The following is a 144,179-nucleotide window of genomic DNA, read 5'->3' as shown; positions in this document are numbered from 1 at the left end:
CACTAAACTTTTAAGCTTTCAAGGGAGACTCATTTTCCACCAGTATGTTCCCTCTAAGCGGGCGAAGTATGGCGTGAAGCTGTACAAACTTTGTGAGAGTACCTCAGGGTACACTTACAAGTTTTGTGTCTATTTTTTTGTTACCTTACATCACATAAATTGGAATAGCAAGCGATCAAAAAGTCATATGCCCCCCAAAATAGTGCCAATAAAACCATCCTCTCATTCCGCAAAAAAATAGCCCTTTCCTAAGATAATCGGCTAAAAACAAAAAAAAAAATGACTCAGACTATGGAGATACTAAAATGTTTTTTTTTTGTTTATAAAATGATAATATAGTGTAAAACATAAATAAATTTTAAAAAAGTAGACATATTAGGTATCGCCGCGTCCGTAAGAATCTTCTCTATAAAAATACCCCATGCACTAACCCTTTAAATTAACACGGTAAAAAACAAAAAAAAACGGTGCAAAAAAAAGGTATTTTTTTGTCACCTTACATCACAAAAAGTGTAATAGCAAGCGATCAAAAAGTCATATGCCCCCAAAATAGTGCCAATAAAACCGTCCTCTCATCCCGCAAAAAATGAGCCCCATCATAGGAGAATCGGCTAAAAATTAAAAAAAAAACGACTCTTTTTTTGTTTATAAAATAATATAGTGTAAAACATAAATAAATTTAAAAAAGTAGACATATTAGGTATCGCCATGTCTGAAAGAATCTGCTCTATAAAAATATCCCACAACCTAACCCCTCAGATGAATACGGTCAAAAAAATAAAATAAAAACTATGCCAAAACAACTATTTTTTGGTCAATTTTTAATTTTTATCCGTTTTTTTCCAATAACAAACCAAGGGTTAACAGCCAAACAAAACTTAATATTTATTACCCTGATTCTGCAGTTTACAGAAACACCCCATATGTGGTCGTAAACTGCTGTATGACCAAATGGCAGGGCGCAGAGGGAAAGGAACGCCGTATGGTTTCTGGAAGGCAGATTTTGATGGCCTTTTTGTTTACACCATGTCCCAAATGAAGACCCCCTGATGCACCCCTAGAGTAGAAACTCCATAAAAGTGACCCCATCTAAGAGACTACACCCCTCAAGGTAATCAAAACTTATTCTACAAACTTTATTAACCCTTTAGGTGTTCAACAGTTTATGGCAAATGGAGATGACATTTCTGAATTTCTATTTTCTGTAACCTTACCTCACAAAAATTTAATATAGAGCAACCAAAAATCATATGTACCCTAAAATACTACCAACAAAACTGCCACCTTATCCCGTATTTTCCTAAATGGACTCACTTTTATGGCGTTTCTACTCTAGGGGTGCATCAGGAGGGCTTCAAATGGGACATGGTGTAAATAAACCAGTCCAGCAAAATCTGCCTTCCAAAAACTACATGGCGCACCTTTCCATCTACGCCCTACCGTGTGCCCGTACAGTAGTTTGCGGCCACATATGGGGTGTTTCTGCAAACTACAGAATCAGGGCAATAAATATAGAATTTTGTTTGGCTGTAAATCCTTGCTTTGTTACTGGAAAAAATTGATTAAAATGGAAAATTTGCCCAAAAATAGAAATTCTCAAATTTCATCTCCTTTTTCCAATAACTCTTGTGGAACACCTAAAGGGTTAACAAAGTTTGTAAAATCAGTTTTGAATACCTTGAAGGGTGTAGTTTCTTAGATGGGGTCACTTTTATGGAGTTTCTACTCGATGGGTGCATCAGGTGTCATGCATTTTCATAAGTGTAAAGTCTTATCTGAAGATATTATAGTCTAAATATCAATGTTCATTGCCTTTAAGTGTAAAGACAGACTGAACCAGAGTCTAAAATCTTTCTGTAGGATTGAAATAGGCCGAGATGAGTTTATGCTGAGTTCAGTTTGTGTAAAATGTTTGTAGCGGACATAGAATGTATTGGCTCTTAAAAATTATTGTGAGCAGATGTGGTGTATCTGTTAATACTATAATGGGTCCTACAGACATGTGTCTGTGAGAGATAACCATTTAAATAGCAATGTATTATTTTACTTCCTTACAAGGTCATTAAGGAAGTCATACCTTATGGGAAACATTTGATGTGTGATGTCCAATTCATGTATTCATAATTATATTCTATATATTTCTGTGTAATATATTTAGATTTGCAACATATCTTAACCAATGATTTATATAATGTGTCATTTATGTGTAACAGTGTGTCGATTATATATATATATATATATGTATATATATATATATATATATATATATATACACACTCACCTAAAGAATTATTAGGAACACCTGTTCTATTTCTCATTAATGTGATTATCTAGTCAACCAATCACATGGCAGTTGCTTCAATGCATTTAGGGTTGTGGTCCTGGTCAAGACAATCTCCTGAACTCCAAACTGAATGTCAGAATGGGAAAGAAAGGTGATTTAAGCAATTTTGAGCGTGGCATGGCTGTTGGTGCCAGATGGGCCGGTCTGAGTATTTCACAATCTGCTCAGTTACTGGGATTTTCACGCACAACCATTTCTAGGGTTTACAAAGAATGGTGTGAAAAGGAAAAAAACATCCAGTATGCGGGAGTCCTGTGGGCGAAAATGCCTTGTTGATGCTAGAGGTCAGAGGAGAATGGGCCGACTGATTCAAGCTGATAGAAGAGCAATGTTGACTGAAATAACCGTTACAATAGAGGTATGCAGCAAAGCATTTGTGAAGCCACAACACGCACAACCTTGAGGTGGATGGGCTACAACAGCAGAAGACCCCACCGGGTACCACTCATCTCCACTACAAATGGGAAAAAGAGCCTACAATTTGCACGAGCTCACCAAAATTGAACTGTTGAAGACTGGAAAAATGTTGCCTGGTCTGATGAGTCTCGATTTCTGTTGAGACATTCAAATAGTAGAGTCCGAATTTGGCGTAAACAGAATGAGAACATGTATCCATCATGCCTTGTTACCACTGTGCAGGCTAGTGGTGGTGGTGTAATGGTGTGGGGGATGTTTTCTGGGCACACTTTAGGCCCCTTAGTGCCAATTGGCCATCGTTTAAATGCCACGGGCTACCTGAGCATTGTTTCTGACCATGTCCATCCCTTCATGACCACCATGTACCCATCCTCTGATGGCTACTTCCAGCAGGATAATGCACCATGTCACAAAGCTCGAATCATTTCAAATTGGTTTCTTGAACATGACAATGAGTTCACTGTACTAAAATGGCCCCCACAGTCACCAGATCTCAACCCAATAGAGCATCTTTGGGATGTGGTGGAAGGGGAGCTTCGTGCCCTGGATGTGCATCCCTCAAATCTCCATCAACTGCAAGATGCTATCCTATCAATATGGGCCAACATTTCTAAAGAATGCTATCAGCACCTTGTTGAATCAATGCCACGTAGAATTAAGGAAGTTCTGAAGGCAAAAGGGGGTCCAACACCGTATTAGTATGGTGTTCCTAATAATTCTTTAGGTGAGTGTATATATATATATATTGTACCATGCATGTGTCATTTAGAATATGTATTTTATGCCGTGTGTATCTCACTGACTGAATATAGCCTTAGAAGGTCTAGAAAGTATTGAAGTTGTCTTCCTACTAATTGGATATTATGAGGAGAGCTGAATGTTATTAGTCATCCATGTGGACAAGTTAAATATATAAATCCGGATGCCAAGTAAGAAGGCCCATTGTCCCGTTGTCCATTATCATGAATTTAAAAAGACAGTAGAAGATAGTGACTCCAACATGTCTAGATTATGGGTAAGTAAAAGTGTCAGGAAGAAACCCTTATTATTAATGTATATTGGAGAGGTTAAGAAGGCCATGTGAACGTATTATTAGGTATTTAGAATAAATGTTTAAAGTTGTGATATTTATCTGCAGTGCAACAGATGGACAGCATCCCATTTAGCATATCAAGGGTTAAGATGACATCATAGTAGTATTAACATACGTTACACCCTCCTCAGTTGATTGGGAGATCATAATCCAGGAGGAGGAAACGTAAGATATCAGGGAGGATAAGTACTGCTGGGGTAGGAACATAGGGGGATCAGATCATCAGATCTTCACAGAGGATCAGATCTTCACAGGATCAGCATCAGATCTAATTCAAATCATGTCAAGGAACAGGGTCCTCACAAGAAAGAAAAGATCCATAAAGGAAGCTGATCATAAGAAAGATATAACAGAAGAAACTTGAATTATATGTTGACTACTAGAGAACTGAGAACTGGTCCCATCCGAGACTCTGCCCATCCTTGACTTGGTCACGCATGTTATACTTATTGCTTGTGATATTAATAAGATACTTCTATCGGTATATAGATAAAAATCCCCATATTGTGGGAATATATAGTGTTAAGCGCCTCCATAATGTTTAGTATTCTATTAGCAAAGATGCATATTGCTAATGCAAAATCTGGCATTATTTTAAAACAGGACTAAACCTTTGGAAAGTTATATTCCGTAGTCTGATTGCCGAATTGAATAAATTATCATATTAATAAAATATATATTTTTGATTGTCATAGGCTGAGACAGAGTTAAGGGACAAATGTCACGCCGGTGACAGGTTTGAGAAGGTCTGAAAGAATATCTGACCATTAGTTAGCTGACAGCCTCTTTTGGTTTCACTTTGTCTGTGTGTTGCTGGTATGTCCACACCCCCTGTTCAGGTGTGGATCATGTGACCTTCACCTCCCCCTTTTTAGTCTGACTTTACCCATCACTCCTTGCTCTGGATAGCTTCATTTGGTTTTGGAAGAGCTGGAGTGTGGTTCATGGTGAAGTCCTGTTCGTCCATCATCTATCAGCCTCATAAGTTAAGTGTTCCGCTTGTTGTGTTTTGTATTCCCCCCCACCTTTGTGGTTTACTAGGCCTCAGTGAGACGCTGGTTTCTTCACCAGGGAAGGAGCGGGTTGTCTCTGCCCGGTCATTACTATCAGGGCAACTGAGGGCCACCAGGGTTTTCTAGGTTCCTGTGTATGGGCATCTCTACCATCAAGAGGTGCCCATACGGATAGGAGTTTGGGTCAGAAGCAGGGTTTTTAGGTGGTGACCCTTTTCCTTTCCTAGCTGTGAGGCCTAGTGTCTTTTCCCTTCCTTTTTGTTGTCCTTTGGTGTTCTCCCCTACAACATCCGTGACATTATCCAGAGCCAATACTGCCATTTTTTGTTCTGATCTGTGCAGCTATGGATGCTATGACTGCACTGGTCAAACAGCTGCAAAATTTTACTTTGGAGGTAGCAGACCTCCGTGCGATGGTTTTGCAGATTCAGAGTCCACAGGCTGCTGGTTCCAGTGGTGGGTTCCAGGCCTGCCCTGAAGCGAAGGTAGCTCTCCCGGACAGGTTTTCCGGGGGTAGTGACAATTTCATCCGGTTCAGGGAGTCGTGTAAATTATACTTTAGGTTGCGTCCATACTCTTCTGGGGATGAGTGTCAACGGGTGGGTATGATTATTTTGTTGCTAAAAGAGGACGCACAATCTTGGTCTTTTTCTCTGTCGACCGGATCACCGTCCCTCCGGTCGGTAGATTAATTCTTTAGAGCCTTGGGTCTTATCTATGATGACCCGGATCGGAGCTCTCAAGCCGAGACCAAGTTACGGGGTTTGCGGCAGGGAGAACGTTCTGCGGAGACCTATTGCTCAGAATTTCGGAGATGGGCTACGGATACAGAGTGGAACGATTCTGCTCTCCGTAGCTAATTCTGCCAGAGTCATTGGAAGCAGCTATGTCTCTTGCTGTACGTCTTGATAGACGCCTGAGGGAGAGATCTAGGGGTCCTCACCTTCAGGACGTACTATCCAATAAGGGTACTGCTTCCTTTGACACTTATGGTGGTTGTGCCTTGTGATGAGCCTATGCAGTTAGGAGGAGCTACTTCTGGAACTATTGTCAAAAGCTTGGGTCATGTGAAAGGAGTCTGCTTTTGTTGTGGCAGGAAGGGTCATTTTGTGAATATTTGTCCGTACTTGCAGCATCAAGGTGTAAACAAAAAGAAAAAAACATTTAATCCCCAAATTACTATTGGTAGTTTGGGTAGGGAGCAAGAAAACCTACTTTTGTCTTTTACTGGTAGTACCCGTTTTCTCCTCCCTGCCAAGGGAGCGCTAGAATACAAAACTGTGAAAATCAAAGCATTTATCGACAGTGGGGCAGGTGTTAACTTGATTGATGGACAGTTTGTACGCATTCACGGGTTGACCACTAATGCATTAGAGAATAGTATTTCTGTCTTTGCAATTCACTCAGCACCTCTCTGTAACGGTCGCGTACACACACACACAGGGGGGAGGGAAGTGACCACTGCGCTCCACCCTTACCCCTGGCCCTGCCGTTTTGCCTCGCGAGTCCTAATGACAGGGGACAACTGGACGGCAATCCCTAGCTTGAACTAAGTGCAGGGATGACAGACAGACAAACAGAAGGTGAACGGACTGAGTCAATACCAGGAAAGCTACAAAGTACAAATGGAGCAAGCAGAGAATAGTCAGGAGAAGTCGGGGTCATAAATACCAGGAGAGTCGTGAAGTACCAAAGGAGTAAGCAGAGGATCGTCAGGAGGAGGCCGGGGTCAGAATACCAGGAGAGCAGCAAAGTACACAAGGAGTAGGCAGAGGATCATCAGGAAACAGCAGGAGGTAAGTACGCCAGGAAATACAACATCACAGGTGGAACCTAAATTAACAGGCAACCTGTGGCCATTAGGCTGCCTGTATTTATAGTGGGGAGTGAGGGTCATGTGACGTGGCCAGCGTCACATGACCGACAGACCAACCAGTCGAGCACCGAGTGATCAGCTTGGCGCTCAAGGCAGACTTAGGAGCAGGGAACCTCCCAGCTAGCAAAGCCGCCCTGGGAACGAGGTCAAGCACAGATCTTCGCTCCCGAAGCTAAGCAGCAGGTCTGCGGCTAATGGGAGACTGAGTGCACCTTCAGAACCCCGTTACACTCTCGCCCAAAAATGCCTGTCGCAGGTAGTGAATGACATTGGGTGATTTGCATCAGGAATCTATCTCCTGTTATGTGTTGGAGGGTCAGCCTGCTCCGTTGGTGTTGGGCTTACCATGGTTAAGCAAACATAACCCTAACATCGATTGGCAAGCGAGACAGATTCTCGTTTGGAGTGATTTCTGCATGGACAACTGTCTTAATGCATTGTTCTCTATGGTTACCGCTAAAACTGTACCCTCATTCATTTCAGAATTTTCTGATGTTTTCTCTGGGAGTGGTAATCAGGAGTTGCCTCCACACCGGGAGTATGACTGTCCCGTCAATCTTATTCCCGGAGCTAAATTGCCCAAATCTCGGTTGTATAATCTTTCGGAACCCAAAAGAAAGGCTATGCGAGAATATATCACCGAGAGTTTGGCAAAAGGAAATATTTGACCATCCAAGTTCCCAGTGGCTGCTGGATTTTTCTTTGTAAAGAAAAAGAATGGTACCCTGAGACCATGTCTGGACTTCCGTGAGCTCAATCGTATTACCGTCCGTGATCCTTACCCCCTTCCTTTGATTCCGGATTTGTTTAGTCAGATTGTCGGTGCCAAGGTATTCTCTAAATTGGATCTGAGGGGGTTATATAATCTGGTAAGGATCAAGGAGGGGGATGAGTGGAAGACCGCATTTAATACCCCTGAGGGTCATTTTGAAAACCTGGTCATGCCCTTTGGGTTAACCAATGCTCCTCTGGTTTTTCAACACTTTGTCAATGACATCTTTCATCATCTGGTGGGGAGGTTTGTCGTTGTATACCTTGATGACATACTAATTTATTCACCTAATATGGAGACTCATCAGGATCATGTGAGACAGGTGTTACAGATCCTAAGAGAGAATAAGTTGTATGCTAAGATGGAAAAGTGTGTATTTGCTGTACAGGAAGTGCAATTTCTGGGTTACCTGCTCTCATCCTCAGGTTTTCGTATGGATCCCGAGAAGGTCCGTGCCGTGTTGGACTGGGATCGACCCGAAAATCTGAAAGCGCTTATGCAGTTTTTGGGGTTTACCAACTACTACCGGAAATTTATCTTGAACTATTCATTGGTGGTTAAACCTTTAACAGACATGACTAGGAATGGTGCTGATATTTCTATCTGGTCTGATGCGGCATTACAGGCCTTTTCTGCTATGAAAGAATATTTTGCTTCTGCCCCTATTCTGGTGCAACCGGACGTGTCTCAGCCATTTATTGTTGAGGTTGACACGTCTGAGGTTGGGGTAGGAGCAATATTGTCGCAGGGTCCTTTACCCAGTAAATGGCACCCATGTGCATTTTTTTCAAAAAAAACTCTCGACTGCTGAAAGGAATTATGATGTGGGGAATAGGGAATTGCTGGCCATTAAGTTGGCGTTCGAGGAGTGGCGGCATTGGTTGGAAGGAGCAATTCATCCTATTACGGTAATTACGGATCACAAGAATCTGGCCTACTTGGAGTCGGCTAAGCGACTGAACCCAAGGCAGGCCAGATGGTCATTGTTTTTCACCAGATTTAACTTCATCGTCACTTATCGCCCTGGGGTTAAGAACGTCAAGGCGGATGCTTTGTCACGTAGCTTTCCTGGGGGGGTGAGTCTAATGACCCTAGTCCCATTTTATCTGAAGGGGTGGTTATATCCGCTATTTATCATGATCTCAAGGCCAGGGTGTTGGAGGCACAGGAGGATGCTCCGGACTCTTGTCCTCAGGGGAAATTGTTTGTTCCCTTCGAATTACGTCACAAGGTGTTCGAGGAACATCACTGTACGGTGCTTGCTGGGTACCCTGGGAGCAGATCGACTGTCGATCTCATCTCTCTCAGATTCTGGTGGCTGGGGTTGCGTAAGTGTATTGAGGACTATGTGTCAGCCTGTGGTACCTGTGCACGTGCTAAGGTGACACATACTCAGCCTTCCGGATCTCTGCTTCCATTGCCGATCCCATCCAGACCGTGGACCCATTTGTCCATGAATTTTATCACAGATTTACCGAATTCTTCGGGAAAGACTATGATTCTGGTGGTTGTCGATCGTTTTAGTAAAATGGCACACTTTATTGCATTACCTAGTCTACCCAATGCTAAAACGCTTGCGCAGGTGTTTGTCGACAACATCGTGAAACTACATGGCATTCCCTCTGATGTGGTGTGTGTCCGATAGAGGAACTCAGTTTGCTTCCAGATTCTGGAGAGCGTTCTGTACTCGTCTGGGTGTACAATTGTCCTTCTCTTCAACTTTTCATCCTCAGTTGAATGGACAGACGGAGCGCACTAATCAGAATCTGAAGACTTACTTGAGATGTTTTGTTTCAGAGAATCAGGGACAGTGGTCTTCATTTTTGTCATCAGCTGAGTTTGCTATAAATAACCGTAGACAGGAATCCACTGATAAGTCGCTGTTTTTGGGGGCATATGGGTTCCATCCACAGTTTGGTACATTTTCTGGTGCTCATAATTCCGGCATTCCTGAGGAGGAACGATTTTCCTCTTCTTTGTCTTCTATTTGGCGGAAAATCCAAAATAACCTGGAAAAGATGGGCAACAGGTATAAGGGTGCGGCTGACAGGAGACGTATGAGTGGTCCGGACCTGAGAGTGGGTGATTCTGTGTGGCTGTCTACAAGAAACATTAAACTTAAGGTACCATCTTGGAAGTTGGGACCAAGATTTATTGGTCCATATAAGATCACTGCCATTGTTAACCCTGTAGCCTTCCGTCTTGAACTTCCTCAGGCATTGAAAATCCATAACGTATTTCATAAATCGTTGTTAAAGAAATGTGTTGAACCGTCCTCCTTGCCTCCCGCTCCTGTCATGGTGGACGGCAATTTAGAATTTCAGATAAGCAGGATTGTGGACTCCCGAGTTCTCCGGAGATCCCTCGAGTATCTCGTTCATTGGAGAGGGTACGACCAGAGGAGAGGATGTGGGTTCCAGCGACCAATGTTAATGCTAGCCGTCTGGTGAAAGCATTCCACAGAGATCATCCTGATAAGGTCGGTCCTGGGTGCCCGGAGGTCACCCGTAGAAGGGGGGGGGGGGGTACTGTCACGCCGGTGACAGGTTTGAGAAGGTCTGAAAGAATATCTGCACATTAGTTATCTGACAGCCTATTTTGGTTTAACTTTGTCTGTGTGTTGCTGGTATGTCCACACCCCCTGTTCAGGTGTGAATCATGTGACCTTCACCTCCCCCTATTTAGTCTGACTTTACCCATCACTCCTTGCTCTGGATAGCTTCATTTGGTTTTGGAAGAGCTGGAGTGTGGTTCATGGTGAAGTCCTGTTCGTCCATCATCCATCAGCCTCAGAAGTTAAGTGTTCCGCTTGTTGTGTTTTGTATTCCCCCCCACCTTTGTTGTTTACTAGGCCTCAGTGAGACGCTGGTTCCTTCACCAGGGAAGGAGCGGGTTGTCTCTGCCCGGTCATTACTATCAGGGCAACTGAGAGCCACCAGGGTTTTCTAGGTTCCTGTGTATGGGCATCTCTACCATCGAGAGGTGCCCATACTGATAGGAGTTAGGGCCAGGAGCAGGGTTTTTAGGTGATTACCCTTTTCCTCCCCTAGCGGTGAGGCCTAGTGTCTTTTCCCTTCCTTCTTGTTGTCCTTTGGTGTTCTCCCCTACAACATCCATGACAAAAAAATTGATTGTTCCTGTATTAATCTGTGTTTTGTCATGTTATAGCCTGTTGGTAAACAGAAAATCCGCAGTTTCTCTTGATATATTAATTATTGGTCTGTTTGCTAAAAATATAGCATTTCTATTTTACCGTATGTAACTTTAAGTCGTTCTGTATTGGTGAAGTGATGGTGTTTTGTTACAGCACCATCTAGTGGTGGTGAGTGGTATCACAGTTTAAAGTCTGTATGTCTGAAAATTGTCGGTATTTTTATTGGATTTCTATGCATTCTGTAAATAAATTTTATATTTTTGCATAATTGATTGCCCCTTTTTTTCATTAATTGCATAAAGGAAAATAGAGTCTCAAGATAAAAGAAAAGGTGTTTTTATGTCCGCCTAGTGGATTTCCTGACTGATTTCCATATTTTATTGACATTTTATCTCTTATATAAGATATTTATACTTTATATAAAATATATAGTTTTGACACAGGGGGCTTCAAATGGGACATGGTGTAAATAAACCAGTCCAGCAAAATCTGCCTTCCAAAAATCACACGGCGCACCTTTCCCTCTACGCCCTACCGTGAGACCGTACAGTAGTTTACGGCCACATATGGGGTGTTTCTGAAAACTACAGAATCAGGGCAATAAATATAGCGTTTTGTTTGGCTGTTAACCCTTGCTTAGTTACCGGGAAAAATTGATTAAAATTGAAAATTTGCCCAAAAATTTAAATTCTGAAATTTCATCTCCATTTCCCAATAACTCTTGTGGCACACCTAAAGGGTTAACAAAGTTTGTAAAATCAGTTTTGAATACTTTAAGGAGTGTAGTTTCTTAGATGGGGTCACTTTTATGGAGTTTTTACTCTAGTGGTACATCAGGGGGGCTTTAAATGGGACATGGTGTAAATTAACCAGTCCAGCAAAATCTGCCTTCCAAAAACCACACGGCGCACCTTTCCCTCTACACCCTACTGTGTGCCCGTACAGTAGTTTACGGCCACATATGGGGTGTTTCTGCAAACTACAGAATCAGGGCAATAAATATAGCGTTTTACTTGGCTGTTAACCCTTGCTTTGTAACTGGAAAAAATTGATTAAAATTTTAAATTTGCCAATATTTTATCTCCATTTGCCATTAACTCTTGTGGAACACCTAAAGGGTTAACGACGTTTGTAAAATCAGTTTTGAATACTTTGAAGGGTGTAGTTTCTAGAATGGGGTGATTTTTGGGTGGTTTCTATTATGTAAGCCTCACAAAGTGACTTCAAACCTGAACTGGTCCTTTAAAAGTGGGTTTTTGAAAATTTCTGAAACATTTTAAGATTTGCTCCTAAACTTCTAAGCCTTGTAACGTCCCCAAAAAATAAAATGTCATTCCAAAATAATCCAAACATACAGTATACATATAGGGAATGTAAAGTAATAACTATTTTTGTAGGTATTACTATGTATTACAGAAGTAGAGAAATTGAAACTTGGAAATTTTCTAATTATTCAAAATTTTTGGTAAATTTGGTATTTTTTTTATAAATAAAAATGTATTTTTTTTACTCCATTTTACCAGTGTCATGAAGTACAATATGTGATGAAAAAACAATCTCAGAATGGCCTGGATAAGTAAAAGCGGTTTAAAGTTATTCACACATAAATTGACACTGGTCAGATTTGCAAAAAATGGCCTGGTCCTTAAGGTGAAATATGGCCGTGTCCTTAAGGGGTTAAAGGCAATGAATATCCATTATGCCTAGAATAATTAGCTATAACTGTCTACACTTATGAAAAAGCATAACAAGAAGGACTGCCAATTCTACTTTATAAAGCGCTTAGCAGTCTTGAATGGTTTGTTTAAAGGTTATGTACACCTTTGGAGGCAATATTTTTTTTTATAATTGCATTTTACTTATTTTGGGCTAAAAAATAATTTTTTTCAATCAGTCTTTATTAAAAATATTGTGCCTGTCACAAACAGTTAACAGTTTTTTCTAGCTGTGTGAATGGTACTTTTTATCTCTAATTTACTAAGAGCTCATAAACACTTATTTAAGCCACATTCTTAGGAACTGAGCTAAAATGAGTGTTTATAATGTCAGAGATAAGGAGTCCATCAGGTGAGCTGGCTGACGGAGCAGGAAGAAAATTCAGTTCCTGGTACGAGAGCATCTCAGCCATATACAGAGAAAAGGGCTCCATATTTTTATGGGTACAATGCAATAATGATAAAATTGCACCCATGTACAGGTGTACATTGCCTTTAAACCACCTGGCTAAGGCATCTTTACCTGCCCTGTGGCTTTTGTTGCCTCCTTAGTACTGGACAAAAGATCTTCTAATCTTTTAAAGGGCTCAATCTCCTTAACATGAGCAAGGGCACTCCTTCTGACATCTAGAGCATGCTATTGGTCTCAAAAGAAGACTGGTAAGATAATTTCTTGGTTAACGTTAGTCCCGGAAGCAACTTTATGGTGGAAACTATACATAGTCCTGAGAATTAGACAGTCACCTCAGTCTTTAAATTAAGGGTCCCTGGTGGAAAGTACCTGCAACTCTCTAATCCTTTTTGTGGACGATAGTGATTTGAGAAATAAATTATTGGTTCAAATGAAGCTTGAGTAAGGTACGCCAACACACTGGATAAGTCACAGGAAGATGAAAGATGGATCTTAGGATCATTAGGGCTTTGAAAAAAAATCTTATTAATGGCTGGTTAAACAATTTACCCTGAAGTTGGGCATCTGTTGACGAGAATTGGACTTTGAGTACTCATACTGTGAATAATGAAAAACAGCACTGAGAGACGTACAATCGACTGAACAAATTTCACACCAGGAGTTGGTGTTTATAACTCGCTCTGACACACAAGAATATTTTAAGAATTCATGCCTTCAATTGTAATCTGTGGAGATGAGGATGGAAAAGCCCTTTCTGTAACAGAAGATCTGGTCTGCTGGGTAACTTTCAAAATCTGCCCTCTGCCAGTCTACATGCTAGAGCAAACCATGCCCTCCAGGGCCAAAGCAGGAGGATGGTGATGGCTTCTGCCTAGTCTTTCATAATCTTCCTTAGAACTCTTAGGCCTGTTTCACACTGGGGTTACTCGTTCCAGCAGGCTGTTCTGACAGGGGAACAGCAAGTAACGCAGGTGTGAAACAAGCATTAGTATTAAAGGGAGAAGACGGAAAACATAAACCAGTCTTCCTGCCCAAAAGATAGTCAAGCCGTCTGTCACCAGAGCTAAACGGGACCTGTAAAGGGAACAAAAGTTAAAAAGTTTTGCACTGGCCCATTTAGTATGAACTATCAACCATTTATTTAATTATCTACATATGAATTACAATTGTTAATCATTCATTTAAGGATCTATCGTTAACAATTATCGTTATTAAGATTGGAGCGACTTCTAATGAATTACTAATCATTAATTTATTCATATGAACTTATAATAACTATATATGAATCACCAATTACCATTTACCCATATGGACCGAGACTAATAAGGAGAATTATGAACTATTAACTATCTATTTATATTAATATTATATCAATTGAGATCATTAGATTATTTTTATATATTTTTTAAATTTGGGAGATTTGGGGTATTTAGAAACATTTTGTATTATAAATTTGTACCATTAAAGGATTGATATATTATACTTGCATGACTTTGCATATAATTCCAGATGGTAGAGTGCCTTTCATTTTATTAATATTACTATTTTCAATCTGGGAAAATATCTCTAGGTTGAACTCCCACTCACCTGATTAGGTCAGCTTTCAGGTGCAGATCATCCCTTTTGTGGGGTGCCATAATGCCCAGATTGAAAGTTTCCACCCAGTCCATAATCTGCCTGCACTCCCTGGCTAACAGTTTCACTGGCCAGGGTTCCTTCTTGTTGGGTGACAAGACTTTCTCTTCCCAGTTCCATTTCTTCCATACCCAAAGATGGTCCACATGGCTCCATGGCGGAGGCATCTGTGGTGGGGATCCTGAGAGGAAGGAGTACCAAAGGTCTTGACGAGTTTCAGAGGGACCTGGGAATTGTGTCTTGTAAGGTCTGAAAGTGCTCTTTTGCCCAGGGGACTGCATCTATGTAAAATGTCAGCAACTGCAGCATTCTCATAGCAGACAGAATAGTGGTTTAGGGATTACTTATCAAATACTTGACCCCAGACAAGATGCTCAATGCTCTGTCTGGTGACAAGGAAATCAACATCTGTTGAGAATTCACCAAGAAACTTCTGGTAATTGATCAAGAAACCATGGGACTTCAGCGACTAGATGGTGGCTTGCAGATCTGTCAGTAGTAGTTGCATCGACGGAGCTTTTATCGGCCAGTCATCCGGATATGGTGTCATGCAAATTCCCCTTAAGTGCAGAGCAGCTGTGAGGACTACCGTGATTTTCGTAAAGACTTGGGGAGCTGAATGGAAGACATGTGAACTGAAAGTGATGAATGTGTGACTTGATTAGGAGAGCTACTCGCAGGTATTTTTCTGTGCTTCAGCCAGATTGAAACATTTAGATATGCATCCATTAAGTCGATAGAGGTAAAAAAAAACAACTAATTATATCCCTGATTGTCTTCATTCTGAATTACTTATTTGGTGAGTAATCTTTTAAGATAGGTTAGGTCAGATGGCGAACCTTTTACAGATCGAGTGCCCAAACTGCAACATAAACCCACTTATTTATCGCAAAGTGCCAACACAGCAATTTACCTTGAATACTACAGTCCAATCTAGAATATATTTCATGTGCTTTATAATTTATCTACAATATCCTGCCTATATTCAGTGCGCTGCCTGCGCTGTTCATAGTGCGCCCTGTGCTGCTGAATAGCAGGAAAAGTCTAGGGCACATTGGTACACCATAGACTTTTTCCAGGGTGTGGGTGCCCACAGAAAGAGCTCTGACTGCCGCCTCTGGCACCCGTGCCATAGGTTCGCCATCACTGGGTTAGGTCTATGACTAGCCTCCATTTGCCCCTGCCTTTGGAACTAGGAAGACTCTGGACTATACACCTGAGATTCTTTGAGATTAAAGGAATTCCTTGAAGGCTTCTTTGAGGAGAAAGTCTTGCAGATCTATCACCACTGGATATTTGTTGGCTGGTGTTGACAAAGAAGTGATCTGGAGGGAAGGTCTTGAATTCAAGGGAGTAGACCAGAGGTGGGCAAACTTTTTGACTCGTGGGCCACAATGGGTTCATATATTGGACCCGGGGGCCGGACCAAGAGTAGATGGAATGGGCGTTTGTGTGAATTAATATAAATTAAATGTAAATTTCGTAACATTAAAGGTTTAGTTTCACTCACGGTAGAAAAACATAAAAATAGTTATTGTACAAAACTTTTATGCAATGTATTTCTTTCATAACATAGTATGTATAACTCACCTTCAATTTCAGTGGGGACAGTGTTGTTGGTTTCCCTTTTTTGCTAAGGCATCAAAGTCTGGAGTTAGCTTTGTTGTTGCAATTCGCAGAATAGATACTGTTCCAGTATATAGGGCCCCCATAGTGCCCCCCATAATGTGCCAGTATATGGGGCCCCCATGGTGCTTCCCCTTTTCTCCATAGTGCACCCCATATTGTGCCAGTATATAGGGCCCCCATAGTGCTTCCCCTCTTCTCCATAGTGCTTCCCCCTCTTCCCCATAGTGCCCCCCATATTTTGGCAGTATATAGGGCCCAGAAAATTGAGGTAAGTGAGTATTTTAAAACGTAACTTTTAATAAAGTAATCATAGAAAATTGGCCCAAAGATAAATAGATAACAATGTAGAAAATACAAAAAGGAAGCAATACGGAAGGTCACCCCACAAGTAATTGTGGCACTCAGTTACCAGAACACACTTAGATAGCAAGAGGTGCTCTCTCTGATGAGATGCTCCTTGGTACAACGAATGCCTCACCGGTGTTGGATGATGTACGTACACCTATGCTGGAGGCAGTTGTCAAACGCAGAGTTAGGGATGCTAGGCTAGATGGCCCTAGTTATGCCCTAGGGACCTACACTGGCCTAAGTGACCTGATCACGGATCCTCGTGACCGGTCACAGTCAGGGTAAACTGTTTGAAGGTTTTCTAAGAGATGCTATCTTGGAGTACCTCAATGAAATTAAGCAAATAACATCATATCAGCATGGCTTCATGAGGGATCGGTCATGTCAAACTAATTTAATCAGTTTCTATGAGCAGGTAAGTTCTAGACTTGACAGCGGCGAATCAATGGATGTCGTATATCTGGACTTCTCCAAAGCATTTGACACTATACCACATAAAAGGTTAGTACATAAAATGAGAATGCTCGGACTGGGAGAAAACGTCTGTATGTGGGTAAGTAACTGGCTCAGTGATATAAAACAGAGGGTGGTTATTAATGGTACACACTCAGATTGGGTCACTGTCACTAGTGGAGTACCTCAGAGGTCAGTATTGGGCCCTATTCTCTTCAATATATTTATTAATGATCTTGTAGAAGGCTTGCACAATTTTTGCAGATGACACTAAACTGTGTAAAGTAATTGACATGGAAGAGGACAGTATACTACTACAGAGCGATCTGGATAGATTGGAGGCTTGGGCAGATAAGTGGCAGATGAGGTTTAACACTGACAAATATAAGGTTATGCACATGGGAAGGAATAATGCAAGTCACCTGTACATACTTAATGGTAAAACACTGGGTAACATTGACATAGAAAAGGACCTAGGAATCTTAGTGAATAGCAAACTAAGCTGTAAAATACAGTGTCAGGCAGCTGCTGCCAAGGCCAATAAGACAATGGGTTGCATCAAAAGGGGCATAGATGCCCGTGATGAGAACATAGTCCTACCAGTTTACAAATCACTAGTCAGACCACACACGGAGTACTGTGTACAGTTCTGGGCTTCTGTGAACAAGGCAGACATGGAGCTGGAGAGGGTTCAGAAGAGGGCAACTGTAGTAAATACTGGAATGAGAGAACTACAGTACCCTGAAAGATTATCAAAATTAGGGTTATTCACTTTAGAAAAAAGACGACTGAGAGGAGATCTAATTAATATGTCTAAATATATCAGGGGTCAGTACAGAGCTCTCTCCCATCATCTATTTAACCCCAGGACTGTGACTGTGACGAGGGGACATCCTCTGCGTCTGGAGGAAAGAAGGTTTGTACACAAACATGGAAGAGGATTCTTTACGGTAAGAGCAGTGAGACTATGGAACTCTCTGCCTGAGGAGGTGGTGATGGTGAGTTCACTAAAAGAATTCAAGAGGGGCCTGGATGTATTTCTGGAGTGTAATAATATTGCAGGCTATAGCTACTAGAGAGGGGTCGTTGATCCAGGGAGTTATTCTGATTGCCTGATTGGAGTCGGGAAGGAATTTTTTTCCCCCTTAGGTGGGGAAAATTGGCTTCTACCTCACAGTTTTTTTTTTTTGCCTTCCTCTGGATCAACTTGCAGGATAACAGGCCAAACTGGTTGGACAAATGTCTTTTTTCGGCCTTATATACTATGTTACTATGTGACAGGATTTATCAACAGGGTAACCAAGAATTACTTTGAATAAGTATAAGTCAAGGGTTTTGGGCTTGGCCAGATCTGATTGTTTAACATTGAAAGGTAGAGGGAAGTTATCAGGAATCTCTTTTTTATTGACTTTTTCAAAGTACAGTAAATTTATTGGACAAATATGGAGACAGGAATGAACTTTTTGAATAAAGGATGGCTATTGGTTCCTGAATTTAGTATTCCACCAATTATGCCATATCGACGTAGTGCAGATTTAGTGATAAGCTTGTCAGAGCTGAAGTTGGTCATCTTTGTAGGGATCTAATGCAGCTCCTCTGAAACCTGATAATTTTACGTGGAAATATAGTGAAAGTTTATCCTTACAGTGGAGAAAATTTTTAATTAAAGGCTATGGACACTTGTGGGGTATTTTTTCAATTACTGCATTTTATTTGCATTTTGGGCTAAAAATAATTTTTTAACTGGTCTTTAATAAAAATGTTCAACAGTTGTCCCTGTACAGCTATCAGCTTGTGTATTTACAGACGTACAGACTTTCCCTACACAGTGAATCCTGTCAGGGAACTGATCTGATTATCTCTGAACTTCTGACAGCTCCTAAACATTCATCTCTCAATTCTTATCAGTTTGATACAGATCTTGCAAAATTAGATACATCTCATGTTCTATATCCTAAAGCAGGGATCAGCAACCTTCGGTACACCAGCTGCTGTGAAACTACAACTCCCAGCATGCACGCTTACTTGTCAGTTCTTGTAACTCTCATAGAAGTGAAAGGAGGATTCTGGGAGTTATAGTTTCAGAATAGCCTGAGTGCCGGAGGCTGCTGATCCCTGTCCTAAAGGGTTGAATGTGGAGTTCAGGGGGAGGAAATTGCTTTCCTAACTGAGGATTCTCTGTAGTATCATTGTCTGTAACTTTTTTTGATGGGCTTAGATGTCAGAGAGAGACTTGACTTTTTTTTATTCTAATGTTTTATAATGTCATTGTTTTTTTAAATTTTTAGGTGGGAAGTAAGTTATGGACCAGCATTTTCATCCACCATCATAGTAGAGAGTAAATGCATCCTATGTATAAGCTTTATGTTGTGATTTTATTTTTGTATGTATTATTTTTTTTTAATCAGATCATTTTTATTGACAGAGCAACTATAAGCATACAGCAAAGATACATACATCGAGGTACAATAAAGTATAAGTACTACAACGTAAAAGGGAAAAAGAGAGAAGAGGAGGCAGCGCCTCGTGTGTAGAACCTTACAGCACTAGGTATAGGCACAAAATTACTGATTATGCTTACCAGAAGGGGTTGTGATAGGTCACAACGCCTCCGAATGGCTTTTCTGGATGATTACCCGTCCAGTTTGCGGGAGAAGAGAAGACTGCGTCTGCTGCCCCTGGTCTGTATCCCTTGCCGTAGTTGCGGTTATCAGGATAAAGTATGTGCAGAGAAGTGAAAAAAAATCAGACCATTCTCGGTGGCGCTGGTGCAGTAAGGACTCGATACTCAAAAGGTACCAATCAAGGTAATCTTTTTATTAAAGATGGTCTACGCGTTTCGGGGGCAGAACATCCCCCTTCCTCAGGACAATAAAACTTATTACATTTAAAACACAGTGTTTCCAGTTATTTTATGCACTCAGTTTGAGCGCAATGTGTGCATGTTACATGGGTGGAGAGGAGGCTGGGGGCGTGAGTGTTTGTCCTGTCGCTAGGATACCAAACACTCCCACAGGGTTAGGTGGCCAATCGTTTTACCTTTTAGGTTGAACTAGTGTCTTATGGCTCCTCCTCCTGGCGTGTCGTGGGCGGTGGTTTCGCCGATTGGTCCGGCATCTGTATGACGTCTCTGGGGCGGTACTTGGATGACGTGGCAGGGGCGGCCCATCGATGATGTCAGTGGGCCGGTCTTTCAGTGCGGCATCTGGATGACATCGGAGGGGGGCGGTACTCGGCTGACGTGTTGGTTCCAGCTTATCACTGGTTCAGGTGGGCCGGTCTTTCAATGATGTAGTGGCTCCCATGGTTAATCCTTATTGGGCAGTGCTCAGATGACGTAGCAGGCCAGGCCCATCGGTGATCTCAGTGGGCTGGTCTTACGATGAGGCATCTGGATACTACCAGGGGCGGTGCTTGGCTGATATGTTAAGTCCGGCCTATAGCTGGTGTTGGTGGACCGGTCCTTTTGGTGATGCAGTGGCTCACAGTGGGCAGGCCTCTGGATGAGTTTTTTTTTTGGGGGGGGGGGAGTTTTACCTTTTCACTTCTAATGGATCTTGTTATTCTGGGTATACACTACGTGCAGAATTATTAGGCAAATGAGTATTTTGACCACATCATCCTCTTTATGCATGTTGTCTTACTCCAAGCTGTATAGGCTCGAAAGCCTACTACCAATTAAGCATATTAGGTGATGTGCATCTCTGTAATGAGAAGGGGTGTGGTCTAATGACATCAACACCCTATATCAGGTGTGCATAATTATTAGGCAACTTCCTTTCCTTTGGCAAAATGGGTCAAAAGAAGGACTTGACAGGCTCAGAAAAGTCAAAAATAGTGAGATATCTTGCAGAGGGATGCAGCACTTTTAAAATTGCAAAGCTTCTGAAGCGTGATCATCGAACAATCAAGCGTTTCTTTCAAAATAGTCAACAGGGTCGCAAGAAGCGTGTGGAAAAACCAAGGCGCAAAATAACTGCCCATGAACTGAGAAAAGTCAAGTGTGCAGCTGCCAAGATGCCACTTGCCACCAGTTTGGCCATATTTCAGAGCTGCAACATCACTGGAGTGCCCAAAAGCACAAGGTGTGCAATACTCAGAGACATGGCCAAGGTAAGAAAGGCTGAAAGACGACCACCACTGAACAAGACACACAAGCTGAAACGTCAAGACTGGGCCAAGAAATATCTCAAGACTGATTTTTCTAAGGTTTTATGGACTGATGAAATGAGAGTTTGTCTTGATGGGCCAGATGGCTGGATTGGTAAAGGGCAGAGAGCTCCAGTCCGACTCAGACGCCAGCAAGGTGGAGGTGGAGTACTGGTTTGGGCTGGTATCATCAAAGATGAGCTTGTGGGGCCTTTTTGGGTTGAGGATGGAGTCAAGCTCAACTCCCAGTCCTACTGCCAGTTTCTGGAAGACACCTTCTTCAAGCAGTGGTACAGGAAGAAATCTGCATGGTAAGAAAAACATGATTTTCATGCAGGACAATGCTCCATCACACGCGTCCAAGTACTCCACAGCGTGGCTGGCAAGAAAGGGTATAAAAGAAGAAAATCTAATGACATGGCCTCCTTGTTCACCTGATCTGAACCCCATTGAGAACCTGTGGTCCATCATCAAATGTGAGATTTACAAGGAGGGAAAACAGTACACCTCTCTGAACAGTGTCTGGGAGGCTGTGGTTGCTGCTGCACGCAATGTTGATGGTGAACAGATCAAAACACTGACAGAATCCATGGATGGCAGGCTTTTGAGTGTCCTTGCAAAGAAAGGTGGCTATATTGGTCACTGATTTGTTTTTAAATGTCAGAAATGTATATTTGTGAATGTTGAGATGTTATATTGGTTTCACTGGTAAAAATAAATAATTGAAATGGGTATATATTTGTTTTTTGTTAAGTTGCCTAATAATTATGTACAGTAATAGTCACCTGCACACACAGATATCCCCCTAAAATAGCTAAAACTAAAAACAAACTAAAAACTACTTCCAAAAATATTCAGCTTTGATATTAATCCGTTTTTTGGGTTCATTGAGAACATGGTTGTTGTTCAATAATAAAATTAATCCTCAAAAATACAACTTGCCTAATAATTCTGCACTCCCTGTAAGATGGGCGGTGACTACATGTGGTCATGTGATTTTCTCTCTTTTTTATATGTATAGTCAGGTGACTGTTGTGTATTCCTACACCTACTGTCATCGGAGGTAAACAAAACAGTGTGCGGTATATATTTTTAGATTGTTTGCACCTAAGAGCCGCATGCTGTAAGTCATGTCGGAATTAGAGGGGCAGATTTTAGATAGAGGGATTGGAGAAACATGCATGTATCTGAGAGACATGCCGCATTATCGCGTATGGTAGCGGATGTTTGTATTTTGGTGGTGAGATCGGTCAAATGGCAAGAATCTTTAGAATTAAACCTATATACACGTGTGTATGTGCATGTGTATTACCAGCCTGGGTAATCAATAAATATATGGCTTGGTGGAGTGATAACTAAATAAATAAGTAAATTCATTAAATTAAATTAAATTACTAAATAAATAGCTAAAACTGCGGATATATACAGTACAGACCAAAAGTTTGGACACACCTTCTCATTCAAAGAGTTTTCTTTATTTTCATGACTATGACAATTGTAGATTCACACTGACGGCATCAAAACTATGAATTAACACATGTGGAATTATATACATAATAAAAAAGTGTGAAACAACTGAAAATGTGTCATATTCTAGGTTCTTCAAAGTAGCCACCTTTTGCTTTGATTACTGCTTTGCACACTCTTGGCATTATCTTGATGAGCTTCAAGAGGTAATCACCTGAAATGGTCTTCCAACAGTCTTGAAGGAGTTCCCAGAGATGCTTAGCACTTGTTGGCCCTTTTGCCTTCACTCTGTGGTCCAGCTCACCCCAAACCATCTCAATTGGGTTCAGGTCTGGTGACTGTGGAGGCCAGGTCACTCCTTCATGGTCAAATAGCCCTTACACAACCTGGAGGTGTGTTTGGGGTCATTGACCTGTTGAAAAATATATGACGGTCCAACTAAACGCAAACCGGATGGAATAGCATGCCGCTGCAAGATGCTGTGGTAGCCATGCTGGTTCAGTATGCCTTCAATTTTGAATAAATCCCCAACAGTGTCACCAGCAAAGCACCCCCACACCATCACACCTCCTCCTCCATGCTTCACGGTGGGAACCAGGCATGTAGAGTCCATCCGTTCACCTTTTCTGCGTCGCACAAGGACACGGTGGTTGGAACCAAAGATCTCAAATTTGGACTCATCAGACCAAAGCACAGATTTCCACTGGTCTAATGTCCATTCCTTGTGTTATTTAGCCCAAACAAGTCTCTTCTGCTTGTTGCCTGTCCTTAGCAGTGGTTTCCTAGCAGATATTCTACCATGAAGGCCTGATTCACACAGTCTCCTCTTAACAGTTGTTCTAGAGATGTGTCTGCTGCTAGAACTCTGTGTGGCATTGACCTGGTCTCTAATCTGAGCTGCTGTTAACCTGCGATTTCTGAGGCTGGTGACTCGGATGAACTTATCCTCCGCAGCAGAGGTGACTATTGGTCTTGCTTTCCTGGGGCGGTCCGCATGTGAGACAGTTTCTTTGTAGCGCTTGATGGTTTTTGTGACTGCACTTGGGGACACTTTCAAAGTTTTCCCAATTTTTCAGACTGACTGACCTTCATTTCTTAAAGTAATGATGGCCACTCGTTTTTCTTTACTTAGCTGCTTTTTTCTTGCCATAATACAAATTCTAACAGTCTATTCAGTAGGACTATCAGCTGTGTATCCACCTGACTTCTCCACAACGCAACTGATGGTCCCAACCCCATTTATAAGGCAAGAAATCCCACTTATTAAACCTGACAGGGCACACCTGTGAAGTGAAAACCATTTCAGGTGACTACCTCTTAAAGCTCATCAAGAGAATGCCAAGAGTGTGCAAAGCAGTAATCAAAGCAAAAGGTGGCTACTTTGAAGAACCTAGAATATGACATATTTTCAGTTGTTTCACACTTTTTTGTTATGTATATAATTCCACATGTGTTAATTCATAGTTTTGATGCCTTCAGTGTGAATCTACAATTTTCATAGTCATAAAAATAAAGAAAACTCTTTGAATGAGAAGGTGTGTCCAAACTTTTGGTCTGTACTGTATATATATATATATATACACACACATACATATATACACCCACACAGGTATATGTAAAAACGCACACACACATACACACAGCAATTGGTGGATTGTAAGTCAAGGTCCGTGGTGGTCTACATGTATATAAATAAGGATGAAAATGCACAGAATGGTATCTCTCTCTGTGCATACGTGTATGCTCGTCTCCATCTATATAGCGTAGTAATGTTTCTGTTACTGATCTAATTTTTTATCATTGTGTGGATCCTCGATTCTTTCTGTTCCATAGTCATAGCTTGTGTTAGGAATTAAAGGATGGTCTCGCTTATCTCGTTAAGCCCTTATGGGGTCAGTGTGTCTAGTTGATAGATCCAGTATACCTCTCTTCTCTGGAGGCTGCTGAACCTATTATAAGGGTTGTCTGGTATGTAGTCTATGGGTGTGATTTTTAGTGTATGTTTGTTTTTTTCTGGTGTTGTGGCGCAGTGTCGTGAAATGCTGTGTTTTGGGCATAGTTTCTGTATGTTGTGTCTGTGTTGGTTGACTCTACAATGTAGCTCTTGTGTTGTCCGCCCCACATACTGAAGTCCGCATTTGCATTCTATAAGGTATATTACATAACTGCTCTTACAGTTTAGGTGATGTTTTATTTAGAAGGTGGCAGCAATTTTTTGTTGAGCTAAAATTCTTACTGTTGTGTACGATTATGTTACAGCAGAGGCAACGTTTTGTCACACATTTGAAGCTGCCTGCTGGCTCTTTTTTAATTTCTTTTGGGATTTTTATATTCTTTTTTCCTTTGCTGGGGGCTAGGGTATTTTTTATAGTCGGTGCTCTTCTGTAAATGACAACGGGTTTTGTTGGGAGGTATTTTTCAAGGTAGGGGTCACTTTTTAGGATGTGCCAGTGTTTGGTACAAAATGTCTTGGGTGGCTTTATTTGAGGTATTATATTGTGTGATCAAATTTAGGTGTTTAGGGTATTTTTCTGTTCTTATATTTTTTTCCTCTTTTTTGGTATTTGTTAAGCACTCCTTTTGTGTTGTTTTTTTGCTCTTTTGATAGGCATTTTTTATTATTTCTTTTGGGTAGCCTTTGTCGGTAAATCTTTTCTGAATAATTTTTGCCTGTTGAATAAAATCAGTGTCCTCTGTGCAGTTTTGTCTTATCCGCTTATATTGGCTGTAGGGAATGTTATGAAGCCATTTTGGGTGGAAACTTTTGTTATGTATGTAGCTGTTAGTGTCTACTTGTTTGAAATATGTTTTAGTTATAAGGGTATTGTTTTTGGTAGTGATGGAGATGTCTAAGAAGTCTATTGTGTTTTTGTTATAGTTAGAGGTGAAGGATATTCCCCAGCTTGTCTTGTTTAGATCATCACAGAAACTTAGTGCAGATTGTTCGTCCCCTTCCCAAATGATAACGATATCATCGATATATCTTTTATAATACACAATGTGTTTGAGTTTCTCTGTATTCCCGTAGATATGTGTGTCCTCGAATTGGCCCATAAAAATATTTGCGAAGGCCGGTGCCACTTTCGTACCCATCGCGGTCCCCCGGCATTGGTGGTATGTGGTGTTATTATAAATGAAAAAAATTATTTTCCAGGACAAAACGTAAGCTTTCTAATAGAAATTGAATTTGTGGTAGTTTTAAGGTGGTATCATTTTTTAGGGTGGTTTCTACGCACTTAATGCCTAGCTCGTGTTGGATATTTGAGTATAGTACCGTTACATCCATGGTCAATAAGGCGTATGTGTCTTTCCACCTTATTTTTTTGATTTCTCGGATTAACTGTATGGAGTCATGTACAGTCGTGGCCAAAAGTTTTGAGAATGACACAAATATTAGTTTTCACAAAGTTTGCTGCTAAACTGCTTTTAGATCTTTGTTTCAGTTGTTTCTGTGATGTAGTGAAATATAATTACACGCACTTCATACGTTTCAAAGGTTTTTATCGACAATTACATCACATTTATGCAAAGAGTCAGTATTTGCAGTGTTGGCCCTCTTTTTCAGGACCTCTGCAATTCGACTGGGCATGCTCTCAATCAACTTCTGGGCCAATTCCTGACTGATAGCAACCCATTCTTTCATAATCACTTCTTGGAGTTTGTCAGAATTAGTGGGTTTTTGTTTGTCCACCCGCCTCTTGAGGATTGACCACAAGTTCTCAATGGGATTAAGATCTGGGGATTTTCCAGGCCATGGACCCAAAATTTCAACGTTTTGGTCCCCGAGCCACTTAGTTATCACTTTTGCCTTATGGCACGGTGCTCCATCGTGCTGGAAAATGCATTGTTCTTTACCAAACTGTTGTTGGATTGTTGGAAAAAGTTGCTGTTGGAGGGTGTTTTGGTACCATTCTTTATTCAAGGCTGTGTTTTTGGGCAAAATTGTGAGTGAGCCCACTCCCTTGGATGAGAAGCAACCCCACACATGAATGGTCTCAGGATGCTTTACTGTTGGCATGACACAGGACTGATGGTAGCGCTCACCTTTTCTTCTCCGGTCAAGCCTTTTTCCTGATGCCCCAAACAATCGGAAAGAGGCTTCATCGGAGAATATGACTTTGCCCTAGTCCTCAGCAGTCCATTCACCATATTTTCTGCAGAAGATCAATCTGTCCCTGATGTTTTTTGGGGAGAGAAGTGGCTTCTTTGCTGCCCTTCTTGACACCAGGCCATCTTCCAAAAGTCTTTGCCTCACTGTGCGTGCAGATGCGCTCACACCTGCCTGCTGCCATTCCTGAGCAAGCTCTGCACTGGTGGCACTCCGATCCCGCAGCTGAATCCTCTTTAGGAGACGATCCTGGCGCTTGCTGGACTTTCTTGGACGCCCTGAAGCCTTCTTAACAATAATTGAACCTCTTTCCTTGAAGTTCTTGATGATCCTATAAATTGTTGATTGAGGTGCAATCTTAGTAGCCACAATATCCTTGCCTGTGAAGCCATTTTTATGAGACGCAATGATGGCTGCACGCGTTTCTTTGCAGGTCACCATGGTTAACAATGGGAGAACAATGATTTCAAGCATCACCCTTCTTTTTAACAGGTCAAGTCTGCCATTTTAACTTAATCAGCCTGACATAATGATCTCCAGCCTTGTGCTCGTCAACATTCTCACCTGAGTTAACAAGACGATTACTGAAATGATCTCAGCAGGTTCTTTAATGACAGCAATGAAATGCAGTGGAAAGGTTTTTTGGGGACTATGGACTATGCAATTCATCTGATCACTCTTCATAACATTCTGGAGTATATGCAAATTGCTATTATAAAAACTTAAAGGGCTTCTGTCAGCCCACTGAGATCACCGATGGGCCTGGCCTGCTACGTCATCTGAGCACTGCCCAATAAGGATTAACCATGGGAGCCACCTGAACCAGCGATAAGCTGGAACCAACACGTCAGCCGAGTACCGCCCCCCTCCGATGTCATCCAGATGCTGCACTGAAAGACCGGCCCACTGACATCCTCGATGGGCCGCCCCTGCCACGTCATCCAAGTACCGCCCCAGAGACGTCATACAGATGCCGGACGAATCGGCGAAACCATCATAGTAGATAGTGAAAGCCACCTGCTTGCCAAAGAAAGCATGGCTGTAAGCTTATGCCCTTTTTTCCTGCTTTAATTGATTTTAATTTTAAAATTAAACCTGCTGCGTATGCGCACCAACTTGGCACAAGGAGCAACAAAAAAAAATACCCCCTCCCTCCGTGCAGTGTCCTCCATGTTGGTCGATATAACTATGGTTGACCTCAACCTACCTATGTAACCCTAAATCGGTCCCAACATTGATATACTATCTCACACCTAGAGCCTCATCAAATCTTGTGAAGCCAGACCAGATTGTGTAACCCAGCACTCCCATTGTTTCCTAAATTTCTTGATAGCCCCTCTCTTTTTGTATATACCCCTTTCCAACCCAACCAGAGCGTTAACGGACCCCACCCATTCTTGTTTATTCGGGCCGATGGGCTGGATCCAATGTTTTGCAATCAGACGTCTTGCACAATAAAGTGTCCTAGCAATTGCTAGCTTGCACCCCTCATCTATTCCTAGCTCCTGAACATATCCTAATGCACTGATCACCAGTTTGTATGTATTTTTAGTCTATATATAGACATATTTATAGGCCCGGAGGTGGGGTGCACCACACATGACAAGCTGTCAGAGCTATCAATTGTGACTAGTTCTCCATGTGGGTTTGTATACATTTGATTGACTGATTGCTTAGTTGGGAAGCACACATATTCTTCAGTTTGGCTAATAATAAGTTAAAGGCTGAGGCTTATTGTGGCAGCATGGGCATTAACAGGCAGGGGCGTAGTTAAAGGCTCATGGGCCCTGCTGAAAGAGTTCAGCTTGGGCCCCCTCCCCTATCCTCAGGATAGGTCATCAATATCAGTTCGGCAGGGTCCCACAGCACCCCCGCCGATCAGCTATTTGAAGAGAGGGCAGCGCTCATATAAGAGCTGCTTTCTCTGCTCTTTTCACCTGCTCGCCATAGCATTTGCAGTGATGAGCAGGTAAACCAAGCACAGAAGGCAGCGCTCGTATGAAAAAAAAAATGCAGACAACCCCTTTAAAGACGTACTTGGAAAACATTACATACAGCGCTACAGAACATACAGGGTAATACAGCGCCACATATGTACCTCTTCCATCCAGTGACTTCTGTTGTCTGTAGATAATCTCTTTTCTCTTCTTCTCCTCTCAGACCAGACCGCCATGGTGACTTCTTTCAGCTCGTCTCTGCAGAGTTTAACAGACATCTTACTTTCCTACTTTTCCATCCTCCTCCTCACCTTCTCAACACCCCATCCTGCCACCTGCAATACTATGTCCGCTGTGCCCCCATGTTATCCTGCAGGAACACTCCCCCTGAAAATACTGGTACCACACAGAGCGTCAGTACAAAAACCCCTCTTATATTGTGCGCCAGTACAAAAAATACCCCTTTCAGATCAGACCCCCAATTAAAACCCTAAAAAACATCTCAGACCAAACCCTCTTTAGATCTCTATGTCAGACCCCAGTTTTACACCTCAGATCAGACCCCCCCATTAGACCTCCATGTAAGACCCTGACCCAATATCAGACCTCAGATAAGACCCCCATTAGACCACTAGACCCCCATTAGACCTCCAGACCCCCAATCAGATGTCCATACCCCATTCGACCTCTTCAGACCCCCCATTAGACCTCTCCAGACCCCCAATCAGATGTCTATACCCCCATTAGACCTCACCAGACCCCCAGTCAGACCTTTAGACCCCCAGTCAGACCACTCCAGACCCCCTGTCAGACCACTCCAGACCCCCAATGAGACCTACAGAACCGCCATTAGACCTCTCCAGACCCCCTGTGAGACCTCTCTAGACCCCCAGTCAGACCACTTCAGACCGCCAGTAAGACATCCAGACTCTCCATTAAACCTCTCCAGACCCCAAATAAGACCTTCATATCAGACTGTAAAATAATAAAATAGCTTACCTCTCCTGTCTCCTGCCGCCATTCTCCCTGTCCTGGCTCTCTTCTCAGGGCCCGCGCTGCACAGTCACCTGACCTCCTGCAGCATCAGGTCAGAGTGCGCTATGTACGTCCTGATGCTGCAGGCAGCCAGGACAGAGCAGCGTGGGACCTGAGAAGAGTAAGCAGGGGGAGGGGTAAGTACAGCGCTCACAGCGCTTCACCCCCGCCTCCTCCTGCATACTAGTGAGCGCTTCCATTATGGAAGCGCTCACTAGTATTCCCTTCTGCATCTTATAAAGGGAAAAGTACAGTACCTCTGGGCCCCCTGGCTTAGGGGCCTGGTCACAAATGCTCTCAGCTAGATGTATTGACATATACATTTAGACCTCTGCATGTTTGTGACAATGCCCTGGCATGATGGCACCACACGCTTAGCGCTGGACATGTGCAGTTACTTCTACACATCATCATAACCTCATGTGATGACATATATTAGAAAAGATGGAGGGTCACCCAGAATTCCTTGGGTGTTTGAGCTAAATGTTATTACATAGTATGTTCTTGCTGCATATTTTGTTATTGAAATGTCACTCATTTATGCTACTGGGGATTCTATACACTTATTTACACATGTAGTTGTATACACTTGCCCTTTGGGGTATATACCGTATTTTTCGCTTTATAAGATGACCTAGGTTTTAGAGGAGGAAAATAAGAATACATTTTTTTTCATCAGATCTCAGATAAGTCCCTCAATGTCCAACAGACCCCCAATCTTTATCAGACCTCAGATCAGACCCCCAATCTCATCAGACCTCAGATCAGACTCCTAATCTTAATCAGACCCCCTATCTTTATCAGACCTCAGATCAGACCCACAATCTTTATCAGTGAATCCACAATACAATGTAACAAGCACATATAGGTTATCATTCCAGCAGGATTTTATAAATGTGTGGTAAAGTGTGCGTTTTTCAAGGCCACATGGTAAATGTAAAAAATAGGTCCCTGAATCAAATAATTTCTGCACTTATTTCCATTACGTTTTCCTAACAAAGCCAAAAGCTTAAAATTTCCAAATTTCCCCAAGATTAAAAGGAGTTTTTCACCTAAAATCACTAGAACCTAGGGCGGGCCAGAGGGGGGAAAGGAGAGGGGTTTCGTATGAAAAGCACCAAGCGGCCTGGGCACCGGCCACATGAACGCCGCCCCTGGGCACCTTCAGAAGCTAATTGACATATTGAATGAAAGTGTTTTTCTGAGAAAATCGGCGATGGACAGCAATATGGAAGGTAGCATTCTGATATGGGGAATGTAATGGAGATCCTGATGTTAGTGTTCTATAATGGTGATTTTAGGTGAAAGACTCCCTTTGATACCTTAAGGGGTCAACTTTGTGGTTGTTTCTAATATTTTGGCAGTATGGTGCCATAAAACTGGGAATAGAAAAACAGGCCTCCACGATCCAAAATGCGCTTCAGTCCTTTGGAGTCTTGCTGTGAGCCCAAACAAGGTGTAAAAAGCCCTTTAAGCAAGCGCCAATTGACTTGGATATCATCAATCGTGCTGGTTAGTGTCCTGGCATCATTATGACGGGTGAATTTGTTGCAGAAGTGCGGCACCTTTAGCACCTTTGTTATTACCATTGGCAGGGAGGTAAAATGGATAAGTATTTTATTTAAAGGGATTGTCCATGATTAGGAAAACATGGCTGCTCTCTTCCAGAGTCTTGCCTGTCCATGGGTTGTGTCTGGTATAACTGCTCAGTTCCACTCAAGTGAAAGGGGCTGACCTGCAGTACCGCAGACAACCTGCGGACAAATGTGGTGCTGTTTGGGGAACAAAGCAGCCATATTTTCACCATTCTGGACAACCCCTTTAATCTTTATCTGATTGTACTGCTGTCCCAGGTTTCATTTGGGGATTCCATTGAAGAGGTTATCCCATGAATAATGTAAAAATGAAATGCAGACATCATATAGTACATGACCGTCTCTTTCTAACAAACCTAGCCCTGTACCGCACATGGATCCAGAGATCTCCCATTCATTACTGCAATTGTTCTATATTTATTTCAAGCTGGCAGCTTTCCCAGGGTGTGTGTCCTTTCCCAGGGTGTGTGTCCTTTCCCAGGGGGTGTGTCCTTTCCCAGGGGGTGTGTCCTTTCTCAGGGGGTGTGCCCTTTTTTACAGCAGCTAATGGCAGTTGAATGATGGATGTGAATGATGCTTGCTTCCATCTCTGTAAGGGCTCTTTCACATCTGCGTTCTTTTCTTTTCCGGTATAGAGTTCCGTCGTCGGGGCTCTATGCCGGAAGAATCCTGATCAGGATTATCCTAATGCTTTCTGAATGGAGAGAAATCCGTTCAGGATGCATCAGGATGTCTTCAGTTCAGGACCGGACCGTTTTTTGGCCGGAGAAAATACCGCAGCATGCTGCGCTTTTTGCTCCGGTCAAAAATCCTGAACACTTGCCGCAAGGCCGGATCCGGAATAATAGCCCATTGAAATGTATTATTCCGGATCCGTCCTAACATCTTCAGTTGTTACGACGCAACGACGTATCCGGAAGTTGCGTCTGCGCCAGGAAGTAGGAAGGACTTGGCTGGCGCGAAAAGAGACTGATCCGGAAATCCTGAAGCCAACATCAACGTTTTTTTTTCCGGATCTGTCGCACGGATCCGGCCCCATACCGGATCCATCTGACGGATCCGGAAAAGAAACCTTGATGTTGGCTTCAGGATTTCCGGTTCAGTATCTTACCAAAAAAGCCGGAAAGACGCATACGGAAAGAAAAAATGATGTGCTCTTAAGCGTTTTTCCGGATCCGGCGTGTAATTCCGGCAAATGTACACGACGGATCCGGACAACGCAAGTGTGAAAGAGCCCTAAGCAGGACAAAGAATTTTGAAAAAGAGCAAACAGCAGGTGGCGCTATACAGATGGATTTCAGTAAATACCGGTAACTCAGCGGTGATACCAAATCTTTAATTACATGCAATTACAAAACTATTCAGATCCAGGTGAGGGTTTTAAAAATTTAGCATATTTTTTCACAGGGCAACCCCTTTAATGGGTTATCCCATCTTAGACAATGGGGGCATAACGCTAGGATATGCCCCCATTGTCTGATGGGTGCGGGTCCCATAGGTGCAGGTTCTCCTTGTAGGTGCGGGTCCCAGCGGTGGGACCCGCACCTATCAGACAATGGGGGCATAGCCTAGCGATAGGCCCCCATTGTCTATGATGGGATAACCCCTTTAAGGTTTTTAGCACTTTTGATGACAAGAATAGAGAAGTATGCAGCTGTAGAAAGAAGGGCAACCTGCTCTGACCCCATTATAAATCAGTGGGGTCCATTGGCTGCAGTTTGGATCACACAGAAATGTGGCTTTTGTTGTATACAGAACCTACAATCCAGATGTGAATAGTAAGGATTTCATTTCTAGATATAATATGTCCATGTGGTTCATTTACACAGCAATTTTCTGACGTCTTGGGTACACTACAAATCTGCGAGTACACCAGCATGAAGACCTCACTTCCCTCAGCAGCAACTCATTAATTAAACTCCTTATTAAGGAAAAAAAATAAACTCGTCACGAACAGGATTCGAACCTGTGCGGGGAAACCCCATTGGATTTCGAGTCCAACGCCTTAACCACTCGGCCACCGTGACTGTCAGCCAACGGCGCCGCACAGCTTGCTCATAGTGCGCACTCCGCCTCCTCACACGTCTACCGCTTATTGGCGGAGCGCTCTGCGCCGATTAACTCTTTCAGCCCCAGTCTGCAGCTGCATCTAGTCCAGACTGAGCGTTCGAGCCCTCCGTGTGACGAATGACTGTTCACGCTGTGATTATTCTCCTCCCATCATTTAGTCGGTCACAAAGTATATCGTGAAGTACAATGCAGACACAGCGGTAACGCCGCGTCACTCTAGACTAGGTTGCCTACATGTTAGTACATGTTTATGTGTCTCTAACGCTTACATATATAGTACTTGTGTATTTTTAGCATTGCCGCTAGGTGTCCTTTCAACGTCCTCAAGTAGCTTTTTAGGGTCGGCCACCGCCGGCCTTCCTCTACCACACATCCTAGGTGCCATCATTGCCGTTCCCTCTTTTGGCCAGCAGATGGTACTATTGCACATTCAGGCTCCGCTCTTCTGACTTTGCAATGCGTTGCGCTCCCGCTAGAGGTCGTCTTTGCTATGTAGTTGGAAGTGCCGGGCAGGCTGGCAGAAGATGGCGGTGCGGAAGAAGGACGGCGGCCCGAACGTGAAATATTACGAGTCCTCTGACACCATTTCTCAGTTCGACAACGTGCGGCTATGGCTGGGGAAAAACTACAAGAAGGTACCGGAAGGAAACGATAAGTGTCCTGGAGAGAACGGCAGTGCATTCCCCTCAGCTCTTCATGGAGAACAAAGAGTCGGGCCCGGCAAAGGGGTGGGGGGGATACACGACACCGGGGGCAGACGGGGTCCCAGCTGCCAACCTGTCATCTCTGGCGCTTTGCAGTAGGCATGGGGGCGCAGGGACCGGCCACAAGTGATGGCAGATGGCAGGGCCAGGCCTCGGATTATTTCCCCCCCACAATGTGTGAGGCCTACAGGTAGCCAGATGTCGGGTCACTACGCCCGGGGGCGCCCTGCCACCCGCTGTCCGCAGCCATAGACCTGTAGACAGCACGTGCAGATCGGGATTGTTCTGGAATGTGGCGCCGCTTATCATAAGGGGGATGATCAGCAGTCACAGGCACAGCACACTGCCTGACAGCGCGTCCCGACTGAACGTCCCCAGCTGTCATGTCCAGCGCGAGAGAAGCCTCGTCATGTGACCAGTGTCCTTACTTCCCCCGACACTGGTCCTCTGCCTGTGTCCTCCTCATACATGGGCACTACCTCTGCTGCCTGTGTCCTTACTTCCCCCGACACTGGTCCTCTGCCTGTGTCCTCCTCATACATAAGCACTACCTCTGCTGCCTGTGTCCTTACTTCCCCCGACACTGGTCCTCTGCCTGTGTCCTCCTCATACATAAGCACTACCTCTGCTGCCTGTGTCCTTACTTCCCCCAACACTGGTCCTCTGCCTGTGTCCTCCTCATACATAAGCACTACCTCTGCTGCCTGTGTCCTCCTCATACATAAGCACTACCTCTGCTGCCTGTGTCCTTACTTCCCCCGACACTGGTCCTCTGCCTGTGTCCTCCTCATACATAAGCACTACCTCTGCTGCCTGTGTCCTTACTTCCCCCGACACTGGTCCTCTGCCTGTGTCCTCCTCATGCATAAGCACTGCCTCTGCTGCCTGTGTCCTTACTTACCCCGACACTGGTCCTCTGCCTGTGTCCTCCTCCTCATACATGGGCACTACCTCTGCTGCCTGTGTCCTCCTCATACATGGGCACTACCTCTGCTGCCTGTGTCCTCATACATAAGCACTACCTCTGCTGCCTGTGTCCTTACTTCCCCCGACACTGGTCCTTTGCCTGTGTCCTCCTCATCCATGGGCACTGCCTCTGCTGCCTGTGTCCTCCTCATCCATGGGCACTGCCTCTGCTGCCTGTGTCCTCCTCATCCATGGGCACTGCCTCTGCTGCTGCCTGTGTCCTCCTCGTACACGGGCACTGCCTCTGCTGCTGCCTGTGTCCTCCTCGTACACGGGCACTGCCTCTGCTGCTGCCTGTGTCCTCCTCGTACACGGGCACTGCCTCTGCTGCTGCCTGTGTCCTCCTCGTACACGGGCACTGCCTCTGCTGCTGCCTGTGTCCTCCTCGTACACGGGCACTGCCTCTGCTGCTGCCTGTGTCCTCCTCGTACACGGGCACTGCCTCTGCTGCTGCCTGTGTCCTCCTCGTACACGGGCACTGCCTCTGCTGCCTGTGTCCTCCTCGTACACGGGCACAGCCTCTGCTGCCTGTGCCCTCCTCGTACACGGGCACAGCTTCTGCTGCCTGTGCCCTCCTCGTACACGGGCACAGCTTCTGCTGCCTGTGCCCTCCTCGTACACGGGCACAGCCTCTGCTGCCTGTGCCCTCCTCGTACACGGGCACTGCCTCTGCTGCCTGTGTCCTCCTCGTACACGGGCACAGCCTCTGCTGCCTGTGCCCTCCTCGTACACGGGCACAGCCTCTGCTCCTCATACACGGGCACAGCCTCTGCTCCTCATACACGGGCACAGCCTCTGCTCCTCATACACGGGCACAGCCTCTGCTCCTCATACACGGGCACAGCCTCTGCTGCCTGTGTCCTCCTCGTACACGGGCACAGCCTCTGCTGCCTGTGTCCACCTCGTACACGGGCACAGCCTCTGCTGCCTGTGTCCTCCTCGTACACGGGCACAGCCTCTGCTCCTCGTACACGGGCACAGCCTCTGCTCCTCGTACACGGGCACAGCCTCTGCTGCCTGTGTCCTCGTACACGGGCACAGCCTCTGCTCCTCGTAACAGCCTCTGCTCCTCGTACACGGGCACAGCCTCTGCTGCCTGTGTCCTCCTCGTACACGGGCACAGCCTCTGTATCTGATCTCACAAGGGCAGAGCATGAGACAGTGACCTGGACGGCGGTGAGGCTGCTTTGTTTACACGCTGGAGATCAGCGGCGGCAGTAGCACGTGGAGCTTGTGATCTCCAGTTACCTTTGACCCAGACTAGTGTCAGACAAGTCCAGGCATCCAGCTGCGTGCACCGCCGACACCTAGGTCTGGTGTTTCCATAGCCACAAAGACGCGACGAGGGCTGAATAAATCACTGCTGAGCTCCTGTCATTCCTGCTGTATGGCGGCGAGTACGTTACTAGAGCTGTGGAACCCACATCCGTGACCTGTTCTATCCTGTGGGAGACAACCAGTATGGCCGCAGCTCCCACACTCCTGAATGGCAATCTGCCTAGTTATACTATGCAAGCTGCTAGGCCCATGAGGTAAGTGCCGACGCGGCAGCAATCTAATGAGGACGGGGGCAGCACGGCCACATGTCTGGTTTTGGAAGACGCAAGGAATCAGAAAAAATTGGATTTAACCATGTCCAACCCTTTGTTACTCCAGAGATCATCGCTGCCAGGAGTGCTTGGACATCTGCTTTACAATCTCCGTGTTCACACAGCGTTTTAATATCGTGCATATCACAAAGAATCGGATGCAGAGATCTGAGGCTGTAAAGCCACTTTCACACGTCAGTGTTTGATCAGTGATTTCCATCAGTGATTGTGATCGAAAACTAGGATTGGGGCCTCCACAGAGATAAGGTAAAAGGGCACATTCACGCGAACACGTGACAGCTGTACCCATGTTGCAAACCACGGGCACCGGCCATGTGCTCCCCGCATTGCGAAGTGGACCCACTTACTTCAATGGATCTACAATCTGCGAGATGTGACTAATGATTGGACATGTCCTCTCTTTTGCTGTGCAGATTCATGGACCTGTCTTTTTGACTCCCACCTGGACTTATAATCACTGATGAAAATCACTGATCGAACACTGACCAAATACTGACTGCGTGAAAGTGGACTAAGGGCTCATGCACACGAATGTATTTTTCTTCTGTTTCCATTCCATAGCTGTTTTTTTTTTTTTTTTTTTTTACAGGTCCGTATGCGGAACCATTCTTTTCAACGGGGCTCTTGAAAACGTAAATGACTCTGTTTGCATTGGTTCTGCAAAAAAATTTAACATGTCCTATTGTCCGTTTTGCGGACAAGGACAGGCATTGGTACAATGGATGCAGAAAAAAACGGATGTCATTCATTTTTTTTTTTAAATTTTTTTTGTGGATCTGTGTTTGGCGGACTGCAAATTACATACGGTTGTGTGCATGACTCCTAAGGGTCCATTCATACGCACCCCCATAGAAATGCCTATTTTTGTCCGCAATTGCGGACAAGAATAGGACATGTTCTATTTTTTTCCGGAGCTGCGTATTGGAAGATCGGCGGCACGCTCCGGAAATGCGGATGCGGACAGCACACTGTGTGCTGTCCACATCCATTCCTGCCCCATAGGGAATGAATGGGTCCGCTCCCGTTCCGCAATTTGCGGAACGTATTACGGACGTGTGAATGGAGCCTAACTCTGATTTCTTCCGTGGATGTGCCAGCGGATCCTCTCAAAGATTAGCCCTAATGAATGAATGAGTTTTCATGCATGTGTGCCAACTTGTCGCACCCTCCCGTACTGCAGCATGGTCGTTTTCATTGGCTTCACCAGCATGTCTGCTGGCTTGACCACATTGATTTCTTCAAGAGCGTGGAAAGAGGGCAGCTACCTCGGCTCATTCAGACACTGCCAAGAAGCCAAGCCCTGGGGGGACTGTGGTTTTCTCTCCAAGCGCACATTCGGTTAGATGCATGTAGACTTGGACACGGCGCAGACTGCTTTTCACATAGTATTTGGTGCTCCTCCATTTTTGCACAGGGAATAGGCAGGCTGGCATGTGGCCTGCTTCCCACGGAGGTCACATTATAGTATGCGGTATAAACGTGGGGGCACTGCTGTAAGTACGGGGGAGCCCTGCTGTGACGAATGGTGTGAAGGAGAGCCCTGCTGTGACTTTTTGTGAATGAGACAACCGTGTCCTTACTGTGGACGCTGGAGAAAGCATTTCGGTAACTGAGGGTGACTAGAAGGGGGGCTCGCTGTGACTACTGGAGGAGCCTCCTCTTGTAAGCCCTGTTATGATTACTGGGGGGCGCAGAAAAGGAGAAGGCTTGGTTCACAGATGCACTTCATACCTTCTCCAGAACTTCACTGATAAACCAAGCACAGTGCCTTGTTAGGCTAGCTCAAGGTAACTGACTTAGGCATCTGCTGCTTCATTCTGGGTAAAAAAAAAAGTAAATTCCTATGCAAATAAGCAGTTAGGTGCCCCCAGAGCGGGCCTAAGTCACTCTGTGCCCCCAGAGCGGGCCTAAGTCACTCTGTGCCCCCAGAGCGGGCCTAAGTCACTCTGTGCCCCCAGAGCGGGCCTAAGTCACTCTGTGCCCCCAGAGCGGGCCTAAGTCACTCTGTGCCCCCAGAGCGGGCCTAAGTCACTCTGTGCCCCCAGAGCGGGCCTAAGTCACTCTGTGCACCCTAGTGCCTCCTGCTTCCTCTGCTTGACAGGACCAGGTTCCTGCACAGTCATCTTTCCTGGCAGAGGAAGCAGGAGGAGCTAGGGTGCACGGAATGGTTTGGACCCGCCCTCATTGCACTTAACTGCTCATTTGCATATGGCTAAAAAAAATAATAATGAGCTAGCATGGTGTCTGGCTTATCAGTGACTCCCCATTATAGTGCTGATTATACATGCATTATTCTCCCCTTTTACTCTACATTACTATGACCTGTTGTTTTGTCTCTGTGCAGTACATCCAGGCAGAGCCCCCCACCAATAAGTCTCTGTCCAGCCTGGTGGTCCAGCTCCTGCAGTTCCAGGAAGAAGTGTTTGGAAAGCATGTCAGCAATGCTCCTCTTACCAAACTGCCGGTAACTACAGTTTCCCTCTAACTTTAGCTGTGTGACTTTTGGATTTTGGCGTGATATAAGCGCCAAGAATATAAGCCAAAGGCCTGTTGCGTCCCATTCCTGTCAGCTTCTGGTCTGAATAGATGGATGACAGCAAACAGTAGATGCACAGATAACAATTTGGAAAGTGGCCTAAAAGCATAAAAGCCCTTGCAGATGCTTCCTTCTAAAGTGGCTTTGCAACCCACGATAATACTGGCAGTTTAACCACTCGTTTGACTTTGGCTCCTGATCGTGAAGGAAGCGGGCAACGTGACTTTGCATCTCCTGATGATTCCATATTGTAATGACGTCACAAGTATCAGTTAGGGACATTTATCACGACCGGCGTTCCCATACACCAGTCTTCATCCCGATGCATCTAATTTATTAAGAGGGAAATGCATCTCTGCCTGTCCGGGTGCCAGAAAGTGAAGTCTCCACCAGCTAGAGGCCGGCGTAGACTGGAGCTATAACTAAGGCTACTTTCACACTCGCGTTTTGTGCAGATACGTTCAGATAATACAACCACATGCATCCATTCAGAACGGATCCGTTTGTATTATCTTTAACATAGCCCAGACAGATCCGTCTTGAACACCATTGAAAGTCAACGGAGGGCGGATCCGTTTTCTATTGTCATGTTTGTCTCAGTTTTGTCAGATGGACAACAAAATGCTGCAGGCAACGTTTTGGTGTCCGCCTCCAAAGCGTAATGGTGACTGAACGGAGGCAAACTGATGCATTCTGAGCGGATCCTTTTCCATTCAGAAGGCATTAACCCCTTAGTGACCACCCTAACGTGTTTTTACTGACGTAAACAAAGGGGATTTTAGCTAAACGGCTGGCTTTAATCAATCATTACATGTACTTAAAATTGTGCATTAAAAACTATAACTTGTCCTGCAAAAAATAAGACCTCATACAAGTACATTTATGAAAAAACAAAAAAGTTCTAGCTCTTGGAATGCAATTTAAAAAAAATGTGCTTGGTCACTAAGGGGTTAAGGGCAAAACTGATCAGTTTTGGACCGCTTGTGAGAGCCCTGAACGGATCTCACAAACGAAAAGCCAAAACGCCAGGGTGAAAGGGGCCTAACACCAGTTTCTAGCATAAGTTGTAGTAAATCCGGCAGGCTGCGCGAAGTCCCACCCCTCCTGCTGTTTTCTCGCCACTTTAGAAAAGTGTCAAGAAGCTCAAAAAGCTGCAAATTATGGAGCAACTATGCCCTGAGCCACAGTTTGCAACTTTTTTACGCCACAATAGTTAATGCCCCTCATTGTGAGAATTAACACTTTAATTGCCAGACCATCGCTCTCATTTGAATACAGTGATTTGCTGCTCTTGCAGTCTCAGTGTTTAGTGCGCCTGCAACTCTACATGTTGAGATGAGCTGAAAAATTGACAGACAATCCACAGCGTAAGTTGACAAGCTGCTGATATTAAAACCGTACCATGGGTGAATTTCCACTGCAGATTCTTTTATTTTGTGGATGAGATCTCATGCACTTTGCTGATACTGTAAACCACTCAAATCCATGGTGACAAATCTGCAGCATCTGTGTCCTGTATAGACACACCCTTAAGCTGAGTTCACACGGGGGCGAGATTTCTGCGCGGGTGCAATGCGTGAGGTGAACGCATTGCACCCGCACTGAATCCGGACCCATTCACTTCTATGGGGCTGTGCACATGAGCAGTGATTTTCACGCATCACTTATGTGTTGCGTGAAAATCGCAGCATGCTCTATATTGTGCGTTTATCACGCAACGCAGGCCCCATAGAAGTGAATGGGGCTGAGTAAAAATCGCAAGCATCCACAATCAATTGCGGATGCGGTGCGATTTTCACGCATGGTTGCTAAGATGACAGTCTATTCACTGTATTATTATTTTCCCTTATAACATGGTTATAAGGGAAAATAATAGCATTCTTTAATACAGAATGCTTAGTAGGTGGTCAATTGAGGGTTAAAAAATAATTAACTCACCTTCTCCTCTTGATCGCGTAACTGCCGGTCTCTTCTTACTTCTTTAATCATGAGCTGCCGGCTAAAGGACCTGTGGTGACATCACATCACATGGTCCAATCACATGGTCCATAAACATGGTGATGGACCATGTGATTGGACCATGTGATCTGACGTTACCACAGGTCCTTTAGCCGGCAGCTCATGATTAAAGAAGTAAGAAGAGAGTGAAATCCGCACAAAGAAATGAAATGCTGCAGATTTCAAAATCAATTTCCTTATGAAACGAAAAAACCAAAGTGTACATGAGACTTGTCCAATCTCGTACACTTTGCTGGTACCGTATTACACTGAGGTTGTTCCGGCTAGTCTGCAACATGTGCAGGTGCCCTAACAAAGTAAAACCCGTTTGACAGAAATGAGTCTTCATACGGGCATGTTGGAGCCAAAATTAAACAGTTATGATGGGCAGTACTACTCATTCATTACTGCAGATAAGGTCCAAGATCATGGTGCCAGTTTTGAAAAACATTGAACATTCTGTGGATTTGAAAATCTGCAGCCTGATTGTTGTGGCTGTGGCTTTCTTGCAGATTTGTAGTGTGTAATTTATGTTTGAAATTTGTCATCATCTACTAAAATCGGATCATTCTCGCTTTGCAGATGAAATGCTTCCTAGATTTCAAAGTGGGTGGAGCTCTTTGTCATATCCTCGCTGCTGCTTATAAATTTAAGAGTGACCAAGGATGGTAAGAGACTTGTTTTACTCAGCGTTCTCACTATGTTGTGGCTTGAGAAGGATTGGGGAACATCTATGGTGAAATCTGATGAGCTGGAGTAGAACAGGATGTGCCAGCAGCAGTTATGCAAAATGGCAGGTGAAATCCTTTTGAAGAATTAAAGGGATTGTCCATTCTTTACAAATAAGGGCCTATTTTAAAGGATAACTGTCACACTTAGACCCTAATTTCAATTTTCATATATGTAGTTACTAATAACATGATATTCCAGAATCAGTTACTATTAGACTGACTTACCCCATGTTTAATAAGATTCAGCCCTTAGCAACCAGTCTGCATAAAACTGCAATTTCACTATTCAGTTAAGATGGCCGCCACTGCCCTCACCCTGAGGCTAATCCCGCCTGCCCTCACTAGCCAGTAACAATAGCCCCCCAAAAGTGTCAGTAACCAGAGCCCTCCCCCCTAAAGGGTTAATCTCCTGCAGCACAAAGGGGTCCTCTTACCACATGTTGCTGTCATTTATACACTGAGCAGATGGCAGATCTCCCTTCCCTGGTCTGCGCTGATTCGGCTCTGCATTGTCCAGCTCTGCTGGAGTGAGGGAGCGTCTGCCAAGCGCAGGGACAGGGAGAAGTGCACACAGCCCAGGCACTGTTATCAGCTGCTGGGGAGGACCTGGCTTTAATCATTACTGACAGCCAGGGACTGTAAGTAAATGTGACCTTGCACGCTGCGTGCTTCTGCCTCCTCCGTCCTTCAACACATAGACGGACCTGCATAGCAACCTGATTTTAAGCACAGGTAAAAATAGGCAGTACTGGGAACAGAAATGTGGAATTAAGGGGTAATTGAATACACAGTGAAAAGTTGAAATAGGGCCACCAAGGAGATATTAATCACCACAATCCAATACTCCCCCAAAAAAAGATGACAGTTATACTTTAAAGATAGGCCATGACTATCTAATCGACAAGGGTCCTACACCCCGCACCCCCACCGATCAGCTGTTCTGTAATAGCTTTGGTCTATTCGTCGTGCAGTGGACGGAGCGGGTTACTTTAGCACTGCTCCCATGGAAGTAGTGAAGTAGTGCTGCTGTAATCGGCTCCTGTCACTGCAGAATGGACAGAGCTGTGTACTTAAGTTCTGGCGCTGGAGCTACTGCAGAACAGCTGATAGATGAGGCATGTCGGACCCCAATGATCAGATAGTGATGGCCTATCCTGAGAATAAGTGGACAATTTCTCTAAGTCGCCCAACATTAAGAATTTAAGAATGACTTTTATTTGTCATCTCTAATTCCAGTTTCATGTTCCTTTTAGGCGTAGGTTTGATTTCCAGAACCCTTCACGCATGGATCGTAACGTAGAAATGTTCATGAACATTGAGAAGTCTCTTGTGCAGGTGTGAATGTCTTCTCTTTTCTTCTTGTGGGGGGGGGGGGGACGACGACCCGCTTGGTTTCCAGGTGTTTAGCTGAGGTTAACGAAGCCAAAGCCAGTAACAGATCATAAACAGAGGACACGTGTGAAGGGGAGGCCGAGTCTTCTTCTCTTTTTGCATTTCATAAAACCTAGTTGTAGAAATCCAGCCTTAGGGTCCATTCACATGTCCGTATCAATGGTCTGGATCCGTTCCGCAATTATGCGGAACGGTGCGGACCCATTCATTTTCAACGGGGCCGGAAAAGATGCGGATGGCACACATTGTGCTGTTTGCATTTCCGGTCCGCGGCTCCCCCCCCCAAAAAAGAGCATGTCCTATTCTTGTCCGCAGCTGCGCACAAAAATAGGAATCCTCTATATAGTGCCGGCGATGTGCGTTGTCAGTGTTTTGCGGTCCGAAATTTGCAGACTGCAAAACACTACAGACGTCTGAATGGACCCTTAGAAGCACTCCCGTGTAAGCGTGTCGTACTCATTGGCTGTTAGGGGGTTTTCCGTGATTTTCATGTTCATGGTATATCCTCAGGCTAGGTCATCAATATAAGATCGGTAGGGGTCTGACGCCTGGCACCCCACTGATCAGCTCTTTGAGGCAGCTGTGGCCTCCTTGCTGCTTGCCAAGCACAGCACTGTCCATTTGATAGAGGCTGGGCTTGGTATAGTATTTAAGACTCATTCACTTGATTGGGACTGAGCTGCTCTTCGGCCATGTGACCAGTGAACGTGACGTTACCTGGTCCTAGGAAGAGGCTTCAGCGCTCACTTAAGCCCTGCAGCCTCATCATACGGGTGTGGTGGGAGTCGGACCCCAGTCTATCTCATATTGGTGACCTACCCTGAGGATTGGCTATCAATGTGAAAACCCCTTTAGTGCCCCTTAGGGAGTAAAACATTGAATACCTTTTTATAGCTCGTTAATTACAAATTATGTTTGATGCATCTTCATTTTTAAAAAATTTTCTTAACCCATCAGAACAACTGTCTTTCCCGACCAAATATATACCTTCATCCAGACATAGACTCGAAACTGCAGAGCAAGCTGAAAGACATTGTGAAAAGACACCAGGTAATAAAGTGAGACTGTTCAATATTGTTTAGTGTGTGGATATCAAATTCTTGCATAGGACTGCTAAGAATGTGTGTAATGCATCAACATTTTTAATGCTTTTCATGTCAACAATATAACCACTAGAGCTTAAAGGTTTGTCCAGAATTCCCTTCTATTTTAAATTCCCCACCCTTGCCCGCCAGACCTGTGATCACATCCATTCCGGAAGTTTATGTGCAGGGACTGAAGAGCTGTGAAGACAGAGGTGGATCCAGGGAGCCAGAACCAAGTGGCTGGGAGCAGGTAAGTATTCCTCTCTTCACAGGTCCGGTGGTGAGGAGGGAATTTAAAATAGAAGGGAATCCTAGACAGCCTTTTTAAATCTTGATGCCAGTATTCAGTGGGCAATATTTGGGGCGCAGCACTAGTTTACTTTCTAGTTCTGTGTGTCTGTAAAGCCTCATTCACATGTCAGTCTTTTGGTCAGTGATTTCCATCCGTGATTGTGAGCCGAAACACAATTGAAGCCTCCACAGACATAAGGTATAAGGGAAGGATCTGCACCGGTTCTGTGTTTGGCTCAAAACCACTGATGGAAGTCACTGACCGAACACTGACTGTGTGAATGAGGCATAAGGGAGGGAAAATCTCTAAGTGACATCAGAAAGAAAGCTTAAAAGTTCATGTTACTGTCATCTCTCCCCCTGTACAGCCTGCAGTAATCCCAGGAGGAGGGGGAATACAGGAACTTTCCGTCATGTTGTCCCCCTTCTTAGTAATTTGGGATTCTCTCTGCATGGAGGTGTAGGCATGAATGACATTTACTCTTTGATGCCAAATTGCATGAAGGCACAAAAGAGTGTAAAGTACTGGATGCATTCTTGCTTTGTGCTAGGTATATACTTTCTGAAAAATATATGGGAATATCATGTTTTGTTTTTTGTTGGGTCATTGAGGTGCATTGCAGTAATGCAGCGCTGCAACTCGGGGGCTTCTTTCTTCATTATGCAAATGACTCATTGGCCCACAAGCAAGAAGCAGGGAGGAATCATGTGTTCAGATAGAAAAAATGACGGATATTCTAAAAACAAATATATAGCACTATATTCTATAGTGCTATATATTCATTTTTGACCCACGTCTGTATTGATCGCGTAATATTACGCGATCATTACCTTGCCGACTTTCGAGTAAAAAAAAAAAAAAAAAAGTAGAATATAACGAATATTTGAATTCGCGAATATTCTACAAAATATTTGCGAAGTATCACAAATTCGAATATGACCCCTGCCGCTCATCACTACTAGTGAGGAGTCCGACCAGCCTATAAAGTGTTGACACTGCGCTGCTAAGTAAAAGATCCAAGGATTTGGTACAGCCGGTACCCCCACCATCTTGGCATACTGCAATGTCTCCAATCCTAGGCTGACCCCCCCCCCCCCCCCCGCCATACTAAATCCCTGAAGATGGATTTAATTTTATGGAATCTATCCAGGGGCGACCAGACAGGGGCGTTATGGAGTATGTATAGGAGTTGAGGGATCATTACCATCTTGAGAAGATTAACTCTTCTCACTATTGATAGAAACAACTTACACCATGCTCTTGTCTTCACTCTACATTTTGCCAGCAGTGGATGCAAATTTAGCTCCTGAAAGTCTGTGAGCCTAGGCGAAATTTGAATCCCTAAATACTTAATACTCTCAACACGTGGGATATTGTTAGCGATGGCCGTGGCAGACTCGGCCTGTCCATTAATGGGCATCAGTGCTGATGTTTAAGAAAGGGGTGGTGCGAGGAAGGGGTGATGCGATACCCCGAAACATGTCTAGCCTAGACAGGACCCCAAAGTTTGGACCATTTGTGAAGCTGGAGAACTGACTTGATTGTCGCAAAGAAGGAATCGTCTGTCACACAAATGGTTTATTCGAAATACAACCTGTAAGGCGTGAGTCCATGGGGAAGGCCTGAATACACGTGTCAAACAAATTGCCCTATTATTTCTTTCGTCGACTTATCAAGGGAGACGGTAAGACCGTTCGATTTTATCCAGCTATTGAAATTCACATTGACTCATAGTCCAGTGGGACGCCGCTGGTGGATGCCATAAGCGGGACGCCGCTTAAAGTTTGTGCAGTCTATTTCACATTGAGACTGTAGCATTCTCGGATACCCCTGATATTATATCGAATGGGACAATATTAGCGGACACCGTTTTATCGCTACCAATAGTTACATGACTTTCCCTTACAAATATTTGGCTGAATATTTATACAAACATTTTATTATCGATTTTTTTCCATTTTATTCCTCGAATTTTATTACATTTTATATCTTTATCCAGGTGTTTTACAGAGTTATACTGCATGTTGTGTATTACGATATATTGTTAGTTAGTGTTTACCCTTACCGCCAGTACATACTGTTATTTATTGATATTTTATGATAATATATGCTAATAAATTTCAACTGGTCCAGATATCCTGAGAGTGCCCAGTTTATTCTTACTCTATTTAAGTGCTGATGTTTGCCAGTTAATAGTAAGGCCCGACAACCTACCAAGCTGGTCTATAAGAGCCATAGTGGCCGACAGGGAAGTTGACGTATCTCCCGAAAATAGTAGTGTATCATCAGCATACAGGACAATTTGATTATGTACCTGCCCATATTGAAACCCCCTATTGTCAGAAGATTTCCGTACCACCGCCTCCAAGGGCTCTATGGCTATTGCGAACAGTAGGGGCGACAGTTTGACGTCGGACATAAGAAAAGATATGGGTCTATACGAGTCGGGGAATTTCGGGTTCTTCCCTGGCTTTGGTATCACTACTATTAGCGCCTCCTGCATAGAGTCAGCGACAGAGCCCACCTCAAAAGAATAGTTAAAAACCCTCAGCAGTTCCGGCAGCAGCACTCCCTGGAATCTCTTATACAGTCAGGTCCATAAATATTGGGACATCGACACAATTCTGTTGGCTCTATACACCACCACAATGGATTTAAAATGAAACGAACAAGATGTGCTTTAACTGCAGACCGTCAGCTTTAATTTGATGGTATTTACATCCAAATCAGGTGAACGGTGTAGGAATTACAACAGTTTGCATAAGTGCCTCACACTTGTTAAGGGACCAAAAGTAATGGGACAAAATAATATTCATAAATCAGATTTTCACTTTTTAATACTTGGTTGCAAATCCTTTGCAGACAATTACAGCCTGAAGTCTGGAACGCATATACATCACCAGACGCTGGGTTTCATCCCTGGTGATGCTCTGCCAGGCCTCTACTGCAACTGTCTTCAGTTCCTGCTTGTTATTGGGGCATTTTCCCTTTAGTTTTGTCTTCATCAAGTGAAATGCATGCTCAATCGGATTCAGGTCAGGTGATTGACTTGGCCATTGCATAACATTCCACTTCTTTCCCTTAAAAAACTCTTTGTTTGCTTTGGGTCATTGTCCATCTGCACTGTGAAGCGGCATCCAATGAGTTCTGAAGCATTTGGCTGAATATTAGCAGATAATATTGCCCGAAACAATTCAGAATTTATCCTGCTGCTTTAGTCAGTGGTCACATCATTGATAAATACAAGAGAACCAGATCCATTGGCAGCCATACAAGCCCACGCCATGAGACTACCACCACCATGCTTCACTGATGAGGTGGTATGCTTAGGATCATGAGCAGTTTCTTTCCTTCTCCGTACTCTTCTCTTCCCATCACTCTGGTACAAGTTGATCTTGGTCTGATCTGTCCATAGGACGTTGTTCCAGAAATGTGAAGGCTTTTTTAGATGTTGTTTGGCAAACTCTAATCTGGCCTTCTGATGGGTTTGGTTTGTTTTGTTTTTTTCAGCCTAATGATGGCTTACTTCACTGATAGTGACAGCTCTTTGGATCTCATCTTGAGAGTTGACAGCAACAGATTCCAAATGCAAATAGCACACTTGAAATGAACTCTGGACCTTTTATCTGCTCATTGTAATTGGGATAATGAGGGAATAACACACACCTGGCCATGGAACAGCTGAGGATCCAATTGTCCCATTTCTTTTGGTCCCTTAACAAGTGGGAGGCACATATGCAAACTGTATCTCCTACACCTTTCACCTGATTTGGATGTAAATACCCTCAAATTAAAGCTGACAGTCTGAAGTTAAAGCACATCTTGTTTGTTTCATTTCAAATCCATTGTGGTGGTGTATAGAGCCAAAAATGTTAGAATTGTGTCGATGTCCCAATATTATGGACCTGACTGTATAGCTCTACCGGAACGCCATCAGATCCCGTAGCTTTGTCATTGGCCATATCTTTTAAAGCCTCCACTAGTTCCTCCAAATTAATAGGTGCTTCTAATTGTTCCTTCGCCTCTGCCGATAATTTAGGTAGTTCGGCCTCCCTTAAAAATGTTAGTAACTCCGCCTCCGAACCAGAGGCAATAGAAGTATAAAGAGAGGAGTAAAAACACCTCAGGACACCCAGGATATCATCGGTACCCACACACGACTTCCCCTGGGGATCTACTAATTCAGTTATACATGTCGATCCTTGTTGGACCCAAGAGATAACTGATAACATATGGCCCACCTTTTCTCCTTCTGTGAACAGATGTTGTTTATAAAAGATGCGTTTCCTATTAGCAGACTGAAGCAAATGACATCTTAATTGCTCCTGCACTTCTCTCGGTGCTCTGCTGGTAGACTGTGACGGTGCTGCCCCAAAGGCCTCCTCCGCATCAGCCACAGCTTTATGAGTCCTAACATCTGCTTCCCTAGACCGAGTTTTATGTGTACTAATGGACTTAATCAAAAGCCCCCTCAAATAAGCTTTCATTGCCTCCCACACTGCATGTGGAGACACCGTACCCGCATTAAATGTAAAGTACTCCGGTTGGGCATCATTCATGTTTGTCAGATCCCCCAGAATCTGCAGCCAAATTGCATTACACTTCCACATTTTCGGCCCCAGCCTGCCCCCCTTCCAGACAAGTCCAACTCCACCCTCAGTAGGGAATGATCTGATAACGATCTAGGCTGATAATCAGAGGACTGGACCATCGGAAACATTGCATCATTCGCAAGTGCCAGATCTTTTCGGGACAGACTATATGTGGACGAGCTGCAGGAATATTTACGTTCTGCAGGATACCGCACCCTCCACGCCTACCTCTTTCATATTATTACATAACGCAGAACTTCCTGGTGATCTCCCAGTTCCTTCCACCCTGCACCTATCTAGACGTTCATCAGATGCACAATTATAATCCCCGACAATCAGCCACAGGATTCCCGGATGCTCTGCCATAAAGTCTAATATCAATCTCAGGGGAGTCGATGAGAACGGCGGGGGAATATATATTGCCACCAACATTATTTGAATACCTTAAATGCTGCATAATACTGTCACGGCTGTGTCACGGTATTGTTGTTCGCCGTGACATGTGAGTTGTGCATGCTGGTTGCCAGGGGCAACGTGGTGTTGTTGCTGCATGTTTTTACCTTTTCTCCTGGTTCTTTCCCTGTCTGGTGCTGATGGGGTTAACTACCTGTCTGGGTGTGGCCACTAGTGGTTTATATTGCCTGTGGCTTTCAGGATGGAGTCAGTTGTACTCCAGCCTTTGTTGGTGCTGGAGCTTTGCTCCTTTCCTGGGTGTTCCATCTGCCCAGTCCTTGAGGGCCACCTAGTGGGACATACTGTCACGGTGGGGAGTGGGGGGAAACTCCCCACCGAACACCAGTTTGAAGCGGGAAGAGCAACTAGGCCTGGACACAGGGAAAATGGAGCAGGTTACCTCCTAATCCACCCTAATCCTGGACCTGACTCCTACCCGTATGAGCGAACCCAGGTGGTAGGACGGCTCATACCCAGGAACCTCGGACCCTGGAATCCCTGAATAGCCCTAGGGATAACGTCAGGGCCTGAGACATCCAAGACACAGAAGAACAGAAGTCTCCACAGGCCTAGATGCAAAGGACAGTGAGACGCAACTGAATCGTCAGGCAAGAACCAGAACCACTAGCACTTACTTGCTGCAGCAACAACGACTGGAACCCGTGCCAATGTACTGGAACCCACACACCAACCAGTTGCCTGGTTCTTGCCTGCCGATCCAGTTGCGGCTCACTGTCCCCCATTTCCTTTGCATCTAGGCCGGTGGAGACTGCTGTTTGACCGTGTCTTGGAGAAACAGGATGTCTCAGGCCCTGACATTATCCCTAGGGCTATTCAGGGATTGCAGAGTCTGAGGTTCCTGGGTATGAGCTGTCCTACCATCTGGGTCCGCTCATATGGGTAGGAGTCAGAGCCAAGATTAGGGTGGCATTAGGAGGTGACCTGCTCCATTTTCCCTGTGTCCAGGCCTCGTTGCTCTTCCCGCTTCCAATTGGTGTTCGGGGGGGAGTCGTCCCCCCCCCCCCACTCTCTACCGTGATAATACACAGATGAACCTCCCCTCCTCGTCTAGGAACTGTTCAATACATTCAAATCTGACATTTTTGTGTACTAATATACTTACTCCCCTGGATTGTGATGAAAAGACCTTGTGGGCCGAGTATCCTACCGACTTCCGTAGCCAATGTACTATGCTTTTAGTTAAGTGCATTTCCTGTAAACAGCATATGGCAGGTTGAAAACGCAATAGGTAATTGAAAATACTGTGACCCTTGTTATTGTCAGCCAGGCCCCTCACATTCCAGCTGAGTATCCTAATCGTACGGGTCATATTCCAGAATTAAGGCAGAACAGTCATCCCCACCTGTTAAGAACCTCCTCAGCATTAACACAGAGCAACATATTATTCCCATAACCATGCTGGAGTGAGTACCCTCCCCTATTCCCTTGCCATAAATATTGGATCTGCTCCGAAAGCCATAACCCTAACTCTTTCTTCGAATAGGGCAATCCTAAGCAACCTTGCCCACCTTTGTAGACAGCATAGCATGTTCAGCCCTACAATTCCCAACCTCAGAAACATAAACTGTTATCAACACCTCAACTCTCACTCCTGCATCAGAGGAACTGATAGTACTGATTCGACAATCTGACGGACATTTTACTATGGTCCTGTGATGAGTTGTCCTCGTGGACAATCTGATAAAAAGAGAGAGAAAAAAAAAGAAAAGAAAAAGGGGCATAGGAAAATGCCCCAAGAAGCCGGATGGAACAACAAAAGCATATCCTCCTAGATGCCAACTTTTCAGGTAGCCTTGTTTTGCTCTTTCAATTGTTTTTCATGGCAATCCAGCCATTGTGCCGCCTCTTCTGAATCCTCAAAGAACCGTGTAGATCCCAGGGCCACCACTCTTAATTTAGCCGGAAACAGCATAGAATATTGGATTTGCAGATTTAAGTTTCCTCTTAACATCCACGAAACGTGTCCTCCTCTTCTGGACCTCTATAGAATAGTCCGGGAAGATGGAAATTTTAGCTTCATTTATGACCAGATCTGTACGGTCACGTGATTGTGGCAAGATGGTGTCTCTGTCCTTAAAATGCAGTATTTTAGCAAGCATTGGTCTCGGTGGCCTACCAGGTGGTAGTGGTCTTGTGGGCACCCTATGAGCCCTTTTCCACGGCATAAAGTGAGGATAGTCCTTTGTCCTGAAACTTCTGATAGATCAATTTTTCTATATAGTCTGTGGCATTCACACCTTCCGTCTTTTCTGGGATGCCCACTATTCTGATATTATTGCTGCGTGATCTATTCTCTAAATCATCAGCCTTGGCAAAAAGGGCAGCAATATCTCTTGCCGTCGACTTAGAAGCAATCTTGAGAGGTCTAACCTCATCTTCCATCACCGACAACCTCCTTTCTACTTCTGAAGTTCTCTCAGGCTACTTTCACACTTGCGTTCGGGGCTCCGCTTGTGAGTTCCGTTTAAAGGCTCTCACAAGCGGCCCCGAACGCATCCGTACAACCCTAGTGCATTCTGAGTGGATGCGGATCCGCTCAGAATGCATCAGTCTGGCAGCGTTTGGCCTCCGCTCCGCTCAGCAGGCGGACACCTGAACGCTGCTTGCAGCTTTCGGGTGTCCGCCTGGCCGTGCGGAGGCAAACGGATCCGTCCAGACTTACAATGTAAGTCAATGGGGACGGATCCGTTTGAATTTGACACTATATCGCTCAATTTTCAAACGGATCCGTCCCCCATTGACTTTCAATGTAAAGTCTGGACGGATCCGTCTGCGGCTACTTTCACACTTAGATTTTTTTTTACAATATAATGCAGACGGATCCGTTCTGAACGGAGCCACCGTCTGCATTATATGAGCGGATCCGTCTCAGACGGATCTGCTCTGAACGCAAGTGTGAAACTATTTTATGCATGTAATTTCTTATCAGGGATATAGCTTCCCTTAGACTTCCCACTTGGATATTAAGTGCTTTGAGGGTGGTGTTGCAGCTGACAACTGCCACCATATCTTTTAAGAGTGGGTTCTTGTTCTGCGGCGGTGTGGGAGGCAGTTTTCCCCTGTGTGGATTCTCTTGTAATAGGGTCCTCACGGCCATTAGCTCCCTCACCCTCTTCATCGGATGAACGCTCCTGGGCAGAGGAGGACATTGTTGCTGTCACTGAGCTCTGGGACCAGTCCCTCACCCCTTCCAACACCCTGTCAAATCTGCTGAGTCGCGCTGCAGCGCTCCTGCTCACCACCTCATGTGGGCCCTCCTCCTCCTTCACGTCAGAGCCATGTTGGTTATGATCCACTCGGTCAGATCGCGAGGAGTTCTTGCCCTTCTTTGGCATTTTTGCACACTGATGAGCAACGCAGATGGATCCCCCTCTTTTAGGCACACTTTCAAGGTGTTTCCCGTCCTCCAGGTATTTTTTTTCAGCAGGATGCATTAGGATGCTGACGGGAGCGCTCTGAGGCCACGTCCCACCACAAATGGCCTTTTTAAAAGTGTTATTGTATTTGCCACAGCATTATTAGCTAGGGAGGCTTGTTTCAGGCACTGCCTGCTATTGGTTACACCCCCATCACCAGATGTTTTGATCCGTGCTATGGGGAGATGCGGCGGCCGTGTCGGCATCAGAAGCGACGCGCGTACTGGGGAGCGGGGAAGTATGACTCAGTATGATGGGCCCGGGCATTTTGAGGGGCATTTTAGGGGTTGGATAACCCCTTTAAGTATTAGTAATTTATGTTGGTACCCCTGAATATGCAGTGGCATATCATGGTTTGTTTTTTTTTTTGTTTTTTTTAAGAGTACTTGTTTGCATAGTTGTATGATAGAAATCCTCACAAAAGCAACAGGTTATCTGTTTACTTAGTTTGTAGTATATATTATGTGTGTTTTATGTTCTATCCTATTTTCAGTGTTTTTGATTATTTGCAGGGCACAGTAACGGAGGACAAAAGTCATGCATCCCATGTCGTCGTTCCAGTTCCTGGCTCCTTGGAGGAAGGTTAGAATATCATTGTGGTTCATTGTGAGTTCACTAGCTTAAGCTTACCCTTATGCTGGAAAAGGAATACCACTTTAATAGGGCATCTTACCCAAGGGTGCCGTAAATGTTGCTAGTTCTACTCCATCCTGTTGTTACGGTGGTGATGGTGGTCAACTGTTAGCAGGAAATACTTGCTTTGTCTTGAGATGCTCATGGACCTTTGTAGAAAGCTGGTGTCTCCATATAACATTGTGTTTGTAATATTGAGCCAATGCAAGAGAAAATTCATAGCTTCAGATTCCTGATCAGAAGTTTCTAATAATTGGTGCACGTTTGATATACGTGATGTAATTTGTTTTAAATACAGGTGACCTGCTTTGAATGCTATATAGATATGTTGTCACTGCACTTACGCTTTTGTGATGGTGTTCTCTGTTTAGAGGAATGGGTGAGACCCATACTGAAGAGAGACAAGCAGGTTCTTCTTCACTGGGGTTATTATCCAGATAGGTAAGTGTGTATAATGATTACATCCTTAAAGGGCATCTGTCAGCAGATTTGTCCCTATGTACACTGGCTGAGCTGTTACATGTGCACTTGGCAGCTGAAGGCATCTGTGTTGGTCCCATGTTCGTATGTGCCGCACATGCAACAGGTCAGCCAGTTTTATAGGTACAAATCTGCTGACAGATGCCCTTTAAGACCTCATCCTTCTTTTCCACTATGGTGTCCTGTGTGAATGAGCAGCGGTCCTGAGTGGTTCATCACACCTCAGTACCCCTATAAGCCAACTCAATAACCCATGCATGGATGTAAAAAGGGTTGTCCTGTGTATGGAAGACAGCTCACCTGTTAAAACGCCCTCCACTGCAGCACTGCAACTCCTGGCGGTCTTTAGGATAGACCATCATTATCAGATCGGTCAGTCCGACACCCCACACCCCTGTCGATCAGCTGTTAGCTTATATCTCCAGTGGAGAAAGTCAGCATTTGAACTACACAGTTTTGTCCAGCGCTATAGTTAAAGGCGTACTAAAGCTAAAAATATAAATTGGCACAAATTTAAATAACATTTAGGGGAACATTTATTAACAGGTATACGCCACAATAGTGGCGTATTTAAGTTGCACATTTTGTCCCATCCCATTTTGCAGCAAAATTTTAGACTTTTCCCCACTCACGCTACTTACCAAAGTGGCAAGAAAAGTGAGCGTGGTGTGGGCGAGGAAGTGGGCGGGCCAGCAGGCCTGGCTCATTTATCATTTTTCACACTGGTTTTTGGAGTGGAAACTGGCTTAAATTTACGCCTGCAAGCGTGCTGGTGTAGATTTAAAAAGGACCTTTCACCGATTATGACACTGTGAACTAAGAATACAGACATGTAGAGCGGCGCCCGGGGATCTCACTGCCCTTACTATTATCCCTGGGCGCCGCTCCGTTCTCCCGCTATTCCCTCCGGTATCTCCAGCCACTAAGTTATAGTAGGCAGAGATTGCAGTCACTAAATTATGGTAGGCAGAGTCTGCCCTTGTTCTGCTCTAGCGCTGGCCAATCGCAGCGCAGAGCTCACAGCCTGGGAGGTTATTTTCTCCCAGGCTGTGAGCTCTGCAATGCGATTGGCCAGCACTACAGAAGAACAAGGGCAGACTCCGCCTACCATAACTTTGTGACCGGAGATACCGGAGGGCATAACAGGAGAACGGAGCGGCCCCCAGAGATAATAGTAAGTGCAGTGAGATCCCCGGGCGCCGCTCTCCATGTCTGTATTCTTAGTTCACAGTGTCATAATCAGTAAAAGGTCCTCTTTAAAGTGTCTATGTCACCAGACATACTGGCTGGTAAGGCTCATCATGCTGATTTAAAAGTATACCCTTCTATTGTCTGTATGCTAAACAGCTGCAGCGATATCTATCTGTGTTTTTATTCATATGCAAATGAGAAATTGGAGCACCAGAGAGTGAGGCTGAATCCTTTGAGCACTGCTTTGTAACACCCCCTGTGCTGTGCACATGCCCCCTTTACCTTGATTGACAGGTCTAGACATTCTGAGGGCAGAGCTGTGCCTAGTATGTAAATATCATATACACTATGTACTATAGCTTCACCACACTGAGAGATGCTCAGAAAGCTAACCTACATATTACTGCTTGATTCACAAGCCCAATATATGATTATTAAGAGACCAGTATAGGCAAAGAAAAAAAAATATATCTCTGTGATAATATTATAGCTTGGTGGTAAGTTTATGGTTTTGTATATAGGGATTCCAGGTTTGAATCCTGGAAGAGACTTCTATTTTTTTATTTTTTTATTCTATATTTAAAGAGAACCATTTATTGGTCCGGACATTATCATGTAACAGCGGGTTGTGTATGGCATAGTGAAGCCATGTTACATCGCCTACTGTGCCCCCCCCCTTTCTGGTTTCCCGCCTGGTATGAAAATTTATACCATCGGTACAGGATGGAGGAGATGGCCTTGTTTCTCAATGGTGTCTCCTTCTCCCTTGCTGTGAGCTGTCCAATTGCAGCGGAGAACGTCGCAGCCAGGGAGAAAACAGGGCCGTCTCCTCCTCCCTCTACCAATGGTATAAATTTACATACCGGACTGAAAACCAGTAAGTGGGGCACAGTGGGCGATTCATCGGTCACATGGCCTAGGAGCAGCTCAGCTTCCTCAAACAGCTGATTGGTGGGGGTGCTGGGAAGTCAGACCCCTACCTATCTAATATTGATGGCCTAGGTCATTAATATGTAAATCCCGGAGAAGCTCTTCATTGATTGTTTTTACCTATCATTGGTTAGAGTTAGTGTCCATTCACACGTCCGTTTTTTCTTTCCTGATCTGTTCCGTTTTTTGCGGAACAGATCAGGACCAGATCAGGACCCATTCATTTTCAATGGGTCCTGGAAAAAATCGGACAGCACAATGTGTGCTGTCCGTTTCCGTTGTTCCGTTCCGCATGTCCGTTTAAATATAAAACATGTCCTATTATGTTCCTGAAAAATCGGATCCTGGTACAATGCAAAGTCAATGGTTCCGCAAAAAACGGAAGACATTCGGATGTCATTCCGTATGTCTTCCGTTTTTTGCGGAATCCGTTCCTGGAAACACATAGCAAATTTTTTTTTTTCTTTTTTTTTTTCAAAGAAATCCAAACAACTTTATTTGATTATTGAAATGTATACATGTTTCCGTTTTTTGCGGATCCGCAAAAAACGGATGACATACGGAAACATTTTCAGGAACAACGGATCCGCAAAAAAAGGAACGAAATTCGGATTATAGAAAAATACTGACGTGTGAATGTAGCCTAAAGCAAATGTATGTTAGTTCCAGTGAGCAAGAATTCAATTAGCATGTGGCTTCATAGCAGAAAAAAGTTCTGCTTGAGTGTATAAGTATATACATTTTATCTGCTCTTGGTCATTTTTCTCTATGTACTTTTATCTTTTAAAGTTATGACACTTGGATTCCATCTAGTGAGGTAGAAGCTCCAGTTGAGGATGCACCTACCCCAGAAAAGCCCCGCAAGGTAAACCTTTACAGAATATGTACTGAATCATGTTTGCTTAGTTATAGCTGCTTGATGTTGCTGGTTAAGTGTTTGTGATCTGGTCTTTTTCTGCCTTATAGGCACTTTGTTTTGTCACCATCCACATCTTTTGTGCTTATTGATTAGAGGGAGATTAGTTAAGCTATATGCACCAGAAATCTGTACTGGTGTACATGCGCCAGCAATCTGCACCAGTGTACTGGTAAACATGTGTGCCAGCAATCTGCACCAGTGTACTGGCGAACATGTGTGCCAGCAATCTGCACCAGTGTACTGGCGAACATGTGTGCCAGCAATCTGCACCAGTGTACTGGCGAACATGTGTGCCAGCAATCTGCACCAGTGTACTGGCGAACATGTGTGCCAGCAATCTGCACCAGTGTACTGGCGAACAGGTGTGCCAGCAATCTGCACCAGTGTACTGGCGAACAGGTGTGCCAGCAATCTGCACCAGTGTACTGGCGAACAGGTGTGCCAGCAATCTGCACCAGTGTATTGGCGAACATGCTTTGTACCACATTTATGTGGTTTTAGACATTTTTCTCGCTCATATCATTGGGGGACACAGGACCGTGGGTATAGCTGCTTGCTGCCACTAGGAGGCGACACTAGACTGAAAAGTGATAACTCCTCCCCTGCCGGCTATACCCCCTCCAGCCTGGAGAGAGCATATCAGTTTTTTAGCTTAGTGTCGTAGGAGGCAGACCTCCCTGCTTAGCATGGTGGCTTTTTTGATCTTTTTCATTTTGTTATTTTTTACAGATTTCCTGGATGGGACACAGGAACGCTTGCGTCCCTGTCTCCCTGGGAGGCTGGCCAGTGTTGCTTGTTCCACCGCCCTGCCTCCCCCAAGAAGACAAAGCGGACCAGGGCAGCCTCGCTCCCCTGCTTCCCGCCAGCAAGAGGGCCACCTTCTCTGCCCGGACCCCTGATGCCTGGTGCCAGCGGTCGTGGGGTGGCCCTGCTGGTACAAGACTAAGGGTGAAGAGCACAGATGAAGACAGGTGAGTATCACTGTCCCTCCCTGCCCCCCTCACACATGGCCCCCTTCTTAAGGGGGTAGCGAATGCTCCACCCGTCGCCCATCTCACCTCAGCAATGAAAGGGTTAATCCCTTTCCACGGCGGCGGCATCTTAGTTTCTGTCTCCCCACCCCTCTCCGATCTAGACATATCAGGACAGGTCTCCTGTCAAGAGGATTTCTCAACAAACAGGCGCCTTCTGCGCCCCATCCCGGGCGCCCGTTAATGCCGTTCTGGGTCCCTCCGTTTCCTAGAGGGAGAGCAGGCAGAACGGATACCCCAGTCGGCCGGACGCTGCAAAATCTAGGCTCCGGCTTTATTCGGGCCTACCGATTTTATTTCTTTTTCCCTCTGGCCGCGCTGTTTTCTCTTCTGGCACACGGGGTGGGCTTCCGTGGCCAGTGGACACAGCCGGCTGGATTCCAGACACCGTTCCAGGTACCGCTGTGTTCCGACTGGCGGTGAGTCCCGGTCGGCCTGCGTAAAAACGTAGCCCCCCGGCTTTGCGACCTTCTAGGCCGCAATTTCCACCCTCAGGTATGGGGGTGCGGGTCCATCTTTCTGATGCGAATCTCCCCTGGAGCCTGCTGGCTCCGCCCCGGTCCTTGGGCAGTTTCACCCTTTCTGCACAGCCACCTCTTTAAGGCCGACACCGGTTTACCCTAGGTATGCCTTAATATTGCAGTATTCAGCCCTTCCTGCCTCTTCTCCATGTGAGGCTAGGTCCTCACCAAAAAATAAAATAAAAATAAAATGCGCCATACAGATCCTGCTCTCCTCAGCCCACATCACCGCAGGATCACCCTGTCGGGTGTACCAACTGGGCCTGTACCCCATCCCGGACAGTGGAGGATTTCTCACAGTTCTCCCAATCGCACTCCGGGGTCGTTGGTTGATAATGCTCCACCTGCGCAAATTCAGTGGAGGACATCTGAAGGCTTCCCAATCCGCCCTCTGAGGCCGTTTGGTTGATAATCCTCCAACTGCGAAATTCTGTGGAGTACATCTGAAGGATTCCCAATCCGCCCTCCGGGCAGTTTGGTTGCTAATGTTCCACCTGCGCAAAGCCAGTGAAGGACAACTGAAACTTCCCAATCCACCCTCCTGAGTCGCCTGATTGATATTTCTCCTCCTGCGCAATACAACGGAGGACTTCTGGAAGTTCCCAATTCACCCTCCTGGGCCGTTTGGTTAATAAAAAAACGTCTGCGCAATCCGGTAAGCGGACCTTTAGTTCCATTCCACCCAGGGCCGTCTTTAATATTAATTGGAGCCTGGGCAAAAATTTACTTGGGCCCCCTGGATCTCACCTTCCCACACCCTAGCATGCAATCACGCCCTTCACGACAACACACACACAAAAAAAATCCACACACCTGGTAGAGTACAGTGAATAACTGTAAATACTTCCAGTTCTGAAACTCAGGCTGGAAGTGGGCACCGCTCTGCAGGAAGGAGACCGGGGCTCAGCTCACCCTAGCGTTACAGTGCACCCCACAGTATGCAGTATAGCACCCTATAGTATACAGCACCCCACAGTATGCAGTAAAGCACCCTATAGTATACAGCACCCCACAGTATGCAGTATAGCCCCCTATAGTATACAGCATAGCACCCTATAGTATACAGCACCCAACAGTATGCAATATAGCACCCTATAGTGTACAGCACCCCACACTATACAGTACCCCACAGTATATAGTAGAGCAGTATAGCACCCCACAGTATACAGCACCTCATACTATACCGTATACAGCACCTCACAGTATACAGTAGAGCAGTATAGCACCCCACAATATGCAGCATCCCACAGTATATAGCACCTCACAGTATACAGCACCCCAAACTATACAGTATACAGCACCTCACAGTATACAGTAGAGCAGTATAGCACCCCACAGTATACAGCCCCCACAATATACAGCACCCCACAGTATACAGTAGAACAGTATAGCACTCCACAATATACAGCACCTCACAGTATACAGCACCCCACAGTATACAGTAGAGCAGTATAGCACCCCACAATATACAGCACCCCAGGTATACAGTAAAGCAGTATAGCACCCCACAGTATACAGCCCCCTACAATATACAGCATCCCACACTATACAGCACCCCACAGTATACAGTAGAGCAGTATAGCACCCCACAGTATACAGCACCCCACAGTATACAGTAGCTTACAGTATATTAGCATAACAGCCCATGTCACCTTTTCCTGATGTAATCTTCACAAAAAAAGCTCCACAGTTAAGGCAAACCTCTCCTGCAGGAACACTCCTGGTAAAAAGAAAGGACCTTTGATTACCTCATAGCCATGTGACCAGTAATATTGCTAGGTTACTGGTCACATGGTGATGATGTCATCTAAGGTCCTTTAGAATCACAGCTCTCACGGTTCGCTGCCTTGAGTTCTGGCAGGCAGACATGGCGTGGCAGCACCCCCCTGTGTATCTGACAGCCTGATACCCGGGGCAGTGGCCAGCAGGGCTCAAGAGGCAGTTGCCTTGGGCCCCCCAGGATCAACTGGGCCCGGGGCAGCTGCCCCTTTTGCCCCGTTTTTTTTCTCTGTGGTTTTTCAGGCAGCTTCTCTCACTAGAAATCTCACCACGAGCCTCTACGTTTATAAGGGCATTGGTCTACCAATATTCCGCTCCCTAGGGGGCGTTCTCCTGGCCAGAGAGGAGCCTGCGGACATGGCTTTTTAGTTCTACTTCCACAGTTGCGGCCAGGAGCCAGCTAGAGTTGATACACCTTCTTGTACGTACTTTTTTTCTTTTATCATGAACATAAGGCAGTGCTCCGCCCAGTATCCTCTTTCTTTGCAGAAGGTGGTCGCCCTTCCACGTCATCACAGACATGGATTTCTCTTCTTTCTCCCTTGCATTATACAGACCGAGCTCTCCATCAGCCATGTGATTTGGCCTCCGAGGTTTGCTTGTCCATGACTAGCGCTTACCGCCATACGGACTTTTACCAATTTTATCCTGGGGTCCTTGTCAAAGCTGACGGCCTCCAAAGGATGTTTTCCAGATATATCTGTTCAACAGTTGCTCGGGCATTCCGCTCCCGGGGTAAGACACCGCCCAGTCGAGTCTTGACCCACCCGACCAGTGGTCGGCACTTCTCAGGTCCATCTCCTTCATGCAGTAGCTTTCCAGTGTGGAAGGCAGTATCTTGGTCTTCCGGGCACACGTTCATCAAGTTTTACCGGGTGCCTTCCTAGGCACCGGCGGATACTGCTCCAGGCAGCAAAGTCTTGCAGGCGGCAGTGAGTTGCGCATCCTCGAGGGCGTTTTTCTCCATGGGCATGTGATTTGTTCCCTCCCCGTGGACTGCTTTAGGACGTCCCACGGTCCTGTGTCCCCCAATGATACGAGCGAGAAAACAAGATTTTTTGTGAAACTCGCCTGTAAGGCTACTTTCACACTAGCGTTTGATCGGATCCGTTCTGAACGGATCCGATCATATTAATGCAGACGGAGGCTCCGTTCAGTACGGATCCGTCTGCATTAATAACTTAGAAAAAAATCTAAGTGTGAAAGCAGCCTGAGCGGATCCGTTCAGACTTTCAATGTAAAGTCAATGGGGGACGGATCCGCTTGAAGATTGAGCCACAGGGTGACATCTTCAAGCGGATCCGTTCCCATTGACTTACATTGTAAGTCTGAACGGATCCGCTCGCCTCCGCACGGCCAGGCGGACACCCGAACGCTGCAAGCAGCGTTCAGCTGTCCGCCTGTCCGTGCGGAGGCAAGCGGAGCGGAGGCTGAACGCCGCCAGACTGATGCAGTCTGAGCGGATCCGCTCCATTCAGACTGCATCAGGGCTGGACGGAGGCGTTCGGGTCCGCTCGTGAGCTCCTTCAAACGGAGCTCACGAGCGGACCAGCGAACGCTAGTGTGAAAGGAGCCTTAAATCTCTTTCTCGCTTAGTTCATTGGGGGACACAGCTCCCACCCAGTACTTTCTGTTTGCCGTAAATGTTGGCGGTTGTGGAGCCAGTATGGCCCTCAGTTCTGGTTTAATCCGACTGGCGTTGGTTGTTTACCGTATGTTTTTTTTCCTCCTACTCCTATTGCTTGGGCACAAACTGATATGCTCTCTCCAGGCTGGAGGGGGTATAGCCGGCAAGGGAGGAGTTATCACTTTTCAGCCTATTGTCGCCTCCTAGTGGCAGCAAGCAGCTATACCCACGGTCCTGTGTCCCCCAGTGAACTAAGCGAGAAAGAGATTTTACAGGTGAGTTTCACAAAAATTGTGTTATTGTGCTGTGTTTAATACAGGGGTGAGGCCTAGTAGAAAAGAGGCACGGTTTAGTTGGAAAGAATATGGTTTACAGTGCGCAAGTGTGAGCCAAAATTGGGTTTTGTCAAAGATTTTTGGTGCAAAGTGAGCCATTCAATAGATGTAACGTTAGACAATGGGAAGAAGTTAACAAAGACTGTCATTTTACATCTGTGCACCTAAACTGAAATCTATGGAAGCTCGGTGCTGCCGTAGATTTAGGCCTACATGAAGATGAATGTGCTGGGCCCGCCACACCCCTTTTTGGAAAGTGGCGAAGGTGGTGTCCATAAAGATGAATGAAATGCATGGCACTTACCATAGAGTAAAATTCCTCTTTAATGGTTATGCAGGTACTTCAGATGTGGGTGATAAGGTGATGGATGTTTCATGCACTCCTGCACTTTGTCTGGCCTATGTGATTAAGTTTTGTCGGAATGACGTTTAAAAAGTTGCAAATACGTAATTTTCAACTTTTTACTGCAGAAAAGTTTTGTGGGGTGAATGGAAAATTCCCCCTAATGTGTGTAAAAGACCGGCACTTCACTGGTGGAATCTTCACTTCACTTTATTGTAGCATGGAGGAAACAGCGTAGATGCCACACGTGTTTCGGCTCAGGTATGAGCATAGTAAATCATTGCATGAAACACATTTAAATAACCCGCCCATATTGGCGTCAGACCATAGAAACAGGGAAACACAAATCATGAAGTGCAACAATTCTATACATTGTTGCAACAAAGTACTATGCAGTATATGATACAATTACATCTTAAAGGATTTCACAGAAATCTTATATTGCAAGTGGGCTTCTCATACCCTGGACACGAGCACCACGATTCTGCAAGAGGAGTGCCGACTGTTTTTTCCCTTTTTGTATTTGCTAATGTGTGTAAAGATGCACCAAATGTATCATCTAACCTCAGTAACTGATTAGTTTAGGTTTACACAGAATTTTTTGGAGGAGGATTTGGGGCAGTTTTCCCTCCATTTTTTTCAGCCAATGCTAGAGGTGGATCCAGAAGATGGAGAAGTAGAAGTTCTTCCTTTTATATTTCCAGTTGTTTTTTTTTTTACTCCACTTCTGGCTTTGGCTGAAAAACCTGAAGGGAAATCTGCCTCAAAACCTCCTCCAAAAAGCTCCATGTGAACCTTCCTTTAGACAGGATTAGTACATCTGTTTCCACAGCAAAGCTGAACAGATACCCAGATAATGGCTATGAAGTGCAGCCCTAATGACTAATGACAAATGCAATGGCAGCTTCAGGCAGTGATAGCTTGGCAAATATAGTAAAATATGATTCACATTTTTCTTACACTAACGCCTCCTGCATACGACCATATCCATTTTGTGTTCCACAAATCGGGGATCTGCAAAATATGTCTGTGCATCCTGCACTTTTCGCAGACCCAATTGTAGAAATGCTTATTTTCTATCACGAATGCGTACAGCACGTGGATAACATCCGTGTGCTGTCCACAATTTTTTTTTATAGTCCCACAGAAATGAATGGTTCCGCGTTGATCAGCAAAAGATGCAGACCGAAAATACGGTCATGTGCACGAGGCCTCAATGTCTCACAATTTTAAATTAGTACTTAGACACTGCCCGTGCGTTACAGAAGGCTGGGATACTGTATCCAAATACTGATGCTTTTTCAGTCCATATATTTTTAATTATGCATCCAGAATTTGTGCATCAGAGTCTTCGTATTTATTTTTCATGGACATGTATTTACACCTATTTGGTAAGAAACACTCATCTTTTTCATATGATTAGGTCCATGCCAAGTGGATTCTTGACACTGATCTCTTTAATGAGTGGATGAATGAAGAAGATTATGAGGTGATTGATGAGAGGAGTACAGTGACACGCCGCAAGAAGATCTCTGCCAAGACCTTGACTGATGAAGTGAGATCATTGCTCCAAACTGATCTAGTAGAGGTCACACTGCTATGCTTTTTAACTTCTATAAATATTCTAAGGAAATGTGCATACACTTTTGACTTCATTGAAGGGGTTGTCCTGCCTTGGAGCCGCCCCGTCTCCATGAACATAAAAAAATTCCCACCCACCTGTCTGTGGTCCGGGTGCCGCTCCGTTCCTGGCTGCTTTTGGTCCCCGCATGATCAGGAAGCAACTTAGTCCCCTGACCACTATGGCCTGTCATGGGTCTCAATGATCACAGCAGCTTGAATGCCATGTCACAGTGGTGATGTACTGAGGAGGCGACTGTGGCTGCTGAGGCATGTGTTTAGCCACATGGATCCAAGCCACTTCCTGGTCCTGCAGGAAACGGAGCAGCGGACCGTTTTTTAATGTTCTGCGGGACAGGGGTGGACCCCAGGGGGTTGTCAGCCCCACAGCTGGACAACCCCCTTAATGGGATTGTTGGTTACTGATATTGATGACCTAACTAGAGATGAGCGAATAGACTTCAGATGAAACATCCAAAGTCGATTTCGCATAAAAATACAGTATTAGAATTGTATTGGCTCTGATGAGCTGAAGTTATTACTTTGCGAAGCCTCGCAAGACTATGCATAATACTTCAGAAATTGACTTATACTGTAAAAAAACATTTAACGAACTCTTCGCAAAGTATTAACTTTGGCTCATCTGAGCCAATACAATTCTAATACTGTACGGAGCGAGCGCTCGCTCCGTACACTATTGAAACAAAGTTTTATGTGAATCGACTTCGGATATTTCATCCGAAGTCGATTCGCTCATACCTATTCTTAATGTCCTTTTAGGTTTTTATAAAAATGCCAATACCTGTTAAGTTTTGGTTCAACTGCTGGGGCTCTAAGGCCTCTTTCACACGGGCGTAATATTTTTGGCCCGGATAAGAGGCGGGTGCGTTGCGGGAAAATGCGCGATTTTTCTGCGCGAGTGCAAAACATTGTGATGCGTTTTGCACTCGCGTGAGAAAAATCGCGCATGTTTTTCGCAGAAGTTCGGGCTTGGGATTGATGTTCTGAAGATTGTATTATTTTCCCTTATAACATGGTTATAAGGGAAAATAATAGCATTCTGAATACAGAATGCATAGTATAATAGTGCTGGAAGGGTTAAAAAATAAATAAAAAAGTTAACTCACCTTATCCTCTTGATCGCGTAGTTCCCGGTCTGTGGGCTAAATGACCTGTGGTGATGTCAGATCACATGCTCCAATCACATGGTCCATCACCGTGGTGATGGAGCATGTGATCTGACATCACCACAGGTCCTTTAGCCCACAGCTAGTAAAGCAGAGACCGGGAACTACGCGATCAAGAGGATAAGGTGAGTTAACTTTTTTATTTATTTTTTAACCCTTCCAGCACTATTATACTATGCATTCTGTAATCAGAATGCTATTATTTTCCCTTATAACCATGTTATAAGGGAAAATAATACAGTGAATAGACTGTCATCTAGAACCCATGCGTGAAAATCGCACCGCATCCGCACTTGCTTGCGGATGCTTGCGATTTTCACGCAACCCCATTCATTTCTATGGGGCCTGCGTTACATGAAAAACGCAGAATATAGAACATGCTGCGATTTTCACGCGTAAGTGATGCGTGAAAATCACCGCTCATGTGAACAGCCCCATAGAAATGAATGGGTCAGGATTCAGTGCGGGTGCAATGCGTTCAACTCACACATCACACCCGCGCGGAATACTCGCCCGTGTGAAAGGGGCCTTACAATCCTGAGAATTGGGGAGCCCTTTTTTCTGTGCCTGCCATAGAGATGGACAGATATGCTTCTTTATATTCTTAGTTCTTAGTTTTGTAATAAATGAACTATAATTACAGGAGAAAGTGCTTTTCCATTCTACTCCCTAATTCTTGCTACTTACTCTCTTAAAAGTTTGGTTCCTCTTCACTCTCTTTTCCGAGTTGCACTTACAACGAGCACCTTTCATGCCAGATTATTTTTTCAATGGTTATCTGTATCATCAAACACCAGGCGATCCTGTTGTGCTAGTTTAATACTGTTAACACCGTTTTATTATATTTGAATTTTAGGCCTCTTTCACACGGGCGAGAACGCATTGCACCCGCACTGAATCTGGACCCATTCATTTCTATGGGGCTGTGCACATGAGCGGTGATTTTTCACGCAACGCAGGCCCCATAGAAGTGAATGGGGCTGCTTGAAAATCGCAAGCATCCGCAAACAAGTGCGGATGCGGTGCGATTTTCACACATGGCTGCTAGGAGATTATCGGGATGGGGACCCGATCATTATTATTTTCCCTTAGAGAATACAGAATGCTAAGTAAAATAGGGCTGGAGGGGTTAAAAAAAATATATAATTTAACTCGCCTTAATCCACTTGTTCACGCAGCCCGACTGCTCTTCTGTCTTCTTCTTTGATGACGGGAGGAAAAGGACCTGTGGTGACGTCACTGAGCTCATCACATCATCCGTCACATGATCCATCACCATGGTGATGGATCATGTGACGGACCATGTGATGAGCGCAGTGACGTCACTACAGGTCCTTTTCCTCAAAGAAGAAGAGAGAGAAGCCGGGCTGCACGAACAAGTGGATTAAGGTGAGTTAAATTTTCCATTTCATCCACCATGACGGCCCACAATGAGATTGACCCTTGACCTCTGTAGGGGCAGGAACACATGAAGAGAGTTTAAATTCCTCCCACCCCTCCAGCTCCTCAGTGCTTTCCTGCCCCTACAGGGGCCAACATGTGGAGAGAGCTTCTTTTTCAGGAATCTCCTGCTGTCCTCCCGTGGCATGGGCTAAGGCTGGACATCATGGAGCAACAAGGACCCTCGTCTCGGCTTATGCTGAGGCCTGCGGTCCTTCCTTAACTCTGGACCTCCTTCCTTCTATTGGGAAGCAGTCTGGGGTGGCGGCTTCACGAGGGTGGCTCACTCGCTGCGCTTGGCGTCCTCCTTCACTGGTAAACATGTGACCGGCTGGGGGAGTAGGTGCGGCGCATGGATCGCTTTTAGTAGGCGGGCCCTGCGGCGCACGTACCTTTTTAAGAGGACTGGTGCGGTTCAGGCACACGCTGACAACCTGAGGGCCTAGCTGAATGACGTCAGACGCCGGGAGTTATTCAAAATAATCGCGGTTACAGTCAGCCCTCATCTGCAAGCACCACGATGTCTGAGGCACCTACTCCCCGCCAGGAAGGCTCCGATCCTTCGGCCATCAGTACCGTGAATCCCCTCGGGGGGGTGTATTTCAAATTTTACACTCTTAAGTTTAGATGCTAATTGCGGTATATCTGGTTGCTCCCTCACTTCCAGGGCACTAAAGAGTCTAAATCTAAAGTGAGACTCCTAAAATACAATGCATGCTCCAAAAGGCTCCCTGAAAATTACAGAAAAAGGCTGTGCAGATCCTGCACGGCAGAGATCTGGAAAGAAGAACAACCAGATATTCTAACAGAAATGAAATCTTTCATTTTGGACGAGATTAAATCTTCTTTCTCGCCCATTTTCCTTGGGGGACACAGGAGACCTTGGGTATAGCTCAGCTCCCTAGGAGGCGTGACACGTGACACTAAGTCTGGAGAGAGAGACTGCCAGTTTTTGCTTAGTGTCCAAGGAGGCAAGACACTCCCTGCTCTGCAGGGCTCTTTTCTCCTTGTTTAAATTTTGATTTTGATCTCTCTGGATTCGCTGCCGGCCATATGCATGACCTCCTTCCATAGGTGGAATGCTGCACTCTCACTGGATTCGCTGCCGGCCATGTGCACGACCCCCTTCCTTAGGCGGTATGCTGCGCTCTCACTGGATCCGCTGCTGGCCATGTGCATGACCCCCCTTCCATGGGTGGTGTGGTGCACTCTCACTGGATTCGCTGCCGGCCATGGGCATGCCTCCTTTCCTCAGGCGGCATATGTACATTCTCACTGACTGTGGTTGTTCTCTCGCCAGTACGTTGCTGGCCATGTGCATGACCCTCATCCATGGCGGGGTGCTTGACTTTCACTGGATGCGATGCTGGCCATGTGCATGACTCCCCTTTCTGGGCGGTATACTGCACTCTCGCCGGATACGTTGCTGGCCATGAACATTGCTCTCCTCATTCCATGGGCGGAATTTTGCACGCTCACGAGACTCATGGCTGTCCTTTTTTATGCTGTACTGGACTCGTACATGTTCCCCTTCATTGGCGAGTAGTTGCACTCTCACGGAATTCGGTGTTAGGTGGATTATTGCACAATCACTTAATGCTAGGATAACCCCGTGCATGTCCCCCTTTCACTAGGCGGACCTCCTGCGTTCCTGCTGGATACTGTGCGGCCATGTGCATGGTCCCCTTCTGGGCGAAATATGGTATGTTCTACTTCTCTGAAGTTGGTACTGGTCTTGGGCACCACCCCCTTTTGGGGTGGGCCTTTGCACTCTTGTCGACTGCATTGTTTGCCAGGTACATTTCCCCCCTTTCTGGGCGGACTGCCTGAGTTCCATCGCATGCCGTACTAGTCTTGTGCATAACTCCCTTTCAGGCTGCACCTTGCACTCCCGTAGATACTGTGGGACTCTGTGGCTGGCCCCCTTCGCTGAGTGACTATTTTGCAGTGAGCGGACATTCTTGTGCGCTCTGTGCGTGGTTTGGGCCGTGTATGCCTTCTCCTCCCGTAGGTGGGTTGGCCTTCTCACTGCTTAGGGGGCTGCTCGTACGTATGCCTCCCTTCCTCCTGTGACATACTTGTTTCTCTTGAGATACGTTGCTGGCCGTAAGCCTTGCATTCTTCTCTGAAGAGATCATTCTGCTTCCACCTGACCCGGACAGGCTCTACTTGCTCTCTACTGCACCGAGCTAGGCAGTACTCGTTTTCGGGTTTGGATTGTATATTGCGGTTCCGTTGCGACTGTATCCACCATGTTTGTTGGCCCTTCCACCTGGGGAGTGTTCGTGATTCCTAGATGCATACCCATTCGTCCTCCCGCGGCATTGCTTTCCTGCGCAAGCGGTCACATGGACGAGAGTGCTGTCTGCAGCGCTCCTCGAATTCTACGTTGGCTCTGGCGGGACTCGTTCACATTGGCTGTACTAGCTGTGCGCCCATTTACCGGGTCTAGCGCGTTCTGTCCTCCCGCTTGGGTGCAGATTGCGTTTTTCCATTCTAGGCGATGGTTCTGCTGTAGACTTACCTTCTCGGTAACTTGGGAGAACTACCCTTCGGTCCAGATTGTCCTTAGATCTCCCACACTGGGACTATAGAACCCCTTCCTCTGGTGGCAACATCGACGTGGACTTTAGCCTGTCTTGCCTTGGCATCTGTCGGATGCTGGGAGGACCCTTTCGGTTCCTTCCGTCTGTCCTTTGCTCCCCCACTCCAGGTGGGTACGGGACGATGTTGCTCGTGGGGCCGACGGGACCAGTTTTTGCCAGACTCTTCTGCCTGTGCAACTGGTCTGTGCCTGATCACATTGTTTTTTTTTCCCCGCTTGCCCAGGCAATTTCAGCGGGCACGCTAGTGTTCGCTCCTGGCCATGCTTCATCCAGAACCTATTATCGGACTTAGAGTTCTTACCTGAGGACCTGGGACTGGGTCTCTGTTCCTTGAAGGGTCAAGTGTCAGCGCTGTCCATCATCTTCTGGCCCCTCTTAGGCCTTTCAAGACATTCTTCCACGGAGTGGCTCATTGGTTCCTCTGTACTGTCCCCTGCCCGCCCTGGGAACTACATACTGAGCTCTCGGCGCTCCAAGCTTTCCTTTGGAGCCGTTACAGAAGTTCTCTCTACTTCTTCTGTCCTGTACTGTTGTTTTTCTGTAGCCATCGTGTCTCGCAGGCGGGTGTCTGAATGGTGGCCTTCTGTCCTTCCCCAGGACAGGGCTGTTCTCCAGCCCGTCCCTTCCTTCCTTCTGAAGGTGGTATCTGCCTTTCATCTCAATGAGGCCATCGTCCTCCCCTTCCCACCCGGGAACGGACACTTCACCGATTGGGCGTTGTTCGGGCCTTGCCGTTTTTATTTGGAGATCACCGGCTCTTGTCGGCGCTTGGACTCTTGTGGTTCTAGGAGGTCCGCACAATGGTTTGCTTTCGCCCGCTTCATCAGAATGGTTATTGCTGAGGTTACTGCGCCAAGGGCAGGGTTCCGCCTTCGGTTTCGCCGTTCATTCCACCAGAGCGGTTGGTGTCTCCTGGGCCGGAGACATTGGGCTTCAGCCGCGCAATTGTGCGAGGCGGCCATGGGTCTTCCTTGCACGCCTTACCATGTTCTACAGGGTGCATGCTCGGGCTTCGGCGGATGCTGCTGGGGCCACCTGGTTTTGCAGGCGGCAGTTTCTTGATGCCTTCGGGTGCTTCGCCTTGGAGCTGTGGTCCCCCCCCTTTTGGACTGCTCTTGATTGTCCCAAGGTTTCCTGTGTCCCCCAAGGAAAATGGGCGAGAAAACGAGATTTTTGTATAACTTACCAGTAAAATCTCTTTCTCGCTCTTCCTTGGGGGACACAGCAGCACCCACCCATTCATTGTTTTTTCTACATGGTTTCCAGACTTGGTTTACCCCGTTGGGTAGTTGGCTTGTTGGTTCCACTTGTTGGACATTGCCTTTTCTCACTACTTGGACACGCAACTGGCAGTCTCTCTCTCCAGGCTAAGGGTATAGCTGCTGGAGGAGGGGCTTAACAGTTTTCACTTAGTGTCACGCCTCCTAGGGAGCTGAGCTATACCCAAGGTCTCCTGTGTCCCCCAAGGAAGAGTGAGAAAGAGATTTTACTGGTAAGTTATACAAAAATCTCGTTTTGGCCACTATGTCAGCTCCCGCCAGTAACCCCAACCCTCCCAAGAAACGCAAACTCTGTTATTTCCTCCTCTAATGCCGAGGCTGTAGAAGAAACCTCCGTCTCATCTAGACAGATACCTAACGAGGATCCCCTATCAGAAGATAAAAAATATTTCTTCTCTTCAGATGAAATGGAGGAATTACTGAGGGCTGTTAGGTCCACAATGGGAATTGAGGATGCCCCTAAGCCCCGTACTGTCCAAGACGAAATGTTCGGGGGTCTTAGATCAAAAACTTCCATTGTTTTTCCTATAAACAAAAAAACATACGGGAAATGATCATGGAAGAGTGGTTGGATCCAGAGAAGAGGCTAGGCGTCCCCAAGGAGTTTAGAAATAGACTCTGCCTTGACCCAACGGAATGCAAATTATTTAATGAGACCCCTAAGGTTGACATACAGGTAGCCAAGGTGGTAAAGAGAACCGCTTTACCTTTTGAGGACTCCTCTCAGCTGGGTGATCCGATAGATCGGAAAGCGGATGGGCTCCTGAAAAGATCCTGGGAGTCTGCGATGTTCGGAGTTAAAACAAATATTGCAGCAACATCCGTAGCCAGGGCCATGTATATCTGGCTAGGAGAACACGACGAACACCTAAAAAATAAAACTTTTCGTCTAATCACTGATACTTCTTCTTTTTTGGACCTGGAAATAGGGGGCACTTACTGTCTATATTATCATTGATGCTCTGTTCAATTGCTTTGTTCTTCTTCTATACAATAAGAAGAGATTCAACAATAAAAAATAAAATTTCTAGAGAAGAGATTAGGGATTCTATCCCACTCCTCTGATCCACCACATCATTCTTAGCAGATGCTTCCGCGGAATCCATCCGTTTTTCAGCAAAAGACGCTGCTTTCTCTAATTCAGCTTGGCGGGCACTATGGATGAAAGCCTGATCAGGGGACAAAGCATCCAAAGCCAAGCTCTGCTCTATCCCATTTTCAGGGGAATTTGTTTTTGGGCCCACTCTAGATAAAATTCTAGAAAGAGCAGCTGATAAGAAAAAAGGTTTTCCGGAGGATAAGGAAACTAAAAATAATCCCTTTCGTCAGTTTCAGCCTCAACAAAGATCTTACAGGGGTAAAGGAAAAACCGACAGATGGAGCTACCCTAAAGGGGGAAGAGGGAGAGGCTTCATCCTCAATCCCCAAAACAGACAGACCAAACAACAATGACGCCAGAGTAGGGGGCAGACTGATGGGTTTTCTATCCTTATGGGAACAAATCGCCTCAAATCCCTGGGTTCCAAACGTAATCTCCCAGAGTTACAAGATAGAATTCACATCAGTCCCCCCAAGAAGATTCTGTATCTCGGCCCAGAACAGAACAGAACTTCCAAAGATATGGCAGGGTGTCCGAGACCTTCTAGATCTAGGTGTAATTCAAAAGGTCCCAGTACTAGGAGAGGATTCTATTCCAACCTCTTTATAGTAAAAAAAACCAGACCAGTCTTTTCAAACCATAATAAATTTAAAGCCTTTAAACAGATCCATTCTGTACAGGAAATTCAGGATGGAAACCATCCCATCCACAATTCCTCTGATCCAAAAAGGGGCATTTATGTCGTCGATCGACCTCAAAGATGCATATTACCATATCCCTATTCATCATCTCTCAAAAATATGTACGGTTCGCACTAAAGGGGGTGGGCAGGTTTGATCCAGCACTTTCAGTACGTCGGCATCTCCTCTGCACCAGAATTTTTACAAAAATCGTGGTAGAGATGGTGGCTTATCTTCGCCGAGAAGGTATAACGATTATCCCATACCTCGACGATTTCCTAATTCTGGGCAGAACAGAAGTAGAAAACCTAATTCTTCCTCAGGACAAAACAGCGGCGCTGATAGAGTAAATCAGGATGTTTCAGAGTTCTCACAGATGCTCCATCAGGAAAGCCATGAGCTTACTAGGAAGCCTAACCGCCTGCCTACCCTCAGTCCCCTGGTGCCAAAGCCACATGAGGATAATCCAGGGTTGGATTCTAAGAGAATGGAATGGAAAACAGGTAGACCTAGACAGAAGTATATGGATACCACAGTCTGTGAAAACAGATCTCCACTAGTGGAAGGAAAAAAAAAGACTACTTGGAGGTCTACAGTGATGGATCCATCCGGTTGTTCAGGTAATAACGGATGCAAGTCTCGAGGGCTTGGGAGCCAAAATAGGAGACCATCTGCCTCAGGATACTTGGCCAGAAGACATAAAAAGAAGGTCATCCAACTACAGAGAACTGTATGCTGTCCTCGAGGCGATAACAAAAGGAGAAGACCTGTTAAAGGGTCAACACTTAAAGATACTGTCTGACAACACCAACGGTGGCATATTTGAGGCACCAAGGAGGGACAAAGTCACGCTTACTTGGAGAAGTGGCAAAAAGAATCTTCTCTTGGGCAGAAAAGAACACCTTATCGCTCTCCGCCATCTACTTAAAAGGATGTGAAAATACAGTGGCAGACTACCTGAGCAGACAAAGAATAGATCCAGGAGAATGGTCCCTGAACAGGGAAATCTTTCAGAAGATATCCGAAAGATGGGGTCAGCCCGAAATAGACTTATTCCCCTACAGACGAAATACTCAGGTAGAGCTCTCTTGCGCCCTAAATCTAGAGGACGGACCTTGGGCAATAGACGCCCTGTCAATACACTGGAGATGGAAACTAGCATATGCATTTCCTCCAATACCTCTAATACATCTAAGGCCTTCAATAAAATTCTAGATTTCCTTCAGAATGGCTTGGAATTAGGATTGAGACCTAGTACCCTGAAAGTACAAATATCGGCTCTTAGCACCTTCTACGACTGCAGCCTAGCCAATCACAGATGGGTCATCAGCGCAGCAACCAGATTAAGACCCACTCTAAGATCTAGGGCTCCAACTTGGGACCTAAACATCGTCCTAGAGGGTTTAACAAAACCTCCATTTGTACCGCTGTCGGATATTTCTTTAAAGCACCTTTCCCTAAAAACTGCTTTTCTTGATAGCAATAACCTCAGCCAGGCGTATTGGAGAACTTCAAGTCCTTTCCTTCAAGGAACCATATCTCCAAATCAACGAACATCACATTCGTCTGACGCTCGACCCAGGGTTCCTCCCTAAGGTGGTCTCATCCTTCTACCGGGACCAGGAAATATTCCTACCCTCTATCACTGGGTCTGAAGATACAGGGTCAGGCGATAAAATGCATCTGTTAGATGTTAGAAATACTGTCATTCAATATCTTGTGTCTACCAAAGCATTTAGGATTAATAATAATAATCTCCTAATACAGTTCTCAGGAAGAAATAAAGGGAAGAAGCTCTTTAATTCCTCCATAGCTAGATGGATTACATCCACCAATAAGTGTTGCTATGTGATACAGGGCAAACCCAGTCCTGGAGCCGTTAAAGCCCATTCCACTAGGGCCAAAGCCTCCTCTTGGGCTGAAAAAGGAGGTGTCTCACTTGGCCAGATCTGTAGGGCTGCAACCTGGTCAAGTGCAAATACCTTTGTAAGACACTATCGTCTTAATCTTCCGGACTCGAATGAAGGTTTTACAGGCGATATCTCCACCCACTTAGTCATGTTACATCTCATTGTGGGCCGTCATGGTGGATGAAATGGAAAAACCGCAATTAGACTTACCGGTAATTCTGTTTCCTTGAATCCACTATGACGGCCCGTACTATTCCCATCCCCAAAAAATAAAAAATAAAAGATATATAAAAAAATAAAATAAAAAGAGGTGTGTGTATATAATATTACACGGGGAAAATATATATTAAGGGGTATGAATCAATATCCTTTTAATTTTTATTTGACCTTTCGGGTAATTTGTAAAGCACTGAGGAGGTGGAGGGGTGGGGGGAATTTAAACTCTCCATGTGTTCCTGCCCCTATAGAGGTCAAGGGTCAATCTCATTGTGGGCCGTCATGGTGGATTCAAGGAAACTGAATTACCAGTAAGTCTAATTGTTTTTATTTATTTATTTATTTTTTTTTATTTTTTTTTGTTTGTTTTTTTTTTAACCCCTCCATCACTATTTTACTTAGCATTCTGTATTAAGAATGGTATTATTTTCCCTTTATAACCATGTTATAAGGGAAAATAATAAAATCTACACAACACCTAACCCAAACTTCTGTGAAGAAGTTTGGGTACCAAACATGCCGATTTTTCTCACACGCGCGCAAAACGCATTAAAACGTTTTGCACTCACACGGAAAAATCGCGCATTTTCCCGTAACGCACCCGCATCTTATCCGGCCCTCACACGAGATGCCTGTGTGAAAGAGGCCTTTCATAGTTGAAGAGCGCATCCCATTCTGTAAAATGTTGTTATTTCTGTTTGTATACCCACATATTCAGTATTGCTATTGCCTTCTCACTATAGGTAAGCAGTCCTGACTCAGATCGCAGGGACAAGAAAGGACCTAATAATAAAAAGAGGAAACGTTCTCCTTCACCTCCTCCGAGTGCAGAAGCAAAGAAAAAGAATGTCAAGAAGGGGTTGGTTCATATACTGGTTGCATGTGTTACAAGACGGCCACATGAAGGGTTTTTTACCCTACTGTGCATGAATAATGTTCATATGTCTTGTATGTTTTTGTTTGACTAAGTTTCTGCGCAATATAATCATTGTGTTCCCATAAATGTTATCAGTCATATCTGTGATTTATGTGTGTCATTCAGTCATGTGTCACTGTCTACCTCTTATTGTCAGTCATGGTATACTTCTTATTTTATTAATTGGAGTGTCTGTGCATTTTAAGCAAGTTCTTTGTTTGGCACAGTTGACATATATGTATGGTATGTAATGTTTCTGATATCTGACCATTTTATATCCCCCTATATATAAGCTTCACATTGCTTAAAATGGTTCTAATGGACATTTATATTTAAGGCCTATCCTTAGGTTAGGTCATCATTATCAGGAGTCTAAAGGCCCCTTTCAGACGAACGAGTTTTACTCTGCAGACTATCCAACAGCTCCCGACCTGAGCTCCCAGCACTGCCGAGGTCGCATTGCATTATATTGATTTATGATGCTATGTAACCCTTAGAGTTCTGGAATGTATTGTATAACACTGACCTGATGCTGTCAGTGTTGTAACCCTTACAGTTCTGAAATGTATTGTATAACACTGACAGCATCAGGTCAGTGTTATACAATACATTCCAGAACTCTAAGGGTTACATAGCATCATAAATCAATATAATGCTATGCGACCCTGGCAGTGCTGGAAGTTCAGGACGGGTGCACTCCCTGACACACGCTGCAAGTCCGATGCGTGGGGCTCGCTCGTGTGAAAGGAGCCTAAATTTCTGCCCCCTTTTCAATCAGCTGTTCTGCAGTAGCTCCAGGACTACACAGCTCCATCTCATGTGCAGTGACTGGAGCTGGTTACTGTGGCGTGGCTGTGGCAATAACCATTAGACGGGACGGTGTATTCTAGTGCTGGAGCTACTGTAGAACAGCTGATTGAAAAGGGTGACAAGATGCAGACTCCCAATGGTCTGATATTGATTGAGAATAGGCCATCAATCTAAATGTCCAGGAAAACCCCTTGAACTTCTTTGCCACTGCAGCAGTTGTGTTTGATTCCCATAACTTTCTGCATTACAGACCAACTACTCCTTATAACAAGTCAAAAAGGGGTCATCGCGATGAAGAACAGGAGGATTTGACAAAAGATATGGACGAACCTTCCCCAGTGCCTAATGTAGAAGAAGTTACGCTCCCAAAAACGGGTATTTTTGTCTCTCCTAAATTTATATGTGTATAGAATGCATTTGGAAAGTAAACCCTTTCACTTTTTCACATTTCGTTATGTTGCGGTTAGTTTGGTGTGGAAGAACTTGACTGGCCCGCACATAGCTCTGACCTCAGCCCCTTAAGGGGTTTCATTAAACCTCCTGTAGATGTAATGAGTAGGTGTCCCAATACTTTTCTCCATGTAGTGTATGTAGAGAAATACGTTGGATTTGTGTAGACAGAGACACTGTATATGTGTGTGCATGTGTATATAAATATATATATTATTCATCTACACACTTTCTTTAATACTAAGATTTTATATTTAAAAAAAAATTCAGGCAAAAAGAGGACTTTATAAACGTAAACAACTTAATTTTCTAGTTAATACCAAGAAAGATTCTGAGTCGGCCCCAGTGAAAGGTGGCACCGTGACGGACCTAGGTGAGTTTCTCTCTGCTTTTCTGCTTTTTTTTTTTTTTTTTTTTTTGTCATTTCTGCAATAAGTGAAGCCTGGAGAGGCTGCTGTGCTGGGAACCCTCAGCATCTGTCACCTTCTTTGAGCTTTATTTTGGAGGTGAAACAGCATACATTGTATCAGAATTTTGTCAGAACTATTTTAAAGGGACACTTCTGTCACAAAAGGGATAGTGTTTTTTTTAACTCCATATTCACAGGAAATAAATGTAAAGAATTTTGGGCTGTTTTTCTTCGGCAGTACTATGCCATTGAAAGTTAAATACTAAATATTGTCCTTCCTTAGCAGTCAGCAGATAGTGCTAAAACTCATAAATAGATATGGCCCTGATTGTTATTTTACCACTGCTGTTAGGGAACAATGTTATCGGTTAGTAGAATTGGGATAACAGTGACTATTTTTCCTATGATAGGCCTGAATAAAGATGTCCACAGAAGAGCATTGCACTTACCCATGTAATGTGTAATGCTCTCAGTCACTCATCCCCTTTCCACTCTGGTCGCAGTGAATGCTCTGACTGAGAAAGTCAAACAAGGCCATTTGCTGTGCTAAAAGTTCAAACAAAAGAGGAATCTTTAGGGACAGGACAGGAAGTAGAGTACATAGAGTGACGTCAAAAATTATATTAAAAAAAACCATCCAGCGATTTTTCTTTTCTTTTTTTTTTTTCTCTTTTGTGTAATAAAAAATGACATATGATATCCACATATATTTTGTTAATTTGTGATAAAAATTGACAGTAGTTTCCCTTTTAATGTTATTTTAATAAAATTCAGTGTAAAGGGTTTTCCAACAGAGTGCTCATCCCCAATCCACAGAACAGGGGTTAAGTTTCTGATCATTGCAGTTGTAGTGCATATGCATGACCACTGCTGTATTCTCTTCTATGGGACTGACAGATATCGCTCGCCTCTATCTCTGAAGGTCCTGTAGAAGTGAATGTAGCAGTGGTCACTCGTGCGCATTATCAACCTTTCACATAAGGACTCTGAGACCTCTATTTCCATAGACAGTGGGGCAGCAGGGAAACATGAATGTCTAATATTACCTTTATTTTACCTGCCTTGTGAAATGTACCGTATTTGCTAGCTGAAGTCAACTTATATGTCACTGACAATGTCACTTTTTTTAAACTATATAAAACAGATGAACAGGAAGACGAGAGTATGGACGCTATAACTAAGGTGAGAGTTGCATGGCTTTACATGTTGATAAAACCCTGGTTCTACGTTTAATTCTGTACTTTTTTTTTTTTTTTCTAACGTTATCAGTGGTGCAAAGGAAACTAGAACTGAAAACTCAACACACATTATACATTATTTTTATTTTATAGTTCTTTGGGTATGTTAGCACAGTGTGGATTATGTCTGGATTAAGGCTGAGTTCACACCAGCGTTCAGCCTTTCCGTTCTTCTGCTCCGTTATAGGAGCAGGAGAACGGAAAGGACGGATTGGGCACATAACTGAGACGAGCGGAGCCTACGGACCCCATAGACTATAATGGGGTCCGTTAGGTTTACGCTCAGAAAATGATTTTGGAGCGGAGACAAAAGTCCTGCATGCAGGACTTTTGTCTCCGCTCCAAAATCATTTTCTGAGCGTAAACCTAACGGACCCCATTATAGTCTATGGGGTCCGTAGGCTCCGCTCGTCTCAGTTATGTGCCCAATCCGTCCTTTCCGTTCTCTCGCTCCTATAACGGAGCAGGAGAACGGAAAGGCTGAACGCTGATGTGAACGAGGCCTAAAAGGGGTTATACAGCATTAAAAGAGTGGCCCAGACCTGCCCGACCCAGGTTGGGGGTGATTCTGACCTAATTCCCACGCTGGATCCGGTCTGTTGGGCTCCCGGGCCAGCAGTTCAGCTCTCGTTGTGTGCTGAGGTCAACATCAGTCAACAGGGCACACGTCACCACTGCAGCCAATCACGAACCACAGCTGTGACCTGCTCCCTCTGCATCACATGTGACATCACGCTTTATGCGAGGGCAGTAGGTCACCATTGCAGCCTGTGGTTGGCTGCAGCAGTCAATGTGCCACCTCGACAGATGTTGTTCTTAGCACATGTGGGAGCGGAATTGCTTGGCCTTGAGCCCAACAGACTGCATCCAGCGGCAGGGATCCGGTGAGCATCAACCCCATCCTGCGTCGGGCAGGTCTGGGCCACTTTTTTAGTGTTGGATAACCCCTTTAAGCAAGGATTTCTGTACCTCGACCTAAACAGAATCCAATCCAATGCATGCGAAATGGGGTTTCTCTGTCATTTCATTGGGGGAACACAGAAATTGGGTTATAGTTTATTGCCATTAGGAGGTTAACACTAAGAAAAAAGTTAGTTTCTTCTACACAAACTATACCCAGCCTATACACATAGCATTAAATGTCTATTTACCTGAATCTATATCTCAGTAGTAGAACATTTGACTGCAGATCAAGCTTACTGTTTTGTTCTTAGGAAGAAGAAGAGAACTCTACAGTGATCAAAAGTGAACAAGTGAAGACCTCTGACCTTCATGAGGATAATGTAACTGAACAAACACACCACATTATCATCCCCAGCTATGCTGCATGGTTTGATTATAACAGGTAACAAATAGTTTTCTTGGAACTTTTTTTTAAAGGGGTTCTCTGTGATTTACATATTGATGACCTATCCTGAGGATAGGTCATAAATATAAGATAAGTGGGGGGTCCGACTCCCCGCTGATCAGCTGTTTGAGGAGGCAGTAACATTGTGGTAAGCACTGTCGCCTCCTTGCAGCTTACCAAGCTTACGCCGAACATTGGTTCGCAGCTGTGCTTTGTTTTGCAGCTCAGCTAGAGTCACTTAAATAGGGCTGAGCTGCGCCTCTGGTCATATGGCCTAGAATGAAGCCCAAACGCTCACAGACATTGATTTTTTTTAAATCGTATAATTTGTATTAGTTTTTCCAGAGGTAAAAATAAAATATAACTATCATTGCATGTACATATTACAGTATGAGATATACATAATCTCAGTTGATACAGATTATCAAAGCAGTTCAACCAATTCACTCTTTAACCATCAAACCCCCCCCAGGCGATGAAGCGGGCACGACATCAACTGTTCAGCTGAAATCCATAGGATAACCATCATTCCTGACACCATGACACTCCTTGAGTACCATACCAGATCACCAGAATAGGCCATCAATATGTAAATCCTGGAGAATCCTTTTACTATGTTCTCAAATAGTCAACTGTTTTTCTTTCTTAGGCCTCTTTCACACTTGCGTTGTCCGGATCCGGCGTGTACTTACACGCCGGATCCGGAAAAACGCAAGTGTACTGAAAGCATTTGAAGACGGATCCGTCTTCAAAATGCTTTCAGTGTTACTATGGCACCCAGGACGCTATTAAAGTCCTGGTTGCCATAGTAGGAGCGGGGGAGCGGTATACTTACAGTCCGCGCGGCTCCCGGGGCGCTCTAGAATGACGTCAGAGCGCCCCATGCGCATGGATGACGTGCCATGCGATCACGTGATCCATGCGCTTGGGGCGCCCTGACGTCACTCTGGAGCGCCCCGGGAGCCGCATGGATGGTAAGTATGCTGCTCCCCCGCTCCCCACTACACTTTACCATGGCTGCCAGGACTTTAGCGTCCCGGCAGCCATGGTAACCATTGAGAAAAAGCTAAACGTCGGATCCGGCAATGCGCCGAAACGACGTTTAGCTTAAGGCCGGATCCGGATCAATGCCTTTCAATGGGCATTCATTCCGGATCCGGCCTTGCGGCAAGTCTTCAGGATTTTTGGCCGGAGCAAAAAGCGCAGCATGCTGCGGTATTTTCTCCGGCCAAAAAACGTTCCGTTCCGGAACTGAAGACATCCTGATGCATCCTGAACGGATTTCACTCCATTCAGAATGCATTAGGATAAAACTGATCAGGATTCTTCCGGCATAGAGCCCCGACGACGGAACTCTATGCCGGAAGAAAAGAACGCAAGTGTGAAAGAGCCCTTAGAATGCCCACAGCATTGCTTGAAAGTCTGTATCTTGTATTTCACCTTCTGAATTCTTTCTTTTTTTTTCTTTTTTGTAGCGTACATGCCATTGAGCGTAGAGCACTACCTGAGTTTTTCAATGGCAAGAACAAGTCTAAAACTCCAGAGATGTGAGTGCTCCCTAATTTTATATCTTTTTGTTCTTGGTGCAGTTTAATCGGTGTAGCCTCAGTTCTCACTTTTGCCCACATAGAATGGAATTAAGGGCCTTAAAGGGATATTCCCATCTGAACATTTATGGCATGTCCAGAGGATGTCCTATAGGTTGTGTGGATATCCCATAAATGTCCAGATAGGAATACCCCTTTAAGTTTGCAGATGCTTCATTTTTATTTTTTTCCTAAACTTGAACATGTAATCATTCAGACATTGTATTTTCTGTTCACTAGATATTTAGCATATCGAAACTTCATGATTGACACATATCGGCTCAACCCTCAGGAATACCTCACTTCAACAGCGTGCCGTCGGAACCTGGCAGGGGATGTTTGTGCCATTATGAGGTGCGTGTGACTGGAACTGCAGGTGAAAGAGCTAAAAGGCATTTATGAAAATTGCAATTTAAATTGAATCGTTTTATGCCTCTTTGTACAGTGAATTTGTGTGGATAACTGTATTTTATATTGTTTTTGCAGGGTTCATGCCTTCTTGGAACAGTGGGGTCTAATCAACTATCAGGTTGATGCTGAGAGCCGCCCAACACCCATGGGACCACCACCTACTTCTCATTTCCATGTTTTAGCTGATACCCCATCAGGGCTGGTACCACTGCAAACTAAAACACCACAGGTGATCTTTTGTAACATCATATGCAGTTGTATTTATTTGTGTGGAAATACTTTGTGGGACAGTCATTTTTTTAAATTCGTTATATTGAAACTTTAAAGGGACACTGACAGGCCCAATAAGCATATTTAGCTATATATATAGCTATATAAGTATACCCCCTGTTCACCTTATAAATACAGTAAACTCATGTTTTTTAACCTGATAGAATCGTCTTCTTTCTGCCCAAGGGGCGGCGTTTCAGCTTCACTTGCGCCCAGCCAGCCTTGCCCCAACTGCCGTTTTGAAGCGCCGTCCAGCTTATCAATATTCACTTTGCTGGGCGGCTTCTGCTGTCCCCGATGTTCCGAGATCCCGCGCATGCCCAGTAGAAAGCAGTGGGATCTCGGAACGTCTTGCCTTTATTTATAAAAAAAAAATAATCAAAAGTTAACAAACATTTGAAAAAATTCACAACTTTTTTTTTCTAAATTTAAATCTCTCTGCTGTTAAGACAGATGGTGATTCCTCATAAAATATTTATTAATTAACATTTCCTATATGTCTACTTTATGTTGGCATCATTTTGGTAATGCAATTTTTTTTTTTCAGGCTACTTTCACACTAGCGTTCGGGTGTCCGCTTGTGAGCTCCGTTTGAAGGGGCTCACAAGCGGCCCCGAACGTATCCGTACTGCCCTAATGCATTCTGAGTGGATGCGGATCCACTCAGAATGCATCAGTCTGGCAGCGTTCAGCCTCCGCTCCGCTCAGCAGGCGGACACCTGAACGCGGCCGTGCGGAGGCGTGCGGATCCGTCCAGACTTACAATGTAAGTCAATGGGGACGGATCCGTTTGAAGATGACACACTATGGCTTAATCTTCAAATGGATCCGTCCCCCATTGACTTTACATTGAAAGTCTGGACGGATCCGTCTGAGGCTACTTTCACACTTAGAGATTTTTTAACATTATAATGCAGACGGATCCGTTCTGAACGGAGCCACCGTCTGCATTATATGAGCGCAAGTGTGAAAGTAGCCTTAGAAGGTTTAGAATTTTAGAAGGAATTTTTAACTTTAGATAACACTAGACAGACAGTGGCTGAGAAATTATGGTTCTGTGCACTCCCCACGACACACCCAATGTCGATGAGGGAAGAAGCAGAGGAAATAATTGGGAGGCACTCACCTATTCAGTACTGCATGGAATTGTGAATTATCAATACATGTGAAATAATATAGAAATTTTATTAAAAACCACCAAAACCTAGCACTTTACAAAAATGTAGTCTGTGGATGTCCAGTTGGTCACCCTGGTGATCGACCGAATCCAACCTGACATCGATTGCCAAAAATGAAGAATAAATAAAAATAAAAAATAAGTAAAAATGAATAAGCAGTTGTAAAATACTGTTAAAAATACAATAAAAAATACAATGTAGCTCCGTTGCAGTGTCCCAATTATTCAATGCTGTATTCCAATATATATTGGGTCTGCTATCATGTCAGATCATGAGCAATTGATGGCAGCTGCAGCGTCTATTTAGAACTCCAAATTATGTTATTATTATATAAGTCCTTATCGATAGTACGCTGTATGGATGCTGGTAACCATTTATAAATTGTGTTAAAAAGAGCAACAATGTCTGTTGGATGGTGAAGAGTAGTTAGAGATCCTCTCTATATAAAGCAATAGTTAATATTCATAAATAACTATATCGATATTCTGCATTAATGAGTGATCTCTTAATAATAATGGCTTTAAAAGCAGTTGTTAGTATGTTACCAATCCTGTGGAAAACGGCTTGTATCTCCAATCCGCAACTTTGTTGCTAGACTCACTGTGTGTTTGCTGCTTTGTACACCGACTTGGTCCCACGTGGTCAGGAGTTGTATCGCTATTCAATCACAGGAGGTTGGTTTGCAAGTAATGAATGTTGTGGTGTTTGTCGCTTCCAATATATCAGGATGGTTAGAAGAGAAGACCGTCTATCTTGCCAACATTGGTGATTGTATTCTGTGATTGTTAACTCTAGTTCACTGCTGGTGATGCATTAAAGCTACGTGCTGCTTCTTCAGTGGCCTGAAAAAATTTACAGAGTCAGCTTTTTTAAGGACCAGTTCAGTTCTGAAGTCACTTTGTGGGGCTTACATAATAGAACCAACCCATAAATGACCCCCCATTTTAAGAAAGACACCCCTCAAACTATTAAAAACTGGTTTTAGAAATGTTGTTGCCCCTTTAGGTATTTCATGGGAATTAAAGCAAAATAGAGGTGAAATTTCAAAATGTAACTTTATTTGCAGATTTTCAATTTTAATAAATTTTTCCTTGAAAACATCAAGGCTTAACAACAAAACAAACCTCAATATGTATTACCCTGATTCTGCAGTTTACAGAAACACCCCATATGTGGTCATATACCGCTGTATGGGCACACGGCAGGGCACAGAAGGCAAGGAGCGCAATATGGTTTTTGCAGGGCAGGTTTTGCTGGAATGATCTTTGTGCACCATGTTGCATTTGAACAGACCCTGAGGGATCCCCACAGTGAAACCCCCCCAAAAAATATCCAATTTTGTAAACTGCACCACTCAAGGAATTTTTAAGGGGTGTAGCAAGCACTTCAGTCAACAGGTGTTTCTAGAATTTTTAATACTTGGGTGTGAAAATGAAAAATTATATATATATATATATATATATATATATAGAAACGAAGAAGTCCAGCGGGAGCATCAACCTGAGTGTGGGTGCAGAGAAAGGCTCTGTGAGCCGAAACGTCGCGAGTTGCGCCTTTTATGGGTGAATAAATCACTTGTTTCACGTTTATCTTGGAGTGCATTCCGGATTTTTTCTGTTTCTATATATATATATATATATATATATATATATATATATATATATATATATATATATATATATATATATATATATATAATTATTATTATATTTATTTATTTTATTTATTTTTACAAGAAAATGGTGCTTTAGGCCCTAACTTTCTTTTTCACAAAAGGTAACAGGAGAATATTCCCCCACAATTTGCTACCCATTTTCTACTAAATACAGTAAGACCCTAATTGTGGTCGTAAACTGTTCTTGGGGATACGCCAGGGCTCAGAAGGGAAGGAGCAGCATCTGGATTTTCTAACATGGAATTTTCTGTCATGGTTTTTAAGAGTGGTAACTTTTTTATTTTTTGTTGAATGAGCTGCGTGAGGGCTTATTTTGTGCGGCACAAGCTGTAGTTTTTATTGGCACAATTTTGGGGTACAATTTTCTTTCAGGTTGATTTTTATCAATTTTTTTTCCTTTACACCCACCGTTCACTTGATGGGGTAAATCGTGATATTTTATAGATCCGGTCATTACGGATACAGTGATACCAACCAAAAATTTACACAAGAGCGTTTTTAGAAAAAAAATCATGTTTTTGTGTTGCAATTTTCATAGAGCCATTTTTTTATTTTGTCTGGCTATGGGCTCATTTTTTGCAGGCTGAGGTGACGTTTTTATTGCTACCATTTTGGGGTACATACGACTTTGATTAACATGTTTTTTTTGGGAGGTGAGCTCACAAAACAAAATCTGTTTTGGTGCAATGTTTATTCGTAATTTTTTGCGGACACGGTGATACCAAATTTGTTTCTTTTAATTTTTTTCTTCTATTTTTAACATTTTTTTAATAACGGATTGGGGGTAAAAAAAAAATTTCATGTGAAAGTTTTTATTTTACACTTTGTGTTCCCCATAAGGTCATACAAGATCTCTGGAGGACATTTAAAGAGGACCTTTCACTACAATAAAAAATCTAAACTAAGCATACAGACAGGGAGAGCGGCACCCAGGGATCTCCCTGCACTTACTATTATCCCTGGGCACCGCTCCGTTCTCCCGGTATAGGCTCCGGTATCTTCAGATTTTCGGCTCAACTGGGAGGAGCCTGCCGGCGTCTCCTTCTCCCAGGCTGTGGCGCTGGCCAATCGCAGCGCTCAGCTCATAGCCTGAGAGTTTTTTTTTTTTTTTCTCTCAGTCTATGAGCTGAGCGCTGCGATTAGCCAGCACTCCAACCTGGGAGAAGGAGACGCCGGCAGGCTCCTCCCAGTTGAGCCGAAAATCTGAAGATACCGGAGCCCATACCGGGAGAACGGAGCGGCGCCCAGGGATAATAGTAAGTGCAGGGAGACCCCTGGGCGCCGCTCTCCATGTCTGTATGCTTAGTTTAGATTTTTTATTGTAGTGAAAGGTCCTCTTTAACTTCATTTTTTATTTTTATTTTACTTGATTTCTCCTGTAACTGGGGCTGACATAGTAGCCCTAGTTACAGGGGAAATCCAGCCCCTAGAGAGGCTGTACAGCATAATACCGCACTGTACTTTGTACAGCCTCAGTGCAGGGCTGATCGTGGTCTATGGAAGATCCGACAGCTCCTGCACTCTCCCGGCCCTGGCAGGCACATGATCACCGGGCCAGGACAGGAAGCAGCAGATCGCTTCCTCAGCTGTATACACAGCGCTCATTGAGCGCTTTCTATACAGCGATCTAGAAGGCAGGAACAGTCCCTGCCTTCTCTCTGTGGTGCCCTGGTACCCACTCGGCAGCTGCACGATTATCGTGCAGCTGCCATCTCTGAAAGGACGTTCCAGAAGACAGGTGGGGATCCCACAGGTGGAACCTGCACCTATCTGACATTGGTGGCATATCCGATCAATATGCCACCAATATCTGAGTTGACACAACCCTTTTAAGGTGTTTTTGACCCCTCTCATACTACTTTGTTGTGTATGTTCTCTTCCAGACCTCTGCTTCACAACAGATGCTGAATTTCCCTGACAAGAATAAAGAAAAACCAACGGACCTACAAAACTTTGGGCTTAGAACTGATATGTACAGCAAGAAGAACACCACTTCCAAGGTAAGCGGCAATCGTACAAGACAAATATGTCTCAGTTTTAGGAGTACACAGACTGTATAGACCAAAATATCCTTATACCCTAAATAGTCTTAGGTCAATGTGCTTTTCCCCTCTTTTGTGTCATTGGGTGGACAGAGGACCATGGGTGTAGCTGCTGCCACTAGGAGGTGGACACTAATCCAAAAAAGTTTTAGCCCCTTCTACCAACTATACCTATCTTGTAGGCACTGAACTAATTGCTTTTAGCTAAGTGTCTGTAGAAGGCAGGGCCCTTTCTGCCTTTTTTTTTTTTGTTATTTTCACTTTTTTCCTTGGTGGAAAACAGGGGTAGCTGTATTTTCTTGTTGTGCCTAGTGGCGAGGACAAACACTGTTGGCCTCCCTCTCCATTCTTCCCTCTTCCAAGAAAGCAAAGTGGAACAGAACAGCCCTGTTTCTCTGTTACCCACCAGCCCTGGGTTTGCATCTACTCCTCACCACTGCCCACTGTTTACCAGTTGCTGAAGGGATGACCATGCTGGTACTGTGGTGGAGCCCAAGTGAAGAGGATGAAGGCAGGGTGAGTATTTCAGGATTTGGGTAAGGTCCCCACTTCTCCCAACTTATTAGGTTGCAGTAGCAGTGGCAACCTCCTTTTTATTTTCCTAGGGGTCCTTATGTCCTTTTCACCCCGTGGCAGTGTTTTGACTCCACAGTAGCGGCAGCCACATTGGGGTTCGTATGCTACTCTCTCCCCTATGCATTCTCAAGGGGTCCATTGGGACCCCCCTCTTGTCTTTTCTTCACTGGACCAGGTTTGGCTCTGGATAACGCCATGCATTGTTGCTGGGGTGTGTCTTCTACTTGTAGCTGTGCCCTGCAGCATTTTCCAAAGCCTAGGTTCTTGTGTTAGCTGGCTGACCCCATTTACGGCCGACAGCATTACTTAGAGAGTAGCTTCTTGCGGCCTACTAGGTCAGGCTATTAAGGTTTCTTCTCTTGGTGGTGGCTGGTCCTCCGGACCTCCTCTCTGCCCTCCTCCCCTTTCTGACTATGCAGTCTTTTGCAGTGGTCCTCCAATCATGGCCTCCAGATTCATCCCTGAAGCTCTCAGTATGGGTGCTGACATCTGTGTGCGAGACACCCTTTGGCTCTCCTACTTGTCCTCTCCTCCGGCCTGGACACCCACATCTGCTGTGATACACATCTGCTGTGCATTACGGAAGTTGCCACTTCTGGTAGGACAGTGCCTTTTTTGTACCTCCTCCTCCAACCTCTTCTGTCCTTTCTAAGCCTGAACTTAGAGGTTCTGCGGCAGTTCTCCTAGACATGTCAGAACCTAGTAGCGAATTGTCACATCCAACTTCCACCCCCACTGCCATCTCCTATCTTAACCATTAGAGTGGGACCTGCAGCTTAGTGGTGATTGCATTTTCAGCCGTTATTGTTGAATAGGCAATTGTCCATGTTCCGGCACTGTTTGAGTTGCACATACTGGGATTGAACAGTTGGATAGCGGACTTCCTCAACAGAGAACTGATAGACCCAGGAGAGTGGTCCCTCCGTCCCAGCATCTTCAATGAACTGTGCAAAAGTGTGGATAACTAGACATTGATCAGACAACAAGCTTACCATCTTCATTACAAGGATGTTGGATTCCCAAGCCTGAGCAGTAGATACCCTAGTGTCTCCACGGCATCACTTCAATATCCTGTATACTTTACCCTGTCTCCCTCTTCTGCCCTGGATCCTCCATAGAATCAAATCAGAGGGCATCCCAACAATAGATTGACCCCCACCAGATGTGGAATGTCGACATTATTAATTCATTTAGCTGATGCCCCATGGCTTCTTCCTCTCAGGAACTCATCTTCCATAAGCATTTAGAGTTGCTATGTTTGACAGCTGCCTGAAATTTGGGTTATTAAAAAAAATAAAAAAATGATCTCTTTGTTCAAGATCTGTCGTAGGACCTGGAAGTCCTTCTACTGCTGATTCAAGGAACATCAGCTCCCTCCACTTCATTTCTCACTCTCCAGGATACTAACCTTTCTGCAGCATGGTTTGGACCGAGTTCTCTCAAGGGTCAAGTCTTTCAATACTGTTTCTATGTCCTCTGGCTTGATTTTTTTTTCTCCAGGGGGACGCCCACTCTGCTCCACTCTATTATTCCCCTGCTTTGCCGTAGGATCTTTACTTGGTTTTGTATTCCTTAAGTTGGCCATACAATTGAGATGATGATCAGCCGCAATCGGATCATGCGATCAACATGCAGTTTCGGCCAGTGAACAACTAAAGTTTTCCAGCATGGTGGATTCCATTTTTGGCAGACAAGTGTTTGCTGTCGGTGATCCTGAAGGCTTGTTCATGCTAGTTTTTCTGCCATTATGGCAGACTTTAATCTTGTGTGTATGGCCACCTTTACAGTCAGCTCCTTCTGAACCGCTTGAGAAAATGTCCTTTTGTCTTCCCTTCAAAGTGGCCTCGTTGGTGGCTGTCACCTCTATGAAACAGGTGTCTGAATTGCTGAACTGCTTTTTCTTGCAAGTCTTGCAAGGTGGTGCTTCTTTCCTTCCCCAAATTATTTCCTCTTTTCATTTAAATGAGGACATGGGTTCCCTTCTTTCTGTCCTTATCTGTCCCATGTCCCGGGGGGGGGGTGAAAGGTGAAAAAAAAAAAAAGGCGAAGATTTTGGTAGTTCATACATTTTTGGATGTGGCGATACCTGGATTATTATAATTTTTTTCATTAATATATTTTTATACGTAAAAAATTAAAAGGGGCATATTTAAACTATTAATATTTTAACGGTTTTTATTTAATAACTGTTAGCCCCCTTAGGCCTAGTTTACATTTCAGTGTTTGGTCATTGATTTCAATCAGTGATTTTCTGCCAAAACCAGGTGTGGATCAGAAACACAGAAAAAGTGCTGATCTTTCCATTATACCGTATCTCTGGAGGCTCCAAGCCAGGTTTTAGTTTAAAAATCACTGATGGAAATCGCTGATGTGTGAACTAGGCCTTAGGGGGCTACAACCTGGGTTCTTTTGATCCCGTGTCCTATTCACCCTAGTAGAGATCTATTTGGGTAATTAGGATTTTCACATGCTCCCTGCTGAGCTTTGATTTGTGCACAGAGTAACAAGGAACTTACCATGGCAGGCCAGGAAAGCTTCACAAGCATCCAAGTTGCCATAGTAACCGATCAGAGCCCCGCAATTTCACTGCAGGGTCTCCGGTCGGAAGGCAGAGGGAGCCGCATCTGGAGCGTCACGGCGGTTCAAGGTGTTAGAATGCATTATGCAAAATAATTTTTCTCCTTGGTGCAGTACATTAAAAAAAAAACTTTTCAGGCAATACATTTGTAGCACCCATGCAAAGTGTACAGCTCATTACAACAATACAAGCACTATGAAAATGATACATTAAAGAAAATAGCTCTGCTAGCACAGGTATACAAAGTCATTTCACGTTTCCCAGTTTTTTTAACGTTACATTGTCAGGTTTGATAATTTTTCCAGTGTTCTAATTCATAAATTTTTTTCACAGAGTAAATCTGCTGCAAGTGCCACGAGGGAGTGGACAGAACAGGAGACTCTACTACTTCTTGAGGTAATTTATGGCAGAAAATTCAGTCAACATATAAAGCAGTAAGTCAGATATATGACCTAATTATATGACTTTTAGGCTCTAGAAATGTACAAGGACGACTGGAACAAGGTGTCTGAACACGTTGGCAGCCGTACTCAAGATGAATGTATTTTGCATTTCCTTCGGCTGCCCATTGAAGATCCTTATTTGGAGGACTCTGAAGCGTCACTTGGTCCTCTGGCCTATCAACCTATACCATTTAGCCAATCTGGTAACCCAGTAATGAGCACAGTAGCTTTCCTAGCATCTGTGGTGGACCCTCGTGTGGCATCTGCTGCTGCCAAATCTGCTCTTGGTAAGTTCTTTCTGCTGCTGCCAAATCTGCTCTTGAGGTCGTTTTAGATGGTTTCATAACATTGCTAAGTTTGCTAAGATTTTTGCTGATTCCTGACAGATGAGTTCTCCAAGATGAAGGAAGAGGTCCCTGCAGCATTGGTGGAAGCTCATGTTCGCAAAGTGGAAGACGCTGCCAAAATGACGGGTAAAGCTGACCCCAGTTATGGACTTGAGAGCAGTGGTATTGCTGGAACAACCTGTGAAGAAAATGAGCGGATAGGTGAGTTTTGTTGCCTTTACTGATAAAGATATTTGCTTGACTGTAGCCATCAACACTAACCCATTTACTCTTTCACTCAGATGGGGACACAGAAAGCAGAGGGCCTCCGTGCATAAACAGTATGTAGGCCCCTTGTTTTTCAACTAATTTTATGAGAAAGTAGAGCTAGTCATAGTACGCCTCCTTCATGTCTTTCTGGAAAATTGTATAACACATGTAATCTAGCTGCAATCGCAGCAACAAGCATTCTAAACTTATACCTACTTTACTGAAGCAGTCCTTCTCCTCCTCAATAGTCACCTCATGATAACTGCTGTGTCTGCACTTCCATGCTGACATAAAGGGCGATTGTATCCTCCAGATGGCACCTGCATGGTGGCAACAGCAGGAATGAAAATTCTGTGTGACAGCTTACTCCACCCTTTAATTCTGGACTATTATCTGTACTAATAAATGAGTAATGCTACGCATAAGGATTTCTAATTTCCATTTTTTTCCTACTGCCCCCTATTCCTCTATTGTCAGCACTCAAAGCTGCGCTGAAATACACAGTCCGTACTGCTGTGTTACACCGAGAAAATGGAGAGGACTCCTGTGTGTATGAATAGCAGTCCCAACAGTGTATTTCAATGCAGCTTTAAGTCTGACAGTGGGGAAACGGGGCAGTAGGAAACTAAAAAAATAGAGATTTGGACTCCTTATCTTCAGGATTTATTACTGCAGATAATAGTCACAAGATTGTCATGACAGATTCCTTTTAAAGCAGTGCTCCTCCAGTCCAGGGTTCACCCTCTGGACATGTTTTCAGGATTTCCTTAGTATTGAGTAGAGGATATAAAGCATCAGGACTTACCACAGGTATTCATTTTGTGAAATATTCCCAAATCATGAGCGGCAAGGGGGGCCCTGAGAACTGGAGTTGAAGAACATTGCTTTAAAGGGATTGTGTTAAGTCTGCAAGTTATTCCCTATCCATAAGATAGGAAATAACTAACTGATAGATGAGGGGTCTGACCTCTGGGACCCCATCACGCGTAAAAACAGGTGTGCCATTCCCCCTATCTGATAAAGCAGCAGGTCGAGCATATGTTCTGACTCTCCCTTAATTCTATATAGACCAACAGAAATAGCTGAGCAGTGTACTCTGCTATCTTCAACACTCCCATAGAGAATGAATAAAGTGACGAGGCGCTTGCCTGACCTGCCGTTCTATCCGACCGGGGGAACGGCACCTGCAATTAGTGAGGGTCCCAGTGGTCAGACTCCAAGTGATCAGTTAGTTATACCCTATCGGCGAAAACTGGCCAGTTGAAAGGAGGCTCTAGTACACTGTCTGGCCACCTGTAGCTGGATACAAGAAACGGTTGGTCATGTAAGTTCCATATGGTATCCTGTGGCACATTTACCCACAGAGGTTGCATCTGGGCCTGTAGATCCTGCACACTGGAGGGTTGTCAAAGCTGATGTCCCAGCTGGTCAAGTAAATGTTCAATTGGCAGACCAATGAACTGTCGTAATCCGACAAAGACATTCCTGGGAAACCCTTGCTGTTTGTGGGTGAGCACTATCCTGCTGAAGATTATCAGATGGAAGCCTTGTCATGGGAGGCAACACATGTGGTCGCAGGTTGTCCTGCACTTATCGCTGAACTGTTAGTGTTCCTCCCATCACTACTAGGGGTGATAGACTATCGTATGCGACCGCTCCCCAAATCATCACACCAGCAGTTGGGGCAGTGTGTCCTCCACATCAAAGTCAGGATTAAGGAGCTCACCATGAGGCCTCCATACTCAAACCTGACCTTTGTTAGATCCCAAACAAAACCTGGATTTGCTGCTAAAGACGTAGCTGTCCGTCCAGGTTTCTCATTAACAACGTCACTGGAAACTAAGGCGACAGTGACTGACTGTCGATGACGGGGCATGTAATGGACGTTGTTACACCAAATTTTCTAAAGTGCCTACAAATGGTCCGGGCAGGGTTTGTAATGAAGTTGTCACCTGTGTCTGCATGGTGGGAACTGTGGGAGCTACTTGTGCTTGTTGGTGGATCAAACAATCCTCTCTACTAGGGATCTGCCAAGGCCATCCAGAGCCTGTTTGCCATATATGTGTGCCCTCATATAACCACCGTTCGCAAAACACCTACTAAAAGCTAGGTCAGAACGGCCTAAATGGCGGGCAGTTCATTGAAGCAACCATCTTGCTTCTCTTGGTCAAATGATGCCCTTCTTTTTAAAGTATGTCAACTCGGCAAAATGTCTTTGAGTGTGTTGTAGAGGCATGTCTAGCAGTCAACAATCTCTCACCAAGAGGTACGCTACACAAAAGTAACCTCTGAGAGCCTTTTTATAGGGCTTTGGGGGAAGCACTTGTGGCATGACCATTCTCTAATCAGCCCGAGACATAAACTGCATGCTGAGTTTTGCAGCAACCCAACACTTCTATCTGGGTGTGTGTTATATATTTTTTGTCAATGTATGTACTTTACTTCCCAGCACTGATAATATTTATTTTCCAGAGGAGAATAGTACAGAAGAGCCCCCTCCTGAACCACAGCCTACAGAGGAAAAGAAAGAGCCAAAGGTACAATCCTGTACAATACAGTATTGCTATGCTTCAGTAGTAATTACCAAGGCTTGTAAGGCTGTGCCATGTACATCATCAATGACCTTGCCTGTCCACGCAGCTTTCTGCTCATTCTCCTGGACTCTGCCCTGTAGATGTGATGTCTGCAATGATGCCTTGTCTTCGGGCAGAGTTATTTCAGCAGGGCTTCAAGCAGGCTTGGATCTGTGATATTCAAGCTGGGAGGGAAAGAAGAGGCAGAGACCTGATGCTACAGACACTTGATTATGATGGGATATAAACACTTTATATTGTGAAAGTAGTTAGACAACTGGCAAGTGACTGCAGGCCATGACTAGATCAACAATGATCACTGAGGTGACTTTGTAATTCATTTATACTAGAAAGCCTAAATCTTAAGCTCATCTAAATCACTCACCAGGACAGACCCCTGTAGATTAAAGAATCTATTTGATTCTCTAATTACACGATCCTAAGTGAACAGTCCCAGTGACTGACATCTGGTATGTACAGATCTTTTTATAAAATGCGCCATTATGTTATAGCCATTCTTACTTTGACCTTCAGGATTCTCCCAGTGAATCAGTCTCTGAGGATGACACAAAGGAGCGCATAAGTGATGTTACAAAAAAAGAAGATGATAAGAACAAAGATGACACAGATAAGGACTCGGACAAGAGTGACGTTGATATGGGTAGGTGTTTGCAGCATACTCTAATGCATTTATTGTATTTTGTTAAAATTCTAGCCCAGGAAGTATTTGTATAGGAATGAGGAATTTACACCCGGGATTCTGTCAGTTTCATGTGAGCAAGGTGGTTGTGCACACTAGGGTTGCAACGGGTATCGAATTACTTTTGTACCGGTATCGATTCAATACCGGGATTTGACATTTACCGATACTAGGCTGTGCAGTAGTGCTACTTCATAGCCTAGTATCAGAGAACATGGCGCACGCTGCTCTCAGCTCTCTCCATATTCTCTCAGCAGCACAGAGGAGAAGGAGTCACTCCCTCCCCCCTGTGCCGCTGCTGCCAGTTTGAAGAGAGGCGGGAGGAGGAGGGGAGGGGCTGTGGCCACTGTGCCACCACTGATGATAACTAACCCATTAATACAAATACAGGTGGGTGCCGGCGGCAGAATCACATAGCCGACACCCAGCCTCTATGACAGGGCGCTGCGATCTGTGGCAGTTAACCCCTGCCACCTGAGGGTCTGGGCTAACTGTCGTGGATCGCAGCACCCTGTCATAGAGGTTGAGTGCCGGCTATGTTTTTCTGCCGCCGACACCCGCCTTCTGTATTTGTATTAAAAGGTTACTTCTCTTTATTGGTGGCGCAGTGCGCCCTTCCCCACCCGACCCCAGTGTAACCCCCCCCCCTAAATCCCCCTAGTATTATAATCATTGGTGGCAGTGGTCACAGGGTCCCCTCCCCTCCTCCTCATTGATGGCAGTTGTGATCGGAGCCCCAGCACTGTAATCGTGGGGCTCTGAACGGTTACCATGGCAGCCAGGATGCTACTGAAGCCTTGGCTGCCATGGTAATCTCCCTGCTGCTGTGTGCACAAAGCACAGGGCAGCAGAGAGAGTGTGAGGTCCTATTCACCCTAATAGAGCTCTATCAGGGTAAATAGTACAAGGGTTCTAGCCCCTAAGGGAGCTAATAGTTATTAAATAAAAAGTAAAATAAAAAAGTTTCAAAAAAACAAACACCAAAATATTAAGTTTAAATCACCCCCTTTCCCAATTTTATATGTAAAACATATAAACCATAAATAAACATATAACATATCGCCACGCCCGAAAAAAGTGCGAACTATTAAAATATAAAAAAATCTATGTGGTGAACGCTGGAACAGAAAAAAAAAATCAAATAAAAACCGCACGATTCGCAATTTTTTGGTCCCCTTGTCCCCCCCCCAAAAAATAGGATCAGACTGTTCGAGTATGAGCTGGACGTTCGATAAAATGCAGATTGCACGCGTCTTTTTTGGTGTTTTTTCGCGTGGTATTGAGTATCGCAATACTTTTTTATGGTATCGAAATCAAATCAAAATTTTGGTATTGTGACAACCATAGTGCACACATCATAACCTGTTTTATACACCACAAATAAAGATAGTCCAGACGGCACCACTGCCCTTATAAAACGCTGAGTAATAAAATATTGCTGTCCTCTGTGTAGATCGGGTATAAGGCGACAATATGGAGGTGCCTGCTTTCCAATAGCGAATATATATCACAATAACCTGTTTTATTCTAAGGAGAAAATGCTTTTATAAATTCTGAATTCCAATACCTTGACAGCATTAGCCGTGCTCTTCAGGAATTGGCTTCTTTCCTGGGGGACAAATGATTGCGCTTGTTGAATATTCAAAATGCCCAATCTTTCTCTTCCCATTATCTAATGTCCCTTAGTTTCACAGTGTTGACATGTATCTTTCAATCTGTTTTACTCCTCGTCCATTCAACTTAATTTTTTTTAGTGTGGGCAGTAACATGGGTGGATTCCTGTTCTCATCTATATCATTGGGGGACACAGTCTTGACCTTGGGTATAGCTATTCCCACTAGCAGGCGACACTAAGCAAAGAAAGTGTTAGCTCCTCCTCTCAGCTATATCCCTCCTGCAGACACTGAACTAGTCAGTTTTAGCTTAGTGTCTGTCGGAGGCAGACCTCCCTGCGTTGCAGGTCTGGTGTTTTTTTTTTTTTGTTTTTTTTTTTCTTCTTCTTTCCTTTTCTAGCGGGAGTTTCAGGCAGTCCGTAAAACTGCCTGCACTCCCATCCAGGAGATGGGAGACCAGGGGGTCACCCAAACCCCCTGCTCCTTCCCATGCTCCAGAAGAAAAGGAGGACCAGAGGTTACGGTAAAAACCTGTGTCTCCCTGGTGACCCGGCTGGAGCCAGGAGGGCAGAAGACGCCGGACAGGTGAGTATAAAGTTTGGAGACTGCCCATAGTGCCCCTTCCCACATGTGAATAGCCTGTACCATTACCCTTCTTCCATAGAAAGGGTAATAGCACTTTTAGGGGGGTACCGTACAGTCTGTACCATTATTCTCTTTCCATAGGCAGAGTAATAGCTCCACCATTGGATTCTGTGCAGCCTGTAGCATTACCCTCCTCCCATAGGCGGAGTACTTGTACTTCCAGTGGGTGGGTGCCTTTCAGCCTGTAGCATTACCCACCTTTATTAAATGACGGCGTGTTTGCCCGTTTCTGAGGCAGAGTATTGGCACCTCCCGTGGGCCCCTACATCAGGTAGCATTGTCCTCTTTCCATAGGTGGACCATTTGTACCACCACTAGATAACAGAAGTCCTGTGGCATTACACTCCTTCTATAGGCGGAGTAGTTGCGCTATCACTGGATCCTATGCTTTCCGCTAGCATTCCTCTCCTTCTATAATAGAAGTATTTGCATTCACTCCGTATACTGTACATTTTGTGGTAGTACCCTCTTTCCATAGAGTAGTTGCTCTACCACTGGTTCCTATACTGGCTATGTCCAAAGTTTCCATTTTTTGATGGATTTGTTTTGCCATGGTGGAAGCGTGCCGCATCAGTGGCCAGGCTCCACCCTTCCAGGTTACTGCTCATTTTGCTCGGGCAATGGTTGGGCTGTACATCATTGGACTTAGGCCCTTCTGGGGTGCAGGACGGCTGCCTGGTCGTTTGGGCACACTTTTTCAAGTTTTACAGGGTGCACACCTTTGCATCTTCTGACACTTCTCTGGGGCGTAGAGTTTTGCACAAAGCGGTCCTCGGATTGGTCGTTGATGGCTTCTTCGTTTATGACCCACCCCGGGGACTGCTCTTGGACGTCCCAAGGTCAAGACTGTGTCCCCCAATGATACGGATGAGAAAACTAGATTTTTGTACTTACCGTAAAATCTGTTTCTCTTCTGTTCTTTGGGGAACACAGCTGCCACCCTGTATGTACATTACTGGTTCTCCTAGATGGGTCCTTCTGGTTCTTCAGGATGACCCATCTCCGGTTTTCTTTCTTTTTATTATTTGCTGTTGGCTTCTCTTGGCTGCTCCTACTGCTTTTGTACAAACTGATTAGTTCAGTGTCTGCAGGAGGGATATAGCTGAGAGGAGGAGCTAACACTTTATTTGCTTAGTGTCGCCTCCTAGTGGCAATAGCTATACCCAAGGTCAAGACTGTGTCCCCCAATGAATGGAAGAGAAGCAGATTTTACAGTAAGTGCAAAAATCGAGTTATGTCTTATTTTATTGGGTTTGTTCGCTTCTTGGCCTTTTGCTGTGTATGGATCCAACGACAATCCCTTGTAGTTAAGTCTTTTCTCTACATTTTTTTTTTTTTTTTTGCATAGTCTCTTTGTATAATTCGGCAGCAAAAGTTGGAGTTTGGTACCTAATCCTATAGTTCTAAGATGGCCTCATTTAGTATTAGATAAGGCATTTTTTTACCCTTTTAGTCTTTAAGGGAAAGCATTTTACGCTAATTACTAATAAAATCTAAATTAGGATCACCATGTCGAAGGTGTACACGAGATGTTCAGAGGTGTACAATAACCAGTCGATTGTCTGCACATTTTAATGCCTTTGCTCCTATTTCAGCTGATGGAGAAAAAGTTTCTGACAGCAAAGAAGGATCAGAAGAAACCGATAAGGAAGAGACTGAAGTAAAGAATAAGGTAGAAAGAGACATTGGAGAAGGCAACCTGTCCACAGCTGCTGCTGCTGCTCTGGCTGCTGCTGCTGTCAAAGCTAAGGTAGGTGAAGATAGTATCTGGTTATACGGTTCACAGCGTACTGACATTGTGAGAACCTCAGATATACATTCTGTTTTATCAGTGAGTTGCTATGTGATAGGAGAATGAAAATATCACATTGCCTCCACATTACTGTAATGATTTCTCTTTCATTAGCACCTGGCAGCAGTGGAGGAGCGCAAGATCAAGTCCCTGGTGGCTCTGCTAGTGGAGACCCAGATGAAGAAGCTGGAAATTAAACTGAGGCACTTTGAAGAGCTTGAAACCATCATGGACAGAGAGAGGGAAGCTGTACGTTCTAATTTATATTGTTCAATTGTTACTTTACCATAGCCACTAAAGAGTTGAACCCCCCAAAGCAGTAAAAGTAAGAAATCTGTTTGGTGCCGGCACAAAAGCGGTGTCCACACCATCATCCGTATGAGGACGGCAGAGGTTGACAGCCCATGACTGCTGGGGAATAGGCATGTGTTAGTACCCTCTCTACCACTGGTTCCTATACAGGCTATTGCATTATCATCCTTCATTTGGCAGGTAACTGCACTTCCGCTGGGTGCCATACGTCATGTTGCAGTACCCCCTCCGCAGGCGGAGTAATTGCACTAATACTGGTGGTCCTCTGTCCTGTCGGTTTTCCTCCTTTTATAGGTGGATTAGTAGCACCACAAATGCATACTGTACATCCGGTAGCATTACTCTCTTTCCATTGGCAGGGTAGTTGCACAACCAGTAGTGTTTTCACTACTCGTGGGCCCGATGCATCTTGTTGGGTTTCTCTCTTCCTTCAGCGGAGTGATTCTCTATCGCATTTTCCATCTTTCTTAGGTGGGACAGTAGCTGACAGGCTGTTGACGTAACACGCTCCACATCCATTCTCTGTCAGTAGGTAGAACAGGTGCACTGCTTGTCTTTTTTCTTGCTTCTCAAGTGGAGGATAGAGCTAGCACCATATTCTGGGTGTTTACTGCTGTTTGGCCTCATTCTCAGGGGGAGCCTCTCCTCTGAAGCTGTATGTTCTAATTTATATTGTTCAATTGTTACTTTACCATAGCCACTAAAGAGTTGAACTCCCCCCCCCCCAAAGCAGTAAAAGTAAGAAATCGGTTTGGTGCCGGCACAAAAGCGGTGTCCTCACCATCATCCACACGAGGACGGCAGAGGTTGACAGCCTATGACTGCTGGGGAATAGGCATGTGTTCCAGTGTTTGAAATACACAAAATCTAAACACCTACAGAAAACGCACCATATTCAGACGGAAAGAGAACTGCATACAGGGGTGCAAGTAAATAAGGGATAGCTATACATCTCATAGCATTAGTTGAAGGGTTTAAGACTAGAGTTTTTTCAGCCTGCTTATTAAGTGGTATTGACACCATAGGTATTCAATGGGAAAAAAACAACAACCTGTGAGAGGTATGTCCAACATCACATTACTGTAACAGATTGAAAACATATACTCAAATAGTAATATGAAGATTTCAGCGTGTAAGAATCCAGGTATTCGGGCCAATCTCCGATGATGTGTGAATGGTTGTGTCAGAAGCTACACAATCATGATCTCTTAGCATACCGCATAAATGCCCCCAATTATTTTGTCTACATAGAGTGTATAGAACGGCAGTACTTTTTTTATAAGATGAGTGTCAGACTTGATGCCGGGTGCCCTAAATGCACAGAATCGAGTGCAGATGACAAGCATATGCTATGGACATGCCCGGCACTTGCAGACTTCTGGTAAAAAATTGACTTAAAGTATAACTGTCGTATTTTTTTTTTCTTGGAGTATTGGATTGTGGTGATTAATATCTCCTTGGTGGCCCTATTTCAACTTTTCACTGTGTATTCAATTACCCCTTAATTCCACATTTCTGTTCCCAGTACTGCCTATTTTAACCTGTGCTTAAAATCAGGTTGCTAGGCATGGTCTATCTATCTGTTGAAGGACGGAGGACACAGAAGCACGCTACGTGCAAGGTCAGATTACAGACAGCCAGGGACTGTAAGTGAATGATTAAAGCCAGGTCCTCCCCAGCAGCTGATAACAGTGCCTGGGCTGTATGCACTTCTCCCTGTCCCTGCGCTTGGCAGACGCTCCCTCACTCCGCAGAGCTGGAGAATGCAGAGTTGAAGCAGCGCACAAAAGGGAAGGGAGATCTGCCGTCTGCTCAGTGTATAAATGAAAGCAACATGTGGTAAGAGGACCCCTTTGTGCTGCAGGAGATTAACCCTTTAGAGGGAGGGCTCTGGTTACTGACACTTTTGGGAGGCTATTGTTACTGGCTAGTGAGGACAGGCGGGATTAGCCTGAGGGTGAGGGCAGTGGCGGCCATCTTAACTGAATAGTGAAATTGCAGTTTTATGCAGACTGGTTGCTAAGGGCTGAATCTTATTAAATATGGGGTAAGTCAGTCTAATAGTAACTGATTCTGGAATATCATGTTATTAATAACTACATATATGAAAATTGAAATTCGGGTCTAAATGTGACAGTTATCCTTTAATACTTAATTTGTTTAGCCTAAGGCCTCTTTCAGACGGACGTTGCGGAAACATACACGATTTTTCCGCGCAAGTGCAAAACATTGTAACGCGTTTTGCACTCGCGTGAGAAAAATCGACATGTTTGGTACCCGAACTTCTTCACAGAAGTTCGGGCTTGGGATCGGTGTTCTGTAGATTGTATTATTTTCCCTTATAACATGGTTATAAGGGAAAATAGTAGCATTCTGAATACAGAATGGATCGTAAAATAGCGCTGGAGGGGTTACATTTAAAAAAATAATAATTTTAACTTACCTTAATCCACTTGATCGCGCAGCCGACATCTCTTCTGTCTTCTTTCTTTGCTGTGTGCAGGAACAGGACCTGTGGTGACGTCACTCCGGTCATCACATGGTCCATCACATGATCCAGCACCATGGTAAAAGTTCATGTAACCCCTCCAGCGCTATTTTACTATCCATTCTGTATTCAGAATGCTACTATTTTCCCTTATAACCATGTTATAAGAGAAAATAATACCTCACGCATCGCATCCGCGCGGAATACTCACCCGTGTGAAAGGGGCCTAAGGGTCCCCATTATACCTTTTCATGGCCTGGTGGGGTTATGTAGATGACTTACCAGCAGATAATATGGGGAAATAAGCTATTTCCATGATATTACATCAGGCTAGGAAAATCCTAGCTACGTCCTGGTTGATTGAGAAAGTTATTAGGATGTTGAATGGGACTATATTACTTGAAAGGAGAAGCAATGAAGTAAATGGATAGACACAGCAGGGTTGGCGTCTCCTGGGCTACTCCGTACCAGACAAATAATAAAGTATTGGTGATATTATTGCACAAGGTCATGTCTCATAGGTAAGATTTACATATTTTTCATCTTGAGGGATGAACACATGAAACTCGTGTGTGTGTGTGTATGTGTGTGTGTGTGTGTGTGTGTATATATATATCTCTAGAACATATGATTGGGGATGGAGGCTGTGGAGATATCTAAGGTGGGAGGGATGGTTGGATATTTCTATGGGTATGTACAACTTATTTTAATTGTTCAAAAAAAATAATATAACTTTTCTGATTTTAAAATAATAATAATCCATGTAGCAGCGATACTGTGCTTTTGCAGTCTATCTTGGCAGTATTGCTACAGTGTTAAGTGTCTATTACATGATCTTGCCCCAGGAGCCTTGTGACAGTAACTTAGTTCCTAGCTTGATTTTGGCTGATGGAATTTAGTCTTATGGTCGTTAGCCTTGTGCCAAGTTTGTTACTTGAAAAGTATGAAATTTCAGGCGTCATTTGCACAAATAGCAGTTTGTCTTTTTATAAAGGATGTGTCTCAGCACCACTTGTATAAATCAAATCTCAAGTCTCGTGGTCTACTGTCCTTAAAATGTTTTGCCTTATTTTCTCTTTTTTAGCTTGAATACCAAAGACAACAGCTTCTAGCAGACAGACAATCATTTCACATGGAGCAGTTAAAATATGCAGAGCTGAGGGCCCGTCAGCAGCACTTCCAGCAGATTCAAAGCCAACACCAGCAGCAACACCAGACCCCTCCTGGTGGTCAGCCTGTGCCCCCGGTGGCTCACTCTATCCCAGTGCCACAGCAGTCTGTCACACCTGGGCCTGGGAATTCAGCAAACAGTTCAGAGGGGATTGTTCAGCCAAGTATACCTTCAGTGCAGCCACCAGTGAATAGTCAGCAGCAAGGAGCAACACAGCCCAGTCCAGCACATAGTGAGTGACCTGCATTTTGTTGTTTCATTACAGGAGTTGTCCATTTATTTATATTTTTTTATATTGATGATCTATCCTCAGGATAGGTCATCAAGATCAGATTGGCGGGGTCCGACTGCCAGCACCCCTGCCGATCGGCTGTTTGAAGAGAACACATCGCTCGCACAAGCCCTTCCTTCTCTTCACTCTTCATAGTCACAACTGCAGAGGAGTGCAATGTATTTACAACTCTGCCGTCTCATTCACTTCAATAGGACTACTCCTTCCCATTAAAGTGAATGAGGATGGCAGAGTTGTAATTACACTCCACACCTCTGCAGTTGCAATGGTGAACAGGTAAACAGTAAGGAGAAGGCAGCGCTCGTGCAAGTGATGTGTTCTCTTCAAACAGCTGATCGATGGGGGTGCTGGGAGTCTAATCCCCTGCCGATCTGATATTGATGACCTATTCTGAGGATAGGTCATTAATATAAAAAGTGGACAACCCCTTCGATACATGTATATGTTTATATACACTGTCTGGCCAAAAAAAGATCAGACAGTCTAATATTTCATTGGACCACCTTTAGCTTTGATTAGTGCACACATTCGATGTGGCATCGTAACAAGCTTCTGCGATGTCGCATTTATTTCTGTCTAGCATTGCATACATTTTTCCCCAAGATCTTGTATTGATGATGGGACATTTGGACCTCTGCACAAAGCCTTCTCCAGCACATCCCAAAGATTCTCAATGGGGTTCAATGCATGTGTGAAAATGATGTCTTATGCTCCCTGAACTCCTCTTTCACAATTTGAGCCCAATGAATCCTGGCATTGCTATCGTGGAATATGCCCGTGCCATCAGGGAAGAAAAAAATCCATTGATGGAATAACCTGGTCGTTCAGTATGGTCAGGTAGTCGCTGACCCCCTTCTTTGGGCATATAACGTTGCTGAACCAATAATTTGACCCTTCTGAATCAGATTATCATATTTTCTACGACCACAGGATGTGTCTTACTACATGGTCGTTTTAACAAATGAGAAGCTCCTCACTACATAATAACCGATGCAGTAAATAACCAGTGGGCGGCTCCTACCTATTTGCTTAGTTAAATCCAGGTGGTGACTTTTTTGGGCCAGGCAGTGTATAGTGTTTGTCTATATATCTTTTGTGTTGTTCATGAATAAAATGGCTTTAAAAGCAGTTCACAATGGAGTACAAAAATTAAAAAAAGAGCATAACTCACTGGCCCCCTGCACTCCCATTCTAACACTGGCTGCTCTGTGGTATCTCTCTTCACGCAAGAAATGCCCGCCCAGCCATTCACTGGCAGAGGGGGCACTGCTGTGGCCAGTAAATGTTTGAGCAGCATTTCCTGCGCATTGAGAGGGACTAGGGAGCAGTGGGGGACCTGGGCCATGTTGAAATGGACACTGTGGGGGACTGGTAAGTTGAATATGCTTTTTATTTTTGTACCTCATGATGAGCTGGTTGAAAGGAAATTATTTGCTGGACAACCCCTTTAAGCCCTTAATCTTCTCTCTTTCCTTCCCAACTATGTTTGCAATGATGCTGACCATTTTTGTAATATTCTTTAATTACTGAAAACTTATATTTTTATTAGAAAAATAGCTTTGTAATGGTCCATTTTGAGCCTTAGCAACGCTCCTCTGTCTTCAGTTTACATAACTGTGGAGACTTGCTAACACTGACCGTGTTATGTAAACAGAAGACAGTGGAGCGTTGCTAGGGCTCAGAATTGGCCACTTTTGATTTTGAGCTATTTTCTAATAGAAATGTATGATTTCAGTAATTAAAGTATATTACAAAATGGTCAATATCATTACAAAAATAAAAATAGAATGACAGTTACACTTTTTAAAATCTTTTTCTTTCTAACGTGTTGGAAAATCAAGTTCTAGATTTCCATTAGGCATCAGCTGCTTTACTGTAGGATCTTACAAAAATGCTAAGTTTCTTGTTATTAAAGGGGTTATCCAAGACTATTAAATGCCCCCCATATGCCTTGGCCCCTCACAATGAATATACTTACCTGGCTCCCCGCGCCGCTGCTGCTTCTCCATGAAAACATCTTGGGTGAGGGGGAGGCAGGGAGCAACCAATGGTAGATGGGGATGAGCCTCCCTAGCGTCACTTGCGATGTTAGGGAGGCTTGTCCCCACCTCCGCCTGCCATTGGCTGCTCCCCCCACACACACACACCGGATGTTTTCATCCACGCACGGGGAGAAGCAGCGGCGGTGCGGGGACAAAAAGCGGCACGGGAAACCAGTTAAGTATATTCAGTGTGAGGGGCCCGGGCATATGGGGGGCATTTAATAGTCTTGGATAACCCCTTTTATGAAACCCTGTTGTCTTTTCAAGAATAGATACTATTATGTTTCAGAATTAATAAAGGAATTTATATCTCAATTTCTTTCCTGCAGGTTCTGGTGCATACACAGTTCAACCAACTCCTAACCCAATGATCCCAACAGCAGTGCCAGTTCCTTCCCAGCCACCGGTGCCCGGTAATCAGTACCCCAGCATGCCTCTGCCTGTTCCATTTAATATGAGTAGTGACTTAGTGGACTCTCTTCATCACAACCCTTCAACTAACCCCTACTCAATTCACCATTCCATGCATGGCACCTTCCCTCCAACAGCATGCCGTGTTGGTGGGGCACCTCCACTTACACATAACCCTGCCATAACTATGTCTCCAGCCCCTCCTAACTTGCCATCCTCCCTGGGTTCAGCTGCATCTCATAGCCCTGCCATCGTAGCCGCAATGCAGGGAGGCTCTGCCATCACTTCCAGTCCTGTTTCAGGTGAGCTCAATAGAGAAGGGGAGCAGAATACAGAACGATTGTAGTCATTCTGGGCAAAGTGTGAAATTGACCGGAGATATTTCATAGCAGTGGCTAAAATACTATAATGTACAGTGATTGTTACGTAGCTGAGAAGCCTTCATGTAATATAGTGTGGAAACATGAATTGTATAAGTGTATTAAAATAAAAGTGAGGACCACTACTACTTTGCAGAAATTCCAAGACACCACCTAATTGTAAAGTATAAGTGCAGGTGCATCTCCTCCCAAAGTGATGGCGGTGGTGTTGCATAAGGGACTTTGCAGGAGAGGCTTCTGTGTCACTTTTAACCATTTCAGAACAAATCCACAAATGCATCCTGAATAATGAATTAAAAAATATACCCATATGTTTTCTGAAAGTAGACACTTGGAACACAACATTTTTACAATTCTCTATTAGAAATAAAAAAGACCTTCTAAATGTAATGGTGTCCTCTGTGTCCCAAGGGTCACTGAAGGCTGCACAGGCGAAGAGATGGCAGTAATAACTGGTGATCTTTTCTTCCTGCTGTCACTTCCTGCAGCTTTCACCTTCCCCTTTAGACTGACGTACAAAATCAGGAAGTAAAATTTTTATCTTGCTCTTAAACTCAAATGTTGCTCCTGAATCTCAGGGCTTTCCTAGTAACATTCAAAAACGACTCTTCTGGGCTTTAGTACAGAATCCCTCTAGCTCTCGTATTGCTGTTGTAGCAGTCGTTATAAGTCTGTGTATTGCATACATTCTTGGTTAAAGGTTTCTATTCTGGAGGGAGACGCAGCCATGCTCATATCTGAAGGTGGACTTTAATTCTACTAATCAAATTAAGTGATAGCACTGCTTGGGTTCATGTATGTTAATATTATGTTAATGTGCAAGAGATTATTTTTAAAGCAGAATTCCCATGTTAAGTATTTCTGGCGTATCCACAGGATTTTTACTATGCTGTTTTTGTAACTGCCACTCGCTTCTATTCTACTGTAATCCAGCCACCCCTGGACCCATTTGCTGCCAGCAAAAATACAACTATATTATTCACACACATGAAACTCACAACAACCTAAAGGGGTTCTGCAGGTTTTTTTTATACTGATGATCTATCCTCTGATCGGCGAGGGTCCGACACCCAGGACCCCCGCCGATTAACTGTTAAAGAAGCCACTGCCACGCCTGTCATCCACCTGATCCCCTTTGAGGCATAATGGCTCCATCCTGCTCCTCAGTATGGCAAGTATAGGACCGTGCTGGTCCGGAGCTATCTGTATATGTATTGATCGATGTATATTTCTCAGTACTGAATACCCAATGGGGAATTTATTGTGAATTGATTGATTTATTATTGTTTCATTGGCCCCATTAGCTTTGTGGGATTGACATAATGGCACCTTAAAGGGAACCTGTCACCGGGATTTTGTGTATAGAGCTGAGGACATGGGTTGCTAGATGGCCGCTAGCACATCCGCAATACCCAGTCCCCATAGCTCTGTGTGCTTTTATTGTGTAAAAAAAAAAAAAACGATTTGATACATATGAGTCCTGTACGTGGGATGAGTCAGGGAAAGGACTCATCTCAGGGTAATTTGCATATGTATCAAATTGTTTTTTTTTACACAATAAAAGCACACAGAGCTATGGGGACTGGGTATTGCGGATGTGCTAGCGGCCATCTAGCAACCCATGTCCTCAGCTCTATACCCTAAATCCAGGTGACAGGTTCCCTTTAAGCTCTGTTTGTGAATGGCATAATGGCAATATAACATCTTAGACCGTTTTCTTTACACTTTACACCTTCTCTTTATTGGTAGTTTTTCTTTTTTGAGTTATACCTTATTGCATCATATCTATGTATTCTACCTTCATGATACAGTTGTTGATGGCTGTCCCCTGATGAGCTGGTGCCCTTTTTTTGGCACAGTGAAAGGTGTTGGGACTTGAGACCTAATTGGGACGTACTTTGGATATGGTTTTACATTGATACGTGGTTATATATATATCTTTCTGCGGAGTGGTTTGTGCTTTTTGTGTTTTGTCTTTTTGACACAATTTTTTTTACAAGGTGTAAGATCATAACCTGACAGACGGACATTTCTATGTAATAAATGGAGATGGGATCCTTTCCTGTATCAGGGACCGTTCAGGGCAAGTAGGAGGTTCCTGACACAGGATCGCACCTGTCGGGGCAGCTATTCCGTCTTTAGGTAGGGCATAAGTAGATATAGGGTATCTTTCCTCAAATCTATCCTGCCTCATCTTATTATTTATGGTAGGAAATGGCGTTTAATGATTTTATAAAATAATAAGCTGCAGAACCCCTTTAAGTCAGAAAATTGGTGGTAATGTGGGATTCAGTACCACAATCTTGATAGAAGGCAATAATCACGCAGGTAAATAAACATCCTCCACCATGGCAGTGACGACACAAGGACACAAAGAGCCCAGTAATGCTGACTGTAATGCACCTTGGTCTTAGACCATGATGGGCATGGAGCAGTCGCCCTGATGGTAACTACTTTTTAATGGAACCTCCAGGTATAAGGTAACTAATAACTTGAGCCGCTCATACACATTTCAATAGAAATAGCGTCAATTGAACGATCGTTGCACCTCTGGTTTCCTCATGCACGCTTTAGTACTTATTGCCCGTTATGGTCATTTGAGTAGTCCAAACCTGAACAGTCACTGATTGCACCATAGAGCCTCAACCACCAGCATCTATTGCCCGAAAATATTAACAGTGGCCAACTTCTAGCCGGTGACGGTTGTCTGGCAGTCATTTTAAGACAATTAACCAATTATTGTCCTTGTTGGTTAAAATTACTCTTTCTGATCATCTTTTCAATAATGTGTATGGGTACCTTTAGGCAACTGAATGATACCTGAGAGTAATAGCACAACTATTTAGCCAGAGTAACCGCTATCCAAAGAGAACTATTCAGACTAGCTGCAGATTCGGGTATTTGTCACAAATTTCACTGTACTTTATATGTTTTTGCTAGTTAGTGATACACGCAGGAAAATCACAGTCTTGTGCAATTTAAATTTGTTTAAAAAATCACAAGATATTCCGGTGACCAGAGGTGTCTTTTGATTTTGGGCCATTATGCAAGCTTTGTCTTCTTCATTAGGCCTCTTGCACACGAACGTGTGCGCCCCGTTGTCGTGCTGCGGGCCGCAATGCACCAACACCCACCGTGGGGCAGCCGCAGCGGATCCTGGACCCATTCACTTTAATGGGTCCGCGATCCAGCCGTTCCGCAAAAAGATAGGACTATCTTTTTGCGGTATGGAAGTACGGGACGAAACCCCACGGAAGCACTCTGTAGTGCTTCCATAGGGTTCCGTTCCGCACCATTACGCATCTCCAGATTTGCGGACACATTGAAGTTAATGGGTCCGCATTCGTGATGCGGAATGCACACTGAACGGTGCCCGTGTATTGCGGATCCGTGAATGCGGTCACGGAGTGCATACATTCGTGTGCAATAAGCCTTACGTTCACATGTTCTTCTGCAGACTGACACTTGGGGGAGCCGTGGCCATGTTTCTTTCATATCTCTAAGCTGGTATTCTCTTTAGACCTGGCTGCTGAGGCTTACCGCACTAATAGTTTTTATTTCTTATTAAAGTTGAATTCACTGATTCCTTGATTATTTTTTTATTTTTATTTTTTTCCTTCATCAACCATTCTTATTCCTCGCTAAAATTGCTTATCATGCTAATTCTCTATCATCATTACATTTATTTCTTGCCATATCATTGACTATGTAATTGTACACCCCATTCCCCCTTTATTTAGTAGTGACACCTTTTAGCTTTTTGGATAGGTTTCAGCTTTGCACTTTGTCAACACTGAATACGCTCTGTCAACTTGCATGAAGATTGTATTAGTTCATTTTCCCCAAAAGTTCTCAACTGGATTGAGGTCTGGATCTGTTGGCTGAATACGCCCCCTTATGTAAGGATAGCATGATACGACTACAGGTCTATACTTCTAGTAGCCAATCGGCATAGAAAATAGTGCTGAGAGAGTGCAGTGCATGTGTACACAGCAGACGGCTGAACAGACAGCACTAGTTTGTGTCATTTTAGCTACTGAAAGTGTGGGTCTGCATCTATAATATGCTACCATTTCATCGAGAGCATACGCCTGACAGATCCAGCTTTAGGCTTCTTGTTTTCTCAATGGTCCTCGACGGTGAAATGTGTATTTTAGGCTACTTTCACATCTGCGTTTTTGCTAGAACGCTTCCGTTAGGATAATACAATCGCCTGCATCCATTCTGAACGGATCCGGTTGTATTATCTCTAAAATGGCCATGACGGATTAGTCTCTAAAATCAATGTAAGTCATTAGGGGACAGATCCGTTTTCTAATGTGTCAGAGAAACTGATCCGTCACCATTGACCTACATTGTGAGTCTTGCTCCGCGTTCTAGGACGCACTCAAAAACACTGCTTGCTGTGTTTTTGTGTGCATCATGGGAACGCAATGGAACGGAAGGCATTCTGGTGCACTTTGTTTCCTTCGGTTCAGTTTTGTCCCCATTGACAATGAATGGGGACAAACCTGAAGCGTTTTTCTCCGCTATTGAGATCCTATGATGGCTCTCAATAGCGGAAAAGGGAAAGCGCAGTTGTGAAAGTAGCCTTATTTAGCAGAGCAGAGTCCCCATTGCATGCAACAACCATTTAAGGTGCATATAGATGCTGGGAGGAGCAGGAAGCGTTCCGTCCTAACAATCGGCTGCTTGTTAAGTGGAGGTGAACACTATAAGAATGAGTGATGACTGCTGGCGTCGCGTGTCCCCATACAAAATCATTGTTCCTGGAAAGCAGATCACTGTTTAAACAAGACGATCTGCTGAAACAATGATTGAGGACTATCAGATCACATCAGAGCGTTCTGCTCGTTCATCGGGTGATCTGCTTTTGTAGGAATGTTTTTTCCTGATAATCTCAAACATCGGGCTGTGTAAATCCAGCTTTACTGTACAGACGATGGTACCTTTTATATCCCACATTACCACTAAGTAGGTGCCTCATATTTTCTCGCGTAAGGCTAATTTCACGCTCGCGTTTTGTGAGGATCCGTCATGCATCCGATCAGAACAGTTTGTGTTATCTTTAACATAGCCAAGACGGATCACTCTTGAATACCATTGAAAGTCAATAGAGGACGGATCCGTTTTTTTTTTGTGCCAGATTGTGTCAGTGAAAACGCATCCGTCCCCATTGACATTGTGTGCCAGGACGGATCCGTCCCCATTGACTTACATTGTGTGCCAGGACGGATCCGTTTGGCTCAGTTTCATCAGATGGACACTAAAACGCGTCAGGAAGCGTTTTGGTGTCCGTCCCCAAAGCGGAATGGAGGTGGAACGGAGGCAAACTGATGCATTTTGAGCGGATCCTTTTCCATTCAGAATGCATTAGAATGCAAACTGATCGTTTTTGGACGCTTGTGAGAGGCCTGAACGTATCTCACAAACTGAAAGCCAAAACGCGAGTGTGAAAGTAGACTGAGTTGTTGGGAGTTTTATGTGTATGAATAAAAGTTCTATTTTAATCGTTTTTGCTGGCAGCGAGTGAATCAAGAGGTGGTACCATAATACATGTAACAGATGAAGCACCAGGGCAGTGCCATGTTGTACACAATCTATTGTTTCTTAAAGAGAACATATCGCCTCTCCTGACATGTCTGTTGTAGTAACTACTTGCATTCCCCAGGTAATAATTCTGGAGCATCTATTCTTATAATTCCATGTTGTGCCATTCCTGTATTATTCCTGCTAGAAGTTTACAAATAAATTGCCAGCAGTCTGCAGTAAAGGTACAGATGGGTGTGTCTGACTCTGTCCAATCAGTGCTGCCAATGGCAGACTGTGCAGGGACACCCCCCGAACTGGTAACACCCATCTGTACCTTTACTGCAAGTTGCTGACAATTCATTCATAACTTCTAGTAGAAATGATAAAGGAATGGCACAACATGGAATTATAAGAATAGATGCTCTAGAATTATGTCATGGGGAGTGCAAGTAGTTACTACAACAGACATGTCAGGAGAGGGGACAGGTCCTCATTAAGGACCAATTTTGTGGAGGTGAAAGCATACCGTATTTTATAGCATTGCTCCAGTTTGTATTTTGTGAGGATATAAAAACATATGTAAAAACTTTCCATTGTTGTGATGCTGCTCGGGCAGCAGCTGATCTCCCATGAAAGGATTGGGCACTGAAATTCAATACGCCTGACCCTTCTGTCCCCCACCGTAGCCTGTCATAGTGTGCACACCCCCATACACATGAGATAGTCGGCCTCTTCTGCTGACTTGTATAGGTATGGACACCTTTATATATAGAAGTTTTACCTGGTAAGCTTTGATTTTCATAACTTCTTGTGTGTTTATTCTTCCAGATCCTGCAACATCTCTGCCTCCAGAATCCATGGGAAACACAGTTGCTCCTGCCCAGCAGTAATATTGGGACAGTTCTTTTATTGGGAGTAACGGACAAGTGGGAAACGCTTGTGGAAAGCCTTTTTATTTTTTCCTACCACTTTGTTCCAGTTACTCCCCCAGGCTAAGAACCACATATTGAGCTCTCCAGGGACATAGTGCCCTTTTTGTGTCATGCCCGTGATTCATGTTGTGTGATGACTGACCTGGACCACAACATTTGCTGCAGTTTATACCTGGACAGTGAAGTGTTCTGTGAGGGATGGACTTTACAGAATTCATAGTTACAACCAACAGATCCAGAAAAGGAGCTGAGACTGTGGTTATCTGCAATAATTTGTGGGGTTAGAGGATACGCTCTGGACTGTGAGAGCTGATCCAGATATCTGACTGGCGACACGTCTACGAGAGCCACCAGGGAGGTGGAGAATCCCTTCTTTCATTCTATTCAATAGAACCACATTTTGCGGGGCTCCATCCTCCCTTCTAAAGAGAGAGAGAGCCTAATGAAGGAGACTCTTTTTTTATTTTATTTTTTATTTTGTATAACCAGAAGTGGTCGCTGTATTGGGGACTTCCATCCAGCACTGCCCTGGTGCAGCAGACGACCGGGCTCTGTACCTGTTAGCATCTTTGCTTCTGTTGTAACTGGTGTAGAGAAGGTCGCGCTTCCTCAGCGTTGATATCCAGTATGATGCTTATTGCACTGATTTAAAGGTCATTTTGTTGTTTGATGTCTGCTGAATGCTATGAGAAGTCTATGTTCCTGTGGCTCCTTTGTACAAAATGGGGAGATGCACAGAATTCTACAGATGGTCTGTTCTTCAGGGGTGGGCCCATTCGTATCTGTGGAAGGAGAGGGTGAGCAATTTTATATCTCTGTGGAAGGATGGCCACAGGGAATCTGTCTCACTCTATAGTGCACTATTTGACCTATTAGTAAAATATTTTAGCTTTTAACTATATAAGCTTTTTTTTTTATTTGGAATCATTGTATTTTAAGTATTTTTGGGCAGGGATTGTGAGATCAGAGAGGGGTTCAGAGTGCACTTTATGGAATGTCGGCTGGGGCAGTTGTTTCTGTTTTTTACTGCAAGGTCTAGAGAAGAAAACATTGGGTGACCTGCTAGCACATTGGAAGGAGAGGCCTTCTCTTTTTTAGGGTGAGTACTCTGTCAGCCTCCTTGGAGCTCTGATAACCACCTGGTTATGCTGATCCCAGCCCTACCCCATCTGTCTGTTCATGTTACCTGTACATTATCCTGTGTCTGTGCATCTTACAGTTCCCCAGTCATGGGGCATTAAAGCTTAAAATTTATAAAAATCCATGTGAAAATTCTCTTGTCTTATTGAGAAGAGAGACGACTGAGCAGGGGCGGACTAGCTATAGACCTAACAGGGAAATTTCCTGGTGGGCCGATCTGCCCGAGCCCTCCTCACGGCCGCCGGCCAGGTACATAATGGGATGCTCTCAGTTTTAATAATGCTTGGAGCATCAGGTACTTATGCACCGCTGCAGGTGGCCTCCTGAACTCAACTGTATCTCCGCTCTCTGGACAGTGATACAGTTGAATACTGTGGCGAGGGTGGCAGTATTTTGTGCTGCACTATGGTATTTGGTTTTGCTGGGGCGATATTTTATTTTGTGCTGCACTATGGTATTGCAGGCCCCGCCTACTTCTGTTGATCCTGCCTATTTGTGCTGTCCTGTCGTCTGTCAATTAGGACCCGTCTACATCATTTGGCCACTTTTAGGCTCCATTCAGATGTCCATAACGTGCGGCACATTGCTAGCACTAATAGAATATGCCTATTCTTAGAATAGGACATGTTCTATTTTTTTTTTCGGCAACGGAATTGCAGACCTGGAAGTGCCCCATAGAAATGAATGGGTCCGCAATTCCGTTCCGCAAAATGTGGAACGAAATTGCGGACGTGTGAATGGAGCCTTAGTCTTTCTTTCCAGGGTCACTTTAAGTTTCCAGTGCGCCCCTGAGACTGAAAAGTATAAACCAGCAACAAAAGTCATGTACAGAAAAGCTGGGGGGGGGGGGCAGCAGTCTTAAAGAAACTGGCCAGTAGACATAATATATGGTGGAAGTGAAAATGTATTGCAGGATATCTGGCCTGAATAGGGGAATGTGTCTTCTTAAAAAGGTTTCAATCAAATTCGATCTAAACTGGACATGCTGGCCGCTGTGCATACTATGGATGGGAAGCATAAAATCTGCACCTTACAATATTTATTATCACATATAGTTATGTGCATGCTTATAACTGCAAAGGAGACACAGGGTAAACTGCTATACAGCGTTTCTGTGGCCGTCTTGTAGATGTATGCACATCCCTGACTTGTTGAAATGTGCTTCAAATTAACCAGCCCATAAAAGGAGGCCTCTGCGGTGTCTGTGCCTCAGGCCATGTAAAGAGTGTCTCCTTGTTTTTTAATCTTGGTGTTTAAAGCAGGAATGACATTACACGTAGTGGCCCTTTTCAGGGGAGATGGTGCACCCTTCCAGAGCTTTATGTGTTGCCCACCTCTGCATTGACCGTAATGAGTTTCTGGAAGATCCACTTTGCTTAACTCCTTGATTCTTTAGATATTACTCAACTGAGAACCAAGGCACACATGTAACAAAGCTTGCGGTGTATGCCCTTTAACACAAAATTAATTTCATGTGTGAACACTTGGCTTTACAGCAAGTTACAAGTGTAAAATTATAGAAATCTCTATTTCCCCAGTTGTCTCCGTGACGGCACATCCTGAGACTGACTTTCCTCTGATAGGACGGGAAAAACAGGTGCCGTGAGACCCTCTGGGTTTTCTGGCAGAACTTTTTTTTTTTTTTTTTTCTTTTCACTTTTGCGGCGGACTTTTGCGGCGGCCCAGGCGGGTTAAATGCACAGAGGTATGGGCGGCCGAAGCGATGCTATGACGCGATTCCCTCCGGCCGCCGGGTGGTGACATCAGATTGCTGGGGCATGGGCGAACGTACTGACGTCACGTCCGGTCCCTGGCGCAGGCCGCATGGAGATAAAGCCATCTGGCATCAAACACCCTGCTCCCAGAGTGGAGTAGTGATGGGAAGTTCGGATCTTTCAGATGAATCGGTTCATTTCAATCAGCTCATTCAAATGAACCGATTCATGAATCGGATCTTCGGTTCACTTCATGAGCCGGCAGAAGCAAGTGAACTGAAGATCAATGCGCAGGCTCAGCTCATCGAATCTTCGGTTCACTTGCTGAGTCGGCTCTCAAGTGAACCGAAGGTCAGGAGGGACTCGCTCCTGGCAAACACAGCTCTGCTGCAGTGAAGCAGACTGTGATAATTGTCTGAGAGTTTTAGTTAAAAGAATCGTGTCACCGAGTCCCTACCAGACTTCCTGCTCTGCTACAGCATGTAGCAGAGCTGTGTGTGTACAGGGTGCATGTAGCAGTGTAGCATGATGCTACACTGCTGCATGCACCCTGTACACACACAGCTCTGCTACATGCTAGATTAATTTCCCCCCGGACGGACTTACAGGGAGCCGCAGAGCAGGGAGCCTGGCAGGGACTCGGTGACTCACGGTTCTTTTAACTCAAAAGAATCAAATGAGTCTCTGACTCATTCGATTCTTTTAACTAATAGACTCAGACGATTCTCTGAGTCTCTGCGACTCCCCCTGTGCTGGGAGTCAGTGCTGCGGCCTCTGATTGGTTGGAGGGCGGGGAGGGGCGGGGCTAGCGTCCACTGTCGGCTCCTATTACACTGCCTGCTGCTGCCTCTATGCTGATCTGACTGAGCCGTTTCATTCGGATCGGCTCAGTCAGAGGAACCGACTCTTCCGGATCAGTGAACTGAATCTGTTCAAAAGAACGATTCGTTCATGATCCGGACATCACTAGAGTGGAGCGGCAGCAGCAGCTAAGACAGCGTGGACAGGACTACAACCATGAACACCTCTACCACGCCGGGCTCAGGATAGGAGCCTGCCACCATACAGGGAATAGTGAGTAGACTGACTTCAGGCCCCTCTTGTGCTGTGATACCTTACTATGGCTGACCCTTCTCTTCCCTGTACTTTTTAGAGAGAAAAGGAGTCATCCTCCTCTGCTAAACTTAAATCTAGAAAATGTGGGATATGCTCTAAACGTTTACCTTCATCTGGGTCCAAGCCCCTCTGTAAGGAATGTACGGCTAGGGCTAATTTCACACTCGCGTTTTGTGCGGATCCGTCATGGGCGAGTCTGTTCAGATAATACAACCGTCTGCATCCGTTCAGAATGGATCCGTTTGTATTATCTTTAACATAGCCAAGACAGATCCGTCTTGAACACCATTGAATGTCAATGGAGGACGGATCTGTTTTCTATTGTGTCAGTAAAAACGGATCCGTCCCCATTGACTTACATTGTTTGCCAGGGCGGCAAACAGCAGTTTGATGTCCGTCTCCAAAGCGGAATGGAGACTGAACTGATGCATTCTGAGCAGATCCTTTTCCATTCAGAATGCATTAGGGCAAAAACTGATCCGCTTTGGACCGCTTGTAAGAGCCCTGAACGGATCTCACAAATGGAAAGCCAAAACGCCAGTGTGAAAGTAGTCTAAAGTAGTTAAAGGGGAATCTTCTAGTTTCTTGGAAGATATAAGGCTTCTTGTAAAAGTGCAGTCCGCTCTATCTTAAGCCTCCCTTATACCCCCTCCATCGCCGATTTTATAGCGAAACCTTAACCATGGATAGTAACTGATTCTGTATACCCGGATCAGTCGGATCCTGACACCTCAAAACCGCTTGACTCGGATCAAGATAATGAGTATAACATTTTTTTTATTTAATCCAGATGATATTGAAGACTTTATCAGAGCAACTATTTAAAGGGAAATTCCTAGGAAACCTAAATCTGGGGACTGGGGGAGAGACCCAGATCAGTATCCCAGTGCTTGATAACATGCAAAAGTTAATTATGGCAGAAACCAGAAAAGGGTTCCTTTATTAAAAGACACTACCCATTTGACGAGGAGGATTGTGCAGATTGGAAAACCATCCCTAAGGTGGATGCACCTGTGGCTAAAGTAGCAAAGCGCACAGTACTGCCCTTTGAAGATGCGGCCCAACTAAGACCCCATGGGCATTATTCTTCGATAATGTTTTTTATAGTTGGTTATTTCCGCAATCACAGAGTGGGGATGGTTGTTTGCCCCATGCTCTGTTCTGATCCTGTTTAGCGTGGACCAGGTTTTGTGTGGCAGGTCGAAACCTGGTGGGGTTTGAATAATGCATGGCATAGGCATGTTGTTGTGATGCATGTTATGTACTTGGATCCATGCATTGGTGAGGTTGTACCCTTCCTCCATGATCATTTTTGCTGTTTTAGTAGGTGGGTTACGGGATCGTAGTCACTTACAAAACTTAGCATCGCTTACAAAAACTTAGCATACCAGATCTTCAAGTGGGCAAAGAGAAATGTATTATCCCTCTTCGAGGGCAGATTTTCTCAGCAGGCAGAGTCTCAATCAGGGCGAATGGTCCCTCTCTCAGGAAGCCTTCCAGAGGATCACAGATCGATGGGGAACCCAGACTCTGGACTTATTTGCCTCAAAGAAAAATCACAAAGTACCTTTATTTTTCTCCCTCAATCCCAAGGATTGTCCCACAGCTGTGGATGCCCTCATTCACCATTGGTCTGTGAATCTGGTGTACGCGTTCCCTCCATTTCCACTTATCCCCAGAGTCTTGCAGAAATTCCAAACAGAAAAATGTACCTTAATTCTAGTAGTGCCCTATTGGCCCAGGAGGGGCTTGTTCGGGCTTCTGAGGTCCCTAAGCAACAGGGATCCTATTCTTCTGCCCCAGAGCCAGAACCTGCTGACTCAAGGTCCAATCTGCCATCCATATCTCAAAATACTGAGATGGTCAGCAGGGATTCTAAGGAATCCATTTTACTCAGATTAGGCTTATCTGAAAAAGTTGTGAAAACTCTACTACTTAGCAGAAAAACTAATACCTCATATACTTTTAAGGTTTACTTAAAAGTATGGAGAGTGTTTGCTTCCTGGAGTGGAGATAAATTCTGTCAGTCGTCATCTCCCTCTCATCCTGGAATTCCTGCAAGATGGTCTGGACTTGGGCCTAGCACCAAATACCCTTAGAGTCCAGGTCTCAGCCCTGGGGGCCTTGTACAATACTTGTCTCACCGATGTACCCTGGATAGCCAGATTTTTTTAATCAGCCGATAGAATTAAACCCATAATAAGAAATCTGTTAGCTCAGTGGAATTTGAATACAATTCTATCAGCAATCTCATCTTGACCGTTTGAACCTTTAAAATCATTAAGAATAAAAATATTGTAAAGATGGTATGGACAGCAGACACGTAATTAATTAGGTTAAATAAGTAGGAAATAACGTGCTTATTAAAATAATACCTTTATTCTTTATATTAAGGGGTAACGGAGCAAGTAACTGCTCAAGTGATAACCTATGCATAAAGACAGATACTTTAAGAAACTCCCACCATAGAGAAAACAAGATAATAAACAGGGAGAGGTAGATATCGACATAGGTATCAAATGCGGCTATGTGGAGAGGGGGGAGGTGGGGGGGGGGGAATCTTTCCCTAGACGTCCCTGGAGAACCAAATCCTGTGGCCAGGGATACCCCCTATTGGTGGAAGTACCCTGTCCTCATACCCATGTCTGAACTCAACCCTGTTAGGGCCCTACTTCAATGTATAAATGATGTATACACGCAGTATCCTATGAAGTGTAGAAAATAACCCATAGAAGGAAATAAGATACCTAAATATAAAACTTAAAGACCCAGACGCGTTTCACCTGCACCTGGCGGTTCATCAGGGGGTGATAGAACAGGAGTAATCGTAGGGAAAGAGCTATATACAGTAATAGATACTTAGCTCCCGTTAGTGGCTTGTGGAGATCAGATATAAAAGTAAGGTAACTCTGCCAGTAGATACAGACCTGGCCAGGGAACCCACAGCACACTTTGCCTAGATATCCAGGGAGCTGATAACCTCTCTGAACTTCCTAATTAAGACAGAGAAGAAGATAGAGGTAATGTAATGGTGCTGCCAGAGAGAGAATGTACTCCAAAGGGATGGTGTAGAGAGAGATGATTTGTGATAAAGCAACACGTTTCAGGGTTGGGTTTACCACTTTGTCAGGTAAATTATTTCAACTAATGGTATAATTTGCCTGACAAAGAGGTCAGTCCGACCCTTAAAGGGAACCTGTCACCCAGATTTTGGGTATAGAGCTGAGGACATGGGTTGCTAGATGGCCGCTAGCACATCTGCAATACCCAGTCCCCATAGCTCTGTGTGCTTTTATTGTGTAAAAAAACGATTTGATCCTTATGCAAATTAACCTGAGATGTGTCCTGTACGTGAGATAAGTCCAGCATCCTCTGAATCTCCTCCTTGCTCCCTGACGTCAGACAGCTAGAGGTGGGGACGCAAATCCCAGAAGGAAGTGAGACTCAGATTTCTACACGTTTTCATAAGCATTTATGTTTTTTACTTTTAAGAATTTGTCTAAACCCTTTTTGAAACTGTCCACTGTTCCTGCTGTGACCACTTCCGGAGGTGTCTATTCCACAGATTCACAGTTCATACAGTACAGAAGCTTTGAGGCTTCTGGAGACTGAACTTTTTCTTCTTCAGTCGGAGGCAGTGCCCCCTTGTCTTTTGAGCACATTATACATGGAACAGCTTTTCGTCGTATTTTTTGTATAGTCCATTTATATACTGGTACAGGTTAATCATGTCCCCTCTTAGACGTCTCTTCTCAAGATTAAATAAATTCAATTATTTTAATCTTTCTTCATAACTAAGACCCTCCATGCCCCTTATCATTTTAGTCGCTCTCCTCTGTACTTTTCCAGCTGTAGTGCATCCTTTCTATGGACTGATGGAAGCTACAATAATTTAATTTAGTATAATTTAATTGTATACTATAATTTAATCTACAATCTAATATCTACAATAATTTAATCTACATCACCTAGGACATATGAAGCACAGAGATTATTACTATCAAGATGCATAACTTTACATTTATCCACATTGAACATCATTTGCCAAGTTGATGCCCAATCACTCAGAGTGTTCAAGTCAGCTTGTAGTTTGTGGACATCTTCCATAGACTGTACAGTTCTACACAGCTTAGTGTCATCTGCAAAAATAGAAATAGTGCTATTAATCCCATCATCAATATCATTAATAAATTAAATAATAGAGGACCCAGCACTGAACCTTGGGGTACACCACTTATAACCTGGGACCATTCTGAATAGAAATAATTGACCACAACTCTCTGGACACGGTCCTTCAGCCAGTTTTCAATCCAATTACAAATGATACTTTCCAAGCCTATAGACCTTACTGTAGTTATTAAGCGTCTATGAGCGACAGTATCAAAAGCCTCTGCAAAATCCAGAAACACCACATTCACAGCCGCCCCTCTGTCCAGGCAGGGGAGCACCCAGGAATTTTGTCTAGGGGGGGGTCCGAAAGGCCAAAAAATGTGGCATGTGTAGTGCGCTGTGCTAATTCAATTTTTCAAAGCCCCCTTTATATTTAAAACTGCAGGGACGGGGTGTAGTGTGTTGCACTGATTCTTTTACTTGGCGATTCTAAAAGCTCTGTAGGAAAATAACTTTTTGGGGCCCCGCCCATTATTAAAAGCCCCTCCTACATATAATAGGCCACTCCCAACAAACACTGTACAGCTGACATTCTATAGTTGAGGCCTGTCTCTACACATCATACGGAGAGAGGGGGAGGTCTGTCCTGGCTGCACTGCCTGCTTCACATTATACAATAAACAGCCAGCTACAGCCAGGAAGCTCCTCCGCTCTCCTCCCTCCCCAGATCCTGCTCAAGGCCCGTGGTTCCCCCCACCATCTGCCTGCTGCCCCCTTTGGCTGTCCTCACCCAGCTCTGAATCCTCCTTCTGCAAATGGCAGGGGGAGGAGCCGGAGCATCTCCTCTCCTACATAGCACCTCATACCTCTTACATCCAGTGATGTCACCTTTGTTGTAGACGTTCTCTTTCCTCATCTTCTCCATTCAGACCAGACCGCCATGATGATTTTTCAGACATCTCCCGTCTCTGCAGAGATTAACAAACAGACATTAGTTTCCCACATTTCCATCATCTTCACATCTTCTGAACACCCTTTCCTGCCACCCCCAATACTGCCCGCTGTGCCCCCAATACTATACTGCAGAAACAGTCCCCCTGGAAATACTACTACCACACAGATAGTGCCCCAATACTGTGCCCGCTGTGCCCCCAATACTATACTGCAGAAACAGTCCCCCTGGAAATACTGCTACCACACAGATAGTGCCCCAATACTATACTGCAGAAACAGTCCCCCTGGAAATACTACTACCACACAGATAGTGCCCCCTTCAACAATTATTGGCACACAGTGCTCTAAAAAAATAACTGCGCCCAGACACTAATAGTATAAAGATAATGTCCCCAAAAATGATTGTGCTAAGCTGATAACGTGGCAGGGTGCATCCCCAAAGTAGCAGGGCTCCCAAAAATATAAATACATTCTCTGCCAGAGCACACTTAGTAGTAATAATGCCCCTATAGTGCCCATACTAGTAATCATGTTCCTCATAGCCCCCCAGTATTAGCAAAGCTCTGCATAATACCTCTTAGTACTAATAATTCTCCCTACAATATAACAGTACATGAAATACCCCCTCTTAGTGCCCGCTGTTGAGCTAATGTCCCCATAATGTATGCCAGTATAAAATACCCCTATATAGTGCCCCAGTAAATGCCCTCATAGTGCTCCTCTCCCTCTTCCCCATAGTGTCCCCCATAATATGCCAGTAAAAAATGCCCCTTCTAAGTGCCACCATATGCCCCAATAGTGCTCCTCTCCCCCATAGTGCCTACAATAATGTGCCAGTAAAAAAATGCCCCCTTAGTGCCACCAGATGCCATAATGCCCCAATAAGAATAAAGGCCCCTTTAGAGCCCCCACTTCCCCTTAGTGCCCCCAAATAATGCCCCTATAGTGCCACCAGATGCTCCATAGTGCCATTCTCCCCTATAGTGCCCCCATAATGTCAGTGTCAATAAAAAAAAAAGCCCCTTTAAACCCCCCAGATGCCCCCATAGTGCTCCTCTCCCCCATGGTGCCGCCCCATAATGTACCAGTAAAAAATGCTGCTTCAAAGTGCCACCATATGCCCCAATAGTGCTCCACTCCTCCATAGTGCCGCCCTTCCCTATAGTGCCTCCCATAATGTGCCAGTAAAAAATGCCCCCTTAGTGCCACCAGATGCCATAATGCCCCCATGTGCCAATAAGAAAAAAAGGCCCCTTTAGAACCCCCACTTCCCCATAGTGCCCCCAAATAATGCCCCTATAGTGCCACCAGATGCCCCATAGTGCCGTTCTCCCCTATAGTGCCCCCCATAATGTGTAAAAAAAAAAAAAAGCCCCTTTAGAGCCCCCATAGTGCTCCTCTCCCCCATGGTGCCCCCCAAATAATGCCCCTATAGTGCCACCAGATGCCCCCTAGTGCCGTTTTCCCCTATCCTAAGGACAGCGATACAGATGCATTAGATATGGAGATGAGCGCTCATCTCCTACGGCCCCCCCCCCCCCACCACTGCCGCCGCCGCAAATGCCCGCAATTACATCCAGGGCCGCGCCGCCTGTGGTGATCGGCGGTGCGGCCCTGAAGGATAAAAAAAATTATAATTTGGGCTGGTTGTTCTAGGGGGGATCCAGACCCGCTGGACCCCCCCCTGTAGGTGCGCCACTGTGTCCAGGCTACTACTCACCTTCTCATAAAAACAAATCAGGTTAGCAGGGGCGTTGCTAGGATCTGAAGACATCCAGGGCACGAGCCCATGTGAAGCCACCCCCCCCCCCCCCACCCCATGAAGCCACGCCCTCATCGGCACAGGGGGGGGGGCCTTCACAGTAGTTATTAACCCTTTTCAGCAGTCACCCCTTCAGTGAATAGGGGACTGCTGAAAGGGGTTAATAACTACAGTGAAGGGCCTAGCTGTAACCCCACAGATCATCCTAACCTATGGTCAGCCTAATTTAAAATTAAGCAAACCCCCCAACTATAAACTAATCACAGAAGTTGGAACCCATCAACCCCCCTTGTACTTGTTCCACTACTTGCAGGCTACGCGGGCATGAGTTTAGAACTTCGGACCAAAGTGACTGAAGTTCTGAACTCATGCCCGTGCAGCCTGCAAGTAGCTGAACACGTACAAGGGGGGTTGGGGGATGATCTGTGGGATTGTCCAGACGGCTAGGAATAGCCTAATAAATAAATAAAAATCCCACCAGCATAGGCGTGCGCAGCCTATTGCATTAGGGTGTGCACCCTAAATCACAAACACGCTGCGCATGCGTGTATGTATATATTATATACACATACACTCTGCATACATACATACATACATACAGACCCGCACTATCAATATAATGAAGGGAGCAGAAATCATTTTTAAACTTACCCGTATTTTTCACCCTATACAACGCTCTGGCCCATAAGACGCACCTAGGTTTTAGAGGGGGACAATAAGAAAAAAGTTTTCATTACACCCGATGTCAGACCACCAATCAGACCCCCAATGTTAATCAGACCTCAGCTGACAGCCCCAAGGGCCTCATATCAGCCCCAAGGGCCTCATATCAGCCCCCAGTGCCTCATATCAGTCTCCTAGTACCCCTCTTCAGCCCCCCAGCAGCCTCTCTTCAGCCCCCCCGGTGCCTCATATCAGCCCCCCCCCCCCGGTGCCTCTCTTGAGCCCCCCAGCAGCCTCTCTTGAGCCCCCCAGCAGCCTCTCTTTGAGCCCCCCAGCAGCCTCTCTTTGAGCCCCCCAGCAGCCTCTCTTTGAGCCCCCCAGCAGCCTCTCTTTGAGCCCCCCAGCAGCCTCTCTTGAGCCCCCCAGCAGCCTCTCTTCGAGCCCCCCAGCAGCCTCTCTTCGAGCCCCCCAGCAGCCTCTTTTCAGCCCCCAGTGCCTCCATCAGCCCCCAAATAACAAAACAAAAAACACTTACCGTCCCTGCTCCAGATGCTGCCGCTTTTCACCGCCCCACTCGGTAATCCTCTTGTATAGTCTGCTGTGTGGGCGCGCACCGTGTGAGGTCACAGCATGGCCTCACACTGTGCGCAGCCTTCATAGTGGAGCGCTGAGGACCAGGAAGGAAGAGGTGAGTATAGCGCTTCCCGGCCGTGACACAACCTCAACGCCTATGCCAACCACCAGCATAAACATTCGGGGCACTGGACAAAACATTCGGGGCTCCAGCCCCGAATGTTTTGACCTAACGACGCCCCTGCAGGTTAGTCTGACAACTTCTTCCTTGGTAAACCTATACTGGTTATCACTTATAATATTATTTATAGTAACATACTCCTGTATATAGTCCCTTTAAGATTCTTTCAAACATTTTTCCCACAACAGAAGTTAAACTAACTGGTCTATTATTGCCTGTGGAGGACCTTGATCCTTTTTTGAATATGGGCACCATGTTTCCCTTGCGCCAATCACTTGGCACTGTACCAGTCCCTAGAAAATCCTTAAAAATTATAAACAGGGGCACAGCAATGGCTGAACAGAGCTCTTTAAGCACTCTTGGGTGTAATCCATCTGGACCTGGAGCCTTGTTCACATTTACCCTATTTAACTTCTCTTGGACCATATCTACAGTTAGCCAATTTAGAATATTACTGGATGTACTAACAACCCCGGTGCCTCAGCTATCAGCTCCTTTCTCTTCTTTTGTATATACAGACCTAAAAAACCTATTTAGGAACTCTGCCTTTTCCTCATCTTCATTGACTACCCCCCCCACCATTATTTAGGGGACCTATCTGCTCAGACCTATAGTCGTGGCCAAAAGTTTTGAGAATTACATAAATATTGAAAATTGAAAAAGTTGCTGCTTAAGTTTTTATAATGGCAATTTGCATATACTCCAGAATTGTCATGGTCTTACCTTCTCACTGTTCTCCTTCGTTTGACATGTGCTGGCGGCCATCTTGGTTTCTGGGTTTCTTGTAGCCTCCCACCCTGCGGCTCCTCCTTCCCACTGGGAGGAGCTGGATGCCTAGCTCATATATATAGAAGGTCTGTGGCTTCAGTTCCTTGCTTGGTCCTCCTGTGTTCACATGCTTCTAAGACTGCTGCTGCTTCTGGTTCCTGATCCTGGCCTCGTCTGACTACCCCGTTGGTTCCTGATCCTGGCTTCGTCTGACTACCCCGTTGGTTCCTGATCCTGGCTTCGTCTGACTACCCCGTTGGTTCCTGATCCTGGCTTCGTCTGACTACCCCGTTGGTTCCTGATCCTGGCTTCGTCTGACTACCCCGTTGGTTCCTGATCCTGGCTTCGTCTGACCACCCTCCTGGTTCCTGACCTCTGTCTACGCAAGACCCTGCTTCGGTTTAGCCATCCGTTTGGACTTTTGCTACGGCTTGATTTCCAATAAAGCCTTCTTATTTCCACTCATCTCTGTTGTACGTCTGGTTCATGGTTCCATGACAAGAATGTTATGAAGAGTGATCAGATGAATTGCATAGTCCTTCTTTGCCATGAAAAGAAACTTAATCCCAAAAAAACCTTTCCACTGCATTTCATTGCTGTCATTAAAGGACCTGCTGAGATCATTTCAGTAATCGTCTTGTTAACTCAGGTGAGAATGTTGACGAGCACAAGGCTGGAGATCATTTTGTCAGGCTGATTGGGTTAAAATGGCAGACTTGACCTGTTAAAAGGAGGGTGATGCTGGAAATCATTGTTCTTCCATTGTTAACCATGGTGACCTGCAAAGAAACGCGTGCAGCCATCATTGCGTTGCATAAAAATGGCTTCACAGGCAAGGATATTGTGGCTACTAAGATTGCACCTCAATCAACAATTTATAGGATCATCAAGAACTTCAAGGAAAGAGGTTCAATTCTTGTTAAGAAGGCTTCAGGGCGTCAAAGAAAGTCCAGTAAGCGCCAGGATTGTCTCCTAAAGAGGATTCAGCTGCGGGATCGGAGTGCCACCAGTGCAGAGCTTGCTCAGCAATGGCAGCAGGCAGGTGTGAGCGCATCTGCACGCACAGTAAGGCGAAGACTTGGAATATGGCCTGGTGTCAAGAAGGGCAGCAAAGAAGCCACTTCTCTCCAAAAAAAACATCAGGGACAGATTGATCTTCTGCAGAAAATATGGTGAATGGACTGCTGAGGACTGGGGCAAAGTCATATTCTCCGATGAAGCCTCTTTCCGATTGTTTGGGGCATCAGGAAAAAGGCTTGTCCGGAGAAGAAAAGGTGAGCGCTGCCAACAGTAAAGCATCCTGAGACCATTCATGTGTGGGGTTGCTTCTCATCCAAATGAGTGGGCTCACTCACAATTTTGCCCAAAAACACACCCATGAATAAAGAAAGGTACCAAAACACCCTCCAACAGCAACTTCTTCCAACAATCCAACAACAGTTTGGTGAAGAACAATGCATTTTCCAGCACGATGGAGCACCGTGCCATAAGGCAAAAGTGATAACTAAGTGGCTCGGGGACCAAAACATTGACATTTTGGGTCTATAGCCTGGAAACTCCCCAGATCTTAATCCCATTGAGAACTTCTGGTCAATCCTCAAGAGGCGGGTGGACAAACAAAAACCCACTAATTCTGACAAACTCCAAGAAGGGATTATGAAAGAATGGGTTACTATCAGTCAGGAATTGGCCCAGAAGTTGATTGAGAGCATGCCCAGTCGAATTGCAGAGGTCCTGAAAAAGAAGGGCCAACACTGCAAATACTGACTCTTTGCATAAATGTCATGTAATTGTCGATAAAAGCCTTTGAAACGTATGAAGTGCGTGTAATTATATTTCACTACATCACAGAAACAACAGAAACAAAGTTCTAAAAGCAGTTTAGCAGCAAACTTTGTGAAAACTAATATTTGTGTCATTCTCAAAACTTTTGGCCATGACTGTAGGTTTTTTAGCATTTATATATTTAAAAAAACTTTTTGGGATTTGTTTTGATTTCTTTTGCTGCCTGCTGTTCGTTTTTGCATCTTTGCTAATTTTATCTCCTTTTTGCAGATTTTATTAAGCCCTTTGTAATCTTCAAACGCTACAGCTGACCCCTCAGATTTGTATTTTTTTTTAAATGCCCTCTTGTCTTTTATTGCTCTTTTTACAGTAGCTGTAAGCCATGGGGGTTTAATTTTAGCCGTTTATACTTGTTACCTAAAGGGATAAATTTTGGAGTGCAATTACTCAATGTGGATTTAAAGCTCTCCCATTTATCCTCTGTATTATTATGTGACATTAGCTTCTCCCAGTCTATGCCCTGATCCAACAGAGCATCGCCCCTAATGGGAGCTTCTACAAACCTGCCCATAAAGTGGTCCTGCAGCAAGTTGAGGAATTTTCTCCCCTTTGCAGTTGAGGCAGAACCATGAGGCAGAAGTTAAAATCTCCCATTATGACTACTGTACCAGCCTGTGCCGCCCGCTTTATTTGGTTATACAGTTGCGTTTCTATCTCTTCTGTGATGTTAGGGGGTCTATAGATTACACCAAGTATAATTTTTTCAGTGTTTTATATTCCTTTGAACTTCCACCCATAAGGTTTCCACATCCTCACCATCTGCACCCACAATTGCCGCTTTCATACTTGTCCTCAGATCACTCCTCACATACAGGCACACGCCACGACCTTTTCTATTAACCCTGTCTTTCCTAAATAGTGTAAAACCCTCAATATTAACAGCCCAGTCATGCGAAGAGTCCAACCATGTCTCAGCCACACCAACTACATCTATGTGTTCTTCTAGTACCATAGCTTCCAGCTCCCCCATTTTTCTAGCTAGACTTCTGCCATTTGTGAAAATACATTTTAAATTACTATTACCTGTAAAGTGATCATCCAGGATTTTTTGGTTACCTTGGATAATTTTTGTATGTAGAAGGTTCTTGTTACCAGCAGTTCTATTTTTTATAAATGTATTGTTATGCCCAGTCTTCTCCCTATTTTCCTTGCTAACCCTGGCCCCCACTGTCCCCTTCTATAACCCACTCTCTATCTACACTATCTACCTCCTTATTAGTATGACGACCCCCCCCCCCCCCCCCCCCCCCCCCAGATCCTAGTTTAAAAGCTCCTCCAGCTGTCTATCTATTTTTTCCCCCAGGGCAGTTGCACCCTCCCCATTGAGGTGCAGCCCATCCCTACTGTAGAGCCTGTAACCGACCACAATGTCGCCCAGTTCTCCATGAACCCAAACCCTTACTTCCTGCACCAGCTTCTGAGCCACTTATTTAACTCCCGAAGCTCCCGTTGTCTCTCTAGTGAAGCTCGTGGCACTGGTAGTATTTTTGAAAACACTACCTTGAAGGTCCTGGGCTTGAGCTTCTCACCTAGCTCCCTAAAATCATTTTAAGGACCTTCCATCTCCCACTGACTTTGTCATTGGTGCAAATGTGTACCATGACCGCCCGCCAGGTCTTCCCCAGCCCCACCCAGCAATCTGTCAATCCGATCCGCAATATGCCGAACCCGAGCACCTGGCAGACAACACACTGTTCGGCATTCACGGTCTTGGCGACAGATCACCCTGTCTGTCCACCTAATAATAGAGTCCCCTACCACCAGCATCTGTCTGACCTTTGCTGCACTCCTTTTCCCATACTTCCTGCAGCGGTCATCCTCCTGGTTGCTAGAAGAAATGACCTGCTGCAGTATTGCTGGCCCTGGGCTTTCATCTCTAATATCAGCCAAACAGGCATATTTACTAGGGCGTGCCAGTTCAGGACTAGCCTCCCTGGCACTTTTCCCTCTACCCCTTCTTTCTACATTAACCCAACTGCTGATTTGATAGTCCTGATCTTGCCCTCCTCCACCCTCCTCCAGTGAGGTCTAAGCCTCTCTCCAGTTTTGCAATGCCCCTAAGTATTTCAAGCTGCTTATTTAGATCCAAGATCTGGGCTTCCAAATATGCAACATGATTGCATCTAGTGCAAATGTATTCACCCTCGAACAGCTCTTCAAGGCACACATACATTGCACAGGACACACTCTTGGTGGCATTGTCCATGGAGCACATGTTTAATGGAGATGAACAGTAAAGAAGGAAAACAGTAAATATGAGTTAGAATTAGACCCTGTCTGCTGTAGTTGAAGGACTAGCTAGAATCAAGCCAACAACACACAAGGAAATTCTATCCAACTTTAGTTTCTTGCTCCTTGTCTTAAACTCCTTTTCTTTAACTCCACTTAACCAGAAGCCACTTTGTACAGCAAGCCTCAGGAAGAGCAAGCTCTGGGAGAGTTCAGTGGTTCAATTTATAGCCATCTAGCAACCCATGTCCTCAGCTCTATACATCAAATCCCGGTGATAGGTTCCCTTTAAACATGGTTGTCACTAATGAGTCTCTACAGCATCCCTTTTAAGTCTGTTCTCTCTTTCTGGCAGCGCCGCTAGTACCAGGATTGGCAACCATCCAGAAATTTCTGTACAGTCTGTAAAAATAGGCAACCTTTTTTCCCCTGTATCCGTAAAAATAGAAAAATAGATCCGTGTCTGTGATTTTTTTTTTTTTAGGCCAGTGGTACTTGACTACATTAATGCAGTAGTAATTATCATAATTTCTCATCCGTATCATTGGGGGACACAGGCTTGACCATGGGTATAGCTGCTGCCACTAGGAGGAGAACGCGAAGCACTAAAAGTGTGAGCTCCTCCCTTCAGCTATACACTTCCTACAGGGACTAAGCTAAAACAGTTTAGCTTGGTGTCCTTCGGAGGCAGATCTCCCTGGTGATCTTCTTTTTTTTATTTTTATTTTTTTTCTCTTTTCCTTTCTTCTAGCTGGGTTACAGGCAGCCTTAGCCATGTTCCGGCACTGTCAGCAGTTCACATTCCTGGCGTCGACAACTGGATTGCCGACTTCCTTAGCCGGGAGCGTCTGGATCCCGGTGAATGGGCTCTTCACCCGCAGGTATTTATAGCAATCTGCGAGTGGTGGGGTCTGCCGGACTTGGATCTCATGGCCTCCCACTACAACCACAAGGTCGAGAACTTTGTTGCGAGGTCCAAGGATCCCCTGGCGCAGGCGTACAATGCCGTTGTGATTCCGTGGAGTCAGTTCACGTTTCGTTACATGTTCCCTCCTCTTCCCCTCATTTCGCGTCTTCTCCAAAAAATCTGGTCCCAAGGTCTGCCCATCATTCTCGTGGCCCAGGATTGGCCATGCCAAGTGTGGCACACATCCATAGTCGGCCTCCTCGCCGACTAACACTGGCATATTCCCCTTTGGGAGTACCTCTTGTCTCAGGGATCGATCTTCCACCTGAATTTAAGGTCTCTACATTTAACTGCTTGGCAGTTGAAGCCGCCGTACTAAGGGCTCAGGGTTTTTCGGATGCTCTTAACCAGACCATGATTCGTGCCAGGAAACAGTCTACCTCCCAGATCTATCACCGGACCTGGAAGTCCTACTTTAGTTGGTGCGAGCGCCATCAGCTGTCTCCCATTCATTGCCGCGGCCACATCAGTGACTGGGCTTCACCCTTCAGGGTTACTGCTCATTCTACTCGGCCAGTAGGGGCCTCTTGGGCAGTGTATCATGGGGCTTCGGCCCTTCAGGTATACAAGGTTGCTACCTGGTCGTCTTTGCACACCTTTTCTAAATTTTACAGAGTACACACCTTTGTGTCTTCTGACGCTTCACTGGGGCGTAGAATTTTGCAGGCAGTTCTCTTCATTTATGACCCACCCTTGCTGCTCTGTAAAGTCCCATGGTCAAGCCTGTGTCCCCCAATCATACGGATGATTTTTGTACTTACCGTAAAATTAGTTTTTCGTTTTTTGTTTATTTTTATTTTTTAACAATTTTTTATTATCTTAATATATCAATACAAAATTAAATGTAAACAAAATACGTCACAGAAAATGACAAATTACATATGTAACAGCAGTAGTTTGAATGAGAATGGATATTTTGTGAACACATTGCACAGAGTATCTTCAACAATACAAAGAACTAGAGTGTCAAACTTGGGAACATATGGGTAGAGATCATATGTATATTGTATTACGCAAAGTGCCTAAAAGCTTTCCACAAGGACCAGATGTAGAGGAAGGTGTTTCTGGTTTTAAGTTCTCACAGAGAGAGTTCCTCCAAGCGATAAGTAAAATCTGTTTTTCTTCCGTTCATTGGGGGACACAGCTCCCACCCGTTCTCTCTTTTTATGGGCCTCTTTGTGGCCTGCTTGGTGCTTGGTTTGTACATTGTTCGGTTTTCCTGTTTTTTCTAGCTTCTCTTACTGCCTTTGCACTAACTGTTTTAGCTTAGTCCCCTGTCTAGTTTTTGCAGCTCACAGTAAATGCTTGTAATTAGTTCTTAACAGTATATTGAGCTATAGACCTACAGTGGATATAAAAAGTCGACACACCCCAGTTGAAATGTCAGGTTTCTGTGATGTAAAAGAGACAAAGATAAATCATTTCAGAACTTTTTCCACCTTTAATGTGACCTATAAACTGTACCACTCAATTGAAAAACAAACTGAAATCTTTTAGGTGGAGGGAAGAAAAATAATAATAATGTGGTTGCATAAGTGTGCACACCCTCTTATAATTGAGATATAGCAGTTTTCAGAATTAATCAATCACATTCAAAACCATGTTAAATAGGAGTCAGCATACACCAGCCATCATTTAAAGTGCTTCTGATTAACCCCAAATAAAGTTCAGCTGCTCTAGTCGGTCTTTCCTGAAATGTTCTTAGTCGCATCCCAGAGCAAAAGCCATGGTCCACAGAGAGCTTCCAAAGCATCAGAGGGATCTCATTGTTAAAAGGTATCAGTCAGGAGAAGGGTACAAAAGAATTTACAAGGCATTAGATATACCATGGAACACAGTGAAGACAGTCATCATCAAGTGGAGAAAATATGGCACAACAGTGACATTACCAAGAACTTGACATCCCTCCAAAATTGATGAAAAGATGAGAAGAAAACTGGTCTGGGAGGCTACCAAGAGGCCTACAGCAACATTAAAGGAGCTGCAGGAATATCTGGTAACTACTGGCTGTGTGGTACATGTGACAACAATCTCCCGTATTCTTCATATGTCTGGGCTATGGGGTAGAGTGGCAAGACGAAAGCCTTTTCTTACGAAGAAAAACATTCAAGTCAGGCTACATTTTGCAAAAACACATCTGAAGTCCCCCAAAAGCATGTGGGAAAAGGTGTTATGGTCTGATGAAACCAAGGTTAAACTTTTTGGCCATAATTTCAAAAGATATGTTTGGCGCAAAAACAACACTGCACATCACCAAAAGAACCCCATACCCACAGTGAAGCATGGTGGTGGCAGCATCATGCTTTGGGGCTGTTTTTCTTCAGCTGGAACTGGGGCCTTAGTTAATCTAGAGAGAATTATGAACAGTCCAAATACCAGTCAATATTGGCACAAAACCTTCAGGCTCCTGCTAGAAAGCTGAACATGAAGAGGAACTTCATCTTTCAGCATGACAACGAACCAAAAGCATACATCCAAATTGACAAAGGAATGGCTTCACCAGAAGAAGATTGAAGTTTTAGAATGGCCCAGCCAGAGCCCAGACCTGAATCCGATGGAAAATCTGTGGGGTGATCTGAAGAGGGCTGTGCACAGGAAATGCCCTCGCAATCTGACAGATTTGGAGTGTTTTTGCAAAGTAAGTCAAAATGTGCCATGCTGATAGACTCATACCCAAAAAGACTGAGTGCTGTAATAAAATCAAAAGGTGCTTCAACAAAGTATTAGTTTAAGGGTGTGCACACTTATGCAACCATATTATTTTATTTTTATATTTTTTTCTTCCCTCTACCTAAAATATTTCAGTTTGTTTTTCAATTGAGTTGTACAGTTAATAGGTCACATTAAAGGTGGAAAAAGTTCTCAAATGATTTATCTTTGTCTCATTTTTTTACATCACAGAAACCTGACATTTTAACAGGCGTGTGTAGACTTTTTATATCCACTGTATATTACTTATAATCTTTATCATCCCATATGGTTTTCCAACCTATCCGTAAAAAATTGTTGGTTGTCCCTGATCTTGTTATAAGTTGTCCAGAAAAAAATAAATATTCTGGTTGGCAACCTTGGCCGCTATGTTACCCCTATCTTCTTCTCAGCATTTCTCAAGACACTGGGATCTCTGAAATTATCATACAGTACAGTTTTTTGCCTCCATCCAACAAAAAAATTAAAAATGTTATGTCTACACTGGGATTTTTCCCGCCATGTACATCAAATGTAGCCCCATATCATGTTGTGAACAAAGCCTAACGTGTAACTGAGACTGAGGTTCATAAACTGATGCTGGGCAATAGTGTCTGGTCATTAAGGGGTAAACATACTTCTGTCATGAATTGGTTAATGTACGTAGAAATTTTGTAATACGTACTTTAAGTGTAGTGATATCAGTGTGACTGTATGACCCTGCCGGATCCAAGGCTATCCCGCCTTCTCTACCCCCTGAAGGGGTCTGTTGGGCTGTATCCATACACTCTACATTTTGAATGGATCCCACCCCTTTGCCAAGAAAACTTCAGATTGATGTACTGGACCATGTATAAATACTGCACTTTGCGAAATGCAAATCACAACGTTGAGCTTTGTATAGACATTGGCCCTGATTAAACGTACCTTCACTCCAGAATTCTGATGTCAAAAAGTAGCAAAAATTGAGCTATTGGGACTTTTTGCACTCACTTGGGCAAAGGTTTGTGACCTTTTTGCACTTTTACACTGCTCACTCTGGTTTTGTAATGTGGGTGGGAAAAGTGAGTGTGGCTAGATATGTTAATGAGTTTCACTCCAGATTTATCATTGAGACTTTTTTCTAAAAAGTTGAAATCTCACTCCAGTAGAAGGGTGGGGTAGGAAAACTGGAGGAGCTTTTCTAAGTGTTAGGTCTAAGGATAAGACAAGTTTATCAATCAACATGAGACATTTGATAAAGTAGTCCACCGCAGACTCAAGCAAAACTGACTTAAAATTTTCCCCTTACAATAAATTCTCCCCATTGAGCCTGCAAGGATTGTTGCTCTGAAGGCTGCAGATTTATGAATGTTCCCCAACCTGTCTCTCCACTTGATGCAGACCTACATCTACCATAGTGCCCTAACAGGGCATGTTGGGAGTTGTACTCTTGAAACAGCTAGAGTGCCACTGGTTGGAAATCACTGCTCTGGGTGATATATGGGATATGTAATTCTGTACATACAGTTACTAAAATGTGTATCTACATGAATTCTCAATGTAAACTGCCTCCATTATTTTTCCTACTGAGAAAATCTTGCTGTGCATTAACAATGCTGCGCAGCCGCACAGTATCGCTCATATCCTACAACACAGACACAGGAGGAGATAGATCAAGACTGGCGAATCCCCCTGTGCTGGCATGAGATGCGCCTGATTTGTTAAGAGGCAGAAGCCTCTTAACAAATCTGGCGCATCTCTGCCCTGCTGTACGCCAGAAACTGAAGTCTGCTACAGGCTGTCGTAGACTTCAGCTATAACTTCTGCCACTTTCTGGCCAAAGTTATAGTAAGGCCTCCTGCACACGACCGTATCGCTTTTTCAGTATTTTGCTGTCCGTTTTTCAGTAGTTTTTTTTTTTGTTTCAGTAGTGTTTCCGCTTCCGTTCCGTTTTGCCATTCCGTTTTTCAGTTTGTGATCAGTTTTTTGTGGATAGCAAACGGAAGCATAAAATAATGTTTAACCACCTCAGCCCCCCTAGCTTAAACACCCTTAATGACCAGACCACTTTTTACACTTCTGCACTACACTACTTTCACCGTTTATTGCTCGGTCATACAACTTACCACCCAAATGAATTTTACCTCCTTTTCTTCTCACTAATAGAGCTTTCATTTGGTGGTATTTCATTGCTGCTGACATTTTAACTTTTATTTTTAATCCAAATTTACCAAAATTTTCACTTTTCAGTTGTAAAATTTTTCAAAAAAAAATACATCTATATATACATTTTTCTCTAAATTTATTGTTCTACATGTCTTTGATTAAAAAAAAAATGTTTGGGTAAAAAAAAAAAAATTGTTTGGGTAAAAGTTATAGCATTTACAAACTATGGTACAAAAATGTGAATTTCCGCTTTTTGAAGCAGCTCTGACTTTCTGAGCACCTGTCATGTTTCCTGAGGTTCTACAATGCCCAGACGGTAGAAAAAACCCACAAATGACCCAATTTCGGAAAGTAGACACCCTAAGGTATTCGCTGATGGGCACAGTGAGTTCATGGAAGTTTTTATTTTTTGTCACAATTTAGCGGAAAATGATTATTTTTATTTTTTTTCCTTACAAAGTCTCATATTCCACTAACTTGTGACAAAAAATAAAAACTTCCATGAACTCACTATGCCCATCACGAAATACCTTGGGGTGTCTTCTTTCCCAAATGGGGTCACTTGTGGGGTAGTTATACTGCCCTGGCATTTTAGGGGCCCTAATGTGTGAGAAGTAGTTTTAAATCAAAATGTGTAAAAAATGCTGTGTGAAATCCTAAAGGTGCTCTTTGGAATGTGGGCCCCTTTGCCCACCTAGGCTGCAAGAAATTGGCACACATGTGGTATCGCCGTACTCAGGAGAAGTTGGGCAATGTGTTTTGGGGTGTCATTTTACATATACCCATGCTGGGTGAGAGAAATATCTTGGCAAAAGACAACTTTTCTCATTTTTTTTATACAAAGTTGGCATTTGACCGAGATATTTTTCTCACCCAGCATGGGTATATGTAAAATTACACCCCAAAACACATTGCCTGAGTACAGCGATACCACATGTGTGACACTTTTTTGCAGCCTAGGTGGGCGAAGGGGCCCACATTCCAAAGTGCACCTTTAGGATTTCACAGGGCATTTTTTACACATTTTGATTTCAAACTACTTCTCACGCATTAGGGCCCCTAAAATGCCAGGGCAGTATAACTACCCCACAAGTGACCCCATTTTGGAAAGAAGACACCCCAAGGTATTCCGTGAGGGGCATGGCGAGTTCCTAGAATTTTTTATTTTTTGTCAAAAGTTAGTGGAATATCAGACTTTTTAAGAAGAAAAAAATCATCGTTTTCCTAGTAACACTTCTATTTATTCAAAAATAGAAGTGTTACTAGTTTATTTTTATCAAATAACCTAATGCAAAATGAATGAACAGGAGAAATCTAAATCAAATATAAAAAATATTTTGCCTTCAAAATAGCATCAGTTCTTCTTGAGCAAAGATCCCTCTGTCTCTTCATGTAATCTCAGACAGACTTGTTGATGTTGAAATCAAGGCTCTGTGAAGGGCCATATTATCTCTTTTAGAACTCCTTGTTCTTCTTTACACTAATATAGATCTTCATAACATTGGTTGTATGTTTTGGGGTTGTTGTCCTGCTGCAGAATAAAGGTTGAGCCTGTCGGACACCTCCCTGATGGTCTTGCATGATGCATAAGTATCTGCCTGTATTTCTTAGCATTGAGGACACCATTAATCTCGATCACGAATTAAGGACTGTGGACACAGTGATCGGCCAGAGGAAAGTGCAGCAGATGAAATACACATGATCCTTATTTCTCTTTGAACATATATCCTATAATGTTGTGTATGATGCTAATAGTGTGCTGATTAATCTCTACTGCTATTGTAATATATGGTGTGAGGATAGATAGGCAGGCTAAATATAGTGTATGGTTAGTTTGAGGGAATGTAGCAGTGTGGTGGGAACCCGTGTAATAGAGGGGATGTTGCTGAGGACACGGGAGGATACTCCTCTCTTCAGTTGACCATATTAGGATTCTGTTCAGGCAGCAGAGGAATGTCTCTCATGTTTATCTTCTGAGATCTACACTTACCAGATGTAGTCCCGTACTCGGATCTTCTTCTTAATGTGGTGGCAAAAGTAACATTTCCTAGAGTTGACTGTTACAAATGAGCTATATGTACAGAAATACAGTTCATGTATGAGTTCTGGGACACACAGTTCAGTGGTATTTGTCAAAAGGGATTACAAACATCTACATGTATCATCTATGGGAAGGCAGGGGGTGCTCAATCCTCAAGTCTTTAGAAGCTCGCCTGTTTATAATCAAACCAGGAGATGAATTTTTTTTCTTTAGTCCTAACACAAGCAACTGTAAGTCAGTTTTACATATGTGTATTAGTTAGCCCAAGTTAGTTTAGTAATAAGAATCCAACCAAGGACAACATCTGCATGGAGTTTGTATGTTCTCCCCGTGTTTGCGTGGATTTCCTCCAGGTACTTCAGTTTCTCCTGCACTCCAAAGACATACAGATAGGGAGCTAGGATTGTGAGTCCCATTGGGGACAGTGTGATGCTAATGTCTGTAAAGCCCTGCGGAAAATAGTAGCGCTATATAAGTGCATAAATCAAATAATTAATAACCTGAGAATGTGGATGCTTTGTCCTGCAACCAGGTAGAACCAGTTAGTGCACCTTCTGATGAGATGTTAGAAGTGATGGAAGCCCCCAATTTCATGCTGATCGATAAAAAGGTGGTGGTCCCAGTTTGGGAAATGCTCAGACAGTCCAGGGTGGTGTAGACCATTGATAAGTGCCAAACCCAACAACAGTGGAACAACCTGTCGAGGCTGCAGGAGGATGACTTATCAAAGGGCACAAACCTTATATGGGATGAAAGGGAAAGACTACTCAAGCAATAGACATGGTCTATTCTTATTTAGGGTTTCTGCACACGACCAATCTGTTTTGCGGTCCCCAGATACAAACGGACCCTTGTTCTGAGTGTAAGGCTAAATGATTGAAAAGTAATGACAGCTCTACCTGGTATGGAAGACTACACTCTACCAGCCCTGGGCATATTGATCTTGTAAGTGTCTAAATCGACTGGTATGAGAGTATAATAATACATTGTATTATGCCATAGGTTATATTTGCCCTTCCTGTTAATGTTTGGGAGGAATGGATGATGCCCGTCATTAAGATGCTAACATGCATCAAAAGTGAAGAGTGGATGCCTTAGATGTGGATCAAAGGACAACATAAGAAGGTGCCGGAGATGTATGGCTTCGTTGCCCAGTGCCTAAGAGGCGCTCACATGCAGAGGACACTTGTACCATAGCCATGGTATCTGGGGAAGGAGATTCAGTATAGTGGAGTGAACTGCGTTTAGTGAGTAATGTGTGTAGTTGTGAAGGCAAGGGAGAAGTACTTTTTTGGACACCCAGGGTGTGATATCTGGGCCATCAGAAGAAAGACTGTGGAACAGTCTGCCAAGGCTTCACTCATGGAAAAGGGGCACCTTGTGTAAGAAGAAGCTAATTCCAAGGGAAGGAAAGATGATAACCTGCCTGATGTTGTGGACTAATTTTAGTTTTAGTTCCTTAGTTCCCATTTGGGTATCTGGACACGTTTGCAGGTAAACGTGCACAAGACATTGAGAATGTCCGTGCAGATTTCTGTGTGTTTCCACACCAAATCCAGACCTAAATCTGTACGTGTTAGGGTGGGTTCACACTAGCATTATGTTATACTTTGCCCAACCTACGGCCCGCGGGCCAAATGCGGCCCGCAAAGCCGTGTCATGCAGCCCGCGCAGTGACTGGACTTTATCAGCGCAGGGCGCGCTGCGAAACAGCACAGGCAGCAAAGCAATGCTGCCTGTGCCTGCAATCTCTCCGCCCAGCCCCGCCTCCTAGCTAATTTATTCACTGCACTTGCCTCTGTGAAATTGAAGAGAAGCGCCGTAATCTCGTACAGGCGCACTGGCAGAGGCATCGAAGTGCGCATGCACAGTCTTCCTGGCCTCTGCCAGTGCACCTGTGCGAGATTACTGCGCTTCTCTTCAATTTCACAGAGGCAAGTGCAGTGAATAAATTAGCTAGGAAGCAGCTATGGGTGGGGGGGGATCTGCGGAGGACACTAAAGGGGGGGGGATCTGTGGAGGACACTAAAGGGGGGGGGGGAATCTGTGGAGGACACTAAAGGGGGGGGGGATCTGTGGAGGACACTAAAGGGGGGATCTGTGGACGACACTGAAAGGGGGGATCTGTGGACGATACGACACTGAAAGGGGGGGATCTGTGGACGACACTGAAGGGGGGATCTGTGGACGACACTTAGGGGCAAGTTGGGGTGGGAGGTCCTGGAGGGGTGTTTGGGTGGGAGGTCCGATAGGTATGTGGGGGTGGGAGATCCGGGAGGGGGGGGCATACGTTTTTTTGCTATGGGGCCCAGTCATTTCTAGCTACGCCCCTGATTGTTAAGATTGGGCGGGCACTGGAGCGATAGAGCGCCCTGTTGTAGGAGAAGCCGGCGGGAGGTGAAAGGGGGAGGGGCCAGCTCCTGGTGGTGTCGGGCACACGGCGCAAGCATGGCGGTGGAGGATCTGACTGAAGCCTAAAGACCAGACATCAAGGTAGACCTGCAGAAGAAGGTGACAGCGCAGTATGTGATGTATACATATGTGTAATGTATGTAGTGCAGTGTGTGATTATCACCTTTAAGCCTTTAAGAGATATTCTGTTCTGATCCGTCACAATAGAAGTCTATTGGCAAGCATAAGGCCTCTTTCACACGGCTGTTTTTTTTTTTCCATTTACTGGCCGTTTTTTTGCGTTCCGTATACGGTACCATTCATTTCAACAGTTCCGCAAACAAAACGGAATGTACTCCGTGTGCATTCCGTTTCCATATTTCCGTTCCGTTGAAAGATAGAACATGCGGTACTATCCATTGAAAATTTTATGCCCAGCCCAATTTATTCTATGTAATTACTGTATACTGTATATGCCATACAGAAAAACGGAACCGAAACGGAAACAAAAAAACGGAACGGATCCGTGAAAAACGGACCGCAAAATACGGAAGAATCCATACGGTCGTGTGAAAGAGGCCTAACAGATCCGTCTGGTTTCCGATATGCAGGACGGAAAACAAAGTCCTGTAGACATTATCACCCAGACACGAGACCTGTTTTAGGTGATGTCATAGTTAAAATATGGGTAGCGCTAGATTTTTTTGTATAGCAACTGTGGCTCACATAAAATGTGAAAAAATAACACTGTAGTGGCAGGAAATTATTTCAGGTTCTTATCGCTCTTCTGGACCATTGTAATTCCCCAGCAGGGGGGTCACTTATATATATAACAATGAGTAGTGACACTTCTGTCCTACATTCACAAGCTGCTTGACTTCACTAAACAATGAAATGTCTCTTCAACAAGAAAGCCCCAGTAACAAAATACCATCTACATACTTCCTTGTAAATCCTAATTAAAGGAAACCAGGATGTGAACTATTTCCATGGCATCTCAAGGCTTGCACAGACTTGCAGTAATCAGCACACATGCATGTGGACCAATCTGTGTATAATGGTGCATTCACATGACCGTATGTATCTTGCAGTCCACAAAACGTTTGTTCATCGGGTAATTGGATTTTTTGTACAGCACAAAAGATCATTGTTTCCCAGTGTAAACACGATTTGCTGCCGGCAAACAATGATACAGTATGGGCATTAGCTGGAGGAGATTGGTGCATGTAAATACAGCGGTCTCCGCCGCTAGCGATCAGCAGATTGTTGGGAAGGAACACTTCCTTCCCGACAAGCTGCTAGATCGTCATCCCATGTAATGGAAGCATTAGTCAATGTTTTTTCTTCCAGATTTGAGAATGAAGCTTAAAGGGATTATCCAAGATTTTGACATTGATAGCCTATCCACAGGATAGGTCATCCTGATCGGCACACCCTCCGTTCAGAGGCCATGAATACTGTGGCAGGTTTTTCCGGCAGAAAACAACCCGCTGGAATTCTCTGGATCCCGCACTGCCCGATACAAATGAAATTCCTGTCGGCTCTATTAACTATAATGGGGTCAGTTGGAGATCCGGTCGCATTCCGGAAAAAATGCAGAGAACTGGCCAGACACAAACTGCTGTACGCTGTGGTTTGTGTCCAGCCGATTCATGGCATTGTCTACCGGATTAGGCCTCTTCCTAGGCCGGTGACTTGGCTTGGTCCCATTCAAGTGAATGGAGCTGAGCTGCAATGCTAAGCACAGCCACTATATAACTTGGTAAGCTGTGAGGAGGCTGCAACTCTCACCAGTGAGCACAGTGGCCTCTTCAAACAGCTGATCAGCAGGATTGCTGGGAGTCGGACCCCTGCCAATATGATTTCCTGGGGACAGGCCATCAATATCAAAATCCCTGATAACCCCTTTAAAGGCCCTTTCACACAGGCCAAGGATCAGAACAATTATCGAGAACGAATGTTTCTACGAAGCTGCATTCCCGCTAAGTGCCTGTGTAAAGTTGCCGCCACACTTGTCATACGGTATGGTTTGTGGACAGCACATTACCCAGTGAATCAGGATTGTGTGGACAGCAAACAATAAATCTGTATGGGGATGATTGCTGCGTATAAACGTAGCTGGACAAGTTGGCAATGATGGGAAATAAACAGTTTGTTGCTGAGCGTTACCCTGAGTATAGGGCCGTAAATAGGCCCATGCACACACTGCGTATTACTCAGATTTGCGTGCAGTAAATATAGTACCAGCGAAGTAGATGAGATGATAAAACTCTTCTACACATGTAAACTGACCTACAGTGCAGATTTTAAAAGCTGCAGAATGTCAGTTCTTTCTATGGACTTTCATTTCTGATTTCACATGTTGCAATGCGTCGGGTGAAATCTGCGGCAACTTCAACACAAAATTCACGTCACATGCAGATTTGTTACCGAAATGCAGCACGATCTGCAGAAAATCCACATCAACTACATTCTTTCTGAGACTTTCTTAGAATCAGCACTGGTCCTCGAATGATCTCGAACAAACAATCTTTCGTCCAACTCTTGGAGAAACATTTCATGCCAGATTTCTTTTCAGAGGATGATGCTTCATAAGTTTTAATAAATAAGGGTGCATTCGCACAACAGTAAGTATTTTGCAGTCCGCAAATAATACAGATGACATCCGTGTTGCATATATATTTTTTTTTTGCGGAGCCATTGTAACAATACTTGTCCTATTGTCTGTTTTGCAGACAAGTACGTGTTCTATCCCTTTTGCGGAACAGACATACATATAGCACACGGTATGCTGTCTGCCCCATGGAAGTGAATGGGTCTGTATCCAATCACCAAAAAACGCAGATTGAATGCGGACCAAAAATACAGTTGTGTGTATGGGTACCTTCATTCGTCCACAATAACTAGATTGCAACTAGGGCCAAAAGTTATAGGCATTTCTGCCATTTTCAGTAGAGATGTGAATATTTATTTAATTAGGATCAAATCAAAGTTGATAGAATCTGAAAACTTGGAGTAGAATATAATATTGGCAATTTATTACAAAAGATATCATTTTCCTTAGTGTGTGAATTCAACTTTAGCCTATTCAAAGGGGTAGCCCCATTAAGACAACTAATGTCCTGTGGATAGGCAATAAGTGTCTGATCGTAAAGGCCAAGGGGCCAGACCTCTACCTGAAATGTATCTCCTATCCCATGCATGGGGGATAAGTTATGTTAAAGGGACAACCTATATAAGGAAGGTTTACTTGTATCTAGATCTGCTAGGATGGAAATTGTAGGATGACCTTGGTAATGTCATTCTGACATTGAGGCCTTATTCAGATAAGGCAACTGGGATGGTTGAAAGGCTGAACTCCGACAATATAATCCTTGTAGTAAATAATATATTAAAGGGAACCGGTCACCGGGATTTTGTATATAGAGCTGAGGACATGGGTTGCTAGATGGCCGCTAGCACATCCGCAATACCCAGTCCCCATAGCTCTGTGTGCTTTTATTGTGTAAAAAAACAAAAACCAGATTTGATACATATGCAAATTAACCTGAGATGAGTCCAGCACCACCCCGCATCCTCAGAATCTCCTCCTTGCTCCCCGACATCAGAAAGCTAGAGCACCATAATCTCGTGATGCGCGAGCTAGCGCATGGTCATAGTAGTGTTCCTTCCCTGTGCTGGCATCAGCCTCAGAGAGGGAACTGTGCATCGCGAGATTACGGTGCTCTAGCTTTTCTGACGTCAGAGAGCAAGGAGGAGATTCGGAGGATGCGGGGCGGTGCTGGGCTCCTTCATGCTGGACACAATAAAAGCACACAGAGCTATGGGGACTGGGTATTGCGGATGTGCTAGCGGCCATCTAGTAACCCATGACCTCAGTTCTATGCACAAAAAAAAACGGTGACAGGTTCCCTTTAACTCGTGCTGTCAATGTGCAAACTGTAAGGAGAATGTTAAGGAGCCTCTTGTTTCAGGCAAAAAGCCAGGCTTTCTGGGCCATTCTCTGTGGCTGGGTGGTCTCATGAGCATGTCCTTTACTTATTTCTGTTTTCCACTCACTCTTTAATCATTGCAAACCTCTTAAACCATCATAAGTTTGCTCTCTAGGAGACCTTTATTTATAGAAGTGTCAGACTTCATCATCAAGACATATTGGCCGAGATTTACTAAGCTATTAAGTGTACTTTCACACTTGTGGCAGAGGATTCTGGCAGGCAGTTCCGTCGCTGGACCTGCCTGCCGGATCCGTCAAAATGTATGCAAACTGATGGGATTTGTCAGACTGATCAGGATCCTGACCCGTATGCCAAATCAGTCTTGCTAGTGTCATCTGGAAAAACGGATCCGCCATTTATTTATTTTCAAATTTTTTGCGCAGACCGCAATGCCGGATCCAGCATTAAATGCATTTCAAGGGAGAAAAATGCCAGCAAGTGTTCCAGAATTTTGGACTGAGAACACCACAGCATGCTGCGGTTTTATCTCCGTCCTGAAAAAGCAGAGACCGAACTGAAGACATCCTGAACGGATTACACTCCATTCAGAATGCATAAGGATAAAACTGATCAGTTCTTTTCCGGTATTGAGCCCCTAGGACGGAACACAGTGCCGGAAAGAACAACGCTAGTGTGAAA

The 144,179-nt window shown here is 44.5% G+C and overlaps 1 protein-coding gene and 1 non-coding gene across 6 annotated transcripts; one reads left to right on the top strand and one right to left on the bottom strand.

Annotated features, from left to right (window-relative positions):
- Window positions 1-33,097: 33,097 nt before the first annotated feature.
- On the bottom strand, window positions 33,098-33,179 carry TRNAS-CGA. The gene has a single exon. It is a non-coding gene; the product is annotated as a tRNA-Ser (tRNA).
- Window positions 33,180-33,702: 523 nt separating this feature from the next.
- SMARCC2 (SWI/SNF related, matrix associated, actin dependent regulator of chromatin subfamily c member 2) lies at window positions 33,703-113,518 on the top strand. 5 transcript variants are annotated; one of them, XM_044287927.1, is made up of 30 exons: window positions 33,703-33,857; window positions 38,847-38,966; window positions 41,619-41,704; window positions 43,021-43,102; window positions 44,117-44,209; window positions 53,531-53,600; window positions 54,023-54,092; window positions 57,042-57,117; window positions 64,231-64,395; window positions 75,589-75,704; window positions 76,822-76,946; window positions 77,335-77,394; window positions 78,575-78,612; window positions 79,883-80,013; window positions 81,492-81,563; window positions 81,843-81,956; window positions 82,089-82,242; window positions 87,020-87,136; window positions 90,666-90,728; window positions 90,804-91,062; window positions 91,162-91,323; window positions 91,404-91,442; window positions 93,844-93,908; window positions 94,479-94,605; window positions 98,498-98,652; window positions 98,809-98,943; window positions 102,579-102,897; window positions 105,329-105,412; window positions 105,641-105,712; window positions 112,151-113,518. In XM_044287927.1, exons 1-30 carry the CDS (start codon window positions 33,747-33,749, stop codon window positions 112,210-112,212), a joined length of 3,342 nt encoding a protein of 1,113 aa, XP_044143862.1. In that variant the 5' UTR covers window positions 33,703-33,746; the 3' UTR covers window positions 112,213-113,518. The 5 variants fall into 5 exon arrangements, with proteins under 5 accessions (XP_044143862.1, XP_044143864.1, XP_044143861.1 ...); XM_044287929.1 differs by lacking the exon at window positions 105,641-105,712 and having other exon boundaries at window positions 64,231-64,362; XM_044287926.1 differs by having other exon boundaries at window positions 64,231-64,362; window positions 105,329-105,712.
- The last annotated feature ends 30,661 nt before the right edge of the window (window positions 113,519-144,179 follow it).

The sequence above is a fragment of the Bufo gargarizans genome, chromosome 3 (genome assembly GCF_014858855.1).
Source record: "Bufo gargarizans isolate SCDJY-AF-19 chromosome 3, ASM1485885v1, whole genome shotgun sequence".
Taxonomy (NCBI): Eukaryota; Metazoa; Chordata; class Amphibia; order Anura; family Bufonidae; genus Bufo; species Bufo gargarizans.
This window is presented reverse-complemented; position numbering and strand designations above follow the sequence as displayed.

Bases quoted from the DNA above. Each gene is read 5' to 3' on its own strand.
- SMARCC2 (XM_044287925.1), top strand. From the start codon at position 33,747: ATGGCGGTGCGGAAGAAGGACGGCGGCCCGAACGTGAAATATTACGAG. The intron at 98,944-102,578 runs GTACGTTCTAAT...TCTCTTTTTTAG, and splicing joins TGGACAGAGAGAGGGAAGCT to CTTGAATACCAAAGACAACA. The intron at 102,898-105,328 runs GTGAGTGACCTG...TCTTTCCTGCAG, and splicing joins ACAGCCCAGTCCAGCACATA to GTTCTGGTGCATACACAGTT.